The sequence below is a fragment of the Natrix helvetica genome (assembly GCF_964273705.1).
Source record: "Natrix helvetica genome assembly, chromosome: 2".
NCBI lineage: Eukaryota > Metazoa > Chordata > Lepidosauria > Squamata > Natricidae > Natrix > Natrix helvetica.
The window spans coordinates 84,026,971-84,150,493 of NC_138552.1; the positions used below are offsets into that span (position 1 = coordinate 84,026,971).

General features: G+C 39.7%; 2 protein-coding genes and 1 long non-coding RNA gene across 6 annotated transcripts; 1 reads left to right on the forward strand and 2 right to left on the reverse strand.

Annotated features, from left to right (window-relative positions):
• Positions 1 to 12,323: 12,323 nt before the first annotated feature.
• LOC309387756 lies at positions 12,324 to 32,799 on the reverse strand. Its single transcript, XR_014174659.1, has 5 exons — positions 32,685 to 32,799; positions 31,903 to 31,982; positions 31,117 to 31,157; positions 22,082 to 22,172; positions 12,324 to 12,550 (listed from the first exon to the last, which is right to left on the reverse strand). It is a non-coding gene; the product is annotated as an uncharacterized lncRNA (long non-coding RNA).
• Positions 32,800 to 32,953: 154 nt separating this feature from the next.
• Positions 32,954 to 108,080, forward strand: DENND4C (DENN domain containing 4C). Of its 4 annotated transcripts, none has more exons than XM_081944500.1 (33): positions 32,954 to 33,146; positions 57,898 to 58,219; positions 60,378 to 60,630; positions 61,692 to 61,761; positions 62,923 to 63,092; positions 64,432 to 64,673; positions 64,812 to 64,878; positions 66,074 to 66,132; positions 67,615 to 67,759; positions 69,634 to 69,809; positions 75,350 to 75,450; positions 76,523 to 76,741; positions 77,618 to 77,763; positions 78,044 to 78,079; positions 78,405 to 78,535; positions 79,456 to 79,588; positions 79,768 to 79,974; positions 82,157 to 82,285; positions 82,469 to 82,613; positions 83,039 to 83,185; positions 87,547 to 87,669; positions 89,824 to 89,934; positions 92,968 to 94,133; positions 95,474 to 95,654; positions 96,468 to 96,577; positions 97,158 to 97,333; positions 98,130 to 98,309; positions 98,925 to 99,120; positions 99,458 to 99,703; positions 100,758 to 100,875; positions 102,195 to 102,348; positions 103,315 to 103,379; positions 103,945 to 108,080. In XM_081944500.1, exons 2-33 carry the CDS (start codon positions 57,915 to 57,917, stop codon positions 104,079 to 104,081), a joined length of 5,844 nt encoding a protein of 1,947 aa, XP_081800626.1. In that variant the 5' UTR covers positions 32,954 to 33,146; positions 57,898 to 57,914; the 3' UTR covers positions 104,082 to 108,080. The 4 variants fall into 4 exon arrangements, with proteins under 4 accessions (XP_081800626.1, XP_081800624.1, XP_081800623.1 ...); XM_081944498.1 differs by having other exon boundaries at positions 32,955 to 33,164; positions 89,824 to 89,970; XM_081944497.1 differs by having other exon boundaries at positions 32,955 to 33,146; positions 89,824 to 89,970.
• A 475-nt stretch (positions 108,081 to 108,555) lies between these two features.
• RPS6 (ribosomal protein S6) lies at positions 108,556 to 113,795 on the reverse strand. The gene is made up of 6 exons (XM_081944510.1): positions 113,661 to 113,795; positions 113,064 to 113,195; positions 112,097 to 112,307; positions 111,606 to 111,752; positions 110,017 to 110,174; positions 108,556 to 108,704 (listed from the first exon to the last, which is right to left on the reverse strand). Exons 1-6 carry the CDS (start codon positions 113,664 to 113,666, stop codon positions 108,609 to 108,611), a joined length of 750 nt encoding a protein of 249 aa, XP_081800636.1. The 5' UTR covers positions 113,667 to 113,795; the 3' UTR covers positions 108,556 to 108,608.
• Between the last annotated feature and the right edge of the window lie 9,728 nt (positions 113,796 to 123,523).

Here is a 123,523-nt window from a genome sequence, read left to right on the forward strand (position 1 = left end):
AATTCAGTGGCTAAAAAGACCAGGGTTGTCTAGTGGTTAAAGCACAAAGTTAGCAATCTGGGAGACTTGAGTTCTAGTCCTGTTTCAGGCACAAAGCCAGCTGATGCCTGGGCCAGTCACTCTGTCTGGACCCTAGGAAGGAGGCAATGGCAATGTGCTTCTGAAAATGTTGCCAAGAAAATTACAGGGACTCAGTCAGCACCCCAACTCCCCGCAATAAAAAAAAATGACTCAAAGGAACAAACACCCACATATACTTAACCAATATAGAACAAACCTACTATTCCATGTGAATCAATGCATATTGTTCCTCACCCATCTTAAATATCCAAGATTTTTAAAGCTTCAGGATTAGATGGTGATTAGGGTATTCACTAAATAAGTATTTAAATAGGATATTTAAAGATATAGGAACGGGAGAAATGTAGGAAATGGAAACATTCAGAGCTTTCAAGTAAGCGAGAAAACAAGTTCTACTCATAAACAAGACCGACATACTTCTAAAAGCATATATTTAAACTTTCAGTCTTTTTTCCGTAGCAGAATATTTGTTTCGATTCTGAAAAGGGTTTGGTTTTTTGGGAGTTTTTGCTTTTGCTTTTAATCCGCCAATACACCCGTAAGTATTCCTAAAACTTCAGCTACTGGCTAACACCCACCGACTGGAATTACATCCTAATCCGAAAAACTGTAAGAGATGTTGGACACTTTTTTTCCAGCAGCCAGCAAATTCATCGATCGAGGAGGGAGAGGTGGGGAATTAGTTCTCCCTGGCAACGTTTTCTGCCGCTTCCAAAGTTTTCTCTCGAGGGCAAACGCAATCCTTTGGCACCATATATTTTCTCTCCGCGTTCAATTTTATTTTTGTTTTTTTAAAGAGGGGTCAAAACGAAGCCTGCAATCCTACCACTGCATCTATGGGAAGGACGCCCAAGCATTTCTTTAGCCTTTGCACACACAAACACCCGAGGTGCTTTAAAGCCGAGTCCAAGAGAAACAAAAGGCAGTAAAATTCTACAAACTCAGAGTAGACGTACAGCCAATTTTTGCTTTCTTGCAAGGGCTTGCAAGAAAACCTACGGGGAAAACACTTACTTTTCCCAAGTGATGGGACGAGCAAGTGCGTTTCCAGAGCCACGGTTCTTTGCACCGAGGTGCAGGGTCATTCATCCTTCTACTTTACCTCCTCCGAGGCTAAAACGGAAAGGTCCGTCCTCCCCACTAAGGCAACGGCTACTTAAAACAGACCCCTTGCCCCAAAGAGTAAGTACCGTACTCACCCGGGAAAAACCAGAGGTTGCTAGCAAAAGCCGTACAAGCAAGGTCGCGCGGAGCCTAACCACCTTAAGTCTCGAAGGATTGTCACAGCTCGGGTGCCGCCCCGGGCAATTTATGCAAAGAAGCCGCCCGTCACCACCGACAGACCAGCCAGTCACATCTCGCGATAGCTACGGATCCGACCGCTAGGAGAGCAAACTTCGCCCTCCTCTTGTGATTTAGTGCTAAAGACCTCGCTTTCTCGAGAAACTCCGTGTTGGAGGAGGAAGGCCGCCGGAAAAGTAGCAAATGCACCTTAAAATTTAATTTTATTTGTTATATTATTTTGTTTTAGGTTTGGTTTAGTTTAGTTTAGTTTAGTTGCTGTTTTGGTCCCTCGCCGTGCAGCGGAAGGCTCGCTGCAGAGGCAGGGAGGGAAAAACGATTGCAACGCTTTGTAGCAGCCCTGAGGTCCTCGGAAAAGCGCCTAAAAAACAAACGAACGAAATGTAAGCGTTTGCATGCAAACCGGACAGCAAAGTCATGCCCCATTGAGCATACTAATAAGAATGCTTGGATGGTTAGGTTGCGGCTAAAACAACAAGGAACGCACTTCATTTGGAAGTAGACAATGCTGTATTGCCTTCTAAGAACTGAAGATAAAATCTCTGCTCCTTGGGACTTCAAGGACGTGGTTAGTTTGCTTGATTTACGACATGCCTTTCATTTCCAGAGCTCAAAGCAGGAGACATACTGTAGGAAATTAAAACCCTCCCCTCTCCTAGAAAAATGAAATATCCTGGGAAATAGTGAAAAGGCAGAATACTATATTCCCTGGATAAGAAATGGAGAAACATGTTTTTAGGCAGGAAACAGACTCTCCTAATAGCTCCCACCTTTGTCAACGGGCCATAAAAAGGCCTGAACCAGTCTATTCTACATAACAAAGATCTCCCCCTTCAGCTCCAGAGTGATGGGATTAAGGCATGATAGTATTAGCCGCTTACTCATCTCACCACAGAGTACCTGGGAAGAAGCAATGCTCAACCTAACCTGTACTCAAAACACAGCCTACATAGTTGCTCCTGCATGGCCCCATGGGAGTCTGACAAGCAATCAGAATACAAGCTCAGGTTGAAAGCCCAGGGAGGACATAAAACCAGGGACTTTCAGCATCTGGGCCTCTTCTTCGCCCAACATCTGGAAGCATGTGATAACCCTTTTTCCTCAGGACCTCAAGCCATGTGGTCCTGTCCACCATTAAAATCTTTCCAAACAGCCTCCATGTTTCCAGTGTCTTTTTCTCCACTTGGAACTGAACCCAGAAGGACGTTTCTTTGACAACAATTCTAGAAGGTACGCTAAGAGAGTGAGTTGTCTGGCTAAAAGTTACTCAGTGAGGTGCCATGCTTGAGAATCAGTGGTGGTTACGGATCCCGTTCCAACCGGCCCGGTGGCGTCCACATGGATGTGTGCAGCACACATGCGCAACCTGTGCATGCGTCTTAGCACCTCAGCGAGCCTCTGCGACGCTCCAGCTGCTTAGCGGAGCGTTGCGCAAGTGCTGTGCGTGCCATGCGCGGAAGCGCATAAGACTTAAAAGACCAGTAACGAGCTTGGGCCGGAACGGTATAGGGTGCTCCAGGCTGGCTCTGGTACGCCTGTACCGGGATGTACCACCTGCAACCCACCACTGTTGAGAATGTACTTAGAACCTAAGTCTTCCTACTCCTAGGAAGTGTCTTAATAATTACTCCCACCTTGGCTCTAGCAAAAATGTTCTGAAAAAATGCCTTTTAAAATGCAAGTGATAGGTTTTAGCCTACAATTTTAGCATCCCCTGGTAGTTTCTCATCCAACCAGGTTTGATTCTATTGTCTTTTTGAGATCAACTACGTTCAGCTACATAACAACTAGGGGCTTATTAAATAAAAGCATATAGTGCCCAGTAACTTACTCTAGTAAAATGCATAAGACCATATGGGCATGACTTCTGGATTTATTAGGGCTCATTAAGCAGGCATAGGATTGTATTTGAGTTTGAGCTGAAGTGGTCTCTTCTGGTTTTAGGTTTCTTTGATTTTAGCTTGTAATAAAAAGTGACATTTTTGTTCTAGCTCTGGTTCCCAAACTTTTTCAGTCCACCACCCCCTTGGTGCTACAAACTGATCCTCAGTGCCCCCCACCCAGTGGTGAAATTCAAATTTTTTTACGACCGGTTCTGTGGGCGTGACTTGATGGGTGTGGCTGGGGGAGTCATGTGACTGGGTCGTTTGCACGACGGAATAAAGATAGTAACAGTAAAATTCAAAACTAACAATTAATTGCCCATTTATTCAAAATCCAATTTAAAAACCTTTGTAGTTAGTTAATTCAACAAAATTGTTGAACATGATCCAGTGATACCAGGTTTTCAAAGTCTGATAGTCATTTATCAAGAACCTTAGTAACTAGTAACTTAGTAAACTTAGTAAAATTTAGTAACTACTTCACTGTTCAGTAAATTCTTAATGTGATGGATGGGCTTGATGAAGTGATACCAGTTTCTCAATGTCTGGTTTTAAGTTACTTAGCAGGAGTCTTAAATCACCACATTCAGTAATCTGGAGTCATTTTCTTTGCTTGGAGACCACACTGAAGCCATGTTCCACCAAATATGATGTTGGAAATGCAACAAGGAGCTTCTTAACCACTGTCCATAGTGCAGGATAGTGATCAGAAATTTCATATGTGTAACCAAAACTCTTGGTACGATTTCTTGAACTTTGGCTTCAGCTCAATGTCACCAACATTTGCTTGAATTATTTGATGAGATTATTGCATGGTACCTAGGGATTCCCAATATGGAAAGTGAGAATGGGAACATTTTAAGAGATCTATATGTTCTTGGGTTATAATTTTCACTAAAGAACCATGGGGATGGAAAGGGAAATATAGACAATGGAGTCCAATCCCCTTCCTCAACAGTTTGGAAGCAAATAATAATTCTAGCAAAATGTAGCCTTTTACCTCTTTGGGTAATCATTATTTTTTAAATATTATTATTATTATTATTATTATTATTATTATTATTATTATTATTATTATTATTATTATTATTATTATTATTATTATTATTCCCAATACAACTCATGCAAAGGGTCATCCACAACTACATTACATTTTCCACACTCATATTTGTGATTCCTTATAACTTCTTTAAACTAAACATTTTTAGTACAAATCAACGCATTGACATATATATCACTAAAGCAGTTTCCTATCTCTTCCATTGACATAATTAACACCTTATGTATTGAATACAAGTATATCAAATATAGGTTAAACATGAATTGAAAAACATTAATTAAAATGTATAAGCTGTGAATTTATTATATAATCACAGGCAAACATTGCACTTATGCCTAAGTCCTCTACCCACGCACATTATAAGATAGATAAAACTATCTTAGCTGGCTGTTGTAAATATTACTCTGCTAATTCAACAAGAAATGCTATTGCATGAATCCTTAATGCAGAACACAGCTAAAAGTGATTTTAGCAATTTTCTTCCCAAGTTAATTCAAAATGTATATCCAAATGTTCCTCTTATTTTTTCCCCAAGCACTAGGGAGGATTATATTCAAAACCAGACACTTTTGCTGTGTGTGTGTGTGTGTGTGTATGTACGTGTGTGTGCGTGCTTGCTTGCTTCTGGTCTCCAGAGTCAGAGGGGCCGATTGGTACCCCCAGAGGTAATCTAGTCTTGCCCCAGACAGCAACCCCGGCCCCACATTCCCCTCCTCTGGGAAGGCTCCGGCGGGGGGGGAATGCAGAGCCCCACCCCTTCTGCTGCTCTCCCCCACCCTTCACTCTCCCTCCCTCCCTCTCTTCACAGACCGGGTGGCTGCAGCGCTAATGGGACAGTGAGCATGGACGGGCCGTCGCCCCAGGGAGGGGAGGTTGGGCCGCCAACAAAGGGCTTCCGCTGAGGCAACCCGTGCAGGCAAAATAGCGAGCGAGCGAAGGAGGATCAGGCAAGGCACCGAGGCCCTTCCCCTCCCACTTTGTCTTGATGAGGTCGCTGCAGCTGCTCGGGCGCGGACGGACGGAGGTAGCCAGAGCAGCCCGAGCTGGCGAGCGATGGAGGATCAGGCAGGTCTCTCGCTCGCTCGCCCGCCCGGGCTTCCCCGCCGCTCTGGCTACCTGTCCGCACCCGGAAGCTGCAGCGACCTCATCAAGACAAAGTGGGAGCGAAGGGAGGCAAAGTGGCCTCCCTTTGATCACTCGCTCCCCCTGCCCGTCCGCACTATACTAGCCCTGCCCATCGCTCACTGATTGGCTGTCTCACCAATCATCCCGCCCGCCTCGTAAGAGCCCTATCTATAGAAAGCCAAGCAGAAAAAAAAGGTAACTGGGTTTAGATAGGGCTCTTAGAGGCGGGTGGGGCAATTGGTGAGCCAGCCAATCAGTGAGTAGTGGGCAGGGCTAGCATAGTGCGGATGGGCGGTGGGAGCGAGTGATCGAGCAGCTTCTGGATGTGGAGGGGTGAGTGAGCGAACTGGTTCTGAATGGCTCGCTAGAGGAGGCCACCTCCAGCACTCCTCTGCCGCCCCCCTTGCCTCTTACTGCCCCCCTGCCATCCCCCTTGCCTCTTACTGCCCCCCTAAGCCATCCCACCGCCCTCAGGGGGCGGTACTGCCCACTTTGGGAACCACTGTTCTAGCTCAATCTTTAGCAACTATTCTAGAAAAACCTGCATTTTCCACAATTTACAATTATAGGAAAACTAACAGAATAGTAAAGGTGGAAGGATTTGCATGGGTCATCTGGTTTAGCACTTGGCAAGCAGTTAAAAAAGGTAAATCAGTTAAATCCATCCATGAGAGGTGGCTGCTTTCCATCAAACTAAAAATATACCAAGTTTCTTCAGCCTATCCTGCTAGGGCATATCTTCACATATTGAGTCATCTTTGTAGATGCCCTTTGAACCCTAATTTTCTGGAAATGTGGTTTCCATATCTGTACTCAACACTCCCAAGTATGGTCTTACTAGCACCATATAGAGAAGGCTAACAGTTGCATGTGTCCTGATATAATGCTGCTTCTGATGCAGCCTAAAACTTTAATAGTCCTTATGATGACTTATGTTAAAACTTCACAATGATCGTAGCCAAAACTTTCTCAGATGTTTCCAAGCTACGAACTTGTATTCTGGATAGTCTTCCAATTTATGTAGATGACATTGTGATCTCATTCTATCATCCAACATATTATTGACTAGACATCCCAATTTTGCATTTTCCACAAATTTTAATAAAAGCAGCCCATCAAACTCATCAGTATTCAGATCATTTAAAAAAAGAGTACTAGCCCCCAAATTGACACTTGTGAAGTATAACTTGTTAGCATACTACAATATATAGCCTTTCCACACAGACCTTATCATTGAAAATTTCATGAATGTTTCTTAAATCTATTTGTACCTCCACAGCAGTTCTCAGGAAAACATAGGTTAGATTAAACATGCCTTAAAACAAAATATGAAAACTAAGGCTCATCAAGAACCATTATCCATAGTTGATTACAATAACTTATCAAATTCCTCAAGCAACCCCAAACTAAATTTACTAACTTAACTTTAGACTAGTTTCAGTTGATCACACAAATTCCAACTTCCTTGTAGCATACAAAGACTCTTGTTTGTGCCCCAAAATACAGGAGCGTGAGTCACTATAATTCAAAGGAATACGCAAATTATCCCAATGAGTCACATTCCATGCCAACGTTTGAGCTGGTCACACAAAGTCCAAATTCCTTACTACTACCAGTGATTTCTTATTTCCCAGAATACACCAGGAGTCTGCAAATTAACCCAAGTGCTCTAATTAATATTAATTGATACACAAAGAGAAATATACAGTATACTGTAAAGTGAATGGAAAGCAGTGGATCATTTCAATTGATTCTCCCTGTAGTTTTTTCATTAAGCATCTTTAATTGAACCAAGTTTGAATTGTGCTATATGTACAAACATAAAAATAACATTTACTCATTGATCAGTAGTCTCAAACTCCTGGTAATTTGGCAATAATATATTAGCAATAATAGTTTACTACTTTCTTCCAGATGTTTTTTCAATTTTTAGTTAATTCACATTAAATAGTGTGTAAATGTGCTCAGGGCGAAAGAAGGCACCAGTAATGTAATGTATGTTGTATTTCCAATTATGTATGCTTAAAACTGTTCTTAAAGTTACAGTCACAGTAAAATATATGCAGTGTTTATATAACAATATTCTGTGCTTCTGAAGTGTGGGGCATGTCAGGGTTCAGATCATTCTTTAGTGTAGCCGATTAGAGCAGTCTTGTTGGCGAAATAGTTTCTGCTCGGTGTTTTTAGCTTAACCACAGGATTTCCAAAAAGCTCTAGTTGTTTGAGCCAGCAATTAATTTCTTTTCCTTTCTCTTTTGAAGTATTCCTGCTTATAATACCAGGTATGATTTTTGGCACAAAGCAGTGACAACCTACTTCCTACATTGATCTGTCAAGAATAAACTCTCTATTACAACATTTGCGGTGTCTGTTGAGGCCAAAAAGGTAATCTCCTAACAAATGTGTGGCCCTCCCCTGACCTTTCCCAATTTTAACATGATGGAATATTATAAGTCTCCTCCTTTAGAAGGACAAAGAAGTGCTTTAAAAAAATACTAAGGCGTGATTGGCAAAGGCGACTTCTCTGTGGTACTAAAAGTAGCTGTTTACTTCACAAGAAGTAATCCAGAGAACATTGACAAAATATTTAACTGTAACATACTTAGGGTAGAATTGGATATAGACAGACAGCTGAAATGTTTGGGAGTGGATAGCGAGCAATTTAAAAAGCTTTTCAAACATTGCAATTAAAAAGTAAATAATTTGAAAATAGAGAGCAGCAAATAATTAGCCTGTGGCATAATCTTTTCTTTACTATAATGTTTCTGGTTTCCATATATAGACCTTATAGACATTTTTAGAAAATTGTTTGAAAATGGATCCATCCATAAAGAATAAAAATAAAGATATAATGTGAAGTATGAGGACAGAACTCAGAAGAGCAGAGTAGCCAGTAGTTACCAGGAAGCCTTTTATAAATTGGTGGTTTCTATTTTGCCAAATCTTCAGTGAGGGCCACTTTCTGAATAAGATTTTCCACTTGAGAATACCTAAAAATGCTGTCAGACATCCAAATGTGTCCAGAAGCCTATCCCTGGCTTAAGGATTCTTCAAAGCAAGGACTAATCATTATAAATAATTACCTGAATTTTTTCCACCATTACCATTTATTGCAGTTGTTCTGACATTCCCTCTGTATGAGACAATGTGGAGAGCATAACCCCTAGCCATGGAGTTATGTGAAGTACCTTTGGAGCTAAATATACATCTTTGCCACACTTGATAGTCATAGAAATGCTTTAAATTAGGAAATTCAATTCTGTGTTCCCTTTTATTTGTTTTGAATTTTCCCTCAAATGAAGATGTTTCCATATCCCATCAAGAAGCAACAGTTCATTTACTGTAGATCAGAAGAGTTAATTTAGCCAGCCATAAAATATCAATAAAAAAATTAAAAACTCTACTTTTAATATAATTTTTCTTTTAATTAGAGATTTAGAGAGGCACTGTGAATAATATGTGGGAATAAGTTCTGCTGAGTGCATAGGATCAGAATGTACAATAATCAAAACAGTAAACTTTTAGTATTATTTTGTTTTTTTAATTACATAAAGCTGGTCAGATCTGAATCCCACTATCGTAATGAAAATAATCATACACATCCTTTCAAGAGGGATGCATATGTTGTTTTTATTTTATTTTATTTTATTTTGAAATACATACCTTTCACCCAACAAGTAAATTGCTGGCTTTCTCTTCACAAGTCATCATGCTGAAATCAGAGGGAATGACCATAATACCTAACACATGACTGTTTGCTACAATAGAGACAGGATTTAATAATAATCTGCAACTCTGATGAAATAGCTTGCAATGCAATCCAGTTTGCAATATACTCCTCTATTTATTTGCCCAGAAGATTTACTTGTTTAATGGTATTTAGTCCTTATTACATACATTTAATCTTTGATGAAGGCTGTATGTTCCCAGTACTGTATTTGGAGTAAAAACTAAAACTGAAATAATATAAGGTACTAAAAGGTTTAGGATAAAAAAGAGATTTGATGAAAGTCAGTTAATATTTTTATAAGGCACTTTTGTAAAGAAAATGGAATATCTGATTTTCCATTTAAATAAGAACACTCAACTAAATATAAAACAAAGCACTAGAATTCAGCATTAAAATGTAATTTAAAATATGTTCATAGGAAGATCAACAATTTAAAAAGCTAGCTATAATGTGTCTCTCAATATCCTGTAATTTGAGAAAATAAAAACTAAAGTATCTCCTGAGGATTTATATTCCATAGTTTAGGAGACACAGAAATCTCTAAACTGTGAATGTGAGAAAGCAGACTGGTTTGTAAGTACTTGCTCATAACAATGTATCTTAAGGGCAATGAGAAATAGAAGGCTGAAATCACTTTAATAGACATATACAACATACAAATTCTTACTTGCTTTGTCATATTTATTTTTAATTTATTTCCATTTTAATCTTTGTGAATGTGCTTTATGAAGAAATTGTTTTGCTGAATTGGAAAAGAAGTCCTTAGATATCTGCTCTGACAAACCCCTATTGTCATTTAGCACTACATAATTACAGGCAGTTTTGACTTATAACCATTTGTTTAGCAACTGGATGGAAACTAATCAAGGAGACAAGGAGCCTGGAATTAAGGAAAAACTTCCTAACTGTGAGGACAGCTTGCCTTCAGAAGTTGTGGGTGCTCCATCACTGCAGGTTTTTAAGAAGAAACTGGACAGTCACTTGCCTGAAATGGTATAGGTAGGATCTCCTGCTTGGGCAGAGGGCTGGACTGGAAGACCTCCAGTCCCTTTCAGCTCTATTCTGATGATCATTCAAAGTTACAATGCTACAGGAAAAAGTGACTTATAACTGGTCCTCCCACTTACAACCATTGGAGCATCCACACAGTCACATGATCAGTATTAGGCACTTGGCAACTGCCATGTATTTATAATGGTTGCAATGTCCCAAGGTCATGTGATCGCTATCTGCAAGCTTCCCAGCTGGCTTCCAATAAAGAAAGTCAATGGGGAAAGCAGGGTTTGCTTAACAACCATATGGTTCACTTAACAACTGCAGTGATTCCCCTATCATGGCAAAAAAGGTAGTAAAATTGGATGTGACGCACATAACAACTGGCTCGCTTAGCAGTGGAAATTCTGATCCCAACTGTGGTTGTAACTCACTGTATTGTGAGTTGACATCACTATAGTGTGGAAGAAGAATCATTCTGGTTCCAAGCCGGGAGAGAGGCTCAGGAAATAAAATGGAGGTTAGCTGCTTAGGAAAGAAGATCCGTTTATTGATGAGCAGAACCACCAACAGCATATAGTTCTGGGGCAGCTGACAAATTAGCAGGATGATTTTATAGTTTCTGAAATGCTGCTGGGTGTTGTGCAATGCAGTGAGCTGTATCTTTTGGTATTCTAATGGTGGTGGGTTAATCCTATTGTGTCCTAAAAGATCATGTCTTTAGAATTTGGTTGGGGGAATGCAAATTCTTAATCTCATCACCTGGAGGTGAAGGTGTTTTGTTTGTGAACAAATTGACCCAGTAGTAGTATAGCATTTATTATCATTGTACATAATGTATACACAGTGGTTGGTGTATTAACCATTAAGCAGACTAAGCACATGCTTGGGGCACCAGGCCCAAAGGGGGCACCAAAAAGTTGAGAAAGAAAAAAAAACAAGAATTGTACAGTATGTACAAAGGAGGGGCACCAAAATTTGTCAGTGCTTAGGGCACCAGTGAACCTTAATACGCCACTGAATACAGCGAAATTAAGTCTTTCTTAATGGGCACAAAATATCCACCTTTAAAGACTTCAGGCATATGCTGGGGGCTGTTTTATTATGCAGGAAACTCGGGATAATTTCTGTCTTTAAAGAGCATGTTTTATCTTATTTCTCCTTTTGGGGAAATATAATATTCTGCCTCTTTTGATATTCCCCAAAATGTTTCATTCTCTGGGGAATGAATGGGAGGGGGTGCGTAATTACTTCTTACAAAAGCAAATAGTTATATGTGTTGGTGTGCTTCAGAAAATGATCACTATTCTCAGACAATCACAGCAGCTAGACCCACTTGACAGATGACCTGCATCAGAATAGATGTTGGACCGTGAGTGTTGAAACAGACGGATGTTGATGCAACTGTCAGAAAGTGAATTCACCTGGTTAAAGTTCTTTGGGGCTACAGTTGTTCAGAGCAGTTTATTAATGGGATCTCATCAGCTAGTTAAGAACAAAGTTCAGAAGCCTGGTGGTTCAAAGGACTGCTGTTTGCATAGAGCTGTCTGGTTAAAATGAGCTTTATACTCAGGGCCACAGTCCACAACAAAAGTTGCTTCATGTACATGAAAAGTATGGAGAACATATGACTTTATAAGAAGAGGACTCTGGAACTATTCCAATGTGCAATGCTAAATTAGTAAACTAATTGCTTTAAATCAGGTATGCAATACTGCCCTTATCTCTGGTTCATCAATGATACATCAACTTTGCACAATCTGAAGATAACACTATAAGGCAAAGGGTGCCTTTTGGATAGTACCTATCATGTTCATCAGAGAGGGTTATATCCTGCTAGATTAATCCACCAATTGGAAAAAAAAGTTAAGTCTGGAAGGAAAAAACATCTCTGTTTAAGGAAACACTGGCAATTAATTACTTGTCATCATTAAATACCTTGTTATTTTGATTGCCAGTATCTTTGCCTTTAAAATTTTAGGTGGTTAGAGATTCCTGTGATTATTCTTAGTGGATCTACACCAATTATAAAAGAAGCTTAGTGATTCAAAGATTCTGATAATAACAAGGTGGAAGTTTCCAATAAAGTTCTTAAATATACCAGATTTCCAACAAGAAAGACAATTTAACCTATTTGGTTTGCTTAGAAATACCAGAAAAAGCCTTCATGATGTGCTACAGATTTGCAGAGAGGGAGTTGTTTAATAAATAACAGCTGCAGGGTTTTAATACAATATCTTTTCAGAGCTTCTGTGGTCACCAATGAAGCTAACTTTCCCTTGGACATGCTTTGGCAGCAGAATTTCCCTCATAAAATTGTATGGAATGGTGAAGATGGGCGAAGTAGATAATGTTTCAGAATTCTTAATAGGAAGCCTGGAATAAAAAAAAAATGGAATCCATAAATGAATATAAAATGGTACACATGCTAAGCTCATCTAATCTTTGCATAATACTATCAATAAAATAAGCTCAGCTGTAGAGAAAGTTTTTTCTTGGCAACATCAGAAAAAAATCAGCATCGGGTAAACATTGTAAGCCTATTATTTGATACTGGATTGTTAAGTCAGTCACTACAATTCACCCTTATAGACCTTTTTTATTTTATTAAGTGGGTAAGTCCAAAAGTTTCCTTATATTTCAGAACCATTGCTAAATGAGGAAGAATATACTAGATGTGAGTTTTAACCCCTTCTCTTGTTAATTTTATTACTAACAAGTAGCGGTGTCAGTATCTAGATGACATTCTTCTAACCCTTGACCTATTTTGCTTTTTATAACTAAAGGTAATCAATATTAATGACTAGGACCTAGTCAATATATCCTACTAACAAAATTGTCTTTTTTAACTGACTGAAATTGTATCTACATGAGATGCAAACATTGCACATACCATTTAAAGCTCATTTGCAAACTATTCCTTCTAATTGACTCAAAGGTTTGCTGGTACAAGGATACTCAGCATCCAGGAGAGGATAACTCACCAGGAATGTAGTTAGTTCATAGACTTTTCCATGAAAAGAAATATACAGCTATGTTTATCTTTTCTCAATTGTGTGTGTGTGTGTGTCAAGTTGAATAAATTTCAGAATTTTTGAAAGGTTTATATATTTCTCCATTTTTTTTTTTGCAATTTTGCCTGTTACACTATTTGGAAACTATAGGTAGTCCTCCCCTACAACTTACAACGACAATTGAGCAAAAAAAATTATTGTTAAATGAGACATTTGTTAATGTCTCATTTACAACCTTTCTTGCCATAGTTGTTAAGTGAATCACTGCAGTTAATAAGTTAGTAATTTAGTTGTTAAGTGAATCTGGCTTCTCCATTGACTTTTCTTGTCACAGTGTCAGTCACTCCCAGCCAACTCACCCCACAGGGTTGTTCTTGTGAGGGAAATAGGAGGAATGTTTGTTGAATATGTTCGCTGCTTATTTATAAAAATAAGGCAGGATACAAATAAATAAAATAATCATTAATCCTGTCTACACCATATTGCTCCTTGTCATGAACTGCCTTAATCTAATGACAAAGCAATACTATTCTAAGATCCCTTAATTTTTTTTCCTGATCATATAATCCCTACCAAGAACTTCTGAGCACAATATTGCAATTTCAAATAATCTTCAGATTCTTAGTTCACTACTATTTCGTATCACTAGAGTTGTTCCCATTTGAAATAAGATCGGCATTCATGTCTCTAATAGTAATCTACTACTGGTGATAGATGCCTTTACAATATATCTAGGAAAACATTTGTCTTTTCCTTACGTAGCATCTAATCTATTCCAAATAATTCTTGGCTAACCTTTCTTTAAGTCTTATTAAGCCAGAGAAAACTGTTCTGGCATGATGTTATATTTCAAGATTATATTGCAGTGAGAAAAGTAAACATAACAAAATGGACACTGCATCTCTAAACCATCCCCCCTTTTAGATAGGGCCAGAATCAAACCCAGTCTCCACTCCTTCAATCCCATCTGAATAAAAAAAATAGAAGCCTCCTCACCTTCTCACAGCATAGCCCAAAGGCAGCTCTATGAAAGGTGGTTGAAAAATAGTAAGTGGAAAAACCCCAACCTTCAACCTGTATTAGCAGATGACCTTTCCATCTCTTCTAGCAATGGACTTCTCCAGCTCTGCTGCCCTCTTAAAAGGTACATTTCATGGAACAATAGAATTTACTCCAGAGGCACTGCCACTGACCAAGCACCCGCCTAGCTTCCTCAAACTGACTAGCCAATCAGATAGCTAGGACATCCCACCTTGTAGCCCTCGGCTTCTATTAAAAAAATATTTGCTTTTCCATTGTTCAGGATCCCCCTTTCTTCGATGCTCATTATAATAAACATAGTTTTTCTTGTTAGTATTGTGCTCCTTATTTTGAAAACATTCCCCAACGATAGGAATGTTACATCACTTCCTAACATTAGTAAAAATATGTGATCTTTAATTTGTATACTGTTTTTGAATATGCTTACAAATTCACTCAATTTTTAGAACTATATGACAGTATTCAGTATAAATAATTCAATCTTAGTCGAAAAATATAGATGAGAATTCAGTTTATTTTTATATACACCTAAAAAGGCATATTGTACATTCGCTCCCCCTTCTTTTCATCTTCCTCCATGTATTGCCGTTTTAACAACAAGGGCCATATGACAGATGCAAGGTCAGGGGTCAAAACCAGCCCAGGTCACATGAATCCAGGAAAATGGGGCAAGGTAGAAACAAGAGACTAGGGTGTGCCAGTCTTGGATTCAAACTCCAGAAAATGTACAAGGTGGTTTATGTTGTAAAGCCTAGAGCCCAAGAAAGATGCAGGAATATAGGTCTGATCCTGGAGAATTGCCATCAGTGGAAAACAAAGTTCTGGAGACTGCTTGCGTCTTAAACCAGCCAAACAAATCACCTGTGCTCCATGATGTCCCTTGAAGTTTCCATATGTTCTGAAATTAAGTACCCTGCCAGGATCTGGCCCCTTATTATGTGAGTTTACCTTCAGAATTTCTCTGCTGTGCTTCAGGAGTGGATTCCTTGCTGGTTCCTGAGCCTGGCAAGTCTGCTAGATCAGATCCTGCAGTCTATGAATATTGTACATTGTTAACATTATGGAAGAAAGCCTCCCTATTCACAAAATAAGTATGGTAGATATGAGCAGACACAAAATGTATGTTCCCTAGAAGTGCTGTTTGATCCCTATAATCAGTCTACTTATTGTTCTGGTTTTGTCGGGCAGGTACACTACAAACACACCTCAACATAGCAATGGCTTGCACCGCCATTCCAAGTTAGCATGGCCTAGCCATGTTGACTAAGTCAGTTGGCATTTACAGCAGAGGTGGGTTGCTCCTGATTTGGCTCGGATCAGGTGAACCCGTAGTAGCGGCAGTGGGAGGCTCCATCCACCCACCCGGACGCTTCTGTGCATGTGCCTAAACCGGTAGTAAATGGCAACCCACCTCTGATTTACAGTTCAACATATCTGGAGGCAAAAGACTATAGGAAGGCTGCTTTTAATATAATATGCATCAAGAGTAGGAGGTCAGTTATTTTCTATATATAGTTTTCTAAAACTGAATAGAGAAGTTAAAGTTAACTAAGCTAACTTAAAATTAGAGGCTGAGAGAACTTTGGTCATAGTTCCTTCTACTAGTTTTTATAGTGTTTTAAACAGACTTTAAAGAGTTAATCTGTGCTTACAAGTAGTTTTTGACTTACTACAGTTCGTTTAGTGACCATTCAAAGATACAACAGCACTGAAAAAAGTGACTTATGACCATTTTTCAGTTACAACATATTTAGATACATGTGATCTAAACTTGGACGCTTGGCAACTTATTCATATTTATGACGGTTGCAGAGCCCCAAGATTAGATGAAACTCTTTTCTGACCTTCTGACAGGCAAAGTCAATGGAAAAGCCAGATCTAATTAATAACTGGGTTACTAACTTATCAACTGCAGCAATTCACTTAAAAACCGAGGCAAGAAAGGTCGTAAAATGAGACAAAACTCACTTAAATGTCTCAATAACAGAAATTTTGGACTCAATTGTGGTTGTAAGTTGAAGATTACCTGTATTAAGTGCTCACTAGTTGCAGGTTTTTTCAATTTTTTTTTATATTCAATTTTGCTCTAAGTACAAGAGAATTATGGCATGTAAAATATTTAACATAGCAGAGTCTGATGCAAGACTGATGTACAGTCTTTCCATATATTCATAAAAGAACTTATCAACATTAATTGTATGCATTTTCCTAATGTTGCTTAAACTAAAAGGAAATTACACAATGGGTATGTAGGTTTGTGTTTAGATTTTGTTATATACTGCCCTCCTCTGGTAAGAAACATAATACATCCACATATTTGAGGTACGGTGATAGTTTCTTATGTATAGGATCCTCTGTCATTAATTCTCCACTTGTTAGGAGAAATTGCTAGGGCCAAATATAGAAAATTCAGCAAGGCCTCCATTTTTCTATATACAGATTTTAGAAACTCAATTCTAACATCCATAGATTGTAGCAGTGGAAAGCATGTAAGCAGCCTCTATATTCACTAAGCCGAATATTATTCAAACCTTTGCTAATCCCTAACCAAGAATAATTAAGTATTAATCATTTTTAATCAAGCTATAGGATCCTCCTATGAGGATTCTGTTCTGAGTGACAGGCTGATATCCTTTTCTGAGTTATTAAAAATGCAATGGTAGTTATATTAGCCATAAGAACTCAAGAGTTAAAAAGCCACAGAAACAATAATGTATTAACCATTTTAATAATGGTAAGATTTTGAATTGATTAAAATTCTTAAACATGCTAAATAGCAACAGAAACATGTGAAATAGAAACAGAATTTTTTTAAAGATTAAGAAAATTATGTATACTTGGGAGCAATTTGAATGTTTTCTGCTGTAGTGTGGGATACAAAAGAGGCGAGTTTCAGCAAGAACACTCTTCAAAGGGGCTAGAAAGATGCATTCCTCTCACAGAGGAAATACTGAGAAGGGTCTTTTCTCTTTTGAATATCTTAATACACAAGCCAAAATGTTGTAGTGGATAATGTTAGATATTAGCATATATCGCTGTAAGTCTCCACTCAGGTCCGCCGCTAGGGCGGGAACTAGGGATCATTCTGATTGGTCGAGATGCGTACCCGATCCCTATAAAAGGGGAACCCTCAGACCACACACCAAGCTGGATCACTACTATCACTAATAAAGAGCTGTTAAGTCACTACTTGTCCGGAGTCTGTTCTCTCGTTGCCCGAATCTAACATTGGCGACGAAGGTGGGATCGAGAGACAGATAGGACGAAGACGATACCTCCAGAATCCAAGGATTCGATCCAGCCTAGGAATTCGGTGGGAATTCCGGCAGCCATCTCAGCGCGGCAAATTCAAACGCAGACAAGATGGCGATGCACACTCCCCCAGCTCCGTTCGACCCAACGAACGACCATTGGGAGTCCTACATGATCAGGTTCGAGTGTTTTCTCGAAGCAAACGAATACACGGGAGTATCTGACTCTCGTAAGAAGAACATATTCTTGAGCTACTGTGGACGAGAAGTCTTCGAGACGGCCAGAGATCTCTCTGAACCAACGCCTATACAAGCGGTATCATGGGCGGCGCTACAACAGACTTTACAAACACACTACGCGCCAAAACCTTCCCGCCACGTTCGCCGCCAGGAATTCAATACGAGGAACCAGAAGGCGGGAGAATCAATCAACCAATATGTTGCAGCACTACGGAAAGCGGCAACGCACTGCGAGTTCAGGGATCTGGACGAGCAAATCCTGGCAAGACTCATATGTGGGTTGAGAGACATCTCTCTACAGAAACGGTTGTTGGCCAATTCAAACTTAACCTTACAGATTGCACTCAATGAAGCAAGGGCGTCCGAATCGGCAGACAGATCTTCCGAGACCATACAACGCGGATTCAGCGCAAGCCAGTCCGGATCCAGACACGCCAGAGTTCACTATGAGGACACCGACCTAGAAGTCGAGGATCCCGAGTTCGAGGACAGTCACCGTATACGGAGCAGTCACATGAGACCGATGGGTAAAACCGAATTCCGTTTGCCACCCTGTGCAAGCTGCGGAGGGAACCACCCCCGGTCTACTTGTCGGTTCAGAAACGTTGTTTGCTCGCATTGCGACAAACTTGGGTACATCGCAAGAGTGTGCCGGAGCGAAGGCCCTGCCTCACAACGGCAGCCTCCTATGTACCGCCAACAGAAGCCCAACCCAGGGGCTTGGCGAAAAAACAAAGGGCGCCCAGAGAGAAACCCAAGAGAGTTTGCCGAGAGAGATTACATACAAAGAGCTGAAAGGGCGTATTCCCAGAGAGATCACACACATAGAGCTGAAAGAGCGTATTACCAGAGTGCGGAGAGAGAGTATCTCCAGGATACTGATGCCGAGATAGAGTTGACCCAGAGAGAACAATTGCGAACCTATCTCACAACGATAGGTCAGGTCCGCACCAAGCGGCCTAAAAAGCTGAAAGTCACGGTCCTCCTGGAAGACTCCCCTTGCGAGCTGGAAGTTGACACAGGATCGTCCCTGACGATCATTTCATGGTCCGCCATGAAGAAGGCAATCCCGAGCCTCAAAAAGCAGCAACTGCGCACACCAGACATCCTGCTACGAGACTACCAGGGGAACAGGGTCCCCATCATGGGTCAAGGCACCCCCTTGAACTGGGGTGCAGTTCAAGGACATCGTAGCCCAGCTGCCTGTGACCGTCGCCAGCGCGCCATTACAGAGCCTCCTGGGACTGGATTGGTTTGAAGCCCTGGGGTTAGAAGTCACCGGAATCAACGCCGTGGAGAACAGCAGCGCTGAACAGATTTTTAAGGAGTTCGAGGATGTGTTCAGCCCCGGTCTTGGTAAGTATGTGGGTAAACCTATATCTTTCAATTTAGACCCCAACGTGGCGCCAATCCGACTCAAACCAAGAAGAGTGCCTTTTGCGCTCCGTCCCAAAATTGATAAGGAAATAGATAAGCTCGTAGAGCAAGGGATCCTTGAACCAGTGAATCACGCGCGCTGGGAAACCCCCATTGTGACCCCAGTTAAGCCAGATGGGTCAGTCCATATCTGCGCGGACTATAAATGCACAATTAATGTCGCTCTACAACAAAGCGCGTACCCTGTGCCAGTAGTCCAACACCTATTGCACTCGTTGGGGCCAGGGAAGATATTTGCTAAACTAGACATGGCACAGGCGTACCAGCAACTGCCAGTGGATAGCGCCATGGCGGAGGCCCAGACTATAGTGACGCATAGGGGCGCATTCAAATGCAACCGGTTACAATTCGGCGTAAGCATCGCTCCTGGCCTGTTCCAGAGCGTCATGGAACGACTTTTGCAGGGAATCCCTGGGGTCGTCCCATATTTTGACGACATCTTGGTGTCAGCTGCAAACGAGGAGCAACTATTAAAAAGAGTCAGGACTGTTTTGGCCAGAATTAGAGAAAAGGGTCTCCGCCTCAAAAAGGAAAAATGCCAAATTAACGTGCCTAGCGTAGAGTTCCTGGGATATAGAATCGATGGTTTGGGCATACACCCAACATCAAAGAAAATTAAGGCGATCCAGGACGCCCCCACACCATGAAACCAGACCGAGTTGCAGGCATTCCTCGGACTACTTAACTTCTACAGCGTTTTTCTGAGACAGAAGGCGACCGTTGCTGAGCCATTACACCGGCTCCTCGCCAAGAACGCAAAATGGACATGGGGACGCGCGGAGGCAGCAGCTTTCGCCGCAGTCAAGTGCCTGCTCACCACCGATTCGCTGCTCGTGCAATACAGCCAGACGCTACCATTGGTATTGACCTGCAACGCTTCACCTTTCGGCGTCGGCGTGGTCCTCAGCCACAGAATGCCAAACGGGAACGAAGCGCCCATAGCATTCTATTCAAGGACTCTTTCATCGGCCGAAAGGAACTACAGCCAGATGGACAGGGAAGCATTAGCCGCTGTGGCTGGAGTCAAACGTTTCCACGAGTACCTCTACGGCCGCGATTTCGAACTTATCACGGACCACAAACCACTGCTGGGACTTTTGGCGGGAAACCGCCCCACACCAGTCTCACTTTCCCCGCGCATGACCAGGTGGACTGTTTTCCTGGCTGCGTATTCCTACAAGCTGATACATCGTCCAGGCTCGACTCTGGGTCATGCAGACGCACTCAGCCGTTGCCCACTTCCAGAACTATTAACAGACCCCACCCCCGAGGTACCGGTTTTATTAATTGACTGTTTGGACTCAGGACCTGTTTCTTCTTTCGACGTTGCGAGATTCTCTTCTAAGGACAGTGTAATAAAACAAGTTCAAACTTGGGTTTGGAGGGGGTGGCCAAAGGGAAACGTGGGACCCGAATTCAAACTGTTTTGGTCGAAACGCGATGAACTATCAGTGCTACAAGGTTGTTTATTGTGGAGGGATCGAGTTGTTATTCCTTACGTTTTGCGGAGAAATGTCTTAGAAGCATTACATGTTGGGCATCCGGGGATCGTTAGAATGAAGGCGTTAGCTAGGAGTTACGTTTGGTGGCCAAACATGGACAAAGAGATAGAGGAATGGGTGGCCACTTGTGATCCGTGCCAAGAGTCTAGACCAGCACCCCCTGAAGCGCCCGCCACAGAATGGGACAAACCAAAAGCACCCTGGTCGCGAATACACATTGATTTCGCAGGGCCAGTCCAGGGACAAACATTCTTAATAGTTGTGGATGCATACTCCAAATGGTTGGAAGTAGTCCTAATGACTTCAATCACGGCAGAGGCAGTCATTAAGGTACTACGGCGACTTTTCACCACTCATGGCCTGCCCGACCTCCTGGTCTCCGATAACGGGCCCCAATTCACGGCCATGCAATTCGAAACATATCTAGCAAGTCAGGGAATTCGGCATGCCCTCATCGCGCCATTCCATCCGGCCTCGAACGGACAGGCGGAGAGAATGGTGCGATCAGCAAAAGAGGCCCTCGCTAGGATGGGCCCAGGTGATTGGCAAACACGCATTGATCATTACCTTCTAATCCAGCACATTACCCCCAGCGCCACGACGGGTAGGAGCCCCGCTGAACTCCTCATGGGCCGCCGTCTACGGTCTCACCTGGACCGACTTCACCCTAATTACTCTGCCACATCGCCCCCAGACTCTACAAGCAAAATTCGAAACTTTAGCATAGGGGATTCAGTATACGCCCACAACTATGCAGGGGGGACGCTGTGGATGCCGGCAAGGGTAATTGGTATCACGGGTCCACGATCATACTTGCTGGAACTAGAAGATGGTAGAAATTGGAAAAGGCACATAGACCAACTCGGGGGTCGCCTAACACACTCAGATTGCGATCAGCTAACGAGGACTATATTCCGTTGGAAAGTCAGCAACCCGAGAGCCCAAACGCAGAGGATCAAAACACCCCGACGCCCGGAGTGGAACCAGAGATCAACGACGGAGCAGAACAGCATCCGAGCAAGGAAAGCCTTCCACCACTCGACTGCGGAACGGAACTAGACAAACAAGCCGATCTCACACCCACTCCAGCTCAACCTGAACTCAGACGATCCACCCGCGTAAAACAGAAACCGACATATTTAAAGGACTTTGTTACTAACAGGAACACTCCGTCTAAGAAGGGAGGGGTGTTAGATATTAGCATATATCGCTGTAAGTCTCCACTCAGGTCCGCCGCTAGGGCGGGAACTAGGGATCATTCTGATTGGTCGAGATGCGTACCCGATCCCTATAAAAGGGGAACCCTCAGACCACACACCAAGCTGGATCACTACTATCACTAATAAAGAGCTGTTAAGTCACTACTTGTCCGGAGTCTGTTCTCTCGTTGCCCGAATCTAACAGATAACATATTGGTCTTACAATTGGGAGATCATTTCAAGTTCTGCGTCAGCCATGGAACAGATCATGGAGTGATTTCAGATTAGTCACTATTTCTCCTCCAGGCTATCCCCTAAGAAAAAAAATGAGTAGTAGTTTTGTATACAGTTCTGAAGTCCTTGAGGAAAGACAAGATATAATTCTAATAAATGTTTAGATCAGAGGTGGTATTCAGCAGGCTCTAACCAGTTCTGGAGAACCAGAAGTGGAAATATTGAGTAGTTTGGAGAACTGGTAAAAACCACCTCTGACTTGCCCAGTCCCCATCTATTCTCTGCCTCCCGAGTCCCAGCTAATCGGGAGGAAATGGGGATTTTGCAGTAAATTTCCCCTGGAGTGGGGAGGGAATGGAGATTTTACAGTATCCTTACCCTGCCATGCCCACCAAGCCATGCCCATAGAACCGGTAATAAAAAAATTTGAATCCTACCACTGGTTTAGATATGCACATATATTCAAAAATAAAATTAAGCTTACTGGAACTTACAGTGAAGAGGGCATTGGAGTACAACCTGGTTAGAAATGAATTTAAAACAGGATTTGAAAGCAGAGGAGGAAATAATAACACTACTTCCAATGTTTTCTCTCAACATCAAAATAATGATTATAATGTATATTAAAATAATCTATAATTGTTATAGTGTAGAGACACAAAACTTAAGACTCAAGGGCCAGGTTGGTCCCTTGCTTGCAACTTCTGTATGCCTCCAAAAGCTGCTGTTGGTTGATACCTTTATCATTTAAGTAATTCATCATGTTAATAGAATAGAATAGAATAAATTTAATTTGTTAGCTGCTCCCTCTCCAAAAGGACTCGGGGCGGCGTACAATAAAAACCCATACATATATACATATACATACAATACATATACACATACATACAAACACATACACGTACACGGAGGAGGTAACAATCGTTAAATGCATACAATAGTGGTAATAGAATTAAAATTAACAATTAAAATACCCTCAGTTAAAATTACAAATTTAAAAAGACTGTCAGGAGGAATGGGATAAAACTATGGTTGAGCCAGGCCAGCTAATTGAAAAAGGTGGGTCTTGAGCTTTACACAGAAGGAGCGGAGATCGGAGGTAATCCTGATGTCAAGGGGGAGGTCATTCCACAGGGCTGGGCCCATCACAGAGAAGGCTCTGCTCCTAGGCGTCGCCCCCCGACACTGTTTAGTGGACGGCACCTGGAGAAGTCTCCCTCTGTGCGAGGGGATTGGTTGCAGGGATGTATGGGGCAGGATGCGATCCCGCAGGTAACTAGGTCCTGTGCCATGGAGCGCTTTAAAGATCGTAATCAGAACCTTGAAACGCACCCGATAGACCACAGGAAGCCAGTGCAGCTCGCGCAGGAGAGGTGTTACATGGGAGTATCTAGTACTCCCCATAATCACCCGCGGGCCGCATTCTGGACCAACTGCAGTCTCCGAGTGCATTTCAAGGGAAGCCCCATGTAGAGAATGGTGTTCACCAATTTTGCTTTCAATTAAATGAAGTGTATTATAAGCAACCTAGAACTAAGGCGAAATTTCCTGACAGTTAGAAAATTCATGAGTGGAACAACTTGCTTCCAGAAGTTGTAAATGATCCAACACTGGAAGTTTTCAAGAAGAGATTGGATAACCATTTATCTGAAAAAGTATAGGGTTTCCTGCCTAAGCAGGGGGTTGGACTAGAAGACCTCCAAAGTCCCTTTCAACTCTGTTATTCTATTCTATTTTGACAGGGCTTGGATTCTTTACTTGTTGGAAGTAGAGTCTTAGTTTTCATTCAATACCAAGCAGTCTTCAGGCCAAGCAGGTTCCTGATTATATATCCTTTCTTGCAGATAATACTACAGTGTATTATTGTATTTTGCATATGTATATTCAGATAATATTAGTTTCTTAAGTACCTATCTCTTTTAAAACATGTATATATCTTTCTCAGTGCATTCTAAGGTTTATTTCTTTTCTTACTTCCTTAACACTTCCTTCTGACCATTTTATCTATTTTTCCCTGGTTGTTTCTCATTGGACAAAAGCACCAAAGGCAAGAAATGGATACATAAAGAAGTGATTTGAAACAGAGAAAAGATGAATGTGTTTCTGCTTATTTTCTCTATACTCTAAAATATAATTCCTTTATGTTTTACATAAACCAATTTTGACACAAGTGCTGGAGAATTTATTATATTATACATGAGAAAATTTGAGTTGGATCAGATCAAAGCGCTGCTAATTTTTCCCACTGGCTAAGCAGATGATTATGAGGAACCTATAAGTAGGACATAAGCAAAATGGCATATAGATATATTCTCCAGACGCTGCTGATAAAGAAAAATATAGAGAAAATATAAGGACTAATATATATTGATAGCTATGCTGGGGTCTGCCCTATACCTTTTGGCATCCCAGGCAATAGTTATATTCTATTCCCCCCTCCCTCCCAATGGTTTGGTTCATCTTCCAGTTTGGTTAGGAATTTCAAAAAGAGCCCTTTTCCATTTTGAGTTTCTGAACTTTTTTCTTTTTATTTTCTTGATTTTCAACTTTTTATTTTCTTGGACATTTTCATTCTATTTACACAAATATTTTCAAGTATATTAGTACCCATTGTTGCCAGATAGCAACAATTCAACAAATTTAACACTTGAGCCATTCATAGGCTGATGCTTACTAGACCTTGGCTATAGATGGCCTGGCTTTTGCCCATTTTATAGCTATATAAATTGGCACCTGTTAGTGCAACTGGTGATAGCAAATACTTCTTAACTTTTGGATGTTTTCATTTTCCTCTTTCAGAACTTGCTCTCTAAACTCTCTTCCATAACTCTCAGTGTTTGGATACAGGTAATGTAGATGGAATTCCATGGGTAGTTATTTTGCATGTTTGCCTAAAGGCATTACAATCTTGGGAGATCCCCCCCTCCCCTCAATGTTTTCAATTTTGCCTCTTCCACAATTGCTACAGATTGAATTGCTAGGTTACTTGACTATCCACCAGCAACCTGAATTACAATCTGGTCAGTTATGATTAGTATAACAAATGTCAACATACTACTATATATCTTCTATCTCAGCATTAGCAATTTGCAAAGGTTATTCACATTTGCCACATAAATAAAATCAGCATATTGCAAGAGTCAGCTGTGGTTTAATTAGAACGTCTCTTACTGTTTATCTTCCATCTCTAAACTGTATTTATTCATTTATTTGCTAAGCTTTTTATTTGTCATCACTTTCGCCACTTTTGTAGGGAAACATGGGAGATAAAATAAAGAACTGAATTCAATATTTCTCAGGCGAGTTATACTTTGCTCTAGCATACAAGGTAGTCCTTGACTTATGACCACCATTGGGATCAGAACTTCCATTGCTAAACTAAACAGTCACTAAGTGAGTCATCCCTGTTTTTATGATCTCTTTGTGTGGTCATTAAATGAATCTGGCTTCCCCCATTGACTTAACTTGTTGGAAGCTTATAGGAATATCACAAATGGTGAACATGTACCTCTGGTTGTTGTAAATACATGTTTGTATTTGTAAATACATGTCGCTTGCCAAGTGCCCCAATGTCGGTAACCTGAGCACAGGGATGCTGCAATGGTCACAAGTGGGAGGACTGATTATAAGACATTTTTTTCTCAGTGCTGTTATAAACTTTGAATAGTCATTAATTAAATGAATGGTTGTAAACTGAGGACTACCTCTAAAATAGAAAGATTACAGAATTTTTACCAAATTGTTTAAATGTTACTTTCACAGGATCTTGAAAGGGGAGATATATATGCCCACACACACAATTTAAACAACAGAACAAAATATAAAGGCACTTTCCCTATATGAACTAAAAGTAAAGGTTAACCCCTCATCACTTTTTTTTTTGTATATGAACAAAAACACATTTGGCTTTTAGTCATTGGACTATGAACCTGGGTGTGTCATATTCAAACATCAAAACAGAAGAAAGCTATTACATCTGTACACATTTACTGACTCTAATCTCTAACATGCCTTTTACTGTGGGCTACTTTTAAAAAGCTGTTACACTGAACCGCATTTATCTGGCTTTAATCTTACAATATTTATTTACTATCCGCTACTTCAATACATCCCATCTGTTGTAAGCAGAAATGTCAATAACTGATGGAGGCCAGGCAGAACCTAGACCTGCAATGCAATGCAAAGATTGCTTTTGTCATGAGGTCCCAGGAGGTTGTGAAATTGCTGCTATCATTGAGGCCCCCCTAGGAGAACAGACCGTACTTAGTAGAAAGTAACGTGATGCATCATACCAAGAATGCCGTAGTATTTCCGGGTTGTAGTTCTGAGATAAGAGAATGGAGTTGCACAACACATTGCTTATTAGCAGGAAGTAATCCAGGCATATAAACCAAATAAAGCAGACATACACAGAATGACACTGTTAGTCCTACAATTGCCTATTAAATGTGTGAAAAGAAAATCCAATTTTGACATAAGGATGTTGTTGAATATTTATTGCCAACTTGTTTTCGTCTCCTAACAACTACATACATAAGATTTAAGACCAGCCGTAGTTAATTGATTATAATTGGCCAGTTCATACAAATACTAAGAACGCCTTAAAGAATGCTTTTGTTTTCATTAAACTTTATTAATAAAATTTGTCTCCCAATTTTTTTATCTTCTTCAAAAACAAAGGCAGTTGAGGATACTTTGAGATTACATTTAAGTTGTTTTGTTCGATAAATAAAGCTATGTACATATTTTCAAGAACAACAATAAAAAGGAGGGGGGAAAAACAAGGTATGGATTGGTTCCTCACTATTATCTGTCATACTGCTGATGAAATTACCAAAATACCTGCCTCCCCTTTGTTGCCATTTGTGTGAACACATTGTGTTAATTTATTATTTAGCCTGCATAAGTGTTTAAACTGTAGTATGCAAATTTTCAGAACATGAAAAAAAACCTTCCTTAGGCTGAATGTCTAAAGACAAAAAAGGTATATTTCTAAGATAAGGTCTGTTTATATTAAGGGGGTGGGGTGGTGGCTTGATGAGCTTAAATAAACATGACTTGCTGGGGCAAAGCAAAAAACACGTTAATTTAGACATTTTACAAATTAAAACTGTATCCATAAAATATTGCTAGAGAACTAGCTCAACCCTTCAACATATTATTAAAGCTATTCCTCCAGCTTCTCAGTTTTAGTACAGTGTTATTTCAATATATTTATATAATATACTTAGATTCTTAATATTCTATTACGTAGATGCATTAAATATAAATAGAGGAAAAAAGCAGGCATTATATCAATATAACAGTTTAAAATGCTAATATTAGAAACGCTAGTTATTTCACTTTTCTTCAAAATTAAATATGAATATTTAATGAAAAGAGCATATATCAAAATATTATTGTATTATCTCCATCATGTTTTTTTCATGGTGTATGTGTGTGTGTGCGTGTGTTTGAATATGGATGCCTTTGTCTATGTGTTGACTGAACACATAGTTCGTTGAAATAAACGAACATTTTTTAGCAATTTTAAAATGCTAAAAAATAATATTTAAAAAGGGTAAAAAAGCTATTGAGTTTCTGACTTCCACATAGTATACATCCGCTAATCTGCAATATGTATAAAGATCATACTAGAATCTTGATAAATCTAATATCAATCTAACATTGACGAAGTATTTTTGGAACATCACAATATCCAGTATTGGGAGTCATGTAATTTTAGACCTTATATAAAAGCTGATTTAGAATTTCCTGTACGCCTATGGTAGCTGTTGCATACCTACACACAAAGGGGTTGATGGATAAGCATAGTTTGGGAATAGCTACAGATGGACCCATGCAAGGACCTCCCAAATTTCAATTACACAGTTGTGTTATTGAGATGTATTTTGTGTTTCGGGGGAGCTGCACCAAGGGAGGTTCATTCAATTCCATTGTACACATGTTGTGCATTGACAATAAAGGTTTGGTTTTATTTGATTTGTATGAAGGTGAAAGTCCTGCCTGCTGATTGGTTGATCCAACTTCCTTTTCTGTGCTTTGCTGTGCCCCCTAGCCGGAACATTAAAATTTGCAGCCTTATCACTGCAACAGCTATACAATTGTCTATGAGGGACAGATACATACTGTATGTTCTCCCTGTTGAAAGCCAGACAAATCTCCTCCACTCTGAATTGTAAGGCCATGGACTTTAACCATAAGGTCCAGCTTTAACTACATTACTGAGAATATCGTTACAGCTTAATGTTTATCATCTCATTACAAAACTGGTGAGATTTTTTTTTGGAGCAGTGGCTGGGGGGGGGGCAGGTTTGCTAAAAAGGGAGAACAGATAGGCCTTGTAATTCAGTATTATCTTTATTTCAACTGATAAGAACTCCATTGAATTTCTACAATGCACACAGTTTTCAACTTTCTTGTAAAATCAATCATCCTGAGTGGGCATTTCATTATAAACATGTTTTTACTAAGCTGATATCTAAGCATAAGAGTACTGTTTGTTTTTAGTAAAAGTATTCAAAATGGGAGGCTCAAGAATACAGGTTTTTTTTTTTTAATGAAAATATTTGGAAAGCTATGTTATGGCCTAGGTCAGCGATGGCGAACCTTTTTTGGCTCGCGTGCCATAAGTGGGGGAAGCACAGGGGGGGTCGTGTGCGGGAGTGCCACACCCATAATGCAATGCACGACCCCCAGTGCGCATGCACGCACTACAGGCGCTCCCCCTCCCATTTTTACATGCTTTTTTCGCCTTCCCCAGGCTCCAGAGGCTTTATAGGAGCCTGGGGAGGGCGAAAACAGCCTCCCCCGCCACCTGGAAGCCCTCCTATAAAGCCTCTGGAGCCTGGGGAGGGCGAAAAATGGCTTTAAAAAAGGGTGAACTCAGCTGGCCAGCGCGTGCCATAGGTTCGCCATCACTGGCCTAGGTCCTAGGACAAGAGAGTTGTTATATAGCCATGTTTTCTTTATGAATCTATTTGTCAATAGATTAAATATGATGTATTGATTCCATACTCTACAAAATTCCAGTTGAACTTTTACTTAATATATAAAAACATTTGGAGGATCAAAATAAACTTAAAAATTTCAAACTTTTTACTTATTCTTAATATAATAACACCAAATAGTGCTAAATTTTAAATTCAATTTGGTTGTATTCAAAATTACATGAACATACAACAGAAAGTATAATTTGATACAATCAAGAGAAAACAAGTATGGTAAAATATTGTTTAATAAAAATAAAAGGATGTCAAAGCTCAAGACTCTTACTTTTTGTATTAGGATGACATTAGTATACTATCCGAGTCCTTTTGGAGAAGGGCGGCATATAAATCCAAATAAACCAAACCAAACCAAACTATCTAAATCTCATTTCTTAGGATTTTTGACCTACAAACTAATTATAAAAAATTAAATTAAGGTAATATCATAGCCCAGTGATGGCGAACCTATGGCACGCGTGCCACAGGTGGCGCACGGAGCCATTTGTCAGGGCACGCGAGATGCTGCTCTGACAGCTGGCCAGCGCGCATGCGCGCGCTGGCCAGCTGAGTTCACATTTTTAAAAGCCATTTTTTGCCCTCCCCAGGCTCCAGAGGCTTTATAGGAGCCTGGGGAGGGCGGAAAGAGCCTCCCCCGCCCCCCCAGAGGCCCTCCGGAGGCTTCAGGGACCGTCCGGAGGCTTCCCTGAAGCCTTCGGAACGCTTAAAACAACCCTCCGAGGCTCAGAGGGTTGCTCGGAGGGTCGTTTTAAGCGTCCCGAAGGCTTCAGGGAAGCCTCTGGACAGACCCTGAAGCCTCAGCAGGGCCTCTGGGGGGGCGGGGAAGGCTCTTTTCGCCCTCCCGAGGCTCCTATAAAGCCTCTGGAGTCTGGGGAGGGCGAAAAAAAGCATGTAAAAATGAGGGGGAGCGCCTGTTGTGCGCGCATGCGCACTGGAGGTTGTGCATTGCATTATGGGTGCGGCACGCCCGCACACGACCCCCCTGCGCTCCCCCCACTTGTGGCTCACGAGCCAAAAAAAGTTCGCCATTGCTGTCATAGCCTGTTTTCAGTTTTAGATTATTAAAAATCTTGCTTCTTTTTTAATGATAAAGTTGTCTAGCATCATAGGGTACATAAAGATAAGTTCTTACTGTCTATAATAACATTTCCAATTTTAAGTAGCAATACTCATGTAATAAATTCTGATTTTTTAATATTCACTTTTCAGTTTCAAGACCTTTGCAGAATAGTTTATTGCTATAAAGTTTAAATGTTGAAACAAATATGTGACCAACAGCACATCAGGGAATACAAAAATGAAAATTGCAAACATTCATACATATTCACCCTGACTTTGAACCTTTTGAAAAATTCAGTTTTTAAAGGTTTTCCAAAAGTCTGCAGGCTTGGGGCGAATGGATTGAGGTTAGGGGGTATTGCTGTTATTTTTAGAAACAGAAATAGTGACACTCTTGGCAATGCTTGTTCATGTGAAACACTGTCCATTATTTTGCTCAATCATATAAACTAGTCAGAAACAATATAAAGTAGAATCTGTTCAATAAAAAGCATTTCAGTTGAATACAAGGTAAATAGCAAAGATATATAAAGCTATGGCATTCTTTGGGTTGTCACAGATGCTAACAGTAATTTGCTGATTTATTTATTTTTTTGTTACTAGTATCGGAATGCAGTCACAATTCCAAGTCCAGTCATTATGTTTTCACAAAATATTTCACAATGTTTCTTCATCTATTTGGTGTCAGTCACTGTGTTCCAGGGAAACCATGAGACATCTGACTTACAATGCATTAGCAATTACACTGGTTTCATCATTATATAGATCATAAGCAGAGCTAAAAAGCCAGTAACAAGGAAGAATCTTAATGTACTTTATTGTTACCACACCCTTTGGCTGAATTATGAAATAAATGAAAATAAAATGTTTAAGAATAAATCTAAACTATCTTGGATAGAGATGTGGTGGCTTGATATGATTAAGTATGCATTATATATAGAGTGATATCTTTGCTTGCCTTTGCTTGTTCGTATTCCATTTATCTGTAATATAATATCCCTGTTAATGAGAGAAGAGAAAGAAATTTGTGGTTGCTTAAACCCACATCATTTATGCCCCCCCCCCTTTACATTATTGACTGCCTGGAATAATTGCTGAAATATCCTAGGCCCCAGATTTGGCTGTCCAATATCAGAATGTGTGTTAATTGGAGATGTTGCTGTTTGTTGGCATAGCTGTTGCCTATTGTGTGGCCTTAATTAGGTCAGATTCTTCAGAAGTGGTGTCTATGCAAATTCTTTCCCACAATTCTTTTTATTAAAAGAGCTTTAGAATGGCAAACACCAGTAAACAGCAAAAGAAAGGGAGAAATAGTCCATAAGCCTACATAAAGATCTGTCTAAATTAATTTAAATGAGTCAATCAAAAATTTGAAATAATTGAAACACACTTTTATTATAAAAGGAGAACTATGACCTGCTGAAGTGCACATGTCTATTCAATCTGGTGTCCAAGTGCTAATTTTATGGCACTGATGTTTAGATCCTTATTTTACATTGTTTGGGCTAAATAGTCTTCCCAACAAAGGGTATGTTCAGACAAGAAGGCCTTTCTATAACATATCCTGAAATTTAAGGTTTAACTTATAAAGGCGAGCCGATCTTATGATTTTTGTTAGTTTGATCTCCTGACTAGTATTTTGGACTGTTTTCATTGTTAATAATTTACAGTCACCAAAATGTTCTCCGGAGTTGTTGAGGAGATGATGATGTTTTGGCAATGATTTTATTAATAAATTACAGACCTTTTCAATTGGGATGATATACAGCTTGTACCATGATCTGCACTGCAATCTTAAAACCTTGTTTCCACTAAAGAAAAAGCCTGTGGAAAGAGACCCCATAAAGGATTTGGAATTATTTTGGAATAACAGTATCATTCTGAGTCAGTAATTCTTAAACTTGTTTTTTTGTCAAGGCTCCTTTCCATTTTTAAAAATTACAGAGGCCCCAAAAAGAGCTTTTATTTATATGGGTTATATTTTAATATTTACTTAATTGAAAATTAAAATTCACACATTCACTACTACTGGTCAAGATTATTTGAAGGGATTTTAATATGGTTTATTATTTTTCAAAAGAGGCTTGGCGAATTTTGATTTTGGGGACCCCTGAGGTGATTTTGGAGGACTCCCTGGGGTTGCAGGACCACTCTTTAAGAAACTGTTGTTAGTACAGGTAATCCTCAACCTACAACAGTTCATTTACTGACCGTTCAAAGTTACAAGGGCACTGAAAAAAGTTATTTTTTTCATTTATGCACACTTTTACGACCTCTGCAGCATCGCCATGATCAACCTCACTTTTGCCACCTTTGGACAAGCAAAGTCAATGGGGAGGCCAGATTCACTTAACAACCCCGGTTACCAGCTGCAGTGATTCATTCAACAATTGTGGCAAGAAACGGGGCAAAACTCGCTTAACACCAGAAACGTTGGGTGCTCCACTGTGACCGTAACTAGAGGACTGCCTGTAATACTTGAGCGGGGAGGGAATCTCCGTTTAGCCTCCAGGCTGTTCGACTTACTCGGAAGCCACCGAATTCAGTCCCTCCTCTCCCGTAAATACCCTTAAAGATTGAACCTGAACGCCGAAAAGCGCAATACCGCCAGGCGGCCGACAAGAAAGGCTTCCGCCTCGAGCCCCGGGTCGAGCCCCGAGGTCACGCCGGCCCTCAACGGAAGGCCTCTCCGCGCTGCCGCTTAGCGCCTCCTAGCGAAACCCTTTTCGGCGGCGGGGCGCTTTGCTTTTCCCCCCGCCGCCACCGCCTCCTGGGCGGACCCTGGATCCGCCTCCAGTTGCCCGCTGAAAGGAACATGGTGGCTGCTTCCTCCCTCTTAAGCAGAAGCAGCGGCGGCTCAGCCTCTCTTTGAGGGGCCGGGAAGCTGCGAGCACGGCGTTGGCGAGTCAGGCAGGCCGTTGGGCGCCTCTGAGCTGAGAAAGCCGAAGGAAGTCCAGTATTTGTGTGACGCCGCCGCCGCCGCCACAGGTGCGTCGGGAGAAGGAGGTTGGTGAAGCTGACAGGAGGTGCCTTCGGCTTCCCGGGTGGCTGCCTTCGCTCCCCCGTCTTCCTCTGCTTTTTCCTTTCTTCCCCCCGGCCTCAGGTTTGGGGACACCGGCTTCTGCAAGGGCGGGAAATGCCCGCTTGTGCAGACGGGACGGTGCTGTTGCTCGAGCAAGTACGCACTTGGCCGCCTGTTTCTTCCTTCGCTTCCCCCCTCCCCCGTCTCGCCTCGCCTTGCCTTGTCCTCCCTCCGCCTTGAGCGCTGGGATGCAAGATCACGTTGAGAGAGCGCGAAGGGAGCGTGGGTACTGCCCCGCCGGGCTGCCCTCAAGGTGTCGGACAGGGCCGCTGGGAGGAGAAGAGGGGGGTTATTATTATTTTATTTTTATTTATTTAATTTTGCAACCGGGGCGGTTTTGGACTCGGAGCAGCCCTTGGAAAGCCAGGGGCATCCGGTGGCAGCTCTTCCGTGCCGAATGTGGAGGAGAGAGATTCGTCCCCTTCTTTCCTCCCGCGAATGGCATTTGCCTCCCCATGCGTCCTTTTACCTGCGCAGAATTGTCTGGAGTTCACCTGCGGGTTAGGGTTAAGAAAGGAGCCCGGAGAAAGGCCCGCGATATTGTTTTCCTCACCTCCTTCCTTGATCATTGTTTTGAATTGATGCAACCGTGAAGGGACCTGAGGACAGGCAAACTTGGGTTGAAACGAGATTGAACATTGTGGTTCCACACGTTGTGGAAATCCAGCAGTTATTCTCGCATATTGTGTGAACCAGGCTGGAGAGAATCAAACGGCAGAAGGACAGAGAGGCTGGGATTCCCTGGCTGCCTCTGAATCAATCCAGCTACAATGGGATTTATTTTGTGGTCATAGTGTCTTGGGTGATGCTGTGAGTGAAAAGTTGAGTTGGTCATGTGAATTCTGCCCCATTGTCCTGTAGAGAAAATCCTCCATCTGTGTATAAACTATATGTGTTGTGTTTGTGATGTAAGCTAAAGGTTTTGTGCCTGTTTATGTGGAAGTGGGTGCTGTTTAACTTAGTTAAGACTTGCTTCTGGGTAGGTGTGTGTAAAATTGGATTGTTATGAAGAATGGCTTATGTGCTAAGTGGTTATGGCGACAGGATAGCCTCATGATTCTATGTAATCTACTCATTACTTTTGCATAGCTTTGGGGCAGGTGATAGCCCAACTACCATATACTGGGCTTTCACACGGTCAACAAACTTTCCAAAAATAGTTGAGAATAGGTTTATTTTAAATTAGAAAATCATTTATAGCTTAATCTGAAATGTTCATATAATTCCTGTTTAAAGCTCACTATACGCAAGTCTTTTATTTTCTCCTTAATGCTACTTCCTCAGAATGGTTTCCTTAATGCCCAGGAGATGAAGAATTAGTTAACCCCCTAAGTGCTAGCATTAAAGATACCAACACCTGGAATTGACTTAAAATTGTTGTCTCTTTTTTATCTTATCTGCAGTTCTGACTTCCATGTTCCTCTTTTTGACTCTTAAATGATTCATTTGAATTCCACAGTAATAGGATTTTGTGGAAGAAATCTTAAATACTGTTTTCTAAGAAACAGAAAATAAGCTAGTTGGTATGAAATATGATGTATCTGTTGGGTCACCTAATGAACATATTAATAGTTTAACAAATATAATTGAAGTTGCATAAATAGTCCTCAGAAATGTTTTAAATTTATCCTTAATGCGTAGAATATCTGGGCTAGACAGTATTAAGATCTGATTCAAGTGTCATGCTAATCTACTGTAGACGTATATACTGCACTTGAATAGGTTAATACAATTTGCTAAACAATACTGGCAAATTGTATTTTGACATTACTGATCCCTTTGACCCAAGCTGATTATATTGGGTCTATTTATTTTCAGTATATCTTTAATGATGGGGTGTTAGAAAACAAGGGAATAATCATGGTTTTAAGCTTGCATTGAATTGCAATAAAATTGTTACCTGTTTTTTTTCAATAATGCTTGATGTTTTCTATGAAAATATTTACTTTTAGCTAAATCTGCCTTTTTCTTCTATATGTAACTTTGAAATAATTTTATAGAATCTGTTTCCTTTGTTGTTGAAATAAACCAATCATAAACATATGGAAAAATAGTTTGGTATGTATTCAGTTGTTGTGCATAGATGTAAGTTGTTATTTTAGATATCCAATAATTTTTTTCAAGCTAATTCTATTCCAATGATACATTGCTGGATGTGTTAATAATGATTTATAAGTAATATTTTTCTAATTTTTAATTTCAGAGCAGTACATATATATTCTGAATTTTGTTATTGAATAGCCTTTGTGTAGTTGTTCCTGGTGTACCAAATATTACTTAAGGTGAGCTGTAAAAATGTTTTTCACAACTACATTTTAAAGGAAATATAAAGCAAGGCTATATCAGGGCCAAGCAATGGAGACCCAAAAGTAAACAGTTATTTTTTTTATGATCATAATCTTTTTAAAAATCAGATTGCAGCATTCTCATGTGGTATCACACAGAATTCAAGCTAAATATCTTGCAAAATCTTGAAAGCAAAGAACTAAAATCTAACAACAATAATATATTACTTGAAATAATGCAAGAATTCAAATTTTCTTCAATTGTTGCATTGTATTCTTTTTAAGATTTCTATTGGCTGGCCTATGAATTGCCATTAAAAATACAAAGAAAGACATAATAAACATGTAGTTTAAGAATATAATTGATGTTTGTTATTACAAAATACAGAGTTGATCATGCACAATAATGCACTTAAATGTGGGGTTTGTTCCCAATGATCACACCAGCTCTCTTTTGTGCAATTATATATTTTATCCTATAGAAAGACGGTTGCACCATGTCTTCTTTTTAGTATAATAAGCATACTAGTAATGACAACTCTTTCTCCCTAGCTATCATCTGGTCAGCAGTTAGGGAAAAGCATTTGGAGAAATTACTCTGTAGCGTCTTTATCTATTAAAACCACATAGCCAATGTGAGACAATAGTTAATGTATTAGAATAGGAATGGAAAAATTCATTTGTGCTTCACCTTCAGTCTTGAAAAATCCCTGAATCACCTTGGGGCAGTCACTCTCTCTTAAAATTATTGTTGTGAGACACATTAAGAGGAGAAAAGAGTATGCTTACTGACTTGATTTCTGAATGAAAGACAAGATACAAATCTAATAAGCAAGCTAGTAAATCTTCATTTCTTTCACCAATTGGATTGGTAATGTTCTGTTATAAAGTAAAAAAGAATTGCTGCCACCATATAATTTATTACTAAATTTCTCTGTGATGACACCTGATCTCAGGAATTCCATTCCCCAAGATCTGTATGGCCCCAACTCTGCTGTCTTTCAAGAGTACTTTAAAGACCTAGCTCTCCCACAGGCTCTGGGTTGGGATGTTATGTGAAATAGGAGTAGGGTGGATTGAGAAGTTCAGTGCCTTGCCATTCAAAGATTTGTAAAAATAATAAAGCTGGGGGGATAAATAAATACATAAATAAATAACCTACTACTGAGATGGTTTAATTATTATGTTTGGCAACAATATTTTACTGTTTTAAATTGACTATATTGTTTATTTTTAACTTGCTGTAAACTGCCCAAAGCTATAAGTGTAAATGGGTGACTTTGTAATTGGCATCATAAATATAAATTCAAAAATATTATTAATCTATTAACAGTTATGCTGATGAATTACTGATGGTAAGGACATCTATCTTCCTGCCTTCCTCCCTCCCTCCCTCCCTCCCTCCTTCCCTCCCCCCTCCCTCCCTTCCTTCCAATGAACAAATGATCTGGGCTTCTTGCTGCCCAAACCTCTGAGCAACTCCCATCACCAGTAACAAATGTTAATATATATCACCACATAGCAACAACATCCACTAATAGTGTTACTCAATAGAATTAGGCTAATGGACAGCATCCCCAAATACATTTTGGAGCAGTCACATTTCTACAATTACTTGGAACTCCAACAGGGGAGGGGGGGGGAATCAATGCAGAGGTCTGGGAAATAGCTATTCAACAGAAAGGAACTCATTACCGAGAAGGCTAGACTGTGGTGTTAATGTAAATGGCACTTCCCTCAGTGTTGGATCCTTAAGCTTTTTCTCAGAGACAAATGTAGACAGATTCAATTGGAAACTATCTAGATTTGGAACTTTAAAAGGCTTTAAAAATAGCACCTGGACTTGCACCAGAAGCTAACTGGCACCCTGTGCAGCGCATATAGCAATATATTACACAGACAAGCCTAGGAATAGCAATAGCACTTAGACTTATATACAGCTTTACAGCCCTCTCTAAGCGCTTTACAGAGTCAGCATATTGTCCCCAACAATTTGGGTCCTCATTTTACCCACCTCGGAAGGATGGAATGCCGAATCAACCTTGAGCCTGATGAAATTTAAACTGCCAAATTGCGGGCAGCAGACAGGCAGCAGAAGTAGCCTGCAGTACTGCACTCTAACCCCTGCGCCACCCCTGCTCTTGAATGTTCATTGTACCTGGATTGCTATATGCTACACACCAGCTGCAGCTTTTGGATGGTCTTTAAGAACATTCCCACTTAGGCAACTTGCTTTAATCCAGTTTTGAGGAAAGAAGTATTTGAATGACTCTACATACAGTGTCCTGACCTAGGAATGGCCGAAATTGATGCACAAGATATACAGTAACTGTTCAAAGATTCCCAATCACAGCCTCCATCTGCTCTTCCAGCAAGAGCCATTAGTCCCGGGTGACCTCTAGTTTGCATGCCAGCTTTGTTTGGGGGGTCCTATCCAGAACTAAAGAGGGATTGCATATCTACATTCAGTTGGCATCCACTTGATTTTGCTAGGATTCATTTGCATGAATCTGTTCTTCCCCATCCAGACCTTAATAGCCCCCAGCTATCTATTCTCTATCTCAGGGGTATCAAACTGGCAGCCCATGAGCCAGATGCACGCGCAGGCCACACCCACCCCAGCTTCATGAATGGGAAAAACATCGTGAAACATCACGTGACAGCAATATGACACAGCAAGTTTGACACCCATGCGCTATCTCCTTTTTGATTTTGGGTAAAGGTATTTAATTGGCTGTCTGCAAATTAATGATAACATGATATCATTAACCCTATTACTTTTCATCCATGTACATTGCCATCTACCGTGTTTCCCCCAAAATACGACAGGGTCTTATTTTCTTTTTACCTACAAAATATGGCTTGGGCTTTATTAGGGAGGGAGGGTTTATTGTTTTGGGGTTGCCCAAAGAGCGGGCTCCCAAAGAGCCGGGCACAGCCTCATGGGCGAATGGCTGTGTTGTGCTGTCGCAGAAGCACAACACAACAGCCATGAAGCGACCACGCTCATGAGCAGCCACCCGGCAAACCCCCTTTGCAGCCGGGCACAGTGCCATTCACTGACCTAGGGGTATCGCCAAGCCGCGTGAGCACCTGTTCGCTGCTGCCCAGCTCCCGTGGCTTGGAGCCTTCCAAATACTAGTGAATGGTGCTCTGCATGGCTGGAGAGGGCGGTTGCGCAAGCGGCTGGTCCACTCCCACTCACCCGCCTTCCAGCCTCACGATGCATGGCCCAGCTCTCATTACGGAGCCAGGGCACCTCCGCCGCCGCTGCCATCCCAGCCTGGCTTTTTCCGCGGCTTCCAACCTGAGTCTTTAGGCAGTGGCCGCACTGGGCACAGCGCTGCTCACCAACCTAGCGGTATCCCGAAGGCACCAAGCAACGCAATCACCTTTGCCTCCCCCCAGGTTCCCGCAGCTTGGCACCTTCAGGATACTGCTAGGTTGGTAAGCGGTGCTCTGCCTGGCCGGAGGTGGGGGGTTCTCCAGGGGGCTTATATGCGGGGGGGGGGGTTATATTTTTGCCCACCAGAAAAATGTGGCATGGCTGTATTATGAGGACATGTCATATTTTCGGGGAAACATGGTACTCTGTCCTATAACCCAACCCTGTAGTCATGTAAGTTATATAGAACTTGAATTTACAATTTTAAAATGTAATACTAAAGTATGCCAGAATAGACAATGCATATGTGAACCTAAAAAACTATATTCTATTAGTGAAGTATTGTTGGTTGATTAGAGCTTGCTGTGCTATAATTCCTGTTAGAACTTGTAATGGAATATTGCTCAAAGTAGCCAGTTCTATTTATGTTGATGTTGTTTTATTGACATATTTTATGATATACCACTTTGTTGCAATTTAAGGCTTTGTAATATTTAGTTTGGCATTTGCCAATGGCGTGTCTTGCAGTCTGCTTTTTCTTTTCCTTTTCCTTTCAAGACCTACCTGAAATGGATATTTGCACAATGATCTCAGCTCTTCTTTGTTAACTCTGCATAGGAAAAGGTATTGTGTAATCCATTGCTCTGATTAGTATAATACTGAAACAACGTGGTATTCAAAATTGTGGGAACATATTCAATCATATGCTATCTAACCTTGCTTTAGTCTTGTCTAAACTATTTGTGTTTATGTGTGTATATATGTATATGTATGCATGCATGCATGCATATATATACACACACACACACACACACACATACACAGACACAAACACACGCTATGTGTTCTACAATCCATTAAGTTGAGATCTTTGTTGAATTAATTCCTTCTGCAATTAATATATTACATTATATTACAAATATGCATTTGCTGAACTTGAAATTTAGTTTGAACAATCATTGAGCTAACATTTATAGAAATAATAGTTTTAATAGTTTGTAATTAATGACAAGAGAAGGAATCTTTCAGTAGTAGTAGAAAAACAGCTTAGTGAATTTACCCCCCTCAACATGATGCCCTTTATATAAGATTAAAATTTTTAGAATGATTACTGAAATTGCCCAACATCTCTGCAAAGTGTCAGATTGGGAAATGCTACCTAGGACAGTAACATAAAATATAATGTCCTGTTCCTCCTCTGCTCTTTCTTTTTTTAAGAACATGTAGACTTGTGTACACATTTAGGTTATAAAATCATGTGAACAGTTGAGAAAGTCTACATGTCTGAATTTCTTTAGAACAATTGTAAGGCCGAGTTGATATTATTTGCTTTTATCTTTGTATTATTATGATCTTTTGCATTTAAAAGGTAGTGTTTTATCCTATTGTTTATTTTATTCTGTTGAAAATGCCAGTAAGTGGCATGCTTTGAAAAATATTTCATATATATATCCTGTATCTTTAAAAATGTTATGAATTGAGACTATATAATATTTATCTAGCATTATTTGTACATATTTCTAAAATAAACCTATAATGTAACACATGAGCTATGGGCTATTTATTTATATTTTGGATGATAGATAACTGATTTCGACATTGCTATCACTATTTTTTTTACTAAAAAAGTAGTGGAATTATTCCTCAAAGGCTGGAGCAAATATTAATACAACTCCTACTAATTAAAGAACTTTTAATACCTCTCACAATCAGAAAATTCATGATTATTGTGAATTTGGATCTCCATCTGTATAGCTTCCATTGTCTGGTTCTTGTTTTATCCTTAGGTGCTATGGAAAATAAACCCACAACCTCTACCTTATGATATTCCTTCAAATATTGGAAGACTGCAATCATCATGCCTCCTCTTAGATTTTTATTCTTTAGGCAAACATGTTAAAGTTCCTCTAACTGCTCTTTGTAGAATTTAGCCTCCACCTGCTTACCATCCCGCTGCTTTTCTCTGCACTCTTTCCAGTTTTTATATAGTGGTAACCAGAACGGCACATGGTATTCCAGGTGCGCTCGTACCACTGCAACTATCAGTTCCTATGGCCTTGCCATTAAAGATGATCCTCATTTAACAATAGTAATTGGGACCAGCAACTGTGTTGCCAAGTGATGTTGTGATAAAGTGTGATATGATGGTAGCTGTGGCAGTTTCAATTTTCATGGTTAAGTGAACTAGGTGTGGCCATAACTGTGATGTCACATGATCACCATTTGCAACTTCTGTCTGCTTCCCCATTGACTTTGCTTGTCAGAAGGCAGCAGTGGAGAGTCAGATGGCAATCACATGACCACAGCACTCTGTGAATGTTGTAATTATGGCAATAATGGCAATAGCCCAAATGCTGTTGCTGTAATGGCTGCAGCTATGAGAACTAAACCAATTGTAAATCTTGTCTTGCACCATCATAACTTTGAAAGTACTAAATATTGATTGTTAAACAAGGCTTATCTGCATATAGGTAGTCCTTGACTTGTAACAGCTCATTTAGTGACTATTCAAAGTTGCAACGACACTAAAAAAGGGATTTATTATCATTTTTTATACTTTGACTGTTGTAGCATCCCTGTGGTCACATAATTTACACTTGGATGCTTGACAAATGTTTCATATTTATAACAGTTGCAGTGTCCCATTAATACTCAAATGGAAAAAAAATTAGCCCAGTTATTGTTATAAGCTTCTAAAGGAGGTACTGGATGCCATAAGCTTATGACAATTCCTTTGCCTTTTAATATCCCCAAAATGCAAAACAAATTGTCTAAAATCACAATGCCACCCAACCCAGAATATTTAAGGGTCATATGTGAGTCAGCAGTCACCCGTCTAAAGAAAGCATACTGTTGGTAGGAATGGAAAATCTTGAGCTATTGGTAAAACTTTGAATAGCCCATCCTCCGGAGCTTTCTTTTCCCTGAGCTTGGGAAAGCTAGCTGCAACAGTGAGTGAGTTGTTAAGATTTCAAAATAACATTTTAAATGTATAACTTATTTGTCCTTTTTTTGTAAATTAGAAGAATGCCGTTATTGAAAAGGACTTTTCTTCTACTGAACGAATTTCTTACATTCTGTCTTTAAAATATGGTAATTTTTCCTGCTGTTCTTCACTGAAACTATATTAATTGCTGACTACTGTGTACTTCCAGTTTGGCTTTAGATTCTGGAAAAGAAACTAGAACATGTATTTTTCTGGCTAAATTGATGTTTAACGTCATTGGTAAATTATGACATTTTCTTACATGCATTCATATTGGCCAGGGGTGTCAAACTCGATTTCATTGAGGGTCACATCAGGGTTGTGTTTGATCTTGAGTAGCAGGGTGTTTTGACCCCCCCTCTTGTATACCAAGTCACTCCGAAACAAAGTCTCTGCAAGATGTTTTATTACATACAGTTTCAACCTTGGCAGCAATCCAGCCTGCCGAGGTCCAGATAACAAAATTGGCAGCAATCCAGGTACAGCGAACACTTAGGCAGCAATCCAGTCTGCCAAGATCCAGATAACACTTTGGGCAGCAATCCAGCCTGCCAAGGTCCAGATTCCACCTTGGCAGCAATCCAGCCTGCCAAGGTACGACACAGATCTGAGAGCGTCTCCAACTCTAATGATCAGTTGATTCCTGCAAAACAACTGTCGGAAAGTCCCTTCCTTAAATAGCCTTGAGAGGAGCCTGATTACGATCACCTGCATCCAATCATCTCTTGTAAGTGCGTAGCTGGTTTCTACATCTATCAGCTCTCCATTGCTGAGCATCCAGAAACCACTCCCTTGTTTCCTCCCCACTGCTCCAAGGCATGACGTCAGGAGCATACTCCCTTGTCTCCTCCTCACTGGCCCAAGGCTCAGGCGCCTCCTGGTGGCCAACCAGCCTCTCTGCGCCCTGCTCAGAGTTGGAACCCTGTCCAGGGTCCTCCACATCCTCCAGAGCTGACTCATAGGGACCCTCACTGTCGGAGTCTGGTGGCAGCTCCAATGGGCCACAACACCAGGGTGGGCATGACTAGCGCAATGTCACTCATGTTGGGGGCTCCCGTGGTGGTCCGAATGCTCTGCCTATGAAAATAGAGTTGGGGAGGGCTACATGTGACCGTCCCAAGCTGCGTTTTCGATGGCAGAAGGCTGCAGGAGGCTGTCCCAGCCAAAAACGTAACTCCATTTTCACTGGTAGAGACACCACGGGCTGGTCCTTCACTGTTTCCAGGGTGGCCTCGTGGGCCAGATCTAAGCACCCCATGAGCCAGATCAGGCCCCCGGCCTTGAGTTTGACACCCCTGATATACGTGGATCAGAAATGTTTCAGCAGTTTCTACTCTTGTGCCTAGTCCAGTAATTCTCACACTATGGCACAATGAAATAGTTAAAGGACAGCAACAAATATATTGCAGATAGTCCTTATAAAAGTTCATTTAGTATTACAACAGCACTAGAAGATGTGACTTATGACCATTATTCACACTCACAACCTTTGAAGCATTCGCATGGTCACATGATCAGAATTCAAATTCTGATCAACTTTTGCCAAAAGCACTAAAACCTGGTTCAATGACCGTGGGATTACTGTGCTTGATTGGCCTCTCCATTCTTCCTCCATGCTCTGGGTCCTTGGTTTCCAAATGAGATGCAAAAGTTGCTCTCATCAGAAAAGAGGAGTTTGGACTACTGAGCAACAAGACTTTGGACCACTGTGCTTCATTAAGACCAGGGTCAATGCAGCCGTCTACCAGGAGATTTTGGAGCACTTCATGCTTCCTTCTGCAGACAAGCTTTATGGGGCTGCTGACTTCATTTTCCAGCTGCCCACACTGCCAAAAGCACCAAAACCTGGGTCAATGATCATGGGATTACTGTGCTTGATTGGCAAGCAAACTCGCCTGACCTGAACCCCATGGAGAATCTATGGGGCATTGCCAAGAGAAAAATGAGAGACATGAGACCGAACCATGCAGAAGAGCTGAAAGCCACTATTGAAGCATCCTGGTCTTCCATAACACCTCAGCAGTGCCACAGGCTGATAGCTTCCATGCCACGCTGCATTGAGGCAGTAATTGCTGCAAAAGGGGCTCAAACCAAGTACTGAGTACATATGCATGCTTATACTTTTCAGAGGTCTGATATTGTTCTATGTATAATCCTTATTTTATTGATTGCATGTAATATTCTAATTTTCTGAGATGGTGGATTTGGGGTTTTCATGAGCTGTATGCCATAATCATCACAATTATGCCAAATCACGGCTTGAGCTATTTTGCTTTGCATATGAGTTTATCTCATATATTAGTTTCACCTTTTAAGTTGCATTACTGAAATAAATGAACTTTTGCACGATATTCTAATTTTTTGAGTTTCACCTGTAAATGCTTCTCTGAAACTAAAGTATTACAGGCAGATCTGTTGACCAAATCTGTTTGCCTTCTTCCAGGTAATTGCTCTGGCCTCTCTTGCTTTCATTTAAGCTTGTTGGGAATAACAGTTTTGCATCTTCATTTCTGGTGCAGAAGTGCAGCAGAATTACTTGCTCTTTATTTAAACATACTATATATTTGAGCATTTCTCTTTTAGTCAGATAAGATGGTAAAATTGTAACCACATAGAAATATAGGGGGGAGAAAGTGTGTTTGTGTATTGGGTAGAACCGAGTAACTGTTACTCCAGGGGACATTTAAGTAAAATTTTAATGTAATTTCTTTCCAGGAAAAATGAGTGCTTTATATTTTATTAATGGCAGTTGATGCTTTTTTTTAATGTGAAAAACTTTCTGGTCCTAGGAGGCTGGGAAATGAATAGGAAAACGGGCGGATGAATTGACAAAACAGGTTATTTCATAGCAATCATGAACAAATGGGACTTCGCTTGAAGGAAATGAGAGCAGATTGAAGCCAAACAAAACACTAAGTCAGGTGATAGTGTAGGAGTCAGCTCTCTTTGTTTTTGTTTTGCAAGGTAGACTTTTCAGATTCATCAGGTTATTCCATAGTGACTTGTTCTGCAACTTTTTAAGAATTATACAGACCAATTTACAGTATAATGTCAACATCTCAAAATAATCTAGCTCAAATGTCAAGTATTGTGACTTATGCGACTGTTAAGAGTCAACAGTGTTTTGACATAATCAGAAACTGGCAGTCGTGTAAATAATGGTTGTTAAGCATACAGCATGTAATATGAGTTTTAGAACAATAAATCATTAAAGCCAATATTGATTTCTGTAGGTCTCAGAGTTAAAAGTATACTTGAAACCCTTTAAAAAAAAATTAAAGATAATTTTTTGAATGAATTATATGATAAGTTATAATTTAACAAAGAAACTTGGTGTCTTATTTTTGATTCATTTAAGAAGCATCTTAAAATTGCTTCTTTGGTAATTTATTTATACCTTTTTGTTATAGCTACTCTAGTTACTTTGATCAATCATATTCAAGAGCAGATAACTGAGCAAGTAAATTTTCTTTCATTGTATAGCTCTGGAAAGTTTTTAAACTAATTAAATGAGGCAGTGAATTTCTCTACATTTAAAATATTGGGTATATTCAGAGTGTTTACTTCAGAAAGCATACACAACAGGAAAACACACAGAAAAGGACAATTATTTTCCCCCATTTCATTCATGACCAGCAGAAAGAAACATAGAATACAATAAAATGGCATATAGGTTCGGCCCGGATCCGCCCATCCACCCGGATGCTTCTTTGAAACCCACCGCTGATATGTATGTATGTATGTATGTACGTATGTATGATATATGAACATGACATTAGATTATTAACAGTCTGTAAAAACTAAGTCTATTATTTAAATTCATGAAAATTAAAACTGTAAAATATAATTATTGTTTTGCAATAATGCAATGAAATAGCAGATTATATGTGGCCTATGCTGTCTGGTCAAACTAAAATCCTGGGGATCAACTTCTTCAGTGTTGCAAACAATCAGTTTTTGGATTCTGCAAGCCATAAATCAGTATTTAGAGACATTAAATTATATCAATTTGATTGGACAGCACATACTGAAAATAAAGTCTGGTTGCCTCATCCTATTTATTAGTGTGGTTATTTACACATATAAATAGCCTTATAGAAGGAGCAATGTTAAAAAAATACCAGTGGTGCCAATATTATCTGTTAGCTTAATAATTGAGTATTAAATTGATAGCTATTATGTTGTTAGGAATCTTCTTTCTTTTGTACTGGTTTTTGTACTGTAGTAAGTCTTTAGTAGTGATTAGATCTGGACTAATCACAGGATTAGATCGTATCAAGGTCCTTTTTGCCAAAGAGTAATCTGAACTGAACAAAGTTTGGAGTAGCCTGTCCCAATGGCCTCCAACCTTTTGGGCACCAGAAACTGGTTCAGTGGAGAGAAGTTTTTCTGTGGACCAGAGGGGACATGGTTTCGTGTGCTGCCTGCACACCGTGGATCGGCCTTGGCTTATTTGCACGGCCCAGTTTCTGGCATGCTGTGGACTGATGCTAGTCCATGGACGGGGGGTTGGGGATCCCTGGCCTATCCTATTCCTAAATTTATAGAATATTACATTGCTTAATATTGTTTGAAACAGCAGCAAATGTTTAATATAGCTTCACTAGAACAAATCCATCTGAACCTCATTCTATGATGACGAGCAATTAAAATGATGACAAGTTGGGAACAATTGTTTTAAGTGGAAAAGATATGACATTAGATACTGCTTCATAGGCCAGAAAATGTAATTGAGATATGATAGGGATTTATATAGTTATACGTTATGTAGAGAAAGAGGAAGAGGTAAATGGCTTTCTCCATTCAGCATTAGATTCCAAGTCACCCAATGAAGCTGAATTGGGAGATATTTAGGATAGCAAGAATTGTTTCATCTAGTATAAATTGAAATTGTGAAAGTATTATTTTAATATATACGTCCTTTGGGCCACGCCCTGACCACCAGGTACTACCCAGTTATCGACTCAGCCATCAATGGACGGCTGTGGTCATCCGGAGATCCTGAAAAAAATTAAAGAAATATCAACACTGCAGACTCGATCGCAATTGCCTCCACACTGCCTTAGCAATCACTAGAGGCCGAGGAAACCCCCAGCGCAGAAAGCCTGCAAAGCACCCGCTATGGCAGCACACAGCCCAGGTCATAGAATGAGACCCAGGACACTAAGTGAGGACTCTCATCGGAAAGCAGGCAAGCAAGCTCCGCAGAAGCCTTTGCAGTGAGGAACACCCGAGGAGGCTCTAAAGGCGCTGGAGCCCCCGTCACTCCCCTCGGGTTGAGCGATGAACCGCGGCGTTTTAAAGCACCGCAGAGTGCCCGCGCCTACAGGAAATCGCCGAAGACGCAAGAAGAGCCAGAGCGGCTCGGAAAGAGCAGCAGAGGGCAGGGGGACACGAGAGAGAGCCCCCAGCCGCAGCAGAAGCCGCACGGCAGTCTGCAAAGGCACAAGCCGCTTCCACGTGCTCCCAGGAAGAGGAGCTTTTTGAATTTGGAGCCGGGCACTATTTTGAAACCACGTGATCCAAGATGGCGGCCCCCAGCAGCTCTGAGGATGCCGGCAGGACTCAAGCACCCAGCCCTGCAACCAGCAACCCCATCGGAGGTGCTGAGGAGCCCTTAAGCAGGTCAGAAACCCTCTCGGAGGCTTCAGCCAGAGGCGGGGGAGGCAAGGCAAAGCCCAAAAAGAAACACATCTCCACTAGGGGGGGGGGGGGCAAGGAAGCAGGCTGTGGATCCAAACCTCCCAAGCCTAGCTCCAAGTACGAAAAGCAGAGGCACCATTGGAGCGCATCTGCCACAAAGCCAGCAGTAAAAAGGCACCCCCTGGCCGGGAACCTGAGGAGAGACCATCTGGGCTGCCTTCCCCCAGCGGGCCTGCAGAGGGGGAGCCTCCCCTACAGGTGAGGATCCCCTTGGATACCTCGGGCATCTGGGAAGCTGCGCAGGGATGGCAATCACCCCCACGTGCACCAGCAATGGGGCCATCACCTCAGGTCTTCCCCCCCACACCTGTGAGCATGGGGACTGGACAGCCAACCTCAGCAGAGTTCCCAAATTTCCAGAATATGATGATGCAGGCCTTTCAGCAATGTATGGCAGCAGCTTTTCAACAGCCACAGGTGCAGCCTCAGGTGGCACCCTGACCAGGGGTCCCTGAGGGGCTGGAGCCCCAGGAGGAGCATCCTCCAAGTCCCCAGGTCTCATCCCAGGAAGGCAGCGATTCGGAATCCAAAGAGGGCGAAATCAGAGAGGACAAACTCTCAGAAGATGAAGGTATGCCTCTTCTTAAACCTACCTTTTCCGGATTGTTCCAGCCCTCCCTGTATAAATCTCTGCTGTTCAAGGCCAAGGCTTTAACTTTAACTTTTAACTTTTATTTGATTTCTAGACCGCCCCTCTCCCAGAAGGGACTCTGGGCGGTGTACAGTCATATTAAAAGCAATAAATATACATAATATAAATATAAATAAATATAGGTGTGGCTGGAGGAGGTAGCAGTAGTTTACTGTACAATAGTTAAAGTTAGATTTAAAATTTAAGAATTTAAAATACATTAAAAACACCCCTAAAAACTATCCCAGAATAAAAATATTTGCCAGGAGGTATAAATGGGACTATAAATGGGCCAGGCCAGCTAATTGGAACAGGTGGGTCTTAAGTTTCTGTCGGAAGGAGCGGAGGTCGGTAGTAGTTCTAATATCGGGGGGGAGATCATTCCAGAGGGTTGGGCCCATCACAGAGAAGGCTCTACTCCTAGGCGGCGCCCGTTGGCATTGCTTGGTGGACGGCACCTGGAGGAGTCCCTCCCTGTGAGAGCGGATTGGTCGCAGGGATGTATGCGGTAGGATGCGATCCCGCAGGTAACTAGGTCCTGTGCCATGGAGCGCTTTAAAGATGGTAATCAACACCTTGAAGCGCACCCGAAAAACCACAGGCAGCCAGTGCAGCTCGCGCAGGAGAGGTGTTATGTGGGAGTACCTAGTACTCCCAATGATAGCCCGCACGGCCGCATTCTGAACTAGCTGTAGTCTTCGGGTGCATCTCAAGGGGAGCCCCATGTAGAGAGCATTGCAGTAGTCCAGACGGGACATCACCAGCGCATGAGTGACTGTGCGTAAGGCATGCCGGTCCAATAGGGGGCGCAATTGGCGCACCAGGTGAACCTGGTGGAACGCCCCCCTTGCCATGGCTGCCACATGGTCATCCATTGACAGCCGGGCATCTAGGAGGACGCCCCCTATGGCCAGTGATGGAATCCACTGGTTGAACCGAGGCGCCGGTAACCACAGCCACTCTGTCTTGGAGGGGTTGAGCCTGAGTCTGTTGTCCCCCATCCAGACCCGAACGGCTTCCAAACACCGGGACATCATTTCGACAGCCTCGTTGGGGTGGTTTGGGGTGGAAATGTACAGCTGAGTGTCATCAGCGTACAGGTGGTATCCAACCCCAAAACCATGGATGATCTCACCCAGCGGCTTCACATATGTGTTGAACAGAAGGGGCGAGAGGACCGACCCCTGCGGCACCCCACAGGTGAGCGACCTCAGGGTCGACCTCTGCTCCCCTGCCAACACACATTGCGTCCGGTCGGAGAGGTAGGAGCCGAACCACCGTAAAACGGTGCCCCTTACTTCCATCCCCTCCAGCCGGCGCAATAGGATACCATGGTCGATGGTATCAAAAGCCGCTGATAGATCTAATAGGACCAGGATAGAGGAGCAACCCCTATCTCTGGCCCTCCAGAGATCATCAACCAACGCGACCAAGGCCGTCTCCGTGCTGTGACCGGGTCGGAAACTGGACTGGCGCGGGTCTAGATAAGGCAACTGCCAAACTTGGTAACAGACCAGCACAAACACCAATGCACCCCTAGGGCTTCTCAGCTGAGAACATCTTTGAAGAGCAGCCCATCGAGGCCAACACGGTGCCCACACCCAAGTCCTTTCTGGAACTGGTCAAGCGGCAATGGACATCCCCCACGGCAGGCCCCATGCCCACCTCTATGGACAAGACCTTTTTCAACGTGGACAAGGGCATGGCACAGGCGCTGTTGTAACCCGCCATTGATGCAGCAGTTACAGTCCTGCATATACCTACCAATATGCCCTGGGAACCAGAGGATGCTCTGAAACCGGAAGACAAAAAGGCTGATATCACATTACAGAGGAGTCACCAAGCGGCAGCCTGGGCAGTGAAAGCAGCTACCCCCGCTTCCTTCTTCAACCAGTCTTCTCTTCTGTGGCTTTATGACCTCCAGCAGCGGATCCCCATTTTGGATGTCAGGTCACACCAAGACATCAACAAGCTGGTGGCTGCCATCCAATTTTCTTCAGATGCCACCTTAGCTGCAGCCAGGTTTGCCTCTAGAGCAATCGCCTCTTCTGTGGCATCTCGCAGGTTGCTCTGGCTGCGGCAATGGCAAGCAGACGTGCGCCACAAGTGGTGCCTGGCATCGGCCCCATTCACGGGGGACTCCCTCTTTGGAGCAGCTCTTGATCCCTTCCTGGTAGAGAACAAGGACAAGCGGAAGGTGCTTCCCACAGCCCCGAAGAAGAACAGCTTCAGGGAAGCTCCATACCCCAGACTCTCCTACCCTCAGGGACAAGACTTTGGGTCCTCCTTCTGGGGTCAGGATTCCTTCAGGGGGTCAGATTTGGGGTACTCAGGCCCCAGGCAGTACCAGTGAGTCTTCCATTCCAGGTAGAGATTCCCAGATAGACAGCAGAAGGGCAGACAGCAGAAGCGGCCCTTTCGAGGGGGCGGAGGAGGGGGCGGTGGGCGCTCCTTCTGCAAAAACTAGACCTAGACCTAGCTCACCCCCCATCGGCTTGGAGCTATCATCCTCCGATAAGTGGGTTTAGAACACCATTCGCTATGGCCTCACTCGAGTTTCTCTCCAGCCCCCCAAGCTCCTTCCGGATCTGCTGGAGGCCAAAATACTGGGGCATTGGGCCGAAAGACATCTTCTTTCTCTGACTGCAGAACATATAGCAGGGGTGGACAATACCAGAGCCGACTGGCTCAGCCGGACCGAGGTGGACAATTCAGAGTGGAAACTGCAGCCAGCAATCTTCGAAGAGGTGGCAAAGTGCCTGTTCGCCACTCCCCTCAACGCCCAGCTCCCGAGGTTTTACTCTAGATACCAGACACGGGGCGTAGGGGGTAGATGCTCTCCGCTGCCCATGGCCTCGGGGGCTCCTCTATACCTATCCACCCTTGCCCCTCATCCCCAGGGTCATACATAAAATCCTACGGGAGCGGGTAAAGATGGTTCTGTTTGCCCCACACTGGCCCCAGAGACCTTGGTTTGCAGATCTCCAATCCCTCTCGGTGAACAGGCATTGGAGGATTCCCTGGATAGGATCTCCCTCAGTCAGGGGTCTCTGGAACACCCGGACCCTCAGTGGCTCTATTTGACCGCTTGGCACTTGAGCGGAGCATCCTGAGGGAAGACCATTTCTCCCCCAGGGTTATTGAGACGATCCAGGCAGCTCACAGACCTTCCACAGAGCGCGTTTACGGCGCTACATGGCGGGCCTTTTCAACATGATGCATCTCCAAGGGCCATGATCCGGTTTGAGCAACTGTTGCACAAGTTCTGGACTTCCTTCAGGTGGGTCTGGACAGAGGCTTGGCTCCCAACACGATTAGGAGACAGATCTCAGCCATCTCATTGGTACTGCTGTGCGGTAGATCACCACCCCATGATCAGGTTCCACAAGGGGGTCACCAACCTTAAACCGCCCATGGTACAGAGGTACCTTTCTGGGACTTACACAAGATATTGGACGCTCTGACAGAATCCCCGTTCGAACCTTTACAAACTGTTTCTCTTAAGTTTTTGACACTTAAGGTGGCCTTTTTGGTGGCCATCACCTCCGCCAAGAGGATATACAAACTGCAGACTCTGTCTACCAGGGAAATCTCTGTGTGTTCCACCAGGACAGGGTGGTGCTAAGGTTGGACCCCTCCTTTATACCCAAGGTGTGCTCTTGCTTCCATCCCTCGCAGGAGGTGATATTGCCCAATTTCTGTCCGGACCCTTCTCACCCGTTAGAGAGGAAGTGGCACACCTTGAACGTGAGGAGGGCTCTGCAGATTTACTTCAGAAGAACCAGGCCGCACAGGAGATCGGAAGCCCTATTTGTCTCCTTCCAGCCGGGGAACAAGGTGACATCCACCACTATAGGCAGGTGGTTACGAACCTGTATTGCTGATGCCTATCAAGCACGGGGTCTACAAACACCGAGCTCTGTCACAGCACACTCTACACGTAGCGCCGCCACATCGACGGCCTGGGCCACACAGACCTCATTGACTGAGATCTGTAGGGCAGCCACGTGGTCTTCCCCTTCACCATTCGTGAGGATCTACAAGTTGTACTCCTTTGCTTCTGCAGAAGCCTCATTCGGACGTAGGGTGTATTCGGACATATGTGTGTGTGTGTGTGTGTGTGTGTGTGTATGTACACACACACACACACACGTATATATATATATGCATAAATATATAAATGTGTATATATACACATACATGGGACGTGTAGGCTTTGGTACGTCCCATCCTGGATAATCCTCCCCCTCACTATGGAGAAAGGGTGTTGGTACTTACCTGATACGCCTGATACGCCTCTTCTCATAGTGGGGGAGGAGTAGCCAGCCCCTCCCTGATATGGTTATGTAGCAAGTCATTATGCTGGTTGTTGAACTGTTCTGTTGAAGGAATAATAATAAAGATTTGAAACTAAAAATAAAGTCTAGAATGGATGACGCAGCGAGTCGGATAGAGTTCTTCGCCGATAAGTGGGTAGTACCTGGTGGCCAGGGTGTGGCCCAAAAAGCTTATCTGACTCAGTCCAATCAAGAGAGGATAAGGTCAACCCATCCTGGATACTCCTCTCCCACTATGAGAAGCGGTGTATCAGGTAAGTACCAACGCCCTTTTCGTTCATTTTTGCCCTCCCCAGCCCCAGAAACACTCTGGAAGCCTCTCAAGGCTATGCATGGCCATTTTTGCAAAAGAGGTGGTGTTTCAGGGGACAAAAAATGCTGCATTGTGTATAAAACGCACCCAGATTTTCACCCTTTTTTTTGAGGGAAAAAGGTGTGTCTTATACTCCGAAAAATACGGTAGATTGAAAATGTTAAGTTCACACACTATTTTCATTGTGGTATGAATCTGATTCTAAAAAGGTGCTTTGGAGCACATGGAAGTATGAATGTAGCAAACTTGTGAGTCTTTAAAACAGTTGAATGACAGAAAAATATGTATTTGCTTTAAAGACAATTCTTATGTTTGCATATTCATTTACTCTGAATATTGGATTTTGGAACCAAATCCAATGATTGTTTATTCATTCTGTTTTGTTTTGCTTTGTTGTTCTTTGGCAGTATGTACCGTAATATGAATTTCTTGCATTTGAAAACAAATGCTCTTCACACTTCATAGATATGACAACTTTGAGGAGTGAAATGAGAATAGTGTTAGCATACTTTTTATTCAGCAAATTTTAAACTGTTTAGTTTCTTTTTACAATTATAATTTTAAAGGCATGTTTGGTGATTTATGATGACAAAGTGATAAAGCTCATATTTTTTGATTTTAAGAAATTGACTGTAGGCATATGAAAAGGATTTGTACATTTTGTACAACACTGAAAATATCTATAAAAATTAAAAATGATGCAGAAGCCTTTTTTAAACCCATGAACTTTCCAAACTTCCTGTTCCTTTTTCTTTTTTAGCAGTGAGTCATTCTGGATGAAGTTAATGTACTCATGCTGTGACTTGCTGAGGCATTTTTTTCAGCCTTTCATATTTTGATTCTCTTAAACAGAATACAAGAGCAATTTTCATTCTGTTGTAATGTAGGAACTGCATGTAAACTGTCAAGTAGTTTAGACTGGTTTGGAATGTTGAAAAGAAAAACTTGTTCTTAATTATGCTAAATCTTCAGGGGCAAGAAATCCATTATATTACTTCAGACTTCGCCTAGAATACAAAAAAATGCAGACACTAGTAGATGCACATTTGCAGTTATATTTGTGCACTATATAACTCTACTGAGACATCTTAAAGATGTTAATGTGATGATTCATTGAAAACCAATCTGACTCAGATGGTAAGCTTTTGTTAGTCCGAATTTTAATTGCGTGGTCGGGGATGCTGCATTAGTCATAAGTATGAAAAACGGACTTAAGTCACTTGGGACTTAATTTCAAACTTTCACTAAATGAATGTTTGTAAGTCAAGGACTACCTGTAAAGTACCTAGGTAAACCTGGGGCATTTTTATATCTATTTTCCTAAATGAGAAGGTAGTGGAGTGAATGTGTGTGTGTGTATCAACTTAAGAGAAAGTAATGGTAACTGACTGTATGTATAGTATTTATTCAATTTTCTGAATTTTCTATTTAGCGAAGGAGACTATTGACTTCCAGAGAGTGGGACAATTGGGCACAGCCACATGGCTGCTTTCACTTCACCCTGCCCCCCCCCCCCCGCCACAGCCAACCCACCACAGGTGTTAATCCTCAGTTGGCTCTCTGCCCACGCTCCTCCAGTACTGGTCTCCTGGCTGTCCTCCCCCACCCCCTCATCCCAGGTGATTTGCTGAGGGACACTTGTTCCTGGTCAGTTTGCAGTTTGCAACGTGCCAACCTGCACATTGAGACGAGGGGGATGGGAGAGATTTTCCTAGCCTTGCTGGAAAACTTCTCAATCAGTCTGCCATTGCAACTTATTTTTTCCAGATAATAAGCATATATACCCAAGGGGGTTAAAGAATGAAGCTGAGCTTCCTATGCCTCAGATTTAGAGAGCCAGCCAAGGCTGAATGCCTGCAAAGGACCGGCTGCAATGTGGGGGTGCGGAGTGCGGGGCAAAGTGGGTGTGGCCATGTGACTGCAACCTATTGTCTACACCCTGACTTGCATCATAATGTTTACATAAAACTTTATCTTGTGATTTTAGCTTGGCTTTAATTGACTTTGGCCTTCTTTTTTGGCCGTTTTTTGCCCTCCTGAGGCTTCCCTGAAGAGTGAAAAACCATCCAACATGCAAACCGGAAGTTTGGGAACGGATTTCTGGTTTGCATGTTGGATCATTTTTCATACTCAGGGGGTTTCAGGGAAGCCACCTGAAGTCTCTGGAGGGCGAAAAACGGCCATATGGGCAACCCGGAAAGCACCGTTCCTGAACTTCCGGGTTGCCCGTATGGCCGTTTTTCCTCCTCCAGAGCCTTCAGAGAAGCCTCCTGAAACCTCCGGAGGGCCTCTGGGGGGCGGGGGAGGCTGTTTTTGCCCTCCCCAGGCTGCTAGAAAGCTTCTGGTGCCTGGGGAGGGTGAAAAATGGATCCATCATGGGCCAAAAGCGGGCAGAGGAGAGGGGGGGGTCATGCGCATAGCATGATGGGCGTGGGCATGCCTGCACACTACCCCCCTGCGCTCCCCCCCACTTTTTGCACGCAATCTGAAAAAGGTTAGCCATCACTGTTGTACATATTCTAGTGTATAAATAATCAGCATCACAATTGGTAGGACTTAATTTGCTTTTCTTATTCACTGCTATGTGTTTTGATTATATTATACACAAAGGCGAATTTTTTAACTTGCACAAGAATTGCATTAGTAAAGAAGAGCTCATTGACTTATACAGTATGGTAAACTTTCTTCTGAAGAAACTCTGAGACATTGTAATATTTTTAATAGTTACTGGAAATGTATATCCATTATTTCAGTTAGGTGCATTGTTGTATTTTAATCTTACTTCAAGGAGAAAAGGATTACCTGACTGGTTCTTGATTGGATGCTGGATGTATGCATGATGCTTCCTGCATTACTTCAACTACTACTCGGAACCTATTAAGCTTTTTATAGCCCCGACTTTCATCAATTTTTGTATGTGTTTTTAATAAACCTGGCTTTTACCAGCCGTTACAGCTTTTGAAGGCAAAGGACACCTAAGTCAATTTGCATGTTTGAGTAGTGATGGGAAACCTTTCATTGATAAGTCGCTCAAATCCGGAAGGATTGGGTCCCCTTCAGTGGCCCAGTCGAGACGCCAGTGGCGAGTCTTGAGAAACCTTTTTGGGAGGAGTTTGACTTGGTTGCCATCGAGGATTTGGACAGATTGCGTGGACGACTGCGACCTACCACATGTTTGCTGGACCCGTGTCCCTCCTGGCTTGTACTGGCTTCCTGGGAGGTTACACGCGACTGGCTCCTGGGCCTAGTGAACGCTTCGTTGGGTGAGGGGTCTCTCCCGGCCGCCTTGAAAGAGGCCGTGGTGAGACCCTTGCTCAAGAAGCCTTCCCTGGACCCTACGGAGCTGGCCAATTATCGTCCTGTCTCCAACCTTCCCTTTTTGGCGAAGGTTGTAGAGAGTGTGGTGGCTTCTCAGTTCCCACGACATCTGGAGGAGAATGATTATCTAGACCCGCGCCAGTCCGGCTTTCGCCCTGGGTACAGCACTGAGACGGCCTTGGTCGCGTTGGTAGACGATCTCTGGAGGGCCAGAGATAGGGGTTGCTCCTCTATCCTGGTCCTATTAGACCTCTCGGCGGCTTTTGATACCATCGACCATGGTATCCTGTTGCACCGACTGGAGGGGTTGGGGGTCCGGGGCACCGTTTTGCGGTGGTTCGGCTCCTACCTCTCCGGCCGGACGCAACGTGTGTTGGCAGGGGGGCAGAGGTCGACCCTAAGCCCCCTTACTTGTGGGGTGCCACAGGGGTCGGTCCTCTCGCCGCTCCTGTTCAACACATACATGAAGCCGCTGGGTGAGATCATCCGTGGTTTCGGGGTGGGATATCATCTGTACGCTGATGATACTCAGCTGTACATTTCCACCCCGAACCACCCCAACGAGGCCATCGAAGTGATGTCCCGGTGTGTGGAAGCCGTACGGGTCTGGATGGATGACAACCGACTCAGGCTCAACCCTTCCAAGACGGAGTGGCTGTGGGTTCCGGCCCCCCGGTTCAACCAGATAATTCCATCTCTGGCCATTGGGGGCATTCAACTTGCCCCCGTGGAGCGGGCGCGCAATTTGGGCGTCCTCCTGGATGCCAGGCTGTCCATGGATGAACATGTGACAGCCGTGGCCAGGGGGGCGTTCCACCAGGTTCGCCTGGTGCGCCAATTGCGCCCCCTATTGGACCGGGACGCCTTACGCACAGTCACCCATGCGCTGGTGACGTCTTGCCTGGACTACTGTAACGCTCTCTACATGGGGCTCCCCTTGAAATGCACTCGGAGACTGCAGTTGGTCCAGAATGCGGCCGCGCGGGTGATTATGGGGAGTACCAAGTACTCCCATGTGACACCTCTCCTGCGCGAGCTGCACTGGCTCCCTGTGGTCTATCGAGTGCGTTTCAAGGTTTTGATTACGATCTTTAAAGCGCTCCATGGCTCAGGACCTAGTTACCTGCGGGATCGTATTCTGCCCCATACATCCCTACGACCCATCCGCTCGCACAGAGAGGGACTTCTCCAGGTGCCGTCTACCAGACAGTGCCATGGGGCGGCGCCTAGGAGCAGAGCCTTCTCTGTGGCGGGCCCAGCCCTGTGGAATGACCTCCCCCCGGATATTAGGACTACTACTGACCTCCGCTCCTTCCGTGTCAAGCTCAAGACCCACCTTTTCCAAATAGCTGGCCTGGCTCGACCATAACTTAGTAACGCTCCTGATGGGTTTTTAATTTGGTAATTTTATTAGGGGATTTTAAATTGTGTTTTTTAACTGTCTTTCACTTAAGTCCATCCTCCTCCATGCACATATGTATATGTCTCTGTTTTTGTATATATGTTTGTCTTATGTGTATTTTTATCTGCTTGATTGTACGCCGCCCCGAGTCCTTCGGGAGAGGGGTGCGGCTAATCAAATAAAATTATTATTATTATTATTATTATTATAACCTATGTTTTAGCTCATTATGCATTATCAGGTTGTATTATGTTACCAACCTGATAACATAATTGAAATTAACTTTTTTTTTTACAGGAATCCTAGGCATAACAATGAGAGAAGATAAAGGTCCAAGAGTGGTTGATTACTTTGTAGTGGCAGGTCTCACCGATACGTCAGCACTTCTAGATCAAGAGGGAAATCGCTCTGAAACCAAGTCTTTTGGTCCAAAGGCTCCAATCACTGAACTTGCTGTGATCATCAAGTCAGCAGGCGAAACTGTTCCTGAGGGGTATACATGTGTAGAAGCAACTCCTACAGGACTTCAGGCCAATTTGAACTATGGAAGTCTTAAAAGTCCGGAGCTTTTTCTTTGCTACAAGAGAAGCAGGGACAAACCACCTCTTACTGACATTGGGTGAGTTGACGTTGAAATATTTGTGGGCATCAATATTGTGATGAAGGGAGAAAGGGTCTGTTAAAATGGTTACAAGCAGTCTCTTAGTTTGTAAGAAACTAAGTTAGTTACTTAGTTTATATTGTAAATCTATTTATGATCTATGTGCTGTATAATTTATTTCGAGTCCTTATATTGAAGCAAATTCGAATGTTGATATTATAAATGACTTCTGATATACCTAATATTCATTTGGTCGTTCATCTCTCAATAATACACAAAGTCCATAAAATACTCTCATGTGGACATTCCGGTGACTTTAGTTTTGAATTTTAGGTAGCCTACAATCTGTAATAATTTGGCAAGAAAGAAGCAATTATCAAGAGATGATAGTTGATTTCCAACCCATCCCCACCCCCGAACTTTAATATGATGCTGTGAACAGTAGTTGGCATATCAACCTATATAAAGTGTTTAATTGTAGGAAAAATACATGCATAGAAGATATGGACAAGGATATGCCCTATATACACATGATAATAAATATGTCACATAACAGTAATGTATTTAGCTTAATATAGGTGGGAAATGGTGACATAGTGATCTATTTATAAGTTGTGGGTGGCTTCTACCATCAGTATAGCATTACATAGAGTTTTGAGCCACAGTATTTTGAAACATGAATGCTAGAACAATACAACAATTGCAAAACTGTAACAAAAGGTTTTTATGAAACCACTGGTTCTAGTCTAGCTGATAATATCAGATATGATTTTGTATGGAATTGATGGCTTCATCCATGCTTGTCATTGCAAATCATTTTTTTAAAAATATGAATTTACAGGTACTTGTTTATCTGAATATATTAACAGGAATATAAACATTCATGGACATTTACTATATGTACACCAGTGGCTGTGTTATGTGCCCAACTGTTGTCAGTGCCACCACATGATAAATAGAACAATACTGTTGCTAAACATGTGCTGTTTTGTGATAAATGTTACTAAAAACATTTTGAGACTTTTTTTTATAGTATTGTTCACTTTAAAAGAAATAATGTAGGAAATCCTCATGTTGTGTTAATTGGTTTACACTTAATGGGCTACTACTCTTTTATGTTGATAAGCATAGTATTGCAAAGTAGATGAAGATGATGTTGCACATACTAAAGCATTAAAAGATAGGAAAGAGGTGGGAAAATTGATAAAACTTTGTAATAGTCTTCCCCAACTTTGTAGCCTCCAGATGATTTGAGATGACAGTTCCCATATACCTAAGCCAACATGGTCTGAGAATTTGGGAATTGCAGTCCCAAACCTTGTATCTAGCTTACTATTGGATTTCTAATCTGCCCTCCATTTACAAGCTCTCTTTTTCTCATAAAAGCAACCATTTGAGATAAGTTGGGCTATGAAGGATAGGTATTCCTCAACTTAGAATCACGATTGGAACTGGAATCTTGATTGTTAAACAAAGCTGTCTTTAAGGGTGTGTGACCGTTTCACTCAACAACCGCAATCTTAGCGCTCTGTACAGGCTTCCATAGACCTGAAATCCTTTGGCACAGAGCTCTTTCAGCCAATCCCCAGAGATGAGAGGGAGTTACCTCAGCATGCAGCAGCAGCTATTTGCAATCTTCCCTGCTAGCTTCCCCACTGATTTCCTGGGGAAGCTGGCAGAGAAGATTGCAAATGGTGACCACATGTTCATGGAGAGCTTGGCATTTGGTCATAAGTGTGAACAGGTTGCCAAGCATCCAGAATCTGAAACATTTTGTGATGGTCAGAAGTGCTTTACAGACTGTACCCTTTCTGAGGTCATCGTTAATTCAAGCCATCATTAAACGACCCGTTTAAGTCAAAAACTACCTATTATGACTTGTCTAGAGTTTTACAGTAAGCTTTCCTAAATGGAGGTAGTTTTGAACCTGGCTCATCCCTGGTTTAATCCAACTCCTTTGCTTTAAATAAAAGGATCATATGCCTTTCATCTTCAATTTTAAGATATTTTAACCAGGAAGTTTTGTGAAGTTCATCTTATCTGCTGGTCTAATATGCACATGGGATTATTCCAGTGTTCCTTGTCTTGGGGCCGGCTATTTTGTGTGAAAGAAGAATAACTGAGCAGTTTATTGAATGATCATATTCCTATGTGTGTTATTTCCTCTTATCTGCAGAGTTTTATATGAAGGGAAGGAGGTTGTGAAGCAAGATTGTGAGGTGATCCAGGCTACTCCCTATGGCCGCTGTGCAAATGTCAATAATAGCTCAGCCACTTCCCAGCGAATCTTTATCACCTTTCGGAGGGCTCTTCCAGTGCGAGCTCAAAACTCCTTGGCTGTTACCGACATATGTGTTATTGTAACTAGTAAAGGAGAAACCCCACCTCACACTTTCTGCAAAGTTGATAAGAATTTAAATTGCGGCATGGTGAGAATAACACATTATTTGAAAAGTTGCTATTCAAAATGTGGAATGGATTAGTGCTGCTAAAAAAATAAAATGTAAAAAGTGAATTTAAGTCAGAACTCAGTTTGTTTCACTTTAGTTTCCACAGCTTTGCATTCTTTTTTTTTGTTCCTAAACTATTGTTGCCAAAATCTGTGAGATAGGCAACTATTACTTTTTTGGTGGGAGGAAAAGTATGTATTGAACTTTGGAAGACTGCTGCTTTATGAAAGAAAAAAGATGGTCTGTATGCTTGTAACATATACGAATTGGATTACTGAGTGAAAATTTGTTTGTGTGTGTGTGTGTGTGTGTGTGTGTCTGTCTGTATTCACAATTCATACACATACATATATTCTTACTGCATTTATATTCTGCTTTTGAGATATTTATATGAGCACAACAGTCTTGTTAGGAATGTAGGGCTGAAAAACAGTGACTAACCCAAGTCATCTAGTGAACTGCATGTTCAAATGGAGACTTGAACCTTAGTTTCTTCATTATCTTAACTTTAACCCTCCTCTACACTACCTATCTGCCCACATCTATTCATTGTGGGCCATAATTTAGTCAAGACTTTCCAAATCCACATTAGAGTTCTACATGAATCAGGCCAACTGAATGTTGCATTTGATCTCCAAGCTTGCTTTAAATCAGCGTACACATATTTAAAATGGGAATGTAAAAAATTAGAGCTAAATAGGTTAGCAATGAAACCAGAGAAAACACTGCACTGTCTTTCCTATATTAGTATATATGCCTTTGTAGCATTCTGTGAAAAGCATTTACTACCATATAGGAGGGAATTATTAGCAAATACCAAGTTTACTTGCCTTGTGTCTTGGAGTCTATAAATATACAACTTCTAATAATAGCAAAATCAAAATTCTGTGATTTATTTGGGTTGTGTTTATTGTTGCAAATATTATATGATTATGTATTGAGAGCCATACGTTTAAACGATTATTGCCTTTAGCATTAGAAGGTTTAAAAATAAAATAACTCCTGCGTTATTGAAAATATTTCTTATTTGTTCATTACAGTGGGGCTCCAGTGTATACCTCTGTTATAAGAAGTCAGTTCCAGCTTCTAACGCAATTGCATATAAAGCTGGTAAAGTATTTATTTTTATAACTTGCAATATATTAGAAGAGATTAATATTAAGAGGGTATTTTATTGTACGTTAAACTTGCCTGTTAAATGGTGAAGTGAATTTGCTTGATCAAAGAACATTCATTATCTATATTACTCATCTAAGGTGATCCTTAGATGAGGAGCCTTAACAATAGTTTTTGAATATATTATGTTGTCATGAAAAAATTCAAAACAGTTTATATTCTCTTTGCTGTATCCTTCCATGTATATCTTTATCAATCATGAATTGCATGATGAAGAGCCTTATCATTCTAACACTTTTCTGTATATAATATTTGAAATGAAACATGTATAAAAGAAACTAGTTGGAAATTAAATCTCCTTATGTTGAACATTTCTTGTTGTATAGCAGGAATGTCAAACTCACGGCATCATGGTGGCATCACATGATGTATCAGGACTTTTCCCCCCTTCACTAAACCGGGTGTGGCCAGAGCATGACGCATCTGGCATGTGGGCCGGGAGTTTGACAGCTCTGCTGTCATTGCTGTGAAATGAAGGAGAATAGTCAATAATTCAAGAAATAATAGGGAAACTGCTTTTTTTTTTTGGTTAAAAATGGCATTTTCATCCCAACTGTAGGTCAGAATTATGCCCCAAATCTGAAGTGAATAGATTGATAGGTTTGTATATATTTAAGGATAATGACATATGTTGAAGAATTGTTGCCTTACGTTTACTCAACATGTTGACAGGATTATACAAACTGTGCACTAAAACATGAATGAGAGCTTTCTTACCTTGATAACTGTGGAACAAGTTATCACTAGGTTGGAACCCTTTTAATAATAGAAGGCTTAAACAATTTGATAGGGATATATACTCAAATTGTTTTAAACATTAAATCTGCCAGTAGCCATATCTTTGCACGTGGAGGATGTGTTCTTTGGGGAGATGCCTCACTGGGCTTCAATCCCAAATCATTTGATACTCAGAGAAGTTTTTTGGATGAATTGCTGAAAGCTGAGGGGGAGGTGTTTTTAAATTTAATTTTATACCATATGGTATTTAGCTTGTGTACTCTTTAGCATTTTTTAAAGTCAGCATTCAGAAGAGGAGGAGCAACATTCTGTTATGTGTGTACAATACACTTATTTATTTATTTTTATGCTTCAAAGGTTTAATATTCAGATATCCAGAAGATGACTATGAGTCATTCCCCTTGTCTGAATCAGTACCTCTCTTCTGTCTTCCAATGGGGGCTACCATTGAATGCTGGGATCCTCAAACAAAATACCCGCTGCCTGTATTCTCAACATTTGTTTTGACTGGCTCAACTGCAGAAAAAGTATGTTTTGAGAAATGTAATATTTGCTTTCATTTATTATTAAATTTCTAAATAAAAATATTACTTTATCCCATATGTATTTTTAAACTGGAAACGCACACACACAGGCTCTATGCCCTCTATCTTGATACACCTTAAAGCATTTTGGAAGACAAGCCTAAAAACACAACAAATGAACGTAAGGGTTAGCTCCTTTGTGTTTGCAGCTAGTCCTCATTTAGCGGCCAACAACTGGAACTAGCAGCTCTGTTATACGCGAAGAAGTTGCTGTGTGGGATATCCTATGGCCACAGTTGTATTTTCCTGTTCTCCACTTAGCCACACCCTGGAATGCTCACATGAACACTGGGATAATTAGCAAGAAGGGAATTAATGTTTGCATTTACACTCATTGGAGAGGAAGGGGTTACATGAGAGTAAGCAGGCACACAATGCGGTGATGCTAGCAGCCCTGAGCACACCACACAAACAGCCCAGTGTATTCCTATTTAGTCTCTTGTAGTCCCTTCTTCTCCAATCTCTCCATCCTAAAAGGAAGGGTCTGGAAGAAAGAGGTCAGTCAGAAGACAATACAAGTGTAATGGAGATCATGTGACTGAGGGATACTGTGAAATTTGTGAAGTGGGCATCGATCATAAAGTCAATTTTTCAGCACTGTCATAACTTCAAAGAGTTGCTGAACAAAACATTCAGTAAGCAAAAGCTACTTATTTGTGGCTTATACCTTTATTTTACCAATAAAATTTTGGATAGAAAAATATTTAATTTATGAAGTAGTTAAATAATCCTTAGTGGATGTCTGTAATATTGTCACTTTTAAACATTTGAAAGCCTTCACTAAAATCTTGAAATCTTATCTCAACCTCATGGTGCAGGAGTTAGAGGAGATAATCGGAACATTTCTTCTCTTTGTATCTTACCATAACTGTTGAAGCACAGCTGCTTCTAAAGATGGTAACAAAGATTCTAACACAGATATTCAAGTGCATGAATCAAGATTAAATATTCTGCTTAACTGTGCCATTTAATTATTAATTAAATTATAGCCCAAATGAGTTACAGCCTACTAGATGCTTGGATGCTAATGAACTTCCCATCTCTCACGAAGCTAGATATTATCACAAAGCATAACCCACTAATGATATAAAAAAATGTCATGGTTATCTTTATATTGTTAGTGTGACGTTTTTGAAAATATCTGGTTGTGTGGAGGACTCAGAGTGGGAAAATATTCTTTTTCTTTCATTTTTTTAGTTGATCAAGTTCAATATGTGTTGTTAGTTTATCCAATTTCTATAGCTGTTAATGCCATTCCTACTTCTTCCTGTTTTTATTCTAGGTATATGGTGCAGCTATCCAGTTTTATGAACCTTATGCACAAGACTTATTAAATGAAAAGCAACACATGCAGCTTGGCCTTCTGACAGCTGTAGGGAGAAATAAAGTTACCTCCAAACCTATCAATTACAACAAATGTATCTGCCTTCTGTCACACTGGCCTTTCTTTGATGCCTTCCGAAAATTTCTAATGTTTATCTATAAGCTGTCTGTGTCTGGTCCGCATCCTCTTCCAATTGAGAAGTAAGTGACAGATTCCTCAAAATATCTTCCCATTTCAATGGTTGTTTTATGTAAGTCTCACTGGATGCTGTTCTTGATGACATAATATTTTAAATCTTAAATGCTTGAGGTAATAGATGCTTTAAAAATTTTTTACAGGCACATATCTCACTTTATGCACAACATACCTTTTCCTTCACCACAACGACCAAGAATCCTTGTGCAGGTAAGTTAAAAATTTGATACAGTTTAATAATACTAATCGATAACCCTTAGACTCGTATACCTTACACAGTGCTTTCTAAGGGGTTTACAGAGTCAGCATATTGCCCCCAACAATCTGGGTCCCCATTTTACCAATCTCGGAAGGATGGAAGGCTGAGTCAACCTCGAGTCTTGAGCAGTTGGCAGAATTAACCTGCAATATTACATTCTTACCACTGTGCCACCATGGCTCTTACTACCATCATATTTCCTGAGTATTGTTCCTATAAGTTTTCATGCTGTTCACTAAGCAAATGGGCACCATGTTCCTTTTACGTGCTCCACTTTGTCATACATTTGAGGGATCATGAAGAATTTTATACTACTTTCCTTATATAGTGAGCAACAAATCCAGCTTTCTTTGTTTTCTATGTACCCGATCAAACAATTCCTAAAAATATCTCACTATTTAGTTCTCTGTGGAACATCCATATCGTAATGACTAGCGTTGGAATTAGAAATATGAACTGACAAGTTGTATTGTTTCAATTTCTCAGATAAGTATCCATGTTTGAAACAGTGCAGCTCAAAAGTGGTGCATAAAGTTAATTCTGTATTTATAAAATGCCAGCAGCTTATGTATTTATTAAATTCATATGTTGCCTATCTCAGTGGTGAACTACTTTGGACAGCTTACAAAATCATAAAATCATATAACAATTAGCATATTAAAAACATTAAAAAATTAAAGCATTGAAAATTAACAAAAAGAAAACTTAAGTAAGAAAGGAACCAATACGTAAACAGGGTGGAGGTAGGATCTTCTTCATCTACAACCATTGTTAGAATGGGATAACCTCATTTTGTACCCAAGCCGCATGGAGCAGGCCGAACCTATTGGAGTTTCTCGTTCTTATTCTTCCCGACCCCTTGCTGACACTTCATGGTAGAGAAGCAGTTATGTTAAACCGCCTTATAGAAATACTGTGAAAGTTTTTACAATTATATATGTGAAGTGCCAGAGGACTAGAAATGCAAATTTCACAGCTGGTAGCCCGTGCCTATCTAGTCATGTCTGTTTCCTATGCAAATAGTTGTAGATAAAGTATAGTTCAGGGGCTAATGTTATTAATTAATAAATTAATACCTGATTAGTTAATTTGCTTATGTGGATTTTCTCAAACTGCCAAATAACTAACATTTGTTTTTTTTTACAGCTTTCGGCCCATGATGTATTAATATTATCTCAACCAGTCTGTACACCTTTACCACTCAGGTAATAATGGTCAGTGGAGTATTTTAAAGACGCAACTGAATTAAAATATTAAGAGCCAGTTTACATAACAATAAACATAATTTGTTTAGCAGCAAATGAGCAAGATGCTAATGCATGCTATATAGATTTTACCTGCATATGTTTACAAATTGTTTTTTGCAATGGATATATATATATATATATATATATATATATATATATATATATATATATATATATATATATATATATATATATATATATATATATATATGTTTTCGTATATATATATATATGTTTTCGTAGATTTTCACGGGTGTAGGTATGTTGGTTTTGTTGTATTCGGGTCTTTTCCCGTGTAAGGTTGAGATTGTCTTTGCAACGTTTCGGCAGGATCTCACCTGCCATCTTCAAGCGTGGGCTTAAAGAACCTTTTAAGCCCACGCTTGAAGATGGCAGGTGAGATCCTGCCGAAACGTTGCAAAGACAATCTCAACCTTACACTGGAAAAGACCCGAATACAACAAAACCAGCATATATACACACACACACACACACACACCTCCCCCTGTGATGACCTGGGGCATGGCACAGAGATAACACAGGCCCCTTTATTGCTCCAAATGTCCCAAAACGCTCCCACGTTTCTGGAAAGTCCCAGAGCAAAATGATGACACACACACACCTCAAGCAGTGTCTGACTGCAAATAGTCCAGCCCAATGCTGTGAGCACCATGGCTGCAAAGCAAGAAATCCAGAAAAAATGCAAGGAATCTAGGAAAGTTCAAACATCAGCACGCAACACTCATTGTGTGTTGTTCAGTGTTTGTTCCTGACAAATGCCCCTCCCCATAGTGTCTCTTTAAGGCTCAGTCCCAAGGGTACCAAGGGTGCTTTCCTGAGTAGTTGGGTCAATCTATGCTGTTCTCGCCTTCTCTCCACTCTCCGTACTCGAGAATCAGGAGGGGGGAGGAGTTCTATCTCTCATGTTCACTGCTTAGCCTCTCCTGGTCATCCTGATCCCCTTCCTCCTTGCCTACAAGCCGTCCCAATCCTGAAAGGCCCTGTCCTGACTGGGCCTGCTCCTTCCCATTTTCCTCCCAAGCCAATAAAGCCGCTCCCTCAATTTCCACCTGCTTCAATTCCAGCTCTTCTTCCTCTGCCGATTCAGGCTCCAATGGGCGCATGACATTCCCGGTCACTGAACACACTGGAATTTCACGTTCATTTCTAACAAGAAATAAAATAAAGTCCATAAAGTTTTTAGATTATCAAAATGGATCTAAAGCAGCAGTCTTCTTTTCTCTAAACGTGAAATGTACATGTAAATGTACAAATATCTCAAACAAGTTTCTGTGATAATAATAAAATACGATGTTATGAGATAGGTTCTCCTATTTCACTATCCGGTATATGATAGTCGCTGGGTGGCAATTATTATTATTGTTAATGTCATAATGAGCAATGAATGTTACAGTCCTCAGTGTCCTGATCTCATTGCAGTGGGGCAAACTACAGCACTCTGCTTATGAATCTTGGACCAGAAAACTGTGCTACTTTACTCCTCTTTGTCTTGTTGGAAGGCAAGATTCTACTACATTCTCTCCGTCCAGCTGTGCTGACTGGAGTTGCCGAAGCTGTGGCTGCTGTAAGTGCTCATAAGTTTGAATATTTTGATTACCAAATTTTTATCTGATTGGTTCTTGGTTCTTTGTTGTCTTGTTTCACAAACATTGAACACTTAATTTTTTTCTTTTCTTTTCTTTTGTTTCACGTGACCTTCTGAAAAAAAGTTTTTTATATTTCTGAATTAAATATTTAAATTGTGGAATTTTGTTTATGTGAATAAGAAAGTTGGTCACTTGGTCATTTAAATTATTTTATTTAAATGGGAAATTAATTTGCAAGGATTTTCTATTAGGATAGTGTAAGTGATTTATAGTTTTTTTCTGCAAAAGGGTTAATTAATGCCCAAATAACTATTGCATAAGAACAATAGGTTCTCTCTCTTTTTTTTTTCCACATCTAAATTTTCAGAATGGGACTTTTTGATTATTAAAGTCTTTTAAAAAGTAAAAAAACCAAAACCCTGCCATAATACACAGTATTTTGGTACTCTTCAAATTCTCTGGAACAAATCCATATCCACAATGCAACTTTCCCTCTTTATTCATTCCCTGTGTTTCTCAGCAGATAACTTCCCCATCAGGTAGACAAGATCAGGAAATCAACTACACAGGAACTCTGAAAGACTTTTTATTGTTATTGGCCATAACAATAAAATCTTACAAGTCTGTTTATGCTATACTCCTTTCTCCTTATATTCCTGCTTCCAAATGTTATTTCATTCTTATCTTTAAAATGCTTCAGCCTCTTTTGCTTAGGCAACAGATCCTACATATCTCCATCAAAGTTTTCCTGATTCTCTACAGAAGTCGTCTAGTTCTCAGAAGGTTATTATCAAACCCTTTAGGGAAGAGAAACTTGCTTATTTTGTTGTTGCTATTATTTTATCATTGGAAAGATTGATAGGATCCTGGGCTTCCATTTTATTTAGTTTGAAATGCAGTTAGGAAGTAAGCATAGATGCTTTTTCAATGCATACACAAGCCACATTTTCAAGAAGATAGAGTCAGAAATAAACTTCTTTTGCTTTTATTGGATCACTCTTTTAATCTGACAAATTATCTTTGCCCTCCTAATTCTCCCAAGAAACTTGTTTTCTTAAATTGCATGTTACAGAGAAAGATGTTAGCAATTTCTTGAAGTTCATCTCCTGTATCTTATGTATAATATAGTTGTCCTCATATTTATTTTTTAATTTTATATGTAGCATCCAGAGTTACTTGTTAAGATGGGCAGCTATAGAAATAAAAATAAATCAAAACTACTGTTTCATAATCCAAATGAGATTATATATAAATTCAGACTGAATAAAATAAATACATCAAACGATTTGTGGTTAGGAAACATGCTGTGCCACTGTTATAGGATTAAAAATACACAGTCTTTTGGTAGAACTTTCAACTTTTAAGTTTACTGTTGTTACAGCACATGATAAATTTAAGTGGACTTAGAATAAAATACTTACAAAATAATTACAAATACTTTTTTTGCCAGCATTATGAATTATGTAACTTAGTCATTGTATATTGCTTTCATTTGCACAAGTGACTGTTGACTGTAATGGCTTACAAAATAGTATTTAGATAAATGAAAAATGCATGATAGTTTTTGCAATAAAATTCTTATTAAAGCCTATTATTTGAGTTTAAAATTACAGTATGTAATATACCCAGTAGGTTTGAGAGCAGCCATGTCTAAGCAGCTAAATGACTTGTGTATACAGTACATGATAAACAAGGATTAAATAATAATTTCAGATTCTATTCATGCGGTGGTCAATTGATTTATTGTGTAATGTTGGAGCTCCTGCGAAATTCACATTATCTAACATGGTTTGGTGTTACCTAGATTTCATTGTCTTTTTAATTGATGAGTTTCATTTCATTTTTTCTTCAGATGATCTTTCCGTTTCAGTGGCAGTGTCCCTACATCCCCCTCTGTCCTTTGTCTCTGGCAACAGTGCTCAGTGCTCCTGTCCCATTTATAGTTGGAGTTGATTCACGGTATTTTGATCTGTATGAGCCACCACAAGATGTGGTTTGCATTGATTTAGACACAAACATGGTGTACATGTAAGTGTGTTTTTTGAGTTTCTTTTTGTTCATATCCTTTGTCTTCATATATATGTCTTTTGAAATATTTGATATTTAATTCGAATGTGTTTATTTTGCTCATTTTATCCAGTCTGTAAAATTTAAAACAGACCAAATTGGATTTATGCAAGTACAGGTAGTCCTCAGTTAATGACAGCGAGTGGTACTGAAATTTTCATTGCTAAACTATGTTGTTGTAAGGTGTGGCGACTTCATTGCTTAGCAACAACAGTACTGGCTATCTTTGCTTTCCTTAAGTAAGGATCACAGGGTCACTAAGTCCCAGGTAGCTTGCCAGCAGGCTGTCAGGCAGCTGAGTGACTGCTGCCAGGTGGGGATTATGTGGGTGACAACAAACACAACTGGGCTAGGCAGGACTGATGTTGGTAGAGGAGGATGTAGGGTTGTCTGTGAAGTATGGTGCAAGTATGGCTTGCGGGGGGGGGGGGTGACTGCTGCCAGGCTAGGAAGGTGCATGAGTGGCCTGTGAGGCATGGCAGGATTGAGGGGGGCAACTGCCAAGTGAGAGAAAATGGAAGCAATTTATTGGAATCCAAGAAGACTCCACACCTCTGATTCAGGTGACCCTGAGGTCACAGATAAAATCCCAAGTAATCACAACGGCTCTCAGAGAGTGTTAAGAGCAGTTGACTGCAAAGGAAACACAATATACTTTCCATTCCCCCCCCCCCAATCTTGGGTGGTGGCTGAATGAGTGGTAATTAAATGAGGACTACCTGTATTTTCTGTGCCCTGAGTCGTCTAGTTCTTTGTGTGTGTGTGTGGGGGGGGGGAGTTGTGTGCTTCTCTCTTATTCACTTCCCCATCAGTTGTAACTTTTTGTTTCATTTCTAGTTCAGTGCGCTGCTTCTCAGCTAGCTTGGGAGATTTTTCTCCCAACTGACATTGTAGAGGTGAAAGTGTGTGTCTGTGTGTCTGTTCTTTTCTGTGTGTGCTCATGGGTACTTATATTTTTCAGTAGAAAAACTGATAGACATCAGAAAATGCTGAAAATTCATAGGCATAAGAAAAGATTAATCTTTGCCATTATGAGTGTTATCCCATGAAAAGCACTATGCTGCCATTTGAAAGAAGAAAAATTGATAAAATGTATTGCTTAAGAAGGAAGGATTTTTAGTGGCATTTTTCTCGTAATTCTAAATGGTTCAGTAAATGTTACTCCGCTGAGATGTAAATCAGAGATGGAGAATTTGTCAAGTAATGGTGGACTACCCTCCCATCATATCTAACATCTGACTGATGAAACATTTTCTGGAAAGTCATAAATTTCCTAACTTCAATATAAAAATTCCAATGGAATTAATTTTGAGAGAAAAGTGGTAAAATGTAGTCTGAGAAAGGATGTCTCAAAGGTGCTTTTTTTCTTCTTGAGAAAGAAGGAAACATTTCACTTCTCATTCAAGAAGTTGCCATCAAAACTGATGAAAGTCCAGTTGCCTTTTGAAGAAAAAAAAAGCACCTTTGAAACAACTATGACCTGGATGCCTGAGAATCTCCACAGACATTCTGAGAAACGATGTGTGAACGAAAGTCAACTCACAGAAATGACATTTTTCAACTGTCTTCTGCCTCTTTGCAGTCCATTGCATCCTAAATATTGTTCTTGAAAGAAAGGGACTTTCAAAATAATGTGGAGATGACTTCGTAATGAAAGGAGAGGAAAACAGCAGTGTATTTCACATCTTTAAATCATCTTTTAATGTTCCTTTATATATTTTATATTTTTAAACGAGCTTTTATAGAGCAGCATAGTAGCCTAGTGCTGAAGACTCTCATCTCCCATTCAGGAGGTTAAGAGTTCAATCCCAGGTTGCGGCTTCTCTCCTAGAGTACAAAGGAAAAAAAATCTGCCGTGAATGCCGCGTAGGTGTCAGGAAGGGCAGCTGGCCAGTAAACATCAGCTCCATCCAGTCGCCCCAAGTCTACCCCAAATTAAGGGATTAGAGGGTCATAAAAAGGGGAGGTTTTTTAAAAAGCATTTATTCCTGGAAACATGCTAGTATTACACAAATGTTTATTTAATGGCATGATGTTTAATATTTTATTTAGAGGAATTGTTATCTTTAAAAAAACAACTTTGTATTGATTGAAGGGGTATTTGTTTCTGGAATACTTTTGCTCTACATTAGGGATAGCAGGGAAAGGAGTATTTGTGAGCCAAAATATTTGTTCTGGTCCATCTCAAAGCAAGCACAAAGAGATTTTGCAATTGAGTGAATCTTCATAAAGAAGTGGTTGTGCAAAGATTGGAAGTTTTTATACCCAAACAACTGCATCCTGTAATAGCATCTGTCTGCATCAGGGGAATGTGGATGGAGGGTATGTGTGAGCCTGAAATTGTTCCCTCTTGTTGCAGGAATATTTCCTGCAAAATGTGAACAACCCTAGCGTTATAGCTAATCTCTTTTTAAAAGGGGAATATTCTTTCCCTACTTGCTTGTTTCTCTAGTTTCACATTTCAGTTTGAAGTAATCAAATGACATCAGTATCATGTGATATACTTTGTAGTATTTTTGGCAACTCGGCCAGGAGGAAATCAAAGGTCTCGTCTTATGTTAGAATTTGATTAGAGCAGGTTTCTAAAAACCAATAAAATTCAAAAGAGATTGCACTTTAGGAAAACAATAATGTTTGCTAGTGAACAACAGCAAGGATTTGCCAGTTTTAGCTTCTGGGCTTAGTTCATGTTGTTTATACACCTACTACAGAATCAATATGTCTTGGCCCTATTCGTTGTGGCTAATTTCCTTTCTTTGTGTTGAGTTTTCATACAATAACAGGAGAAAGGGTGGAGGAAAAATTAGGAAAATATCATTGTGAATCTAGAGCAGGAAATTTTGAATTGTTGCAATCATTTGGCAAACCTGTTACTTGTACATGCTTACAAGTTAAATAGTAATCAAATCAGTAATATTTTTATTTGCAAATCTTCAAATATTAAGATTTAATAACAGGATTGAGAAAATTACACCATGACCGTTCAGATCTCACTACATGTCATGCTTGATGAGACTGGTAAGAATGTAGTTCTATCTGAGCTTTGCAAATTTTAGACAAAAAAACCTATAATCATTTTGTCCTGTGCTATGTCTTTATGGTGGCTCCAAGTCAGTTGCAAAATATGGATAAAGCAATCCTCCAATTGGATTTTACAAAGGGATTGTGGATTTATTTACATTATAAATATGCACAAATGGAAAATGTGTTTCATTTTGAACTTGAAACAACTAGACTGTGGCATAGAAACTCAGTTAAATTAATTAACTTGAATATGGGTCATAATTCAGCTGAACCAAAGCATTTTCTTGTTGGAATATCTCAGTTGTTTTGGGTTTTGGCTGAAAGAAACATATTATAAAATACACAAGAACTATGGAACTGATTTATAGAGTTAACAGATTCCACAAAATGACACTAAAATTTCATGAAATGGTGTTCTTAGTTGAAATTGTGTTTGATAATTGTTCTAAATTTGTTTGATGTTTAGCAAGCAAGACAATTTGCCAGCTCTTGCAATAAATTACAATTAGCATTGCTTACAAATGCAGTGATTTAACAAAATCCCTTGAATAAAATATACTTTACACAATAATACATTGCAAGATGGAATCAGCAAATTGTATAGTGGAATTGAAAGATAATAGGTTATTTAAAGAAGCTAAAATTACAGAGTTGATAGTAATAGCTATCTTGAGCCTTATTCTTCCTTGTGAAATAACAGGCTATTTTTTCCATCTCAGAAAATTGTGAAAAGGAGAACTAAAGTTCTGTCAATTCAGAAATATGGTTTATATTACAGAACTGATTAGGTAGTTTGATTCTTACATTCTGGTTTCATAAAAAGGAGCATATAAAACACAATTTATTTGTTTACCTTGTCTGGAGTTTGATAAAGAAAATTAAAATTATAATATTGTATGAAATAATATATTTTTCAAAGTATATTTATACAAGAGATACTCTATGGATAATTAACCAAATCCAGGACAAAAGTCTGAATTGATATACTGAGATTTGAGTTACGGTACATAACTATGTTTTTAGGAGGAGAACGTTTGTTTGAATCCATTTCTACTCTTTATCAATTAGTAAAGCAATATTAGTTTATTCCTAAATTCTTTTATCATTTCTGTAGTAAAGTGACTGATACTGACTTGCCTAAGCAGCTTAATTCATTGGTAAGGATGAGTTTTGAACTGGCAATGTTTGCTTCTTGGTGTGTTTTAAGCTGCTGTACTGTTAGACTTTCATGCCCTGAATTTTTGAAAATGCTCTGAAAAAAAGAAATGTCAGAACCAAATATATTTGAATAATGTTATACTACTTCAAGTTTATGTACAAGCCTAAACTGTATGCTTGAATTCTAGAAGTCTTGTGGTCTTAACCCTAGTCTCCCCTTAGTATGGTTTTGTACAAAATCTTGATAGCTCAGGTTTAAACTAATTATACTATTGTCTTGAGCAAGGCCATTTCTCATATTTAGAGCTGTTTAATTTAATGACCAAATGAGTTGTAAATTGACTTTCAATGAGTGTTGAATTTTCTCCCACTCTCAAATCACATAATTTTGAGAATTATATTGAGCTACTTAAATCTCAACAGTAGCCATGAAGATTGCAGGTTGATTACTCCTGATTTCTGTGAGAAATTGTGTAGAATGGTTCAATCTGACTTTTCCTCCCCTTTCTCTTGTTTTCTTTCTCGTGTGCTGAAGAACTGAAGCAAAGCTGAATGAGGCTTCTATATCTGAATGAAACTTTATACTTTACTGACCTAAGCAATTGCAATACAGGATCATAAATAAAAGTCCTGATGTAAACATTATTTTCACATTTTGTGTCATTCTCTGCAATTTTCTTTCAGCATGCAACTTTTTTTTTGCATACAGTGCAAAATTAACTTGCATAATATACTGATTCATCTTTTTCAACCTGAATATTTCAGTTTTAAAATGTTTTGTCAAGATTCAGTGCCTGTACATGAAAAATTAATATTTGAGCCAGTTTTTCTACACAGACAGGATTTACATTCAACATTGACTATAACTCTAAACATTTTGATAAAAGATATTTGATAAATATCAAACTTCGATAAATAATATTGTGTGTTACCAGATATAATTTCAAGCTTGGAAATATGAGGCCAAAAATTCATTGCAAATCAGTGCTGCAACCATATTTTAAGATAAACTTTTATTTAGATGTTGTACATTGAAATAGCGTATCTAAATAAAAAAATACTCAAAGAAAAGTTGGGGTAGTTTTGGAATGAAATCTAAATTTAGCTGAGAGGACTCGTAATACTTTTCAGAGAAACCCCAAAGTTGATTCAAGTCACTTGGCATTAAAACAATGAAACGAGTTTTGGAATTTTAGTGGGAGAATGTAAATGCCCGTTCTCATTCTTGTTTCAGAATCAGGAAGTAAGAAAAGCTGGGTGTTCCATTTTTTATATATTGCTCATTTTGACATATATATATCTTTGTTTCTGCTGTATAGATCAGATGATAAGAAGAGTATGAACTGGAAGCTGCTCCCTAAAAAGCCTTGCAAAAGCCTTCTTGGCACATTAAGGAAATTGCACCCACAACTTGCCTTAGGTAAAACAAATGAGAGGCTAAAAAGAACTAATCTTTGGAAAAGAAGAAAATTCAGCTGAATTGTTTGCTTTCACCACATTTTGACAGAGATATGCAATTTAAAATGTTTTCATCCATCGGTTCTCTTTTTTGGGTGGAGGGGAGGATTATTCCAAGATATTTAAAACAATTCAAATACTAGAAAAACCCAATTTCTCTAGTTTTCCATAGAAACTATAGGAAGCATATGAATTTTATTCCAGTTAACTAAGTAACCTGCCAATTTAATAAACTGATGGTTGCAGCAACCTATGATCATATTTTGCAACTTTCCCGCAACCTTTCCCACAAGCAAAGTCAATGGGGAAGCCAGGTAGTATGAAATAACAATTTTGGCTCAGTTCCATCCAGTTTTATATCTTTGTAAAGTCATTTTTTAATACATCTGATAAAGATTTCAAATTTTATTTTCTTTATTTTTGTTTTTCTCTATTTTTTTTTCCTGTGCTAATGTAAAATACAAATTTAACAAATATAAAAACCTTAATTTTGGAAGCACAGTGGCAAGACTTAATATGAATAACCATGCTATTGTACTAAACACCATTATTTCTATAGATCATAGATAGTATATAATAAGTTGTATACCACAGACTTTATGAAGTTGAAATACCTTGTACAGTAGTAGAAATTATCTGATTTCCAAGCATACATTTGAGAGTACAGAAATAATCATAGCAATAGCACTTAGACTTATATACCACCCCATAGCGCTTTACAGCATTCTCTGGATGGTTTACAATATCAGCATATTGCCCCCAACAATCTGGGTCCTGGTTTTACCAACCTCGGAAGGATGGAGTCATGAGTCAACCTTTAGCCAGTGAGTATTGAACTTTAGGGTGTGTGCAGACGTAGCCAGCCATGCTGCATTCTAACCGCTGCCCCATCTGAGCTCCTGCAAGTTCATTCTTTTTCAAACATTTATTCTGTATTGTCTCTTTGGCGGTGGGTGTTCGTTTGACTACATTCATTTAATTTAAGTATTTAAGTCTCCTTAATTCTGTGTGCCTTATTCCACTCTCTAATCCAGTTCACAGAAAGACTCAAGAAGGCTCTGCCGTCGAGATGAAACCGATCGAGGCAGATTTCTCCTGGCAGAAAAAGATGACGCAATTCGAAATGGAGATTCAGGAAGCCTTCTTGCGTTTTATGGCCTACATTTTAAAAGGGTATCGAATTTTTCTTAAGCCAATCACTCAAGCACCTTCAAATAAAACTACTGCTGTGAATTCTCTGTTTGACCTTCAAGGTAAGATTTGGGAAATCAATGGAAATAAATGCTAGCTTTCAAATAAAATACTAGTCAAACTTCAAATTTAACAAATACTAGTCTTCTCAACTTGCCAGTTTCTTCTTTGTATCCAATAGAATAAAGACTAGAATAAAATAGAGTGTGAGCTTTGCTGGCATTCAGGGAAGGCAGCACAACAGAGAACGTACATCTCCTCAGTGCCATTAGATGATTTTGTTTGGTAGAGTGAATCCAAAATATGTCCACAGTCCAATTTTGTGTGATGGGTAGGCACAACTGGAGAATTTGGGTGTGTGTGTGTGACCTGTGAACATTGGCAAATAATTCCCTCTCTGTCATCTCTTCTCTCTTGTTAAATTGAGCATAAAATGTTAGAGCTATAGGATTGTCTTTGTTTGTCTAAAATGCTAAATTACATATTATAGAAGATGGGTTTAGATCTGCTCCTTAAAGAGTCACATGACGTGATTCTGTCAGCTGGAGTTCAGAAGAAGAATGCACAATCTCTCAATTCTGTAAAGAGCTTTAAGAGCTCCAAATTTTCCAAGTGGATCAAATTCCAAAACTATCAATAACAAGACACAGATACTAAAGAGATGTTGTGTTTGAAAACTATGAAGCCAAATTAAAAAAGAAAACCTACTGTCATCTGGCTATCATGTTTATGTTGTTTAAGATACCGACTGTGGGTGTTGTATCATAAGAGCAGGATATATGCTGAAAGCGATTTGTGTAAGGTCTTGTTGATAAATAGGTGTGTACCAAGAATGTCCATATTGTGGAAACACTGCTCAGTGTTATAGGAGATGAATAAACAGAAAAATGATGTAATTGTAATGTATAGCTATTTTCTTTTCTTCCTTTATATACTAGGATTTTTAAAAAGTAGAGACCGTGCCTACACAAAATTCTATACAGCTTTAACAAAGACCCAGATTTTTAGCCGCTTCATTGAAGAATGCAGTTTTGTGAGTGACAAAGATACAGGATTAGCATTTTTTGATGACTGTGTAGAAAAGGTAAAGATATTTATTGGGTAAATATATCATTTTGCTTTAAATTTGGTGCATGACCATTTGGGGGGAACAATATTTTAACTCTTTAAGCGCCGTGCGATCGAGGTTTTATGTTAACTGCCTGTTGTGTTTTATCTTGGCAATGTTCTCATGTTATCCACATTAGATTTGTTCAGGCAAGATTCTATTAGGCAAGAAAATTTAAAAGTTTACAGTATACATAATAGCAAAACATTGTGCTCATTTACAAAAATTAAGCATTTATTTCTAATATTTATTTTAGCTTTTTCCTGAGAAAGGATCAGAAAAAGGAGATAAGGTATTTATTTACTTCTCATGGGACGAGAATTTGCCTATAATTAAGCATGTATGGTAATAAGATGGAAATGGAAGATGTGATTGATCAAGCAGTTGTCTGGGAATCTTAATATATCTTTTTTTTCTAGATCTGCTACTTGAAAGTTGAATGGCTGCTATGTTAGTGTTTTGTGGATCTTCTAGCAGTGCTAGTGGCAGACAGTTGCAAGATGTGTACATAGTCATAGCTTCTTCTACCTTTTCTTTTACATCACACTCTGTGCTTACAGTTGCATCCTTAAGGCTTTGAAATAGCTTTGTGATATTGAAGTGTGATGTATTTGCAGGTTGATGTAGACTCGGCAGAAGATATCCGGTTAATTGAATTTGATGAATCTCAGAAGAGTGAACACACAGTATTTATAATGCCACCAGAGCCACCTCCAGATGATGGACAGGAAAGATTACCAAAGTATAGGTATTATCTTAATGGCATTTGGATAGACTTCTCTTTATTTCCATCCAGCCTTTCCTAATTTAGTGTTCTCCAGATGGGTTCGGGAAGTGGCCATGGTCGGTAGGAATCTTAGAAAATGTGGTTCTTCTCATATCTGGAGATCAGATAAGGATCTTTTATCAAGGGTGTCCATTATACTGAAAGTTCGTCTTGCTAAAATTACTGTTACTTTGACTTCTAATTTCTTCTAAATATTGAAATTTAGGGAATAATTTTTAGCCAACATGCTTAGCAGGGGTACGCAAACTATATGCAATTTGAATTATTTAAAATTTGAAATGCTCTGTTTCCACTGAGAATCTGTTTTTGATTAGTATTTTGGAGGCCTTTCAGTTTGAAACACCTCTGTTTTGAATTGAAAACTCTTAACTCAAAACACTGAAAAAAGATTTTCCTCTTAAATTGGAGTGGTTCAAATGTAGTGCAAATCTGAAACATTTTATAGACCATATTCTGCTATTTTTAACAACTTCCTTAACAATGCACTCTAGCAGGGAAGTTACTCATTATTACTGTTTCTTAGTTACTTGTTCCAAATAATAGATAATTTAATTGGTAGTCCTTTGGGTATCAGAATGATTTCAGAAATTATTTTGATACATGAAAAACATTGATTCCCTCAAATTCTTTCATAAGAAAAATAGTTCCATGTGACAATGTTGTACAATTGAATCTTTTAAAGTAATGCATCAAATTGCTTAAACCTATTTCCTAGTATAATCCATTTTTGTTCTTTTCATCTTGGAATAAGCATCCTCTCCTTTCAGAATCATTTCAATTTGTTTGTGTGCTGTTGTTTAGAATGGGTGGACCTTAAATTCATGTTATTGTCCTATTATGGATGGAAAACAGTGTTATACAATTTTGATTTTCTTTTCCAGCTACAAGACCTTCCCTAAGTTAGAGCTTAAGCTTTTTGACCGACCACAGGATCTCAAACTTTCCTTCAAGAGACACTCAGCTAAAAGCAACATTTCAAATAGTCCAGCGCTTATGGCAAAAAGGACCAAGCAGGTTATTTTTATTTTTAAGATATATTCAGAGTTAAAATAAGTTTGGGGGAAAAAATGATATAACAAGCAGAAGCGCACATTGTTTTTTTTCCACATTTCATGCTGTTAAAAAAGCATGTTATCTGACACTCCTTAGATTCCTTTTAAGATGTGTCTATTTTTAATCTTTTGTTTTTGCAGGAGATAAAAGCAGCCCATAAACTCGCCAAGAGATGCTACGCAAACTCCCCACAGTGGGCCAAATTCCTTTTCAGTCATTGCTACAGCTTATGGTTTATTTGTCTCCCAGCCTATGTTAGACTTTCACATCCCAAAGTCAGAGCCCTGCAGCAAGCCTATGAAGTTCTTATTAAAATGAAAAAAACAGATGTGGAACCACTAGATGAAGTAAGTCAATGCCATAAAGGTGCTATAAAAAGATGCAGATGTATCTTTTGTCTTGGAATAGTATTTATGATATTTGCTGCCTTCTAGTCCAGGGCAGATTTTTTAAGCTGAGATACAAAGGTATGAAGCATCTTTTTGAAAACTCAGAAATGCTACTACCTGTCTCCCAAGATTGGTCTATATGTGCGTGAACATCAGTGGTGGGTTTCAAATTTTTTAGAACCTCTTCTGTAGGTGTGGCCTGCTTTGTGGGAGTGGCTTGCAGTCATGTGACTGGGTGGGTGTGGCCAACTTGTAAAATGTGATGAAACTCACTTAACAACGCTCTTGCTTAGCAACCAAAATGTTGGCTCAATAACTGGCATTTGAAGCATGCAAGTCTTAAAGCTGTCAAGTTACAAGACCCTTGCACCCCTAACCCTTTAGGAAAAAAAAACCCCAGGGGTGTTCAAACTTGACAGCTTTAAGACTTGTGGATTTCAACTCCCAGAATTCCAAGGTGGGTAAAATGAGGAGCCAGATTGTTGGGGACAATAGGTTGACTCTATAAACCACTTAGAGAGGGTTGTAAAAGCACTATGAAGTGGTATATAAGTCTAAGTGCTATTGCTAAAAACCTGACATTTTGGAAAAGAAATTATTGAACATGGCACCATTGTTACATAAGATGCAGATAAAAGAAATCGTTTCAGCTCTTGTCATTTTCAATCTTTTGTAAATTTTGAAAAATTATTCTGAAACTTGTCTCTATTTCCACTTGTACTTCAATGGAGAATCAATATCTTTGCTCAGATGCATCTTCAAAGTTTAGATAGTTTCACTTTTGTGCCAAGAACTTTTCCTTTAAATTTGGCCTTAACCTTGAAGGAAGTTACAAGCAAATTAGAGGAAAGTTGAAAAACAAAGAGCTAGTTGTCTATGAGGAAGGTTAAAGAATCGCACAGATTGATGGATTGCTAAAGAGTTAGGTTCAAAAACTGTAAGCAGTCAGAGAATCTGTAGGCAAAAAGAATGATAGCACAGGAACCTGACAACATAGCCAGTCTGGAAGGGGTGTGAATGTTACATGGGTTGTGGATCCAGGAAGTGTCAGGCAGGTGTGCTGAAGACCTGGGATGAGTCCAACTGTAACAGGATCAGGAATAGAGTGCATGATGGCATAGAGGTCTTGAGTAAAACAGAGAATGGAAATATGGAAAAACTTTGGATCTTGCAGAAAAGAGGGCTGGAGGTCTTAGAGAGTCAGAACAACAACTAGCTAGGTTGTTCTTTTCCAGTTTATCTCCAACACTTAGATAAACTTGGCAGTCAGAGGGAGACGAAGCCCATTGCTGCAGTTGCCAGTTTGCCCAAGCACCTCCTAACACATTCCTCAGATTTGCACCCCCATTGCAGTAAAGTAGAGAAGTCGCAATTCAGTCCCATCTTGCCTGGACATGCTGGCCTTCTTCTTAACCCTATGGTGGAAGAGGATCCTGTAAATTTCAGTAGGCACTGTGTGTTAAACTTTAGAGAATTTTGAAACTTGATGTTCTTGTATTTAGGTACACCAAGTAGATTATTGGACTAAAATCAAGAAAATCCAGGTTCTAAAAAATTCCGAGTCTTGGCAAGTCAGATGGATGGGCTGGTTACTCTTGGCCCAACCAAGGATTGTGGAAATAAAATTAAAAGGATTCCTTTTTCCCCAGCCCTCTTGAGCTCTTTAAAAAACAGATGATTATAGGTTAGATATGCTTAAGCAAGCTCCTAGTCATATTTACCTGAATTAAAATGTCACAAAAATATACCAATTAATTGCAGCATAGTCCCCCTTAAATACTTAATCTAAGAAAGGATTGCAATGATTTTTTGGGTAATGCTAAACAGTTTGTGTGGTTTTCTTTTCTGTGGATTGGCTTGTGGTGAAAATAGTTAGTTTTGCCTTCCTACAATATCAATAGATTTATTGAGTTTGGCAGCAGCTGAGAGAATTGGACCAGAAGTTATGTATGGTATGTGTTTGGAATATTATTTTAATATGTTGGCGGCTTTCTAATTCAGTGACAGAATACCTCTCTGCTTTAAATTAGTTTTCCTCTGCTGATTGATAATACCTGCCAAGAGAAACTTATATTCTAAGAATAGTCACACTTGATGCTTTACCATATATAAAATCTGTATTCTTTTCAATATTTATCAGGTGTGTTATAGAGTTTTAATGCTGCTCTGTGGACTTTGGGGCCATCCTGTTCTGGCTGTGCGGATTCTCTTTGAGATGAAAAATTCTGGCATAGAACCAAACGCAATTACTTATGGCTACTACAATAAGGTAAGCAAAGAATTAGTAAATACTATATAAAAAAGATTTATATATAACTTCCTTCCTTATCACTGTTGCATAATAGTGATATAATTCTTTCTGACTGAGATTGCAGGGCATGGATTATACGGACATCAAGTATTGTATGTTGACTTTTTGGAAATATTTTTCTTAGTAATTTTGCTCTTCTAGGCAGTTTTGGAGAATCCCTGGCCTAGCAGTAATCGTAGCGGTATATTTCTTTGGACAAAATTGCGAAATGTGGTCCACAGTATGGCACAATTAAGGCAAGCTCTCAAAAAATCCACACAGACGTCACAGGTTGCTTCAGTACCAGGTAATGTCACAATCCTTAACTGTCATAAACAAAATATACATCCTTCCTGCTTCAGATTAGTCATAAACTCTTGTTATGGGGTGATGTGATTGCATGTGAGGAAACAGGCACAATTAAAGTGCAAGTGCGGAGTATCAAATGGGGTACTGCAATGTGTGTGGGGTTATGTGTTGTTTTCATAAGCGTTTATGTCTTAAATAGCTGAACTGTGTGAAGCAGGAGCTTTAAGATATCATTGAAAGGAAGGGGATGTGAAGATTTGGGCTTTGGATCCCCCAAAATAGCCTTCAATAAGCATATTGATTTGGGTAGATAGGTCTTCATTTGCCAAAAAAGATCTTGGGTCAATCCTTCAGCGATGATGTAGATGATCATACTGCTGCTCTTTGTTTTTTTGACTAACATATTATTGTTCCTGTCCTCAGCTTCACAGAAGATCCCAGGTGGAAGTGATGGGGACACGGTGAGCCATGGTAGTGTGGATAGTTCTAATGATGCTAACAGTGGGGAGCACGCACTCTTCGTCAGAGACTTAGTCAGGCTTGATTCCATTGATAATCACTCTAGCACAGGTATTAGATCTGTTGGGGCTCACTAACTATTGCAATGTCTTTCTAATATGCTGCCAGCCTTGATATTGTTTCTATTACAAAGAGGAAAAGATACATGTTTTCTGCTCTCTGTCAATCCCACCAATAGCAGAATCCAAACTGTGGTCCAGATTGCTTCACCAGGAAGCAAATTGCACGTATGGATCACAAGTTGGATGTACACGCTTAGCTTGTGCAACTGTTGTAGGCAGCTTTTTTCCTCTCTTGTTTCTCTCTCTCTCTTGTTTAAGAGAAAAATAGCTAATCAGCAGGAAGAGGAAGAGGCAAGTGGAAAATGATAGCATTCGTTCAATGTAAAAAATTGTGGTTTTATACCAACTTGAACTTTTATGTTTATTCAGCCTTCAACTTTTTTTGGCCTTTCAGCACAGGTGAATTTATATGTGAGGACATGCAGTGAACTGAATCCTGATTCCAGGAAAATATATGTTTGTGTGAAGGAGGCACTGATAGAGTGCTGCAACTGGTGCTCTATTTCTAATATGTATCTCCCTGTAACCCAAATACATTTATTTGAACTTGGGTAAAGTTTTTATAAGGGCAAAAGAATACACTTGGATCACTTTACGCTAAACATAAATACTGTGTTTCAGAAAATTTCACAGTAACTTGCATTAGGTGGGGAGCATTCTATATTTAGCTCACATTTGGTGATTAAAGATAAGTTTGTAAAGGATTTTTTAAGTGCAGATGGCTGAATCTTTCTGAAAAGAGTTTCACTTAGCTGTAATTTACATATTTTAAACAAAACAAAGAACCATATTTTTAAAATCCTGCTCTTAGATGTAAATCTAAATGTTGTCCCATTCCTCAATTTTCTCTACTAAATTTTCTGACTTCCTTCTTTTTAAAACAATTTTAGTTCTGTCTCTCTTTTGCGTAGATGGCTTCTTGTATTTGTCTAGTAGTAGATAACTAAATATTCCTTCTCTCTGATCCTTGTTGCTCTGCTTCTTGCTCTGTGCTGTCTCTTGGTGCTGCATTTGTCCTTGGCTGTCATGGTGTGAGGTGCAGACTTGTGTGATGCGAATCCTTGGAGGCAGATGTGCATTAACTCTGCTGTTGAATGTTAAACCCTGCAGGTAATTTTCCCATGAATTAATGTAAATCAATATAAAAAACAGTAGCTGACTTTTCAATCTGCTATTTTAAATAATAGCAAGTTACTTTGGAAACACCCACACGCACACAGCATATACTTCAAATTTCATTAATTGATGGAATTCTTAATTGATCCTTCCATTTATTATTCAATAAAAAGATACTGTGTTTGTTCAGTCTGGGATTTGACTGTTATTTAAGTTGCAAACCTTTTTACCTCTGCTATGTAACTAGAGGAGGGTAGAGACAGTGTGTCACGATTTAGGACAGTATTTTTTTTCAAACTTGGCAACTTTATATGCCGGCTGGAGAATTCTGAGAATGGAAGTTCCACACCTTAAAGTTGCCTGGTTTGAAAAACATTAATTTAAAATCAGTGTTTTTCAAACTGATTATATAAGAATTTCAGCCTCAAGTCCCAGCATTTGTTATTTTTTTTAACCTCTGACTATGTTGGAATTATCCATGAATTATGGGAGTTATAGTCACACTTAATCTACAGCTGTGTGAAAAAGTCCTGCATGCTTTACGGTTTATGACATTTTTTGGATAGGCCATTGATTTTATATTTTATGCTAACTGCTATGCAAATATTGTTATATTTAAATAAATACTGGTAGTTTTTAAGTGAAAAGCATAAGCTTTTTGTAATTTGGTGCTGTTTGGATGGGGATTGTGAATTTTCTTGCATGCTTACAATGCATGCTTATAATGACTATGAAAACAGATTACCTGATGCATACCCAGTGGCATATGTTTTGCAATTACTAAGGCCTATGCTAGTGTTTTGTTAACATTTTAATTGTTTGTTGCCTTGAAAAGGACCATTTAGGTAACCAAACATGGTTACTAATATGAAATTGGCCAGCCCTTATTGCTTATCACCAGGCGGCATTGCTTCGGCATAGACTGTATAAGCCTTTGCATGTGATCTTTGGTGACAATGTGGTGCCAGGCTGCAGTAATGGATTCAATCAGCTCCTGCTTGGTCTTTGGATGCTTCTTGCTTATTTCGTAACCAATCTTGGCCCACAAGTTTTCAATTGGGTTCAAATCCGAGCTCTGAGCTGGCCAATCCAGGAGTTGAACACCATGCTTCTTCATCCACTGCTGGACGGACTTGGCTCGATGACAAGGAGCATTGTCATCCTGGAAATAAAAGTCCTTCCCTACAAGTTGTTGAGCTAAAGGAAGCATGGTCTTTTCCAGGACTTTAACATACTGCTTGGAATTCATGATTCCCTGCACAATTTGTATCCGACCAATATCAGAAGCAGCGATACAGCCCCAGATCATCACGTGCAATGGATGCTTCACAGATAGATTCAGGAAGTACAGCCTAAATTCTTCAGCTAGAAATCTTCTGACATACTTATTGCACTAATTCCTAGTCAAGTAGAAATTGTTCTCGTCAATGAAGATGACCTTGGCCCACTGTTCGTTGGTCCACTTGGCATACTTCTTGGCCCAAGCACGTCAACGAGTGCGGTGAGCATCTGTGAGCAAAGGTTTACTTCGAGCCCTGCAGCCTTTGAGCCCTCTGGCAAGCAGTCTGGGACGCACTGTGCTTGTGCACACTTTTACATCACATGTTGCGCCCCAAATACTTGTAATCTGAGGTGAGGTGAGCTTCCTGTCAGCCATCGAAATGCGTTGCAGAGCCCGATCTTGCCGTTTTGTCGACTTTCTTGGTTTTCCAGAACGGAGCCTGTCATCAACTGAACCAGTTATTTGGTATTTTTCAACCACTCTGCTCCCTGTGGTGCGATGGCATTTCACTCTCTTGGCTATTTCTGTACAGGAGTAACCCTCTTCATGAAGCACAATGATGTGATGCCGCTGCTCAGTACTGGTGAAAGCAAAGGCCTTCATCCTTGCCCGCAGCCAGAGCTAAATTAAATTTCTCGATGCTTTTCATGCCTATTTATAGTCAGAGAGTATGACAACTTTGATTGGCTCATAGATTTAGCCTCTGTGCATTTTGCTGCTGATTGGCTACTTTCGATCCTAACATTCTCGAAAATTCAAGTTGTGTTTGTTTTAGCATATAAACTCACTCAAAGCCTTAAAAAGACTTGGGTTACCCTATAATAAAAATTATGCATCTCAATCCGACATACAGAAACTTTCATCAAAGTACTAATTTTGTGTGGTTTCTATGAGTGAAAAGTTGATTAAACATGTAAATACAGCTTAAAACTGAAAGTGTGCAGGGCTTTTTCACACAGCTGTAGAAGCCTACTTGGTTGGGAAAGGCTGTATTAGAATTATGAAAAGCACTGCTTTTGAGGTTATGAAGGTAAGCACTAGCAGAGTGAAGTTCTGTAGCCAAGGAGAGCAGGGCTTATACCATATTAGTAGAGCTCAGGTGAGATTAATACAAGGGGAATATAAATTTAGATGTGCATATAAACAAGTAAACAACAGCAGTGAAATTATTTTACCTCACAGGGAAGAGGGGCAAAGGGATTAATAAGGTCCTTGATATGTGCCATTTGAAGGGCCGATTTATAAGGAGTTATAAAGCTCTTTTTGCTTTGGCACCTGGGTACCTATAGCATCACATGCCCCGACCAGGGTGAGCCTGGCTTATTCGGTCATATAAGGAGAAACTGCTGTTCGTGCCCAACTTAGAGGAGATAAAGGGATCTGAGGCTTCGCATTAGTGACGCTGGTTCTGTAGAACAGCCTCCCTGTGGAAATGAGGCTGGTGTCCTCCATGAACTGTTCTAGAGCACCCTAATTATATTGGGCCATTTCTTCTTTATTTTTTTTGTTGTTGCTTTATTCATGAGTTACTGTTACTATTGCACTGTTTTGATTTTATGCTGATTTTATGTCTACCACGGATGTTTTTAATACTTTTTTTTAAAAAAAAAAATCTGGTCAACCGGAGAATCATTTCATTGTAATTGATGAAATGAACGGAAATGAATGTGATTCTTATTTCTCTGTTGTGGGTTACTCATATCACCTTCTGTAAATGTTCACCTATAATAATAATAATACACTCTGCAAGTTAGATTTCAAACATGCCTTTCACTGCACCTTCTGCTGCTGTTCTTTCTTCACTCAATTTCAGATACGCTTTGCTAATAATTTTGTTTTAAAATAAAACATTGCAACACACATTTCTCATAATTAAAATATTATGTTCTGGGGGCAGAGAGAGAAAAACAAATGGACAAGTCTTGTTTCTCTCCCCCCTCGCCCCCCCACAGGTCAGTCAGATCAAGGCTACGGTTCCAAAGATGAACTTATAAGGGAAGATGGGGAGCACCTTCATTCAACAGATGTGCTTAGAGAAAAAGATGTTGGTGCAAAAGCTGAAGACCTAATTGGAGGTGTGTTGGATGGGAGAATTTTTCTTTTCAAATAGGCTTTCTAAATTGGACCTATTTAGAATTGGTTTTATCTGGCTTGATAATAGCACTTGTGCAAAAGATCTAGTAGTAGTTACTAAATAAACACAGGTAGTCCTCAACTTACAGTCGTTTGATTTCATTTCATTTCATTTCATTTCATTTATTCGATTTATAAACCGCCCCCTCTCCCCGAGGGGACTCGGGGCGGTGTACAGACAGGAATAAAATACACTATAGAGAACAAAAGTACAAAATCACAGAAAAAACAAATTAAACAAAAAGTCTGTACAATGATCATGAAATAAGCTAATAATTAAAACCAATTAAAATACCCCAAAATTTAAAATTTAAAATACCGGCCAGGAGGGTCGGGGAATAAGTTATGATTATGATTGTGATTGGGCCAGGCCAGCTAATTGGAACAGGTGGGTCTTGAGTTTCTTACGGAAGGAGCGGAGATCAGCAATGATTCTAATATCGGGGGGGGGAGGTCGTTCCAGAGGGTTGGGCCCGTCACAGAGAAGGCCCTACTCCTGGGCACCGCCCGCCGGCATTGCTTAGCGGATGGTACCCGGAGGAGTCCCTCTCTGTGAGAGCGAATTGGTCGCAGGGATGTGTGGGGTAGGATGCGATCCCGCAGGTAACTAGGTCCTGAGTTTGATGACTGTTCGAAGTTACAACTTCACTGAAAAAAATTGTTTTTCACCCTTACGAACATTGCAGCATGCCCATGGTCATGTGATCAGAATCCGGACGCTTGGCAACTGGCTCATATCTATTACGGTTGGAGTGTCCCCGTGGGTCATGTGATCAACGTTTGTGACTTTCTGAAAATCAAAGTCAATGGAGAGACCAGACTCATTTAACAACTGTGTCACTAATTTAACAACTGCCATGATTCACTGAACAATTGTGTCAAAAAAAGGGTTGTAAAATGGGGCAAAACTCACTTAACATCTGTCTTGCTTAGTAACAGAAATGTTGGGCTCCATTGTGATCGCACGTCAAGGACTACCTCTATGAATCAACAAGTATAATGTTCTGTAGCTGTAAAAAAAGGGCAGCTGCAATTATAGGTTGTATCCACAGAATATAGTTTCTAAATCTTGGGAAGAAATATTTCCATTTCCACTATTCTGTTTAGTTCTGGCGTTGTATTTTAAGGATTCAGAGTGGAAAAGATTCAGAGAAGAGCAACCAAGATGATTGGGGCTAATCTTTATTAGATATGTTTTTAAGCAAAGGCTGGACAGCCATCTATCTGGATGGCTTAGATTTGAATTTGGATTCCTGCACTAAGCGGGAATTGGCCTTGATAACTTAAATGGCACTTTCCAACTTAGTGTTTCCAAGATTTTAAGTTTAATTGGGATCTAGTTTACATTCTGGAATGTCACTTTTAAAGAGGATTTCTTGATTGATTGTGCTTGTACATCACTAAAAAGAAGGATTGGCTGGGTGGTGTGCGATGAGTTGCAAAGACATTAAATAAATAAAAAGGAAAAGGAAAGCAGTATAAGAACAATAAAAAAGCAAACTAAGCATGATAAAAATCAAGCAGAATTAATATTGGCAATAAATTTAGCATAAACTTTCCAGTTCTAAAATAAACACATGCTTCTTAAATTGCTTAGAAAATAAAACAAATCTTCAAAGTGATACTAAGCAGAACATACTCAGGTGAACATTTCTTTAGAAAATATCCAAAATAGATGGAGGCTACAACTGAATATAATTGAAAAAAAGGTTCCAAAACTACAGATAAAATTTGTTTTTTAATGTACTTTTGGGGATAATATACCAACCCTACCATTTAAGAAATTCTAACTACTACAATTATATTTCCCAATTCAAGATTTTGTTCTCCATTCTAAATACATTGTTATAACACAGATATAACGTGTTGGCCATTTTATTGATCGGTGGGATAAAGCAGCATATAAAAATAAATGTGCTATAAAAGGATTGTCTTGGTTGCACTTTTTGGGACATGACTTCCCAGATTCACTGGAATGCTGACTGGAAGTTCTGGGAAATGTTAGTTAGGTACTTGCTATTAGAAATGGTATTCATTTTTCTCTCTACTTTCACTAATATGGAAGTCAACTCTCTTTCTCTCTCGCTCTTCTGAAGATTTTTCTGGCACCAATGAATCTGTAGAAGAACAGCACTCTAATATAGAATCTCAAATCCCTGTGGAAGTGCCTTTGCATTCCTCAAGCAGTATTGTGAAGATTCCTTCTGGTATGTTTGTTCGTCCTGGCAGGAAAAGCAGTGGTGGTAAGCTAATCAATATATTTGGCTTATTAGAAATAAAATTATAAATCATTGATGCTGTGCTTGACTTGTCCAAGAAAATGAATTTATTATGTGAAAAACATTCAGTAATAATTAACAACCACCTTGCTTGGAACTTCCTACATCAGTGTTTCTCAACTTGTGGTCTGTGGACCCCTGGGGGGACTGCGATGCAGTCACAGGGTCAGTGACGTGAAGTAATTTTATGATTTAAATCTTGAGTTATGTCTTGGTAGTCTGTGGCCACAAAAGGAATTTAAAGGGCATAAGTGGTAAAGAAAAGTTTGAGAATCACTGTCCTACATAGTATAGTGATACTTCCATGATTTTTAGGCTCTTGATTAGAACCCAAATAATGGAAAATACCCAATCTAAGGAGTGTGGTGTTCATTTAATAGGTGAAGATGATGATGATTTTTCTCTTACTAAATGTAATTTCACTCCTTATATATATTTATCCTAAGTTTAAATTGCAAGAGATATATGATTCCCAGTAGTTTTGTAAACTTTATAAAAATTAAATGAGGATCATTTGATACATATGTATTAAAACCTCTAATTTAAAAATTTTATCTGTCTTCCTTACTAATTTAGTACATATATGTACCAAATTAAACTTGATTTACCTTCTCCAAATGTGCCTTGCTAATTCTTAACATTAATATTTTTTTTAATGTTCTGAGGAAGGAAACCCACAGTCTGTGTGCCATTCCCCCAATGGAGGCTAGGAACAGCAGCATCTGGTTAATCATGTTTAGGCTGTGAAGCTAATAAAGATCAGCCTTGGTTTGGAAGATTTGTAGATTAGTTTGTAAGTTGAAAACATTTTGGAAGAAGGGAATGGCAAACTATATTCAAACTATTTCCAAGGAGTGGCCACAAAATTACCAAGATAGGAGATGATCTCAATAATTGATATTTGGAAACAATCCTTGGGTCTTCCACTTGCTGGTTGGCTTCATGATTGACCATCTTTTTGGCTGAGAGTGTGTGTGTGTATGTATGTTTGTAACAAAGTTATGTGTAGCATCTATGTGCATTTGCACTTTCTCCCCAGGGTGTGTGATTAAGTATTGGTTGTGTAGCTGTAAGGGTCTAATCAGAGAAGAGGCACATTTTGTTGATCAGATCCTCCATCATGTATTCACATATTGTATCTACACAGAGAAACAAAACATGCCTTTTCTCTGATTAGATAATACCCATGTTTCCCTGAAAATAACACCGGGTCGTGTATTAAGTTTTGCTCCAAAAGACGTAATTGGACCTTATTTTCTGGTTAGGTCTTATTTTTGGGGAAATATGGTACTAAATGTGCTCATCTGGCTGACGGTCTTAACTAGGGCTTATTTTGGGGGTAGGGTTTACATTACGAGCATCCTGAAGAATTAAGCTAGAGCTTATTTTCCAGTTGGGTCTTATTTTCAGGGAAACGGTATATATTCGTTCTGCATGTATTTGTGCATACATGAAATAGTCTAATTAGAGCAGGGCCCTTTTGCTATCTCTGTGATTCTGGTTTTGTACAGCTTTTGACATACCTGCGTGTACATTTCTGAGTATTTATGTCCTGGGAAGCACAGAGTAGGCTGCATAACTTTCACTTTGACAAAGAGGCCTTGGTAGTATTCCAAACCATTACTCAGTTGCCTCTCCCTGAAGAATAGATATATTGCAGGATTTTTTTTCCTGGAATTTTTTTCTCTGTAACCTCTAGCCAGATTCTGTTGTCTGGTTTTGTTGTTTTTTTTTTGTCAGCTTCTCCTATCTTACCAAATTTCCTTTCATTTTGTTGAGTTTTCAGAGAGGTATCCTGCCAGTGGATAGTTAGGCAGAGTCTTGTCCTCTTTTCCACATATTTTGCTACCATTCTTTAAGAAAGTGTAACAAAGAAAAGCATGACCGGTTGACTGAAACCCAGCAGATCTTTTATGCCAGGGAGTAAGGATTTACTACTGTGAATCTTTTTTTTTTATGTGCCCTCGTGACAGAATTTTGGATATACAACAGCAATTATATAATTGTGGTATTTGAGAGAATGATTCTTGATAAATATGTATGCGCTCCAAAAATTGCTATTTTAAAATGTTTAAGGGACACAGAAAGTTCCCTTAAAATATACAAATATAGAATCCCCACCCATTTAAAAGACAGTACAAATTTTGTGTCAGTGATATATTATATTATTTATGTAAAATAAATACTTTGGTATTAAATATTTCTGTCAGAGCTACTTAACATGTAAGTAACTTATTTTGACAATCTTGGTTTCAGCTGGCCATTTATTTTAAAGAAACGTTTTTGTCCAGCCTCAAGCAGGTCTCCATGCAACTGTTTTTCCTTCCAAATTAACCATTTTGTTTTGATACCATGCTACTTCAGAAACACCTCCTGGTGTTCAAAAACAGAAACAGAAAAATCAATTCCAAAAGAACCACAAAAGTAGAGTCCCGTAAGTGAAAATAAGTCCTCCCTGGATAATAAACCCAACTGGGCTTTTGAGTGCATACGCTAAGATAAGGCCTCCCCGAAAATATTGCAACACAACAGCAGCCATGATGTGATCACGTTCGCTGCCTCCTGCATCTCAAAAATAATAAGACCACCTCAAAAATAAGGCCAAGCGCTAATTTCAGAAGCCGAAAGAAAATAAGACCCTGTCTTATTTTCGGTGAAACACGGTAATGATCTGTTACTCTGCAAATTCTTAAGTGAAGAAGCACATTTTCAATAGTCACTTAAAATGAGTTAGTCTCAGGCACCAGAATTCTTTCAGTATGGAAGGTTATAAATTGGCCAATTTAAACATGTATTTTAAAAACTGTAATCAATACAACTAAAGATGTAGCACAGCATTTCTATATGGTGATTTTGGTTGCCAAGACATCCATTTTCCATGTTTTCTCTAATAGGTGTTTTTTTTTAAAGTGCTTTATACAAGCTATTATTTTAACACTGACCTGTATATTTTTGTTTAAGGAACTGCATGCAATCCACTGTTCATCGTTCAGGATTCTGTTGAAGATTCAGTGTTTGATTGTAACACTTCTCCCAAAAGAGCAAATGAAAAAGGAAAGAAGAGGCAAAAACATTTTTCTGAAAGGAGTTGCAGTTTCAGTACTGAAAGCAGAGCAGACATGCTGCTGAAGAAGAACAGCTTAGACTATAACTCCAGTGATCTTGCAATAATGATGGGAGCAGATGCAAAGATCCTCACCGCCGCTCTATCGGGGGCAAAAATCTCTCTATCCCATATGAGTAACTCCCATACTTTTGATGACGCCAGTGGCATACAATTCGTCTGTGGGTCAGAAAGTGCCAGAACTCATGCGGAAGAAAATACATGGGAAATAGGGGCTGGGTCTTCACCTGTTGTGGAAGAACCTGAAGATCAATTGAAAAATGGACTTAGTGACAGCACAGTCAAATCAGAGTGCAGTAGCCCCAGACCTCCTGATACCCTTCAGTCTAAAACTGAGCAAGAAGAACCCAAAGAGACAACAAACAAAAGGAATAGTTTTTATGGTGTAGCCAAACCAATTGAAAGGGAAGATGTTCAAATGGGTTTGGATCCTTTATCTTTGCTGGCCACGGATACAAAAGCCACCAAACCTGCCGAGCCGGAAGAAAAGATCATGTCACCGGTGGTAGCACGTAATCTGGCTGAAGAAATTGAAAGCTACATGAATCTAAAAAGTCCCTTGGGCAGCAAATCTTCCAGCATGGAATTACACAGGAGAGAGAGCGATCGGGAAGGGGATTCCCCTAGTTCTTCGGGGCCCTGTTTAGAGAGAAGGTCAAGCTTAGATTCCATTCCCCCACCCCTGCCCCCACCCCCACAGACTCAAAATGTTAATCATAAAAGTCCATCTGTCTCCAGGTCCAAAACCTTTACTGGAAGGCCAAAGCAACTGGCTCTTTCGCGCACCCAAAAAGAACGGTCAATATCTTTAACAGGGCTGGGTCGTTCTTCTCCTCAAGCTTCGCTTGGTGCAGTTGTCACCTCTCTGTCAGGGCTGAAGCTAGACCACATATTATCTGGGCCTAAAATAGAGGTCTTGAAATCTGGCATGAAACAAGCAGCTAATGTCGCCAGCAAGATGTGGGGAGCAGTGTCATCAGCGTATAGTTATTCAGATGATGAGGTAAATGTTGTGCGTGTTTTTTCCCTCTTTGCTTTTATCCCACCTATTAGAGGTGGGTTGCTCCTGGTTTGGCCCGGATAGGGCGAACTGGTAGTGGCGGCAGCAGGGGCTCCGCCCACCCGCTTCTGCGCTTGCGCAGAAGTGGCATGCACAAGCGTGCATGTGCAAACTCATAGTAAAAAAATGGAAACCCACCACTGCCACCTATGTAAGTGGTTAGATAGTTCAGTTGACTCAAGTAATCTTCAGACCGTAGACTTTATCTTAATATGGCAGAGTTCACTGAGGTCTTATATTAATAAATTTACTCCTCTTACTCCTATAAATTATTTCCCCTTTGCTCTGATACTATTTTAGAAGGTGCCACAAATTTTGGGGCCAAACGTTTAGATCATATTTTTGTGTATTAAAAAAGGGAGGGAGAATTCATTGCAGAAAAAACAATGTTAATCAGATTAACATTGTTGAATTTCACCCATGTCATCCATAACATTGTAACACAGAACACAAATTGATTATACTGTTCTTACATGAAGCATGCATTTTGATTTCCTGTTGTAATCTGTTTTCTTAATGCTGATAGTAGGCAATTAGTAGGCTGCATCCGCCCCATTGAGGCTTTCATGCTGCCTTTGAATTTTCTCTTTATTTGCCTGCAACTTCCTAGGTTAATTTTATTTTGAGACTGTGAGGAATTTGAAAAGCAGGATTTCTCTTTAAATTCCATTCCATGTGTTATGGTGGGGGCAAAGTAATAACCATATTTGCAATAGCCTTTACTTTTGAACAATAAAATGACTAAAATTCATATAATCTGTTTTCTCATATGAGGTCCCATGGATTCTTTTAATTAGTAAAATGGCAAACCCCTACGAATTTAAGATGATATTGCCTGCAAAAAGGAAGACTAGTTAGAAATATCTATTTGAAGTACTTATCATATTTGTAGCACTTAAAGATAATAGTATTTCTGCAAAATATTTGCAGCGTCATTGTTAATAATATCATTGTTCTTTTTATCTCCTACATACACTGCAAAATCACCCAATCTCAGTGGCCTGAAAAGCATTAGGTATTATTCTGTTCCTTACCTAGCAAAGAGTTGTTTATTCCCTCAGGCTTCAATTTCCCTCTTAATCCATTTCAAAAGTTTCTTCAACCAGTTTTTCTTTGCCTCTTGAGAGATTCATTGCAAACACATTAAACAAGAAGGCAAATCACACACACTTCTGAAATGTCAGCGCCTTGGCACTTGCATTTTCAATAATAATAATAATTAAATAGTGAACATTTTACATTAGTGTAAGATTCTGAATTTATCTTTTACCTTTTAATTGAAGGAGGAAACCAGCCATCCCGATTTCACCTTTCCTGCTGGCTTTGAAGATCATATATTAGGCGTCTCTCCGTCGTCAAAAATAGGAATCCCAGGATTGGCTACCAGTGAACTTGCACAGAGCACCACAAGTCTTGGAAGCAGCAACAGCAGTGGAGACTTAGGGAAGCCACACTGTCCCACAGGTACCATAAACTTTGAATTGCTCATCAAGTCTATCCTCTTCCATGCAGAAATCCAGATTAGTACATCCCCAGCAGATGGCTGGCTCTGTTTTTCTCCTTACAAGTAGAGTGGTTTCTCCAAAATTTAAAAACTGTTGCCTGGAAATACCCTAAATTTCTTCTATTAACTGTTTATGACTTTCTGCATTTGGGAAACATAGTCTGGGAGAAAAATGTATAGTAAGAAGCTGACTTGCTACTTAGTAAATAGAACTTTTCCTTTTCTTTGTCTCCAGACAACTAACTGCATAAAAAATTGTTCTTTCATCTTGTCCATTTTCAAAATCAAAGTTCTAAACAGAGCTAATCACTATAGATTGCAATCAATATGTTACATTAGGGTTGCTTTTTCATTCAATAGATTCTCCATTTGAAAAAGCAGCATGTGTTACTTAGTAGTCATTCATATAGCAATTTTCCTTCTGAATTCTGGCTTGTTGAGTGAAAAATATAGCACAGAGATATAAAATGAAATGGGCAAAAATGTGTCCAATCTGAAGTGGCATCAATACTTTAAAAAATTCAGTTTCATGTGATGGAAAATAATTATGAATCCATATCACTATATCACTGGAAGAATATAGTATTGCCCCCCCCCCCCCCCCAATTATTTAGGTTTGGTTTTTAAAAAGCAACTTCTCGGAACTGTATGGGAATTTATTGCCTAATGGGGTAATAAGAGTTGTGGCTAAATATTGCAATTATATCAATATTTTCCTATCTTTTTATATGTAATTAAATAATTTTTAAATTGCTCCACATTACTTTATACAGGGGAAAATCAATTTTCACGAGGTATGAAAGTTATGGATTCTGATAAATCTGAACATGGCTCTTCATACAATACCAGTCTATCCAGTATCTTCCAAAATTGTGCAATGGAGGTAAAATTTATAATCTTGAATAACGATGTTGCTTTATTTAATTTTCTTTCAGAACGTTTAAAAAAATAATAAATCTTAAAACATTTCTGTTTCCTTTGAAGAGTACTATTTTTGAAACAAATTATTACTTAAATAGTTTTTAAAAGTATATGTGCCTTTTCATATATTATTTGCATTCAATCCACTGACCCACATACACTGTCTGTATTTACTGTTAATACATACACCAATTTAACACGTCACAATTAAGTTTTAACAGGGGCCTTACAGGCACTTTGGGCTGAAATTCATTTTCAGTCCTAAAATGAGTTGATGGGAGTTGCAGTCTTACATATATCTCTGGTGCCCAGAGCTGAGAAAGATTGACTCAAACATGTGTAATATGCAGAATGAAAAACATTAATTGCCTGTTGAAGTATGAAGTAGAAAAAGATTTGAAATTGTGGAAGTAGTGTGGTAAACCAGACGTGCTTGTCGTCAGTTAAATATAGATCTTTTTGTCTTCTTAATGAACAAAACAATTTGGAGTTTTAAATATCTGCTTGTTCATGTCTTTAAAGAAAACATTTTTTTTAAATAGGTCTTAATGTCAAGCTGCTCTCAGTGTCGAACCTGTGGTGCCTTGGTTTATGATGAAGAAATTATGGCAGGATGGACTGCAGATGATTCTAATTTGAATTCTACCTGTCCATTTTGCAAAAGTGCCTTTTTACCTCTCCTTAATGTGGAATTTAAAGACTTACGTGGCCTTGCAAGGTTGGTAGACTTTGGTAGCCACTGAATAGTTTTGAGATACTTTCATAATTCATCCTTTGCAGATAATAGCAAACTTGGTAGTCATACAATCAAATATTAGGTATGCCCGTTAAATTGTCCTTCTCTCACATACTGGATATGGCTAAGTTTCTATTTATATGGTGAAGCGGTTTTAGTTTTGGTTTTCTCTTCTGCTTAATGTGTGCTTATGATCTCTATTGACAAATTGGTTTATAAACCTCATTTTTAACCAAAGTGGGATTGCAGATTGAGTCCTCCAGTCTTAATGTAGGAATTAAAAACAATCAGTATTCATGATAAATTTGGGATAACCGGAAGTACAGGTAGACTTCAACCTACAATTCATTTAGTGAAGTTACAGTGGCAATGAAAAAAGTGACTGATGACTATTTTTCACACTTACCAAAGTTGCAGAATCCCCATTGTACAATTCAAATCCTTGGCAACTGCATATTTATGATGGTTGCAGTATCCTGTGGTCATGTGATCACCTTTTGCAACCAACTGACCAGCAAAGTCAATGGGGAAGCCAGATTCACTTAAAGACTTTGTTACTTATTTAACAACTGTGGTGATTCACTTAACAACTGTGACAAGAGAAGTCATAAAATGGGACAAAACTCATTTAACAAATGTCTCGCTTAACAACATAAATGTTAGCTGAATTGCAGTCATAAGTCAAGGACTACCAGTATTACAAAGGACAAAATTATGCTGATCACATTCCTTTCTTGTTTGTAATTGTATACTTCCTGCCTGTTTCTTTTTTTACCAGTTTGCTTTTGAAACCGAGTACCTCCGGTGATAGTTTACACAGCACTAACATTCCATTAACCACGGATTCTCTGGAACCGAAATCTGCCTCCAACCCTACCACAGATCTGATCAGTTTTTCAGAACCTTCAAGTGCCAACCAGACCATCAGTGAGGAAAATAGCAGCCCAGCAACACAAAGGTACAGACAGGAATTAAATGGGACTGTCTTACATCATTATGCATGGGAGGAATTTATTGGTTCACTTGAAAATCAGATTTATTTCAAATATAAGACTCTGGCCTGCCATCAAGTTCCACATTTTGTAGAAAGGCCTTGTTTGGGAATGAAATGTCAAGACCTAAGGAAGTGTTGGTATGGGAAGGATGAAGCGTTCATCTGATTCATTCCTCACTTCCTATAAAATACGTAATAATGCTCTTAACTGAATTGCTGCAGCTCCAAATCTGGTAAGCACTTTGTGCATTATAGATACAGTAGAGATGGCATTCTCGTGAAAAGTAAAGGCTGCTGGTGAGTGCTGACAGTATTGGAGTCAAAATAGCACTAAGAAACTGGCAAGGAATCAGTCCAATTAGATTTGTAAAACTAATAACATTTTTGGAAGGGGAGAAAAGCCCTTAGAGAATGCTGCACCACATACCCATTGCCCCCCTGAGCAGAATTTGGAATAAGAAGTGCTTGGAAGAAGGCATGGTTTGATCGGCTGGGCTAGTGAACCAGGAACTCATTGAAATATTTTGTTTTAATTCTGCTAGTTTTAAAGTATTCATGAGTGTTTGTATTGTGTTTCAGCATCCGTACAGCAGAGGAAGAAGACAAAAATCTCAAACGCGTAAAGCCTCCTGTTACAAATAATTCATCAAAACGCGGGACTTCTCTGACTCGGAGTCACAGTGTTGGTGGCCCACTGCAAAATATTGATCTCCTGCAAAGACCATCTCATGGCATTTCAACAGTTAGCCTCCCTAATAGTTTACAAGAGACAGTGGTAGGTAGCCAAGCTTTTCCTGGTAATATGTACAGGAGCTACCGGTAGATATCAAGACTCCCCCCCCCCCATTTGTTTATTCTGCTTCAGTTGTAGTTCAAGTTCCATAGATTTTGTATATGACTCATTTTAGAAAACAGCTCTCTCTTCTCTCAAATGGTTTCTGTATTGTAACTCACTGGGTAAGATAGTGATATTTGTATGTTTACAATATTGCATGGATGCCATTCCTGTTAATGCAGCTCAGAGGTTTATTGAGATTTTTTTATTAGGGAGAGAGGCTGGGAGAAGTGACAAAGCATTGCCTGCTCACTTAATGATCATTGATACTTTTTAGGATCCTTTAACAAAAAGGACAAATCCGTTGCCTGTATCAGTTCCCTATTTGAGCCCATTGGTTCTCCGGAAGGAACTTGAATCTTTGTTGGAGAATGAAGGAGAACAAGTAATTCATACATCAACGTTCATCAATCAGCATCCCATTATTTTTTGGAATTTGGTATGGTATTTCCGACGCCTGGACCTCCCAAGTAACTTGCCCGGGCTCATTCTAACATCTGAACACTGCAATGATGGAACACAGGTAGGTGATGTTTTGGCACCACAAGCAAATGCAGACCCTTAATATTTGGAGGAAAGGCACAGCTCTTTGTAAGAGAAACAATTAAAAACTGATTTCTTTCCTCTTTGGTCATTCTGGAAATGGCCACCTCTACTGACAGTATTGAATGGATATATCTGGAGAAGCATTTGCATTTCAAAGTCAAATATGTTGATGGGATGAATTTTAACAGATGCCAATGACTGGAATGAAATGACCTTGAAAAAAAAGAATGACTCTACTTCATAATCCTAGAGCAGCGTTTCTCAACTTTAGCAAATTTAAAATGTGCGGACAACTCCCAGAATTCCCCAGCCAGCATACCATACATTTTTAACTTCCTGAGATTGTGAAACGCTACATTAGAGCAATCCAGTCCAAGGGTTGTGGAAGAGATTTATATGTTTACAGAAGTGGATTGTCCAGAACAAATGGTTCATTATGTTCTTTTTCCATTCAAAATATTGATGGAAAGATCAAAATTAAGATTTGTCCCATTGGTTTCGGGGGGCTGGGGGAGAAATAAAGCAGAAGGGACTTTTACATTTTCTTCTTGTTTACTGAAAATTAATGATCTCTGGACTGAAATTCTTAAAACTTTTAAATGCTCACATTAAGACTTAAAATGAGAGTGAACAGTAATATTGAGATAACACTTAAATCCTTTTGAGATTTGCTTAAGAGTAAGTTAGAAGATATGGATTGATCATGATGTCATTGCAGGAGCCAGTTTGTTTTAGTGGTTGAGGCAATCAGGAGACTATCAGCTCTAGTCTCACCTCAGGCATGAAAGCCAGCTGTGTGACTTTGGCCACTCACTCTCGCCTCCCAGGATTGTTGTGAGGAAAAAATATATTCCCCCCCCCCCTGAATTTGGCTTGATTTAAATCGGAAGATGCAAACTCTTTCAGGCATCTGTTCCCTTTTTGTAGAAAAATAATGAAATTAGGATGTGTGTATATGGTGGTGCTAAACGTTGGCAGATTTCTCAATCTGTAGTAAAGGGATAAGAAAAAGTATGCTTCCTCCATTCTAGCTTCCTCTGACCAACTTGTCTCAAGACAGCAAGCTAGTGTACATACAGCTACTATGGGACAACATCAATCTTCACCAAGAATCCGGGGACCCACTATATGTATCTTGGAGAAATCACAGTGAGTAAAATGTTTGTGAGAATTTTGTCCAGACAAAAATCTTTGCTGTTGTTAGAAATTCTGAAATATTTATTTACTTATGCATATCTGAGGCCAACTTTTCCAAATGACAAAAACCAACTATTTTACTTACTTACTTATTTTGTATTTCTTAACTACCCATATTTATTTATTTATTTATTTATTTACTTACTTACTTACTTACTTACTTACTTACTTACTTACTTACTTACTTACTTACTTACTTTGTACTTCTTAACTGCCCATCTCCCTCAGAGATATTTTATTCAAAATGTCTTTTTATGTCCTAAAAAAAACCACTCATAAATTAGTAGATGGACAAAGTTTTTTTTAATGAGCAGAGAACATTTTCAGCTCTGCAGTGTTAAGACATTTCCAATTATGATGTGCACACTGCATAGCTCAACATTTAACATTTCAAAGAAAAAAAGAAGTACACTTTTTTGAGAATTCAGAAGAATTATCAGGGAAAGAATCACAAACATCCCAATCAGAATTTGGCCAGTACAGCCATAACAGCTTCCACATTAATAAACGCAATAGGATTTTGATGCCGTAAGAACTTGGTTCTCCACAGAAAATCTTCCATATAAATAAGATTTTCTTACTGTTATTGGGTTTCCCCCCCGCCCCTTGAAATGAGACTAAACTTTGATTCTATTTCATAGTACTTCGAATTGAAAAAATGTTGACCATATGCATGTTTTGATAAAATCTATGCTGCTGTTGCTACTATGGCGGCACTTAGAAAGCAAATCCGCTCTGCTGTAAAAATGCAATGGGAATCACCCTCATGGATTTGACTTCCAGCAGAATATAACATTCATCAAATATTGTGCAAAGCTTTAAAATGCTGTATAGGTCTTCAACTATTATACATAATCTATCTAGTGCTGGGTATTGAGCAGAGGTGGTATTCAGCCGGTTTGGACTGGTTCATCCGAACTGGTAGTGGAAATCATGGGTGGGCCTGCCCACCTGCCCTGGGTCTATGCTGTCCTATTTAGGCACGTTTTCAAGCCAAAGCACATGCATGGAAGGCCAAATGTGTGCACGCTCACATTTGCGAGCCGGTAGGGAAAGTAAGTAAATACCATCCCTGGTATCCAGTACTAAATGTCAGATCATCTTTACTCTTCTAGTTACCAAAACTGAATTTAGTTTTTCCCTTTCCCTTTCCCCTCCTTGCCGTTTTCTTCTTCTGTCCTTCATCCCGGATCTCTCAATTCTGCATCACATTTTTTTGGGTTGCATGGCTTTAAAAAAACAAACCCTTTATTTCCCCCCCCCCCTTCTAGATTCTGCAGAAAAGAAGCCCTCGGTCAATTCTGAAGAGCAACAAGCAATAAGCACTTTAGTTGAAAACATCAAACTGAACATTCAGCACAATGATGTTGTTACACCTATTAATCTCCTTGTGCAGAAAATTAAGCAGGATGAGAAACGGCAAAGGTAAAGGGCATCACCCTTTGGATATGAATGTTAACTCTTTGAAAAGTTCCATGCATCCCTAGGAATATGTTCAGCAATCAGTTGTCCATTGGGTCCTCTTTTTTTGCCACATTAGGTAGCACGTAGATGCTTTCCTTGGTATGGAGTAAAGATAACCAGAGGTAACAAGTCAGCCTGTGCAAATAGCATTTATTTGAAGCAGGTCTTTCCCCCAGATAACTTATAATAGGTGACGGTGGCGTATAACACCTGACAAGACAAGAACAGCTATCAAAAAGAAGTAAAATTAGTAGAGGTGCATATAACTGTGTAACATCCATAATCAAGATGCCTTGAAGAATTATGCTGGGAATGGTCTACTGGCCTCTTGTTTTAATCCTTTTCGGAACACCTGTACAATTCCTTGCCTCATTTATACACCTGCCTTTGCTCCCTGTTCTCTGCCATTTCAGTCCTCTTTTTCCCTCTCATTTGTACCCATTGGAAGGAGAAATATGTTTATATACATGTTTTTGTTCATGAAGCAGTCATGAGAAACAAAAAGATAAATTTTATTACTGGAAAATCTAATTTTGTGGGAAATTAGTTTTAAATGCTTTTTTCTTCTTCTTGGTCCTACCCTCTTGGAATACGTAAGCATTAGTGTGTATAGTGATTGTCAAGTTTATGCTCTAAATCTACAACTGGGAACAAAGGAAACAATTATAGGCATTAAATAATTCTGCTAGTAAATAAAGAACAAACCAATACTAATATCTGGGTCCTTTTAGAGCGTTTCTTCAGAGTTCAAAGGATTTTTGCATGCTGACTCTAAAATTAGAGTCACTAATGAATATTGTTACTGAAAAAAGGCTAGAGATTATTTGATTACTGAAATTCACCTGAAAGTTAACATAAATTCCTTCCTATAGGATAACGTTGTAAGGAGGGGTTGAACTTCTCTAAATGTCTATGCATCTTTTACAGGAGTTTTTACAGAGAAATCCTTTTCCTATCCCTGGTGTCCCTTGGAAGAGAGAATATTGATATTGGTAAGAAAGTTAATCTATTATAGCATGGCTCATCTCTGTTTGATAGGAAATTTTTAGCATGTTTCACTGATCCATGGGCTAAATCTTCAGATTTACTCCAAAAATTCCTTTCTCCTAGAAGACGGGAGTACTAGCTTATGTCAGTTTATACTCTTGCTTTTTAAAAAAATCAAACCAATACTAGAAATGTATAGCATTAAAAACAAAACTGGCTGGTTTTTTTAAAAATGTAACTTTCATTTTATTTGATTTATAGCCATGTTCCTCAGAGTTCAATGTTCTTAATTTTCCCCAAAAAAGTTTGTGTTTGGCTGCTGAAATCATCCAGCGAATTTCTGAAGAATAGACTTAAACCTTGACCTATCATATTTAATCCACCACTTTTAACCACCACAGGGTTAAAACCACAGGGGTTTTGGACAAGCAAACCAAGAGTGAAGAGATATATCTTATTTCATAAAAAATGTTTGGATTTTGAATTGTGGGGAAATAAAAGAGTGAAAAATCAATTCATGCAGTACAATTTCTGTGCTTCCTGACTCTTAAATTGTCTTCCTTTTTTCAGAGGCCTTTGACAACGAATACAGAGCTGCATATAAAAGCCTTCCAGTAGAAGTACTGAAAAAAATGCAAAAGATTGATTCTCCACCCAGTGACAATGTAGAGTGGTGCAGAAAATGCTTTGGGGCACCTCTCATATAGATTCCATCGTGAAAGACTTACCAAGAAAAAGAGGAGATAACTGGGAATGTATAAATTTGGCTTCAAGCTCCAGAATTCTAGTTAAAACAACTGCTGTGTGCAATCCACTTAAGAGTAACATTGTTCTGTGACATTTGATATTTATACCAGCACATGAATTAAATACGCTAACTCAAAACAATCAAATTGACAGTTAACTTTCAACCATGCTATTTAATCCTTCCCTTCTATCTAGAAGTGAAGAATGACAACAAAGGGACATTAATTTGCTTTCTTTCTTATACTTGTTCCTTCTAGCTTAAGTTAGACTTCTAGCTCAAGAGTACATTGATTTATGTATGAAGAAAATTCTACTACATTTATATGTACATATTTCATGTACATTTTTATTATGAAATGCAGTTATTTCCCTTGGTTCAAAAGAATAGACTGTAGCGTTAGCAAGTGAGCCTTTTAAAAGCCATCACTGTCCCAATTCACAGAAAAATTATAACCTTTATCCTGGCTGTGTAAAGCAAAGCTTATTGTTTCTTCTTTTCATAGTAACTTTTTAAATTGTACATACGTTTTCTGAAGCAATGATGGGTATCTACCCGGAGTGGTTCTAAGACTTTTTATAAAGGCAAACTGAGAGTAGATAAACAAAGGTACATAAAGCGGCATGAAATATTCACATTTTTAGCATTCATAGAAAATTGCATGTGTGGGTCTGTGTGTATATAGATATACACAGACTCACAAACATATATATGTGTGTATATGTATACGCACATATATGTATATACATATATAGAGCTTAAAATTTCAGTGCACTAATGTTCCATCCCTTATTTTTCTCTAACCTGTGGGATATGTTATCTTTTTTGCACTGGCTGAGTAAAATACGTCTGTGTTAAATGTATTTATACTCATACACTTGAAGATGAATTTACTGAAAATGAAAATACTAATTTTTAATGTAAAAGTATTTTATTTTCCTGTTTATTATATTCACACCTCACTTTTCTTGACAATTCCTGGGTTTATCTCCAACATCAGATATTCATTTAAAGTGGTGTTGCAATAAAGATTTGGACACATTCAATAATTTTGTAAAGAAACAATTATGAATTTTAAAAACAGATTAAGATTTAGATACGAAATGCATTCTTGATCATGACTTTTCAAGGCTATCTTTTGCCCATATAATTATTCATTCTTTAAGTAGTACTGCTGGAGATAAACTATTGCAAATCTTAGTCAGTGAAATTATTACATTACACAGAACACAACATTTTGCACTTTTTGGAACAATCTGGTGTGATAGCATTTTAAAAAAAATATTTTCTCTAAACCACATTTCAAAATTCCTGGAAATTTGTTTTTAAAGCAATTTCCATGTTTTTAAAAGTTACTGTTTAAAACAGTTTCTGGTCTCACCCTTTCAAGGAAGTGTTGGGGGATTAGGCTGTTAACACTTCCTGTACAAATTACCTATTTTAATTTTTGAATCACTTATGTCCATCTGCAAATACAATGGGTTTTTCATCTACACATGATTTTATGTTAATAAACCTCTTGTGAAACACAATTCTATGTAGTCATATTTACAGTATAAAAATTATATCTTAACATGACAAAAATAATGCTCGGTTTTTAAAAAAAATGCAAGCTATTTACCACTATCATTTTCTTGTTTCATTTATAAACTAACTGATAAGTTTATAGTTTACTTTTCATTGAGAACAATGCGGGCCACCATAAGACATTGCATGTTATACCTAATGTTAATCTTATTGACTCCTCTGTAATTAGTTAATACAACTCAAAATTCAAAACTGGTTTTATGAACTGCTGTTAGCCTTGTAAGACATTTTGACTGTTGATCCAGAAGTAAATATTCTCACATTTGGAGCACCAGTGTGGGATCCAACTGTATCCCCATATCCAGTTATTTTAATTTTTTTAAATAAATAATTAAATGTGATACTGGCACAAAGGAATATGCCACCCTCAAGTACCATGCCATTCTCATTTTTAAAAAACGCTCTGAATTCTGCAAAAATTCCAGAAATTCTTTATAAAGCAAATATAGTCAGCCTCGATTCTCTTGAAGTATTCCCGCAACACACATAGAAAAAAGCAAAGATAAGCCAGGGTAAAAATAGGTCTGTCGTTTTGCCTTGTTTTACTGTAAACCTTATCTTCTATGAGCCATTTCTTGACAGTTCTCATGCTCCCAAATTTCTGGCATGCTGGCCATCCCAACCAGTCAGGGTGTTGCACCTCTTATGATAGTATGTAATTCCATGTAATTCAAGAATTCCATTCTTGAAATTTTCCAGCATCCCTAAACAACGGGCATTGCTGATCAAAAATCTTTGCTCAATTTCTGTCAAGCATTCAACAATCTTGTACTTGCCAAGGTTGCCTAGCCAACTGCCCAACAAACTAGTTAACAAACTATAATTTAAAATGTTTGCTAATTAGATCCATGACAGTGGATTTAATACTACATAGGTTTCATACCAAAGCTCAAAGTGTGCCTTTTGAATATATCACCTCTGATCTTATTTTAATATAAGTATGCATAGATCAAAACAATATTCAGTGTTTCAATGTTTTTCAAAAAGTGCAGATCCAATTGCAATTGAGTTTTCGCTAATCACAAGTTTTTTCCAAATTTGCTCTTGAAATCAAGTTCAGACAGAGATCCCTCTTACTATCTATAGAGGAATAGCCAATTTTGCCCTTACTGCATGTATATTAGAAGCCACACAGGAACAGTAAGTGATTATGCAAATTCTGGGATGTCATAATATTCTTTGTAGGTAATATTTAATATCTTAAGTGAATATCTTAATATCTTAAGTCCGTGGCACTTATTTAAGTGTTTTAATGTTATTTACCAATTCAAGGGTTAACATTTCAGTAGCTGATGAATACTTTCGAAAACCTTAAAACAATAAAAGCCGAGTATTCAGAGTTATAAAATAATAGTACAATATTTGTACAGCCAATTTTTATACATATTTGGAAATCCATGTGTTTTGGGGTGGAGTAGTAAAGCATCCCCCAGGGCAACCTTATGTATTTATACTCTAAAAACAAGTCTTGAGTTAAATGAAATTATGTGGAAAGCATCTGCTCTCAAATGCCATGTAAAAACTCATGTAATTCAGAGCTATTTAATTGTAAGAGGGAAAAATATGGGAATATAAAATTGCACACAACTTACTACTATTGATATTACTGCGCATCAGGCTGAAAAATCCATTGTCAGATAAGACCTCTATTGAATAGTTTTGTAAAAATAAATAAATTAACAGAGCAATTAGCAATGAAGCTGCTATTTCACATTTTCAATTGTATTTTATAAAGTAGGTTTGCTATGAAAAACATTTACGACAGGTTTATGCTCATTAACTAACTGCATAATTTAAGGCTTCAAATTAAAAATTTATAATTTAAAAAGAGCTGTTTCAAAAACATGCATGTTACTCTTGACCACATCTTCATAGAAGTAATGTTAGGAAAACATGTTTTACAGCTTCTAGTAATTTAGAAATGAAGCATCGAACATCCCTAAGTTTTTAATATTTTAAGGAAAACTTGCAAAAATCATCTGTAAGGTTAACATTAACTGATACATTTATTTTTAATCTTCCAAGCACCATTAAGAGAAACTGGAAATTATCCTGCATTGTAGATAATCCAAGTATAAAAAGGGAGAGGATTTAAAATCAAAGAGAAATACATGAGAGTTTCTTTAGGAATCTTTCAGTATGCATTTGGAATATGGAAAGAAAAGACTGACATGGGAGGTTTTTTTATTACCAATGCAATAATTATAATTCTGTTGTACAAATATGTCAGCTGTATGCTTGCTTTAATCTAACAAATACCTAATTTCCTGTAGATAAAGGGGTGGTAATTTTTTAAAATTACTTTTGTATAGGAACCCTGTGATTTAGAAACCACTTGTTAATATTATCGTAAAAAAATAAAAGTATACAAATATACCTTCTCATGTCTGCTTTTTGTGTGTGAAGGAGGTAATGTTTAGCAGAGGTTTAAAGCTAAATTTAAAGGTATGTTCCGTACATATGCCATCGTGTCGTAGTGGTTAGAATGCAGTATTGCAAGATCACTCTTCCCACAGGCAACAGTTTGATCGTAACCGGCTCAAGGTTGATTTAGCTTTTCTTCATCCGGAGTTCAGTAAAATGAGGTCCCAGATTGTTGGGGAAAATGTGCTGACACTATAAACTGTTCGAGAGTGCTATGAATCACTGTGAAGTGGTATATAAGTCTAAGTTCTATGGCTATAAGAATGATATAAATAAGAGGCCACCTGCTGAGCAAGGAAAAGCCAAAATCATCACAGCCCTGAATGATACAAAAATGAAACCTCTGCATCAAGCAGAAGTCGACTACGGACATTCAGTGATAATTTAAACTGACAGGAATTAGCAAAAAGGATAACAGAATCAAGTTTGTTCTGATCATAAAAACTTTATTTTAACATTTTTAGGAGCAGTTCTTTGCTTACTTCTGGCTTGATTCAGATTTAGATGTAGAAGCTCTCAGAGAAGAAAGTCTACGCCTCTTAGCTATTTGTTCTTGCCGCTTCTCTTTTGCCTCCTGAAAAAGGACCAAGAATATTACATATTAGTATAAAACTGCATCTCAACTTTTTAAATGCTGTAAATTCATTGGGTGAAGTCGCGAGCACTTTATTTTCTTAGCACCATAGCAGAAACTCCTATCCGTAGCTGTCAGTTTCCAAATATGCAAGCATATTCTAATATTTAAGGCAGTGGCCAGAAATGTCAGCTACATTCACATTGTGAACTCACCAACAGCCTTAAGAATGCATATATCCCCGGCCTCATCTTCCTATCCATAAACTTTGCTATTACATGAAATACTTTCAACAATCTCCTTGTTCCTCAATATCCAAAGTCAAATAATTCCCTAAAGCACTGCAAATCATTTTTAGGTGAAACAAAAGACTTGATTCTGTATAGTAAAACTCTACATTTATATTCCTAGCACCATCTATTGTTCACCCTCATCCACTCACTTTTCATATCACACAAGTGATGCTGAGGAGGGCCTGGCTCAAAATCACACAGCCAACATTGCAAATAGGGCTGAGAAACGGATCTTTTCCCTAATGCACCAATTGCATATGGTTTAAAACTCAATTGCCTGTGGATTAAAATAACTAGGGATGGGTTAGAACCATGATGACGAACCTGTGGCACGCAGAGCCACTTCTGAGGGCAGACGAGGCGTTGCCCTGCCAGCCCCAAGGCAGATGCACACGCTGGTCAGCTGATTTTGGGGCATTTTTCGCCCTCCTCCAAATTGGAAGTTTTCCACCCAATGTCCAAATCGGAGGATCGGGAATGGGGAAGGGGCAGGGGGCCATTTTTGCCTTCTCCGGCTCCGAGAAAGCCATGCGCACATACGTGCGGGGCTGGGGGTGTCATATGTGCATGCGCCGGGGACATGGTGTGTGTGGGGGCATTAAGTTATGGGGTGGCCAAGTGAGCGCGTGTGTGCTTTTGGCGCCCAAGACAAAAAAGGTTGGCCACTGGGTTAGAACAAAGACCTAATTTATTTTATTTGCTCCATGTGTTGGGACATATTTCACCATGTCAGTACTTCATTAACAGGTGCCCCCCACCCACCCACACACATGCTAAACACTTTGTGGAGTAAGAAATATTTGCATACCTGTTATGTATACATATATAAACTGAATTATACCTATTATACATGTGTGGGGGTTTAGTCCTGTGAGCCAACATTTTCCTCCAGTTTCAACTTAAAGCTCATCAATGGTATCTATCTCCGATACATGGATTCACGTTCAAGAATCACATGAAAAGGAATATGATCCTCCCACCAAAGAATTTCCTTCCCCAAGCATATATAGGAAGCAGACCTTCATTCTCTTAGCCAAAAGCTTGGCATACTCGGCAGCCTCTTCCTTATTCTTCTGAGTTCGTTGTTTCTTTAGAGCAATACGTCTGCGCTTATGCTGCAGGACTCGGGGGGTCACCAAACGTTGGATCTTGGGTGCCTTGGTCCTTGGCTTCTTTCCTAAGATGAGCAAGACAGATTGTATGAACAGTTGCCAAGCATATGAATTTTGATCACATAATCATGAGGATGCTTCAAAGGTTGTAACTAAAAACTGGTCATAAGTCACTTTTTTTCAGTGCCATCATCACTTTGAACGATCACTAAATGAACTGCTATAAGTCGAGGAATACCTGTAGATGAGAAAAGTTCTAACTCAGTGTTTCTCAACCTTGGTGACTTTAAGTCCTGTGGACTTCAGCTCCCAGAATCCCCCAGCCAGCAGAGCTGGGAGTTGAAGTCCACAGGACTTAAAAGTCACCATGGTTGAGAAAAACTGCTCTAACTCATGGTTTAATTATATGTTCTTGGACAGAACCTTTGAGCACTGGCTTCTCATGTGTATTGCCATTGAAAACTACTATGTAGGCTCACCATATACAGATAGCCCTCGACTTACAACAGTTCATTAGTGAGAGTTCAAATTACAACAACACTGAACAAAGTGACTTATAGCCATTTTCCACTTACAGCCATTGAAGCATCCCCACGGTCACCTGATCAAAATTCAGAGACTTAGCAACTGACTTGCATTTATGATGGTTGCAGTGTCCCAGAATCCCTTTTTGTGACCTTCTGACAAGCAAAGTCAAATGGGGAAGCCAGATTCACTTAGCAACCGTATTCCTAACTTAACTGCTGTGATTCACGTAAGAAGTGTGGCCACAAACATTGTAAAATGGGGCAAATTTCACTTAACAAATGTCTCACTTAGCAACTGAAATTTTGGACTCAATTGTGGTTGTAAATTGAGGGCTACCTCTTCTAAACCTAGTTTGAAAGATAATCAGAAACAAAAACATAATTTAAATTGATCTTAAGCATTCGTGTGCAGATAAAGACCTCTGAATCAAATGCAGAAATCACTAACCAATAATGCAGTTTGATTATGGATTCAATGTACTATGCTAAACCAGGCAGAATTTGTAAATCATAAAATAGTCACAGTAAATGTCAAGCCTTATTCAAACATTTTAGTCTCAGAATTAGTGTGGTCATTATCCCAGAAAAAAAATTATCTTAGGCTCCTGATTTAATCAGATGATGTTGCAATTATCCGCAGTGCAGTAAGTGCAAAAACATTGTATACATATAGTAACTTCTACAAATTAGATGTTTTTCCGCTTTAAAAGCTACTGCATGGCACCTTTCAAAAATGCATAGCAACAATAAATTTAGATATATACCTAAATATACCTACATGTGCACATCAACCAGGATATTTGATACCAAGATGTACCAAAGCTTAAGAAGTCTAAGGTAAAAAGAAAACTAAGTAATCGACACTTTTATTTAGCTATCATATTTCTTTGGATTCCTTTGATTTCTGTAAAAATTCAAATGGACCAACAGAAAAGCAAAACAGATAAAATATTACTTCCATTTTCTTACCTTCTTTGTTCAGCGGTCTCCTCACAACGTACTGACGGACGTCATCTTCTTTGGAGAGATTAAACAGCTTTCGGATTTTGCTAGCTCTCTTGGGACCAAGGCGACGGGGCACAGCATGATCAGTCAATCCAGGAATAGCCTTCTCACCTTGAAAAATTGTCAAACAATAGGTGCTATTATATTATTAGCAAACTTATACTAAAAAATCATCCCTCATCACAAATCCGTCCCTGAATGCTATCCTTTACAAAACAAGCATTATTTTAAAAAAAAGGTAAGAGGGAGCCTGGAAATCTTTTATTTTTCTTATTACCTTGTCAAAAGTCATGTTATCCCTTTAGGTAATGCCCCACTATATGCCAAGGGGATGGTCCAGGACCAAGGCTGGCAATCTTTGCCCAAAGTGAAAGGGTTTAGGAATATTTTCTACAGAGACAAATTCTCGCTAATATCTGCCACCCCTTCAAATGAAAAATAGACAAACAATTCACCTTTCTTTATAATGACCAAGTTCAAGACGCTTAAGTTGGCATCAACAATGCATCCTCGGACAGATTTGCGTTTTCTTTCTCCAGTTCTCCTAGGGCGGTAACAGGAATGGCCCTTGCTAAGCAGCAGACGGACACGGCCGTGAGTGAGGACACCTTGCTTCATGGGGAAGCCTTGTTTGTCATTGCCACCACTAATGCGGACAACGTATCCCTACAAAAAGGAGCAATTTAAACTTTTCGGAAGCACTTTGTAAATCATAACTGCATGTTATCATTCGCTTCAAATAACGATGGGCAATAATATACCTCCACTTTTAACTACTGTGAGAATTAATCTTGTTCCTTTTCAGCTTGAGGATTCTAACTCAGATAAGCAGCACAAATGGGGCATTTCCATCCCCAAACATAAGTTATTTGCAGGATTTATTTTCTGTAAGATTTATCTTACAACTGAGGAGGATCCTGGCATTTTAAGGCTTGAAGGCCCTTATATTAAATGTGTTCTATCCAATATTTTCCCATAGCAATGACAAAGAACCTTTTAGGGGGAAACCTTAGCTCTGAATATACTTTTTCCTCACAAATGGCTACATAGCTCAGACCCACAGACTGGCAATAGTGAGCTACTTGACAGATCAAGCTATCTGTTTGCTGAAAGTCATTTCAACAGTCCCCATCAAAGCCACACTTCCTGGCATCCTATCACATCTACCAGATCCTATTCAAGGGGGGGGGGGGGTGTTGGAACTCTATTTACCTATCTTCTAAGTTAAGGGCTAAACTTGTCAACTCAAAATTCAAGCACAGAGATCTCTAAGCATTCACATCAATGCTTGCGACCCATTCCATAATCTGTGGACCAGGGCACATCAAGGGGGTTCCCTCGATTGATGATGCCACTTTGCAGAAAGAAACCCCGCAAAAGGTAGCGATGAAGTGTTCACCCCCCCTCAAAGAGACGCCTTACCTTCCACTCTTCACCAAGAGCATCAGCAGAGACCTCTGCAGTCATCCGCTTCTCATAGAATGTGCGCAGCTTACGCTCATCGTCCACCTCGATGAGCTTCTGGCAGCCAGTGGCAGGGAACGAAATATTGAGCTAAAAATAATTGCACAAAAGGGGGGAAGGAAAGGGAGAGCTTATTAGATCCCACCAGAAAACAAGAGGAAACTTATTAGATCCCACCAGAAACAAGGAGAAGCTCATTAGATCCCACCAGAAACAAGGAGAAGCTCATTAGACCCCACCAGAAACAAGTCAAAGTTTATTAGATCCCACCAGAAACAAGGGAAAGCTTATTAGACCCCAACAGAAACAAGGGAGAAGGAGCGGAGTTGGGGCGAGCTCCTTACACAGAGCGCCTGCAAAGGAAGCCTAAAACACCATTGCTTCTCGCCTTCGCCCTCCCGCCTTCCCCAATCCGTGTCAATCCCCCTCGATGGCGACGTTCCCAGCCCCGCGTTCTGTTCCGTCTCCCCCCGTCGGCTGCCTTCTGTCCGCCAACATGATTATTTATGAGCTCCGGGAGAAGCCATACGAGAAAAATCAAGGCTCGGCTCCTACCTTCATGGCACCAACGCGGCCGCTCGCTCCAGGTCAGCCACGGAAAAGAGGCCCTACTTCCGCTCTGTCGGAAGTCACATAGGCTGCGAGGGATCTCGCGAGACTCCATGGAGCCGCTTGTTCGACTCCTGCGCGACGACAGAGCTAGAAAAATTAGGATGATCATTGTTTATTGCTAACGGAGCTTCCGGGTTCCATAGACTTTTTTTATCGCTCCTTTTTTCTTCTGTCGTAAGACTGGAGAATTAAATTAGACTTCCAATTTTTTATTACATTAAAAGCATGTTCAGGAGAGGTTTTTTTCCTTTGTATATATTCGTGGGACTGATCAGGAGTTTCTTAGCAGGTAAATTGATTGTGGACTAACAGATTTATGAGGGGAAATCGCTTAGAGCTATATTGAAAATCAGTTATCACATCCAAAAATATAAAATTAAGAGTAACGTTCAGTAAAGGAATCATAATCAGATTAAAAATATAAATATTTCAAATATTCAAATCCAATTTGGAGGATTTTAAACACTCCAGTTTCATGTTTGGCTCTATTGCAAGACTGTTCGGTTCCTGAAGTCCACAGATAGATTTTGTATAGTTGCACCTTTGACTCCTGGTGGCTGCTTGGAGAAGTCTCCGTAGTTTTCTTGGAAAGATTTTCTGGTCAAGGTTTTTTTCCATAAATACGGTACTTTCTTTCCAGGGCTGGGAGAATGAGGCACCCAGCTGGATTTCTGCCTAACACAGGACTAGAATTCATTGTCTCCCAGTTTCTACCCCAGTGCCTTAACCACTGCACCAAACTGGCCCTTTTATAACTTTATATTATTATTTAGAATATTTCAAGTGGGATACCTGTTTACTCTGAAACAAAGTAGTGCCAGGCTTGATAAAATGCGAAGTATAAGGAAATAGTTTCACAAAACAAATAAGAGCAACACAGTGGCTTGTCCTAATCAGATTAATGTAAACCATCTGAATGATAATGGCAACAGCCGGAACAAATGAAAACCACGTGACAACAGAAAATACTTTGTTTTAAATTATAGAATTTAATTTCAAAGATTGCACCTAAAAAGGGAGAGAGAGAGAGAGAGAGAGAGAGAGAGAGAGAGCCTCCTAGACACCCTAAAGACAGGCGATACATACATTGCAAAAATAAAATACATTTTCAGCTTTAAAAAATACTTTATAGTATGGCAACAAAATGAAATGAGGAACAATAATGACCAATGAATGTTATACAATATAAAGTACAGAAGAAAAGTAGGACATAGATGGCCAATAAATTTATGACATAAATAGAAGAGGGACAGCTTAAGCCAAGTTTTTTAATATTGGCAACATCCTCATGTGACATTACAGCTAGTCCTCGACTTACGACCACAATTGAGCCCAAAATTTAAGTTGCTAAGTGAGAAATTTGTTAAGTGAGTTTTGCCCCATTTTATGACTTTTCTTGCCACATTTACCAATAATGACTATGGGAAGTCACTTTCCCAACTGGATTATTACAAAAAGCCCCAAATGAGACTATCCTTGAAGACCCCTAGATGCTACAACTGGTCCAAAATGTGGCAATTCATGCAGTTCTGAGCAACCCATGTTTTACCCATGTTACATTACAGGTGAAACTCGAAAAATTAGAATATCGTGCAAAAGTTCATTTATTTCAGTAATGCAACTTAAAAGGTGAAACTAATATATGAAATAAGACTCATTACATGCAAAGCAAGATAGTTCAAGCCGTGATTTGGCATAATTGTGATGATTATGGCATACAGCTCATGAAAACCCCAAATCCACCATCTCAGAAAATTAGAATATTACATGCAATCAATAAAACAAGGATTGTACATAGAACAATATCAGACCTCTGAAAAGTATAAGCATACATATGTATTCAGTACTTGGTTTGGGCCCCTTTTGCAGCAATTACTGCCTCAATGCAGCGTGGCATGGAAGCTATCAGCCTGTGGCACTGCTGAGGTATTATGGAAGACCAGGATGCTTCAATAGCGGCCTTCAGCTCTTCTGCATTGTTCGGTCTCATGTCTCTCATCTTTCTCTTGGCAATGCCACATAGATTCTCTATGGGGTTCAGATCAGGTGAGTTTGCTGGCCAATCAAGCACAGTAATCCCACAGTCTTTGAACCAGGTTTTGGTGCTTTTGGTAGTGTGGGCAGTTGGGAAATAAAGCCAGCATCCCCATAAAGCTCGTCTGCGGAAGGAAGCATGAAGTGCTCCAAAATCTCTTGGTAGATGGCTGCGTTGACCCTGGTCTTAATGTAGCACAGTGGTCCAAAGTCCTGTTGCTCCTTGGTCCAAAGTCCTCTTTTCTGATGAGAGCAACTTTTGCCCAAAGCACCAAAAACTGGTTCAATGACCGTGGGATTACTGTGCTTGATTGTCCTCTCCATTCTTCCTCCATACTCTGGGACCTTGGTTTCCCAATGAGATGCAAAAGACATGAGACCGAACAATGCAGAAGAGCTGAAGGTCAATATTGAAGCATCCTGGTTTTCCACAACACCTCAGCACTGCCGCAGGCTGATAGCTTCCATGCCACGCCGCATTGAGGCAGTAATTGCTGCAAAAGGGGCCCAAACCAAGTACTGAATACATATGCATGCTTATACTTTTCAGAGGTCTGATATTGTTCTATGTACAATCCTTGTTTTATTGATTGCATGTCATATTCTAATTTTCTGAGATGGTGGATTTGGGGTTTTCATGAGCTGTACGCCATAATCATCACAATTATGCCAAATCACGGCTTGAACTATCTTGCTTTGCATGTAATGAGTCTTATCTCATATATTAGTTTCACCTTTTAAGTTGCATTACTGAAATAAATGAATTTTGCACGATATTCTAATTTTTTGAGTTTCACCTGTATATTGTGCAAGCTGCACTAGCCCCACGGATGTATTCATTTTTAAACCTATGGGATTCTTTTCCCCAGACACAAACATGTGAACTGCTTAAAATGCCCTTGTAATAAAACATCTACAATAAGCTGAATTAATTTGGAGTGGCAATTTGGGGAAGAATTGGTCCAGAACTCATGACCCAGTAAACCCACGACTTAGTTTATATTCAGTGGCCATATCTCGGACATAATAGAGGTGGCCCTCTGACCCAGTAGGAAGGGATAAATAATAAGTGGGTCATCCAAATGGTTTTATCAAAAACATTCTAACATTATGTTGTAATTTTATACTGTCAGCCTTTTCCTTGTCTTGCGTATACAATGTCACAAGGCCTAAATATGTATGCTACAGTTCAGCCTTGGATCAGGGCTGCCCAACAAGGCTTTGCCAGGAATCCAGTGTGCCTGCACTGTTTGCATGCCCAATAAAACCAAGGTGTATCTTCAGTGTGATTTGAATGCTTTGAGTGAAGCAAGTTTGGGCCACAACTTTGACAACAAAACCCTAAATGGCACAGAGCCTGGTTCTTGCCAGGGCTCACTTGTTGACAGTCCCTTGTCGCATGTGCCTACATCACAGGGTTGTATAGGTAAGTATGCTCCAGATTCCTTCCCTTAAACCTAGTCATCTGATGGTACTGTAGAGTTCTTTGTGATTGCCCCAAACTTTTGGAACAGTTCTCACCTGAGATAACAGAAGGGCCCTGCCCTCCTATTTTCAAAAAGAAAAGACATAAAGATTAGGCTTTTCCCTCAGGTACTGGGCTGGGATGGAGGGGACCCAGAATATAGAACTGATTAATGTTATGGCACCTTGGTGAGGGTGTGATGATACCCCTTATATGGAGGACAGGATTGTTTTATTAGTTTTGTTGTGAGCCGCCTAGAATTACAGGTAGTCCTCATCTTACCACCTTTCATTTAGTGACCATTGAAAGTTACAGCACTGAAAAAAAGTGACTTAATACTGTTTTTCACATTTATAGCTGTGACAGCATCCTCATGGTCACATAATTAAAATTCAGATATTTGAATCCTTGAGTCATGTGATAAATTTTTGTGACCTTCTGACAAGCAAACCCAATGGGGAAGCCAGACTCACTTAAAAACCACGTTACTAATTTAACGAGTGTCATTATTTTCTTAACAGGTTGTAAAATGGAGCAAAACTCACTTAACAACCGTCTCACAGCAACAGAAATATTAGACTTAATTGTGCTGTAAATTGAGGACTACCTGTATTGTATATAAAGCAACTGTGTATATTTAATCAATCAATCAATCCATGAGCATTCCCACAGTTTAAGATAGAGTTAAGTGGTGGTACATAGTTTGGATTCATGCGAGGAAGAAGTTGCATTCCCTCTGCAGCTTGTAATGTTTGGTCAGCATGAAGTAAGGAGGAGCATAAAATGGCTCCTTCCTATTTGTTCCCTGATTATATCTATTGTTATGAAAATACTTGCTTTGGCCGGGTAAGATTTTATCTATAGCTGAAGAACAATAAATGAAAAGACTCAGAAACTACTCCTTATTACTTGTTCTTGGTACCTGGTGCCTGAGGGGATAATAAAAGTGGCTAAACCTCATAATGACCAGACAGTGAGAAGTAAAAAGATGGGCCCCTTTGGAGGGACAATATTTATTTTCTTGGCAAGTTAAATCTTCATTTTTTCTTTGATTATATATCTGCCATTTGGAAAGGGACCATCAAATTTTAGTGATACAATCTCTAGAGATTCTGAAGAAGGGCCAGAGGCTCTGTCCGTGTAACCTACTCCCAATTTAAGAGATATATGATTTATTACAACAGAGGCTGAATATAATACTGATGGGCAGATAAACCTACTAAGTCATTATCTTTAATTAAGCAATTATCTATTGTAGTTGGTCATTTATTAATTTTCTATGCCACCCACTAAGATGTAGCTGATATTTAAGAGTAATGAATACTGATGAGTTTGTGACTTTCAGTTGTTTTATATTAAGACATATCAGGTGTCCCAGAGTGGGTGTGAAAAGTATGTTTTTTCTCTGCAAAAGAAGGATGTGAAGACAAAGTAAGAAGGAAATACTCATTGGACATTTTCTTTATCTCAGGGAAAGACCACAGTTAGAGAAGTTAATATATTGGTGTTCTGTCCCATGAGTCCAATGATTATGCAGACACAGGCTTGGCTGTCCACCACGACTAATTACATAAAGCCACCCCTTGGCTGGGAGCCTAGAAAGTTATCTTCAAGAACCCAATATTAAACTTACAGAATGCTTTTTCAACGGCTCGTATAATGGACTGTTGTTTCCTGCAAAGATTCCCCTCCCGTCGCTCCACCTATAAACTCTTTGGGAGGGGCCACACCCTTAGCCAGCTGTCCCTACTTCCTTCTATGACGTCTTCTCTACAGCTGTTCCTTTCTCCTCTCAGTTCTAGGCATACGCACATCAGGGACAACCTCCCTCTGTTCCTCCTCACTGCTCCCTGACTCAGATGCTACCTGGTGGCCAACAGGCCTCTCTAGTTCCTGCTCTGACTCCAAACACCCTCCAGAGTCCTCCTCATCCTCCAGAGCAGTCCCATAATGGTCTAGGCTGTCAGAGTCTGTTGAAGTTCAAAGGAACAGATGAGGCGTGAGGCGGCTGAGGTAACCGAACAGCTATTTATTGTGCAACAGCAACTGTCAACTATATACAGTGCAGTGACGTGCGGTGAGGTTTACGGCTGGTGAGGCTGGTGACGTCATCAGGAAGGCGGGGAATGTGACATGGACATCCGGCTATCTACCTAAACGCCAGACGCACAGAAAAGCAGCTGCTGTTGGGGATCACAGACCGCGAGCTGGCGGAGTGCGCTCATGGAGGTGATCCCATTCCCCGCCTTCCTGAGTGCGCTCCGCCGGCTCGCGCTCCGCGATCTCCAACAGCAGCTGCTTTTCAGTGATTTTCTGTGTGTCTGGTGTTTAGGACATCTGGCTATCTACCTAAACGCCTGACGCACAGAAAAGCACTGAAAAGCACTTCGCCTCCAAGCCACTTCGTCTTGATGACGTCGCCGACGTCGCTGCTGGGCGTGGCTGGATGGAGGTAACCAGTGTGGCCGAGGGGTCCGGGCGAACGAAAGAGCGAGCGAGCGATGGAGGATCAGGCAGTCTGATCCTCGGTTGCTCGTCCGCCGGACTGCCTTGGCGCCACTCTGGCTACCTCCGTCCGTCCGCGCATGGCAGCTGCGGCGATGTCATCAAGCCCCTGCCACTTCTGGACGTCGATTGCAGTCGCGAGGAGCGCGCAAAGTACAGCGGAGGCAGGAAGGTTATTGGCACTTCCGAGAACCCTCCTGCCTCCGCCGGTTGCCCAGCTGGCACCGCCACGCATGCGCTCCTCCTCCTCCCTCCTCTTCCTCTTATATATATGAAACTCCCTCGTGGACCCTCATGGATATTATTATTTTATATATTATTATTTCATGATGAGAGGTGAGGCTCTGCCTCCCCTGCCTCCCCTGCCCGCACGTCCCTGATACAGTGAGAATTGAGCACCTCGCCCTGCTTGACAGCTATTTAAACAGAGCTGTCAAGCAGGGCGACCAATAGGAATGCCTCGGGCAGCCCGCGCTCAGCCAGCCACGTCTTAGCCAATCAGGCGCAGCTAGGCTGTTGCTGGCTGTCAATCGTAAGTCGAGGACCTGCGGCCGGTTGTAAGCCGAGGACTTTAGGACCGGTCGCAAGTCGAGGTCTTAGCAGAGTCCACCAACAGCTTAGCCGGCCACTGCTGGGCCACAACAATTGGTATATGAAAAGTCTGAAAAGCTTCAGTAAAAGGGTCTATTTATGAAGCTCCACTGTTACTCAAGGTAGACAATATTGGATTAGACAGACCAATGTTTTAATCTGATACAAATCAACTTCTGGTGATTTGGAAGTTGTAATAATTGTCTGCTTGGGTGTCCTGTGACCTGTGTTAGCCAATAATACTTGGAGAGGGAAAAGAAGAGAGGAGGTGGGGAGAGAGAAGGAAAGAGAGAAATTGATCATCTGGAAGGCATAGGCATTTTTCTTTCATTATTCCTATGCACAGCTCTCTACCATTTGCAAACAAGGAAAACTGTGTCAGTGATGTCTGCTCTATGGATATTTAATATGCATTGAATACTGAAGAGGATTAAACTGACAGTCTCATTTTTCCTTTTTTAAATATGCCATGAATAGAATAAAAAAATCATTTTGACTCAACATTAAACAGTGAAATGATGAAAGCCCGGGAAAAGCTGTCTTCTTTAAAACCTTAGTGTCATAATGACACTAAGATGTCATATAAACAGAACTGAATAATTTTGATGGAAATAATTGCTACTAACAGCTTCCATGACAGTATGGCATTGCCACCAGGGCCCTGTGGCTTTCAAAGGAACTGAAACAACAGGAGTGTCCAAGGGACACCTATGAAAATAGCACTCCCAGATTACTATGAAGTTTGTGGTAAATTCAGATAGGTATGAAGATTTTAATCTGAACTACTATCAGTCAAAGCAATTTGGTGGTAGATAAGGAATTCAAAATGGCCTAGACTTAGATCTCTTGTGGGGATGAAGGAACTCAAGACTGATGCTTTTGACCCCTCCCTCAGGCTGAGCTGTCGTCTCCTAGACTTCATGTTTTTGTGCTGAAGCTTTTCCTGTAAGACAGGAAATTTGTTAGAGCAGTTGGTGAAGGAATAATTTTCACTACTGTAGGAAGTCAAAACACACACCCCTCCTAGAAAAATGAAATATCCTGCAAAATATTGAAAAGGTAGAATATTATGTTTTTCTGGATAAGAAATGGAGAAATATGTTTTAGGCATGAAACAGACTGACTCTTAATAGTCCCACCTTTGTCAATGGGCCATGAAAAGGCCTGAGCCAGTCTATTCTACATAGCAAATATCTTCCCCTTCAACTCCAGAGTGATGGGATTAAGGCATGATAGTATTAGCTGTTTACTCATCTCACCACAGGGCACCTGGGAAGAACCAATGCTCAACCAAACTTGTACTCAAAACGCAGCCTACAGAGTTGCCTCTGTATGGCCCTAGAGGAGTCTGACAACCAATCAGAATACAAGCTCAGGTTCAAAGCCCAGAGAGGACATAAAATTAGGGACTTCCAGCATCTCGGCCTCTTTTCTTCTTCACCCAACATCTTGAAGCATGTGGTTCCCCTTTTCTGTTCAGGAGCTCAAACAATGTGACCCTGTCTACCATTAAACCATCTTTCCAAGCAGCCTCCATGTTTCCAGTGTCATTTCCCCTGCTTGGAACTGAACCCAGAATGACATTTCTTCCAACACTACCTTTGTTATGTTATGCTGGGAAAATTTACCTCTCTCTCTGTTAAAATGAAGACACACTTAAATTGAGCTGAACTCTTGGTAACTGAGAATTGCGTAGTTTTCTTGGTGACAGTATGGAAGTTGTTTTCCACCTGCCATTCTTCCAGGATTTTTAAAAATTTCCAAATCTAATTTACACTAAAATTCCCTGATATCTTCCCCTCTAACTACTAGCTTTAGTTAACTTCTGAGTCCAGAAAAAGTCAGCGGTTGCTGCTTGCTGAATCCTCTGTTTAGGTCACCTCAGTGTTGGAACACACAATGGGAGAAAAGGAATATTATTTACCCCCTGGAGCCCCAATAATGTGAGAAGCAAAAACGTTTGCATCACAGCCACCTTCCAGAATTAACAGGTGACATTTTGCCTCTGGTGTAGAAGCAAGGAAGAAGCTATCTTCTTGGACTCTATATGCAAGATTCTGGGCATGGAAAAACCTATTGCCCCAGGTACTTTGCTAATTACTAGTGTGAATTATGTAGGTGTCTCTCTTAATGACCTCTATTGCATTCACAGTTGCACAGTTACTTAGGACAGAAATGGGCCCTGCCCATTATGATTTATCATCATAATGGGCAGGGCCCATTTCTGTCCTAAGTAACTGTGCAACTGTGAATGCAATAGCCACTTCATATAAATCAGTTGGGGCAGGATGAAAAGGTGGAAAATACATTTCTGTTGTGTTGGAAGAAATATCCAGGTCCAGGTCCAATCTGGGAGAAAGGCAATGGAAATAAAATGGAAGCTGACTTGAAAGGTTCTCTTTATCATTGAAGCAGAATCACCAATCACATGTGATTATGGGCAGCTGACAAAATGGAGTTTAGAGCCGGTGGGTTTTTATACCTTCTGGATTCCTGTAGGGTCATGTAACTCCATAGGCAAAAGGGGAAATGCTAATCCTAGGTGTTGGAGCAAATTTTGTCAACTTTTTGTTTGTTGCTTATCTGCGTTTCTGTCTTGACCTAGTCTTGCTATTACCAAATCTGCATTTCTAAAAGCTGTCCTTCTTAGTTTCTGCAGGGAAACTCGGGCTGGTTTCTGCCTCCCTTAAGATTTTTTTTATTTCTCCTTTAGGGGAAATATTCTATTCTGCCTTTTAAAAAAATATTTCCCCAAATATTTCATTCTTGGGGGGAGGGGGGGGGCTTTCCAGAGTTTTATCTTTATTTCCTGAGATTCCCCTATAGATACAAAACCTCATGCCATGGCAGGCAGCAGCAACATTTCTGCTTCTGGCATCTTCCAGGGCGACTTCTCCATCTCCAGGGAGCAGCCAAAAATACGAACTTGGCAGTTCAAATACGTTGAACCTGCAACTGAATTGTTTCCAATTTTTATCATGCCCTTTGCACAATAAGAAACATGCTCTCTGAAGTATCCTTTGCTCTGCATAAAGGGCGTAACTGTTTCCAGCAGTTCATTTTGGAGTTAAACTCTCCCCCTCCTCTTCATGTAGAAAAGAAATTCTAGTTTTGATTGCGCAGAACACTTACAGGTGGCGGGCAGCACGAAGCACCCAACACGCTGGAAAACCTCGCGGAAGTTATTTATTTATTTAGTTTGTCACTCCTG

Excerpts from the sequence above, each read along its gene's own strand:
- DENND4C (XM_081944498.1), top strand. The coding sequence starts at position 57,915 with ATGAGAGAAGATAAAGGTCCAAGAGTGGTTGATTACTTTGTAGTGGCA. Across the intron at positions 78,536-79,455 it reads GAAAGATTACCAAAGTATAG|CTACAAGACCTTCCCTAAGT; the intron begins GTATTATCTTAA and ends TTTCTTTTCCAG. Across the intron at positions 79,975-82,156 it reads ATGTGGAACCACTAGATGAA|GTGTGTTATAGAGTTTTAAT; the intron begins GTAAGTCAATGC and ends AATATTTATCAG.
- RPS6 (XM_081944510.1), bottom strand. Across the intron at positions 110,175-111,605 it reads GAGACCGCTGAACAAAGAAG|GAAAGAAGCCAAGGACCAAG; the intron begins GTAAGAAAATGG and ends TGCTCATCTTAG. Across the intron at positions 108,705-110,016 it reads TTTTGGCTAAGAGAATGAAG|GAGGCAAAAGAGAAGCGGCA; the intron begins GTCTGCTTCCTA and ends GTCCTTTTTCAG.